Genomic DNA, 144,179 nt, shown 5'->3' on the forward strand with positions numbered 1-144,179 from the left:
TTTATTTAATTTGCAAAAAGAATGTGTGTGTACTTTGTACGCACGTAAGAAGTTATACTTCTATTAAATGATTTCAACAAAATAAATATACTTTAAACAGTTTATTTTTATTTTATTTAAATATTAAACTAATTTTAATGCTTACCACTTTCCAAAAATAAAAAAAAAAGAATGTTCCGGATTTGAACCCAAGACCTCTCAATCTCTAGCCGAATGACAATTCACGGTAACAAACAGACGAAGTGAAGTATAATAAAGATGAATGTTTTATTAATACTTATCTTACTCCGGAGGAAGACAAATCCAAAGACACAAAAATTATAATAAACATATTTACTAAAAACACTAATATATTCTTTTCACACCTTTTTTTTTCACTGATATATTTATACATAACTTGAAAGATTTAGCAACTAACGCCATACTGTCTGTGTGCGCATGCGCGCAGAATAATAAAAATTCACTTCCAATCGCGCCTAAAGAAGTATAACTTCAAAAATTTTCAGGTTAAACCAAACAGTGGCGTGTTTGAAATTTCAATATTATAATAGTATAGTAGTCTTATTTAAATATCGTCGATATACTACAAAAACTGACCAAGTCAAATTTTGTCAGTTTTGAGTTAACTTGACTAAGTCGCTAAGAAACGTTGTTAGTTTTACCAGAAAAATTGAACAAGTCGTTTAAACGTAATACAACCGTCAAACAAAACTCGTCTATAATGACTATGTGCATAAGACAATTTTTTGTTACATACAAAACTGACTAAGTCAACTTAGTCACTTTTGGCTGTCAGCAGATTGCACTTGTCCGTTTATGGCGTATGTTCGTAAGTCGCTAAGAAACGTTGTTAGTTTTACCAGAAAAATTGAACAAGTCGTTTAAACGTAATACAACCGTCAAACAAAACTCGTCTATAATGACTATGTGCATAAGACAATTTTTTGTTACATACAAAACTGACTAAGTCAACTTAGTCACTTTTGGCTGTCAGCAGATTGCACTTGTCCGTTTATTGCGTATCGTTAGTTTATGATTCAGAACTGTTTAGACTTTAAAAAGAGTACGGTATTTTATACTTTATAGTAAGATTTATAAAGTATGTTGCAAAAACCACCCTCAGATGTGTCACAACTATACTATTCTTTTAAATTGTGTACAACTTTACAATCTATGAAGCGGCACCTCCAAATAATGCGCAATGTTATACTTGGACAGAGATTAATGGTCAACGTGGAAGCTCTGAAATTGGAATAGCATTGATCAAGTGGATAAAAACTCTGGAATCACATGATCAAAAGACATCACAGAGATCAGTTTATATTCTGACTTACCTATCAGAAATTTTTATATTCGTTCATTGCCGAATTAATTTGTATGTTGTTGTAACACTCACATTAAGATTTTGTAGCATAATTTTATGGAGAAAAGACATCCGTACATGGAGGAAACTAATGCACAGTGCCATATAGTCTGTTAATAAAAATATGGCCATTTTTACAATGAACGATCTGTTGAATATTTTCAAGCTAGCCCGTTCTACAAGACGCAACAAAAAGAGCGGTGCCTACAGAGTTGAAGAATTACGGTTTTCAGATTTTTTCGATCTTAAGCACAGATATTCTTAAAAAACAGAGACTAAGATTAAAATGGAAACAAAATATCGTGATTCAAATTAAAAGTTATGCGTTACTCTTAGAGTATGTGACAAGGCAGACCAGCTGTTATTGTTAAGAACATTCCAATATTATACAAAAGACTTTTGTCTATACCAGAACATAACTGGAAGAAATTAGAGGATGCCTGTGTTAAACTGTGGATGCAGAAGGCTGGATGATGATATTAGTATTTTTTAGATTAGAGATTAGATTTTTGAAGTTATACTCCTTTAGGCGCGATTGAGATTGAGGGTGAATTTATATTGATCTGCGCGCATGCGCACACCGACAGTATGGTATTAGTCGTTATACGGGCTCTGATTGGGTGTTGAAATGATCTGTCAATAATAAATAATTGTTCAATATGAAGGTAAACAAATGTATAATATATTAGTTTTATTGTTGTGAGGACAGAAACAAAAAAGTTTATAATTGTAGTGACTTTTAAATAGTTTTTAAATCAACAGGTACGTAATAATTGTAAATGTATCATAGGTACCTACCTATTTGAACCTACCAAAATACATAGTATGTAATACTTTTATTTACATAATTTGATTACCATCAAAATTTCTATCAATATTCACCTAATATATCGTTTTCTTACTCTATGTTTTGTTGTATTTTTTCAATTCTAAATCATTTCAATTCAAAATCAAAATAATTTGATTTATGTAATTCAAAAATGTCAAAAGTTTAATCCGTTTAGTTAGTCGATCTTCGCACATAATGACACGTTGTCTCCGTGGCGAAGCGTTTAATGCGAATGAATCCCAATACAACGCCAATACCAAACGCTCTGATAAGTTGGTTCGAATCCCAATAGAAACTTTTATTTTTTTATTTTTTTATACATTTTATGATTGTAAGTATATTTATTATATAATTTTATTTTCAGAAAATACGTGTTTAGTTAAAACAATTTCCGACAATTATTAATGTTCAGAAATCATTTGTGGCATTTTTAATGTGTTTGTGTGTGTTTTATTCTTTTATTATTTTAATTTTTGGCACTGTTTTAAAAATGTTTGAGAAGTAGTAAGTATAAATTAGTTTAATATTTAAATAAAATATAAATAAAATGTATATTAATTTCGTTTATAATCATATAATCATAAAATAGAAGTATAACTTCTTACGTACGTACAAAGTACACACACATTCTTTTTTTAGTTGATGATTATTTTTTGGAGTAGTATGTAACATCATCATCAATGACGTTACAACTCTTTCTGAGTCTTTGCCACGTTTACTATTGCCTTTGATACTTGCCGAAGATACATGGATGAACGCGGTGTAGGTCGCGATCGCGGTCGCTACATCGATATCAAAACAAACCTTCATTTTCTTATGAGATCGCACATACCAAGGATGTGTCACCCGTTCACCCTCACGACCTTGCATCGCGGTTTACAGCGATGTCGATGCCAAAACAGGATACGTAAAGTATCTTCGGTATGTTCTGCCCGTCATCGATGTAAACCTCGACCGCGATCGCGACCTACACCGCGCTCATCCATGTATCTTCGGCATGTTTTTACCCTAAGGAAGCTAGAGCTCTTTGAAGATGGCGTCTTGTAATTAGTTTTTATTAAATACCTCCAGAACGCTTCTAGTTATAAAAACGATAATTGGTACACATATTTATCTCTGATAACCATTTTCAATTTCGTTGCAACACGAAACTACAGCCGCATTATATTCTAGTTAAATCAGAGAGTGCAGCAAGCACCTCTACCGGTTTCGAAACTTATTAATCTCTCATCAGGAGGCACATATGCTACTCTCTCTGACCCAACCAGGACAAACCCCGGCGTACAGTTACGGATTGCAACGATCAAAATGACAGGGATGCCCTAGCGGCAACTGCTAGAAAAATATTAAGTTTTCAATCTAATAGCACATAAAATAACATTAAAAATATTACTCTACATCCCACCAGATTGAAAACAATGGGAACATTCTCTGGTAACAACCTCCGAGGCTTCTAAAATTTGCAAGCCATAACGGATGCTGAGACTAAAGAAGATGAGGGAATTTTACAATTTATAATTCACGTCCCATCTGCTCAGCGCGGCAAAGTTCCAACGAGAATGGTTTCCTTCGTACTCCAATGTGAGTAAACATGTAAATTAAAAATGAATAACCATTTTCAATTTCGTTGCAACACGAAACTACAGCTGCATTATATTCTAGTTAAATCAGATATAGTTAAAATTTATTGCTTACAATATTGTAAAAACAAAATATATTTTTTATCTATAAATGAAGATTGAACGGAAATTCCATCTGTTAATATTTTATAAATTTTTAGGCACATGTAACTTCCCGTTTGTTCCTTTCCACTTTCCACAGTTTTCCTTTTCGAGAAAAACAGCGGAAAATATTCAGAACGTCGATCCAGAAAGTGAACGACCTTTAAATGAGGCCTAGCTCGACGCCTTTTTTATTGCCCTCGTTGTTTTGTTTTATTCAAAACTCAGAAGTCACCATTTTCGAATACCTTTAGGTTTAAGTTAATTGGGGATTTTTACTACGCGAGCAATCTGCCAAAGTCATGATCTTTTTGTACTTAAACAAGGAATCGATTGGTTTTAAGGAAAAACTTATTCTTTTTTAAGACCATCGGTACGTAATTCGCAAATATGTTACTGCTATCCCTACTTTTTATGTCTTTACACGGCAAATTAGGTGTAGTAAAATTCACACTGGTATGGATATGTAAACATTACTAGAACGTCATTCTACTTGACAATGTCATGATTAACTTTAAAGAGATGTCATTTGAATGTTCTTGGATAACTGTTATTTGTATAATTGCAAATTATTAATTCAGTTAATAAATGTGATTATTTCATTCATAGGAGATTCTGACCAATAGAAAGCTACAGAAATCTGAATGAAATCGATAATTTTTGATAATCTCCCGTCGTTAAGTATATTACGTCAGATGCCCTTCGTTGCTACGAAAAAATACATTCAGTGACATTAATGACAATTAATGTTTTAAAAATTATAAAAGTGATGACTTTCAATCGTCAAATATTTATAAAAACTGTGTGTTTAATGGTACTAATTTGTACTTACATAAATAAATTGCAATAAAATTTTGGTTTTGAACAGTTTTATTCATGAAATAATCGCAACAAATTGCACTCGAACTCTGAAATTAATATAGAATTTTTGCTCTCGTGACACTTTGACATAATTTCTGTAAAACTGTCAAAGTGTCACTCGGGAAAAATTCAATAATTTCAGAGCTCTTGTGCAATTACTACTTATTATTTCATTCATAGGAGATTCTGACCAATAGAAAGCTACAGAAATGCAAATTAAGGTGATAATTTTTGATAATATCCCGTCGTTAAGTATATTACGTCAGACGCCTTTCGTTGCTACGAAAAAATACATTCAGTGACATTAATGACAATTAATGTTTTAAAAATTATAAAAGTGATGACTTTCAATCGTCAAATATTTATAAAAACTGTGTGTTTAATGGTACTACTTTGTACTTACATAAATAAATTGCAATAAAATTTTGGTTTTGAACAGTTTTATTCATGAAATAATCGCAACAAATTGCACTCGAACTCTGAAATGAATATAGAATTTTTGCTCTCGTGACACTTTGACATAATTTCTGTAAAACTGTCAAAGTGTCACTCGGGAAAAATTCAATAATTTCAGAGCTCTTGTGCAATTACTACTGATTATTTCATTCATAGGAGATTCTGACCAATAGAAAGCTACAGAAATGCAAATTAAGGTGATAATTTTTGATAATATCCCGTCGTTAAGTATATTACGTCAGATGCCCTTCGTTGCTACGAAAAAATACATTCAGTGACATTAATGACAATTAATGTTTTAAAAATTATAAAAGTGATGACTTTCAATCGTCAAATATTTATAAAAACTGTGTGTTTAATGGTACTTACATAAATAAATTACAATAAAATTTTGGTTTTGAACTGTTTTATTCATGAACTAATCGCAACAAATTGCACTCGACCTCTGAAATTAATATAGAATTTTTGCTCTCGTGACACTTTGATATAATTTCACTCGCCTTCGGCTCGTGAAATTAAAACTGTCAAAGTGTCACTCGGGAAAAATTCAATAATTTCAGAGCTCTTGTGCAATTACTACTGAAAATTTTTTTACTAACTATGTATTCAGTGATTGTAATAATTTATATGTACAACAAAAACTAATACTCAATCGAGAAAAGAGGAAAAGTGTTAAAGTGATTTTTTAATAATATATTGTTACTATGGAACGCTTACAATTTTGAACATCTTTAACAACAAAATACTTGGATCACAGAATATATTATCCTGATGTATTCTCTGCTTGGATCTTCCACAAATAATACACAATAAATAACTTTTTATTAAGTTCACGTCTTAATCAATTATTTATTAAATACACTATATATCAACATTATTTAATCAACAACTCAAAAATTCCCTATGCCATGTCAAATATTTAAAATTGTCACTGATTGTCACTGTCTGACTGACAATATGCTGACAATATTCTATTCGACTGGTGCGTTGTAAGACAAAGATAGATTTAGAAAATATTACCAAGGACATTGTGTTCATTTTTTTCGAATCCTGAAAAAAACAATAAATATTTGTGAAAAATGTAAACGCAGAATGAAAGACTAAATTATTACCGAGGGCCGAAAGTCCCTTATAATAAACAAAAAGTTTATTTTAAATGAGATATTTGAAATTAAAAATCACACTAAATTTTCTCTTAGTGTTTCACCCCTGTAACTTATTAAACATTATAGAAGTTCTCAGGGACTTTCGGCTCTCGCTAATAACGTAATCTTTCATTCTGCGTTTAAATTTTTCAAAAATTTAGTTTTCTCAGGATTCGAAAAAAATGAATCCCCTGGATTGCAAAAAAAGAACCTGGATCCAAACAACATTAATACAATACGTGAACTCTACTGGAACCAAAACGCCTCTGTCAGGACCGAAATGGGTGATACTGCAACCATAAACATACAAAGATGAGTTAGACAAGGTTGTGTACTATCACCATTATTATTCAACTTATACTCTGAGTAAATCTTTGCACGAGCTCTAAATGAAGCACAAGAAGGAATAAAAGTCAATGGAAAAATATTGAACAACATCAGGTACGCAGTCAGTACTGATTGCTGGCAGTGAAGAAGAACTACAAATTCTGTTAACCAAAGTCGTGCGACAAGGAGAACTATAATAAGCTATAGACTAACACCACTTTGTAAAGCCAAGAACACAGAAGAGGACTGACTATATTGTACTCTTCTTCTTAAGGTACCTTCTCTATTACTGAAGGTTGGCTATAACTACAGCAAATTGCTCTCTATTTATGTTGTGCTCATTGATGTTATTTAAAAAAGACACTTTTTAAGTCTAAAAGAAACAATTATGAATGAAATTTTAAAGGTGAAGTCAACATCTTAATAATAGTGAAAATATTTTAATTGGAATGGTAATATGTAATATATTTTTATATAAACAATGAATATATTTTTCAGAGCTGATAAATTATATTATTTAAGGGAGTAGGCGCAATATTTCGGCCCGAATGTTTTTTAAATGCATTCATTTTTTTTTCGAATCCTGAAAAAACTAAGAAGTATTGTTGAAACATTTAAACGCAGAATGAAAGATTTTGTTGTTAACGAGGGCTGAAAGTCCCTGAAAACTTCTGTAATGTTTATTTTAATAACTTTCAGGGGTGAAAAAAAAAAGAGAAAATTTACTGTGATTTTTAATTTCAAATTTCAAAGATAACTTTCAACCCTCGGAAATAATGTAACCTTTCATTCTGAGTTTAAATTTTTCAAAAATATTTACTAGTTTTCTCAGGATTCGAAAAAAATGGATACATTTAAAAAGCATTGGAGCCGAAATTTTGCGCCTGCGCCCTTTTAAATCAAAAAAGTTTTTATTGTAAATATTAAAATATTCATTCTTTCCTTTATACAGTGCATCAGTGGCAACAATGGAACGTACTTCCATATTGCCTTCTACTTCAGATGGCAGATAACGGGTGATGAATATAGCATCAAATAATCCTTCACGTAACCTTTTTTCACGAGACCTTTTTCTTTCTTTTTATAAGTATGCGGTTATCTGCATACGTCGTCTGAGCCTTTGTCTGTCTACTCGTTTGTTAACAGTAAATTAATTTTGCTACATACACTTGTCCAAGAAATTAACGCACCACCTTAAAAATGGGTCATTTTTGATGTCTCGAATTTCCTAAATCTGTAGTGATTTTTTTAGTATGTTATAGCCTTATCCTTTAAGAGTAAACAGTGGCGATCAACAGGTAGCAACAAAATATAACTTCGGGAGATAGTATCATAAACTTTGGCAAGAGTGGTAATCTTTGACATTATCTAAGATTAATATTTTGACCATATCATAGTCGCGCTAAATGGAAGTAGTAGAAAACGATTTTATTATTAATAAAATTTATTTTATCTATTTAATAGATATTTATAAAAATAAACCAAAATGGGTGAAAATTGTAAGATAGGTATTTAGAAAGGTATTTGCATGAAATATCTAATAATAAAACAATAATAAATAATCATTTTTTGTTGTGAAGCGAAACAAATTTCGATTTTCGCATAATTTTGGCACGGTTTTTAATGGACTTTTTCTTGGAAGGTTTCACTTTATTTTTCGTTTGATTTACTTTTTCCACTTTGTTAAACTATTGATAATATTTTTAGAATAAAAAGTCCTCCTAAAACTTCATATACTCGCATTAGAATTCGAAATATTTTTACGTAAAATATACTTACCTACCTACATTTAACTTAAACTCACAATTAACAACAATATATTCTTTCAAAGAGGCAAACAACTTATACAACAACAACAAATATATAATAAATTAACTATCAATAAACACTATTTTCCTATGAAACAACAAAAACGAATTCTTAAATTAACACACTACTGCACTGAACAGATATCGATAAAGATGACAGAACAGATTTGAGAAAATTTGACGCAGGTTTGTCAAAATGACAGTGATAATTTCTCTATGTTGCCTAATTAGTTATTTAGTTATAATATGTTCGATTTCTTGTTAGAAATAAAAAATTTTTGTAGTTCCAAGTTTATTCAAAATCTAGGCATGGGATAAAAAAGTTTATTTAGAAGAAAGTTTTTTTTTTCTTCTTAATGGCGGTACAGGCTCCTTTTTTCAATATTTTATTTAGTTATAGAGTAATTTCCACGTACTAACATATTTCTAAAATTGGGCTCTGTGCCGCCATTCTTTATTATATTACGAATATGTGTGCCAAATATCTCGACAACATATTCAAAATTAGACCCGCAATCTTGGAACGCGTTTGTTGCTACCTGTTGATCGCTACTGTAGCCTCTTAACAATATCGCTGTAATTTTTTTGCTAGACAGGTAAATTGTCATTGTATACCGGGTGTACCAATCAAACTGTGATTTTTTCTCAAAGTTCGCGTGACCCTGTGAAATATTCTGGCATCTATAAAATACTGAAATTAAAACCCAACTATAGCCTCATGTTTTCTTAACATTCTGTTTTTTGATTCATTCGCTTATATTTAATACTAAAAAAATTAGGTACTGTAACAAGTAGCCTTGTTTTTCGTCAATACCGGGTGTTTTTAAATAAGTATGGCAAACTTTAAGGGGTAATTCTGCATAAAAAAAAATTATAACAGTTTGCTTTATAAACGCAAAATAAATGTAAATGCTTTGTTTCCGAGATAGGGGGTGTTGAATTTTTTTTATAAAGTGACGATTTATTTATTGCTCTAAAACCGGTTGAGATATGCAAGTGAAATTTGGTGGGTTTTAAAAGGTAGTTATTGCGCATTTTCTGGTATACAATTATGAATGTAATATTCACCATTGGCGCGCATACGGGTAATATGACCCTTATATGCGCCAATAGTAAACATAAAATTCTTAATGGTATGTCAAAAAATGCACAATAACTACCTCTTAACACCCACTAAATTTCATTTGCATATCTCAGCCGGTTTCAGAGCAATAAATAGATCGTCAGTGTGTAAGAAAAATTTCAACACCGCGTATCTCGAAAACGAAGCATTTGCGGACATATGTTTATAGAGCAAACTGTCATTATTTTTTCATGTTGAATTATCCCTTAAAGTTTGTCACGCTTATTTAGAAACACTCTCTATATAACGTTATCTACTTTAATAAAACCTTAAATAGTAGATGACTGGTCGTGTATATCGATCTTACTATATTATCGAATTTATTTCGTCTGACAAGACGAATTTGAATCAACTCTAAAACGTCTTTTTGAATCCAATCCAAGCCTGGCAACGAAAATAAGCTACAAAAAGACGTCTAGCCGCTTTGGAAGTCGTAGTTGAAGCAAGTAAGTGCTTTATTACCGGCTATCAACACTGAACAATTCGTCATGTGTTGGTTGAGAGACGGGTAAATAGGGTTCAAGTACATTATCAGATTAATACGACAAGGTTCGTGGTCAAGCAGTAAATAAATGAAACGATTTCTTGTTTTAACTACCACAAACGTGTAGATACTGGAAATAACACTCGTAAAAATGTTGGGATATTAGACCCAATCTTTGTGATTGACGTCTATATAGCAAGAAGCATGCGAATTAAGTAAAAGTAGGTATATAACAACAACAACTGTATAGTGGAGTCAATGGAGTTTTTACTTACAGAAAAAAATCAAACAAGATAGAACTTTTGATAATTATTTCATTAAGAAATGTATAATAAACAACATAGAAAAAAGTTCTCCAAAGATACTTAATTTTTTATTAAACAAATGAACTGAGAAATTAGTTGTTTTTTTGAAAAATCTGACTTGACCTTTGGAAAATTCAGAAAATTTTACACAAAAAAGCTTATATAAAGATTTTTCTAAAATTAAATGTACAGCTTCTATAATTTTTTATTTATAACGCTCATGTCACTCCTCTCACGAAAATTGGCGCACTGTTTGGCCGCGTTCTGCGGAGCGCACGATTTAGTTAATTTAATATAACTTTTTAACTAATTGATCAAATTAAATTTTACAAATTAGAAATGAAAGAACATTAAAGATATTACAAAGAAAAAAAATAAGTGCATAAGTGCAGTGTGGGCGAAAAGTGATACTTACATAAATTGTGTTTAAAAATTATTTAAAAATGGGTTATGGAAGGCAAACTGTCAAACATTGTGTTTATTTATATTATTTGTACCATATGTTTCTTAAGTTTTTTACCGTTAACAGTTTTTTAGTTGTATTTTCCGAACATTTTGTTGGTGATTTTGTGTAGTTTTTAGTTGTAGAAGTATTTGAACGACTATTTAGTTATAAGCAGTGAATAAATAAACATGAGTGCATATAAAGTTGTTGGTAGACAATACAAATGTTGCTAGTAGGTACTTCCCCTCAAGGGGCCTGAGTTAACCTACGGTTTAGACAGTTTTCCAAGCGTAAGTAACATGGACATAGTTAGTAATTTATCATTTTTATAGGACGTTTTATAGCGTTAACCATTGTTTTTGTCTCTCAGATAATAACTTATTTAGTTGTTTTATGTTTTTGTCTCCCAGATGATAACTTATTTAGTTGTTTTATGCCTAAAATGTAGCACTGATGATAACCGATAAAACTTAGAATGATCTAAAACCCATTAAGAACTGATTTAGAAGAATTACATTTATGTTTGCCTCCCGGCTGCCGTATTGATTTAATTTTGACAGCATGTTGGAATGCCCTATAGATATCTATGTACCAAGTCAGTAAAGTGACTGTCGAACGAGTCTAATATTACGAGCAGAGCGAGCGAAGCGAGTGAGGCGAGTAGCAAACGAGTTCGATAAAAAGTCTTTACTGACGTGCTACATACAAAATTTTATCGCCATCCAAAAACATTAACAAATTATAGTCATATTTTGTTTATTCTTTTTATTGTACAAACTTTATCTATTTATAAAAATTTCGTAAGACAGTGAAGACAGGTGACTTTGCATGATGGCTGCAGGATTTTAATCGATAGTTACCAATTTTAAAATGCACTTTTTAATCGAATAATTACTAATAGTGCAGTCACTGCAGGTGGATATGAGCTATTACCTCCGATTTCGTTGAACCTCCATCGATTTGCCTGAAAATTGGTGAGTGATTAGAGGATATCTCAAGGAACAAAGGTGACGTGGTGCCAACTTGCGCTTTTGCCCTGGGGGTGGATGCCACCCCTTCTCGAGAGTGAAAATTATTTTATTAAAATTAACCATAATTCGATAGAGGGACAAATTCTAACCAAAATTTGTTATATAAAGTTATTAAATTCAATTAAAACTTTTTGAATTATAGATCAAAGATTTTAATTTTGCGTAAGAAAAATGCATGTTTTAACCGTTTTTTCATAAATAACTCAAACACTATAAGTTTTTACAAAAACGTTAATATTACCAAAATTGAAGCTAATAAAAAACGAAATAAACTCCTTACTAGAAAAACCTATTAATGTTAATAGTCCAGAAAGCCACTGCGCATCCGCTAGGAAAAATATTCTAATTCGGATTTTTTGCACAATCTTACTCAAAAAGGACTCCTTTTAACAAATTTCCATGTTGCCAGGACCAAAAGGTGGTCGAAAATTTTTTAAACGTTTTTTTTTGTTTTTTTCCTAAAATTATTTTTATTGCATGGAAAAAAGTTTTTTTAGGTTTTTTGGATCATTCCAAACAGAAAAGGTCTTTAGTGACTTTTTTCTAAAAATGATAGTTTTTGACATATAAGCGATTAAAAATTGAAAAATTGCGAAATCGGCCATTTTTAACCCTCAAAGACTATGTGAAAAACTGAAAATTTGAATGTTGCCAAGGTAGGTAGATATTCTTTAAACATCGATTGATGAAATCCCGAAGAGTTTTTTGCAATACAATATTCAAAACTCCTTTGTTTTTTAATTGCGAATCAAGCGTGCGCGATACTATTTTCCATCGACAGTATGGTGCAAATGAAAGGAATAAATTCGTTATTTCGAAAATCGGCGACTTAAGGAAAAATCCCGAAACAGGTCGATTTTTATTTTTAAGTTATGATATTGTGGCATATATGGTATACTAGTGACGTCATCCGTCTGGACGTGATGACGTAATCGATGATTTTTTTAAATGAGAATAGGGGTCGTGTGGTAGCTCGTTTGAAAGGTTCTTCAATTCTCCATCAAGTAATGTAAACATTTACATAATTTTTTATACAGGGTGTCCTTCTACTTCTTTTTTTGTCAAATAATTTAATTTAATAAAAATTTTTTGGACACCCTGTATAAATAATTATGTAAATGTTTATATTGCTGAATAGAGAATTGAAGAACCTTTCAAATGAGCTAGCACACGACCCCTATTCTCATTAAAAAAAATCATCGATTACGTCATCACGTCCAGATGGATGACGTCACTAGTATACCATATATGCCACAATATCATAACTTAAAAATAAAAATCGACCTGTTTCGGGATTTTTCCTTAAAGTCGCCGGTTTACGAAATAACGAATTTATTCCTTTCATTTGCACCATACTGTCGGTGGAAAATAGTGTCGTGTACGCTTGATTAGCAATTAAAAAACAAAGGAGTTTTAAATATTGTATTGCAAAAAACTCTTCGGGATTTCATCAATCGATGTTTAAAGACTATCTACCTACCTTGGCAACATTCAAATTTTCAGCTTTTCACATAATTTTTGAGGGTTAAAAATGGCCGATTTCGCAATTTTTTAATTTTTAATCGCTTGTATGTCAAAAACTATAATTTTTAGAGAAAAGTCACTAAAGACCTTTTCTCTTTGGAATGATCCGAAAAACCTAAAAAAACTTTTTTCCGTGCAAAAAAAATAATTTTAGGAAAAAAACAAAAAAAAAAACGTTTAAAAAATTTTTGACCACTTTTTGGTCCTGGCAACATGGAAATTTGTTAAAAGGAGTCCTTTTTGAGTAAGATTGTGCAAAGAATCCGAATTAGAATATTTTTCCTAGCGGATGCGCAGTGGCTTTCTGGACTATAACTAAAAGTGAGTTACAGGTAATTAAATATATATTCTTTTCGGCGAGTACCGCAATCTAAGTATTCAAGTTTAAATAACGGGAAAATTATGCATTTTATAGCAAGCTTATTAAACATTTGTCAAAGTACTTAGAAATATCTATCAAATAAGCCCTTTAACAAGTTGATAGCATTAAAATTTATGCACCAAAAATTTTTCAAGATTTATCTTTTAAAAATTTTAAAAAATGTTATTGTTTTTTTTTTAATAACTCCGTTAATTTTTACGATATCAGGTTCTCCTAAAAACCATTTGAAAGATAATTCCAAGGGTTATTAAACCACGTTGAATTTAATCTTTTCAATCTCTTACTTTTTTTAAAATAAAAAGGGTAATGGCCCCGGTTTACATGGTTCTAGCTGTAAAATTTAAGCTTTAAACGTTTCTATCTCGGTTATTTTTTACCCTACAGAAATAGTAAGAAAGCTAAAATATTTGATACAGAAAAACTAAAATTTGGTTCTTTTACGTATATTGAGTGTTTTTGGAGTTATTATCAAAATAAAGTGAAAATTACGATAATTTTAAAAATTCTCATTTTTTTAAATTAGGTACATCTTTTTTTCAATAATATGCATTCTAAACCGATCAAAATTGTTGAAATCATTACTTATGCTAATATAACGAAATTATTGTAAGGATTACTATACATTTTATTTAATTTTTGTGGAAATGGCGTGTTTCATTTTTCACTTTTTCCTAAAAAATTCGAAAGGGTTCTCTTATTTTCATCATAACTTGCTTAATTTTAATGCTATTAACTTCTCTTGGAGCTCATTTGATAGGTATTCCTAAGTACTTTGACAAGTGCTTAACAGGTAAATTTTATAAAGTGCAACGTTTTCCCGTTATTTAAAATTGAATACTTAGATTTGAGTACTCGTCGAAAAAAATATATATTCAATTACCCGTAACTCACTTTGAGTTAACATTAGTTTAGTTCTTTAAGTAAGGAATGTATTCAATTTTTTATTGTCTTCAATTTTGGCAATAATAACTTTTTTGTAAAAGTTTATAGTTTTTGAGTTATACGTGAAAAACTGCTTTAAAACATATATTTATTTATGAAAAAATAAAATCTGTGATCTTTAATAACTCAAAATGTATTGATTTATATTAATAACTTTATGGTATTACTATCGATTTATGGTATTATTTTTAATAAAATAATTTTCTAGAAGGGGTGGCATCCACCCCCAGGGTAAAAGCGCAAGTTGACATCATGTCATCTTTATTCCTTGAGGTATCTTCTAACTAGTCACCAATTTTCATGAAAATCGATAGAGGTTCAACGAAATCGGAGGTGAAAACCTTCACCATAAATCGGTAAAGTTTTGGTTTATTTTATATGAATAAAAATTACAAAATATTAGAGAATTTCATATGAAATTGTAACTCAAGCGTGTAAAATGTTTCCGTTTCAAAGCAACATGTATTTTTAAATGATTCCTTTCATTTGAAGCATGTATTTGTTGTTTTTGTTTTGGATCATTGATGATCCGAGTGCGCCGTTTTGACCTTTTTATTTTTGTTTCAGTAGTAGCGGTGACGACGTTCAGCGTTCCATCGAGTTGTTAGATCGAGTGCTCTCCGAATTCGATGATGTGGAAAATGCGAATCAGGTTCAAAACGTAAGTATTCGAACGACTCCCCTTTTACATTCTAATTTCTGTTTTTATTTGTCTATCAAATGGGCAATAGCATTTCACTGACTTATTTAATAAATAAACTGTTTTTGTATGTAATTAATATAGAGGGTGTTTCATTAATAGTACATTCTTTCACGGTTCTAAATTTTAAAGCTCTTAAGACGGTGCTCTAAATTTTAAAGAACCCCTTGGATTGACATGAAATTTGGCATACGCATAACTTACATGTCAAAGAAAAAAGTGATATTGTGCCGATGTGTGCTTTTGCCCTGGGGGCGACTTTCACCCCCTCTTGGGGGTGAAAAAATATATATCCAAAATAAGTCCGGAAATGGATAAAATGACTAAATTTAAGTAACTTTTGTTCTATAGAGCTTTTTCGCCAAGTCAACACTTTTCGAGTTATTTTCGAGTGAATATGTTCATTTTTCAACAAAATAACTACCTACATTTTTAGACGGTTTTTCGCAAATAACTCAAAAAGTAGGTATTTTGTCGAAAAAAAAGTTCTTAGCAAAAATATAGCCTGTAAAAAAGTAAAAACATGGTTAAGCGTGAGGTCTCTGGACCTCGTAGAACCAGAATTATAGCCAATGAAAAATAGGTGCATATTCGCCAAATTTCAAATAGAATATTTCGACATAAAATATCCAAAAAATTAAGCACTTTTTGGAGAAAATCAATTCTAACTTTTTTAAAGTGTTTAAAAAAAGGTTTATTTCTGTTTTTATAAAAAGTTTCTATCATCAAATTTAAGCAAGTTACCGCCCTTTTGAGTCAGAAGAACAAAACGGATTCAGAGCAGGACGATCCACAATAGATAGTATTTTCTGCTTATCCCAAATACTTGAGAAAAGAACACTGAGATCTCGAGAAGTGCATTTACTCTTAGTCGATTTAACAAAAGCATATGACACCGTGCCTGTTGTGAAGTTGTGGAAAGTATTGGAGAAAACCAGTATCAGCGTTACACTAATCGATGCTATTAAAGAGCTTTATAAGAACACAATAGCAAAAGTTAAAATAGGAAAAGAGGTGTCTAATGGTTTTCAGGTAACAAAAGGACTGAAGCAAGGTTGTTGTTTATCTCCCATACTGTTTAACATATATATCGATGAAGCACTCAGGCACTGGAAGAAGAAGTGTAAAGGGATGGGGCTATCTATTGGGGATGAAACGTTATATACGTTGCACTATGCAGATGACCAGGTAGTTATTGCCCAAGACAAAGAAGACCTGGAGTATATGGCTAGAAAACTAATGGAAGAGTACAAAAAATGGGGCCTCGAAGTAAATGTCCAAAAAACACAATATCTTTGCGTAGGAGGAGAAAATACTCCAGATGACCTCGACTTAGAAGATGAAACTATTAAGAAATGTGACCAATGTACATATTTGGGGGTAAAACTGACAAAGACAGGAAGAAGTGATGAAGCCATAAAAGACAGAATAACCAAAGGAAAACAAGTTATAGGTGCGTTGAATTCAGTATTATGGCAAAAAAATATAAGACCGGAAACGAAAAAACGAATATATAATACCATATTAAAACCAGTAATCGTCTACGGCTCAGAAGTGTGGCAGTTATCACAAAAACTTAAAGGTAACCTATTGGCAGTTGAAATGGATTTTTGGAGGAGAGCAGCGGGAAAGTCTAGATTAGAACATGTGAAAAATGAGGACATCAGGAGACAAATGAAAGTACAAAGATCAATTATAGAAGACATCGAAAAACAACAACTAATATGGTACGGACATGTTAGACGTATGGGGGAAGAAAGACTACCCAAAAAGATATTAGAATGGGTACCACCAGAGAAAAGAAAACGAGGACGACCACCAACAACATGGATCCAAGGAATCTCAAAAGCAATGTCAGCAAGAAATCTATCTGAAGAAGACTGGCAGAATAGACAGGCTTGGCGAACGGGAACCCAAAGGCGTATTACGCTGTGAACGGGATATATATATATATATATATATATATATATATATATATATATACGCTCAAAATAAAGTTGGTCCCTTTTGTTTTGGCAAAAAAAAAATCGGGAAGACCACTCCCTAATTAGCAACTTAAATGAAATTAATCGTTACCGCTCGACAAATTATTTTACATATGTTGTGTTTATATGATATGTAAGTTTCATCGATTCAAAGTGCTTATTTTTGAAAAAATTTGGTTTTAAAGTTAAATTTTTAAAAATTTTAATTTTGAAAAATATGCTTTTTTTCAGAATAATTTAAAAATTGTTAGAGATACCAAAAATCTCTAAAAACAAAAAAAGTCTGCATTGCTTTTCTGAATATCCTGTATTTTTTGTTTTTCTGTAAGATAAAAATTGATTTAGATTTGGTGTTTCTAAATTTGCATACATTCGTGATCAGTGACTCGTTCAACCCCTTTTAACTACAGCATTTTCAAAAATAAGGACTTTGAACCGATGAAACCTACAGATCATATAAACAATACATACACGAGTCAAAAAACTTGTGAAGTCGTAACGATTAAGTTCATTTGAGATACTAATTAGGAGGTGATTTTCCCGATTTTTTTACAAAAAAAAAGGACTAGCTTTATTTTGAGCGTAATTTGTTTATTTTTGACGCTAGATTTTTTTTATTAAACAAAAATGAAGCTTTTTTTAAACACTTTAAATAGGTTGTAATGAGCTTTCCCGAAATGTGCTTCCTTTTTGGTTATTTCACATTCAATTATTCCATTTGGAATTTGACGAATATGAATCTATTTTTCATTAGATATAACTCTGCTTCTACTAGGTATAGAGACCTAATATATACACCTTATTTTTCACTTTTTTACAGGCTATATTTATGCTAAGAATGTTTTTTTCGACAAAATACTTACTTTTTGAGTTATTTGCGACAAACCTTCTAAAATCGTGGTTATTTTGTTGAAAAATAAACATGTTCACTCGCAAATAACTCGAAAAGTATTGACTTGGTGAAAAAACTCTATGGAACAAAAGTTGCTTAGAATTAGTCAGTTTATCCATTTCCGGGCTTACTTTGGACGTATATTTTTTCACCTCCAAGAGGGGGTGAAAACCACCCCAGGGCAAAAGCACACATCGGCAAAATATCACTTTTTTCTTTGAGTTGTTAGCTATGTGTGTGCCAAATTTCATGTCAATCCAAGCGATTATTTAAAATTTAGAGGTTTTGCAATATTTTACCGTTAAAGAACGTACTATAATACATAATTGGAAATCCTTGATCTGTACATTCCTATGTTCAAAATATTAAGGTTTAAGCCAAATCACTTAGTGCGAAAATTTTTTTTCCAGCCACTTGCTGGCACAAAGATATAAAGCTGGAAGAGAAAGAACGCATATACAAATCATGTGTGAGACCAATCATGACGTACACGATAGAAACAAGATGTGACACAGCAGAAAGCAAGCGGATACTGAGAACATCAGAAAAGATAACGTTGAGGTTAATAACTGGGAAAACACTGAGAGACAGAATCCCGAACGACAGAATAAGAGATATCTGTAACATACAAGACATAGTACAGTGGGGAAGATAAATAAGACTAGAGTGGAATCAGCATGTGACGAGAATGGACACCTAGAGAATAGCCCGTATATCCAGAGATTCAAAGCCAACAGGCAAGAGACCAATAGGAAGGCCCTTAAAAATTTGGCGAGATAACTGGCAGTCAACATCACACCTACGAATACAACCTCAAAATCGGTTAAGAATAGGTCAAGAGGCCTAATATAAGAAGAAGAATCTTGAGTTTATATGCTTAGCCAACTTTTAAAACTAATTCACATACGTGAAATTTTAAGGCTATAAAGTAAATTGTGTTACAAAGATTAAATACATAATATGTCATTTATCGTCAATAATCTCTCAATTTAGTTCACGGATGCCTCGCGGCTATTATAATTTAACGCCTATATAAATTCACCTCAGCAGACGTACTCGGATTTTAGCGACCCTTAAAAATCTGAATAGGCCTGGATCTCGCGTACCAAAACAAGTTTATTAATAGCAAGCTAAAAATTTGTTAATAGCTTAACGGTGTCTAGTCGGACAAACTTTGATGTATAGGAACACTGGAACAGGGGAAGTTTTAAATGTGGAACGTGATTTTAATTGTGGAACGTGTAATCCTGACAAGTTTATGAATGTGACAACTGTGAGATTGTTTTTAAGTATATTCAATAGCAAATTTTATATAATACATATATGAAAAATGTTTGTCCGGCAAATGTTGGGCTTTTTAATAAGAACAAGCTACAGTAGGAAAAACGAAAGAATACCCATGAACGAACATATAAAACACGCTGTATTTTCCTGTCACCGTGTCACACAAAAAATTGGCCAGCGCAAGTACATGTAATAATTATTGTTACATGTCCTTGCACTGGACAATTTTCTTTACTGTACGTGGACAAAATTATTTTTCATCATATTTACATTTGTATCGAACAATAATAGAATTTGATAATAAAATAAATCATTTTTAATAGTTAAAAACTGAATCAGAGAGGTCTAGAAGCCTAGAAAATTAATAAAAAAATTTTAAAACAAAAGTTTTTCTATTTTTAATACATTATAAATACAAATACATAAATATACAAATAATTATTCGTCTGATTTTGAAGTAGATTTGACAGAGGTTGAGACTCTACTGTAGGAGCTATAATCAACTTTAAAACCTCTGGGTACAATTGACCAGCTTTTTTGTTTAGAATTTCTCTGAGGCTATTTATCGGTGGATCAGGTGTTATGATCAACATTGAAATTAAATCTGTAGTCGTGGTAATACGTGAACAGTCTCTGTTCCTTGCTTCTTCAGCTTCTTTTGAAAGCGGTCTAAATGGAACTAATGCTGATTTGATTACTTCCCTATTATGTATAAGTATTTTATGTACAGTGGCTTTCAGTACCATGAAATGGCTCTTATGGCTAAGAAAAAGTTCTCTGCATTCAAGACAGAAATTTTCAAATCTCAAAAAAAATGTTGTGCTCGAGTGTTTTGTTTATAATAAGTCTTATTACCAGTGTAAAAGGTGTATTCTTCTTCTTCTTGCAGTACCGTCTCCTATCGGAGGTTGGCTACCATCACAGCAATCTTAACTTTGTTGGCTGCAGCTCTGAGCAACTGTATTGAACTGCACCCATACCACTCTTTCCCAAGATTTTTCCTTGGATTATGAGTCTTACCAGAGGGTACTTTTCTCCTCTCATTATGTGGCCTAGATATTCCAGTTTTTTCGTTTGTATGGTTTTTATGACTTCGCATTCCTTCCCCATCTTCAGCAAAACATCTTGATTTGTTACTCTTTCTGTCCATGGTATTTTCCACATTCTTCTGTAGCACCACATCTCGAATGCCTCAATGTTTTTGATGTTTATCTTTTTCATTGTCCAAGCTTCCATGCCGTACAGCAGAACCCCTAAATATTTGTAGGACGTAACTGTTTCAACTGGCTGATTATTTATGGTTAAATTCATATTGGTGTATAGCTTCTTTGTTACAATCATGAATTTAGTCTTTTTGATGTTCAGTTTTAGACCATACTTATTGGTATGAGTGTTTATGTTTTCCTACTGTAAATACTGTAAATTTACTAGGTTGTCGGTTACTATTAGCGTGTCATGAGCGTATCGTATATTGTTAATTAACTCTCCGTTAATGTTCATACCAATGTTTTGCTCTAGGAGCGCTTCCTCACATATTGTTTCGCTATATATATTGAATAGTAGTGGAGAAAGCACACAACCCTGACGCACACCTCGACGAATCTCAATTTCTTCGGTTAACTCATTATCAACCTTGATTTTTGCCGGTTTGTCCCCAGTACAACCTGGATATAATGTTAATATCGCGACTGTCGATGTTTTTGCTTCTTAGGATTTCATACAGCTTTTGGTGTCTGACTTTATCAAAGGCCTTCTCAAAATCTATGAAACCTATGTAGAGGTCTTGGAACAGGTGTAGATATTACATATAACAAATTTAGCCCTGGTACAAAAGGGTTTAAGTCATTGCCATCATTTGAAAGTTTCAAAACGAAGGGAATTCATTCGTTCATCATACAAAGTTTTTTAATATTGTTTGTTTATCAGTATAAATTAAGATATTTATACAGATTAATCTGTATAAATTAAGGAAAACTTAAATTTCGTGTGAAAAAATGATGAACGGAACTCAACTGATCTATTACAATAAAAATAACCAATAAAAATACATACGTACCTTTGGACGCTATTACTAAAAAAAAGAATGATGTGCAAGCGTGTGCAGGTTATAAGTATTATTATTAATAGTCCTGTCGCCAGGGGGGGTACAACGGCCTCGTTAATTCAGATGGACTTACCCAAGTTTTTTTTATGTATTTTGACCCGTAGAACACGAATTTTTTGGGTAACAGTTGATCCGGATGTCGATAAGATTGTTATAGACCAAGAACTTGAGGAATCAAATAACAGCGATTTTTGGCAAAACAAGACAATATTTTGTATTTTTTGGGTCATTTTTAGCAAAAAATATTTCTACAAGTTTTTAGTAGGATGCACAGTTTTCGAGATAAACGCGGTTGAACTTTCAAAAAATCGAAAAACTGCAATTTTTAAACCCGAATAACTTTTGATTAAAAAATAAAATAGCAATTCTGCTTAGCGCCTTTGAAAGTTCAAGTCAAATTATGTCGGTTTTGATTATTTGCATTGCTAAAAATTTATTGTGTTATTGTTAAACAAAGCTACAAACAACTAGTGCGTGAATGATGTTTCTATGATTTCTCATTTAAAATCGAACGAGTAGGTAGAATAGGTACTAGTGCAATCAAGACTATTTCTACGTTACATGCGGTAAAACGCATGTAAAAGCACGGGGAACCCTACGTGTTTATAGCTTTGTTAAACAATAAAAAAATAAATTTTTACCAATGCAAATAATCAAAACCGATATAATTTGACTTAAACTTTCAAATGCGGTAAGCAGACTTGCTATTTTATTTTTTAATCAAAAGTTATTCGGGTTCAGAAATTGCAATTTTTCGATTTTTTTAAAGTTCAACCGCGTTTATCTCGAAAACTGTGCATCCTACGAAAAAACTTGTAGAAATATTTTTTACTTAAAATGGCCCAAAAAATACAAAATATTGTTTTGTTTTGCCAAAAATCGCTGTTATTTGATTCCTCAAGTTCTTGGTCTATAACAATCTTATCGACATCCGGATCAACTGTTACCCAAAAAATTCGTGTTCTACGGGTCAAAATACATAAAAAAAACTTGAGTAAGTCCATCTGAATTAACGAGGCCGTTGTACCCCCCCTGGCGACAGGACTATAATGGGAAAGGTGCAGCTATGATATATTGAAAATTTAGCCCGGGTACAAAACGGTACAAGTAATTGCCACCCTTCCAAAATTTCAAAACGAAGAAAATTTCCTTCGATCATCATAAAAACTTTTTTTAATATTGTTTGATTATTAGATAGATTTATTGGATTAGAAAAAATGAGTACTTACCAGCATAACCATTAGCCATCTTCAACAATTGATCTTTAAAAATTAGGGAAAACATTAATTTCGTGTGATTGAAATGATGTACCGAATTCAACTGATTTATTCTATTACAATGAGAATACGTATTTTGGGCTCTATTACTCAACGATGGGATGTGTTAGACATAAACAAATATTAGAGTAGCATGTTTTGGGGTATTGTTTACAATATTCAAATAATAGTTTTTTTAATTTTGAATATGACTTTTGTTCACCTAGAGGCTCATCGACACACTGTGCGACGTGCAGAACATGCCAAATCACAGGAATTATATTGGTGGTAAATATCAATCTGATTTTTGCATGAGAGTTTAATGAAAGGGTAACAAATCAATTGACAATTGGAAGTTCTGTCCGACAAAATACATGGAACGTTTCCGTAGTCTGACGTTCGAAACCTGTAACCTGTTCCACAGTTAAAACTTCCCCGTTCCAGTGTTACCGTACATCAAATTTTGTCCGACTAGACACCGTTAAGCTATTAACAAATTTTCAGCTTGCTATTAATCAACTTTTGTTGGCACGCGGGATCCAGGCCTAGATCGTTCCGTCCCGAACGGATTTTCTTATATTTTTTACAAATTAAAGTTCGGTGAAAGAGGAAAGTGGAAACCTCATCGACTGTAAAGCGGAAAAATTGTTATATAATTAAAACCCAATTTACTTTTTAATTGGAAAATTAAATGCTCAAAATGCGCAACGATCGTGATGCACGCTTCATAAAATGTTTGTTTGCGGCGTTGGTTTTATAGCAGTCACTTAATAATAAATGTTTAATTATTATATAAAATAATATACACTATCACAAAAAGTATCGTATAATTTTTGAAACAGAAAAAAAGTTTAAAAATAAATTTTAGTTTTTATCAGAATGTTATAATACTTTAGGTCTGGATCCCGCGTATGAAAAAAAAGTTGATTAATAGCAAGCTGAAAATTTGTTAATAGCTTAAGGGTGTCTAGTCGGATAAACTTTGATATATGGGAACACTGGAACAGGGGCAGTTTTAATTGTGGAACAGGTTAAAAATTTGGAACGGCCAGACGACGAAAACGGCACATTTATTTTGTCCGACAGAACAGACTTAAACTCTCCGAACAGAGATTAATCTCTCATGCAAAAATCGGACTGCTATTTATCACCAAATGGGCGTTTTAATGAGTGGAACATGTAGAATGTGTCAAATGACAGGAATTATGACAGGTGATAAATAGCAGTCTGATTTTTGCATGAGAGTTTAATCTCTGTTCGAAGAGTTTAAGTCTGTTCTGTCGGACAAAATAAATGTGCCGTTCTCGTGGTGTGACCGTTCCAAATTTTTAACCTGTTCCACAATTAAAACTGCCCCTGTTCCAGTGTTCCCATATATCAAAGTTTATCTGACCAGACACCCTTAAGCTATTAACAAATTTTCAGCTTGCTATTAATCAACTTTTTTTTCATACGCGGGATCCAGACCTACTTGTCTATCGTCTCTTTTAGGTGTCTACAAAGTACAAACCAACATTTTGAGTTGAAGCGTGTTTCTGTCGAAAAAAAAAACAGTAAACAAAACGTTGTTAAAGGAAAATATTTATTTTGGACATTTGTGTTCGACAATCTGATCTGTTCACTACTTATGTCTGCTTGAATTTTAAATGAGGAGGTGCGTTCTTACAAAAAATAAGTAATATAACGTCAGAACAAGCAGGCCAAATTGTAGGTTTAATTGGAGATGGACGATCGCAGCAATATCTTGCTGATGTTATGGGAATCCACCAATCCAGCGTTGTAAGCAAAATTTCGCAGGGACTAAAACAGGAAGATGGGCTGGCCCCAACATTGTTTAACCTGGCACTGGAGTATGCGGTTAGGCAAATGCAAACTGGACTAGGAAACCTACTGACAAACCGAACGGTTCAACTTACCGCTTATGCCGATGATATTAATATTATAAGTAGAACATCAACAGGAGCACAGGAAACATACGCAGAGTTAAAAATACAAAAAAAAATGCTAGGTCTGGAAATTAACACAGAAAAAACAAAAATAATGACTCAGACGAGAAGAAATATAGTCCCACAAAACATTGTACATGAAGATGTCTGAAGATGACATTGAAACGGACATATGCCGACGGATCAGAAGCTCGAGAAATACGAAAGAGAATAACGCAGGCAAACAGAGCTTATTTTGCCCTCTCCCATATATTTCGGTCTAAAAGTATCCACCGAATTACAAAGATGAGAATACATAAAACCTTAATTCGACCAATAACATGATATGGCGGTGAAGCCTGGGTCCTGAAAGAAACATCCAAAAACAAACTCCACACATTCGAAAGGAAAGTACTAAGGAGAATACTAGGACCTGTGAGGAAAAACGGAATCTTCAGAAGTCGATACAACAACGAGCTTTATCAACTTTATAAGGAAACATCTCTCATTAGAATACAAAGATTGCAATGGGCCGGACACGTGATAAGAATGGGAGAGGATAGGCTACCAAAAAGAGCAATGAATGGTAGAATGCAGGGAAAGAGACTGGTTGGAAAGCCAAGAAAGCGCTGAAAGACACAGTAAACAGCGACGCACAAGCTCTTTTAGGAGTCCGTGTATGGAGAAGAGCAGCCACAGACAAGCAAGGGTGGAGGCAAAAAATAAGGGAGGCCAAGGCTAAATTTGGGCTGTAGTGCCGTAGAAGAAGAAGAAAAAGTGCTTTAAGAAGGTATAGAGATAGAGAAAGTGGAAGATACAAGAAGTCAGCCCGTGACCCGTAATGTTCGATTCGTAAAGTGCCAATTTGGTTAAAAACAGATTAAGGGAATTTGGAATCAGAGCTACTGCTCCACTGGAGAATTTGGAATCAGAGCCAGAATGCCTGCTACTGATCCACTGTTAACAAGGGCACACCATTTAGTACGTTTAAGTTTTGCACCAGAACATGTCGATTGGGATATTAACGACTGACTATTCTTTTTACTGATAAGTCAAGATTTGCACTTTGTGGATCCTACAGACACTTTGCACTGTCGGATCCACAAATTGCAAATCTTGACTCATTAATAAAAATAATATTAGCCCATTCGTTAATATCCCAACCGACATGTCCTGGTGCAAAACTTAAACGTGTCATACGATGTGCCCTCGTTAACACTGGACCAGTAGCAGGTATTCTAACTCTGATTCCAAAATCCTGTATTCTGTTTCTAGCCGAATTGGCACTTTTTAGGACACTACGGGCTGTGGAAAAATTATTTCGCAGTTGTCTAGCTGTAACATGATGTGTACACAAAGTCTTCAGATGCAAATAACGTTCATCTGTAGGGTTCGTGTTCCTGGTACGTCCGGGAACTGGTCTTCTTGTGTATCCTCCACTTTTTCTATACCTTCGTAAAGCACTTGAAACGCTGGATTGGTGGATTCCCATAACATCAGCAAGATATTGCTGCGATCGTCCATCTCCAATTAAGGCTACAATTTGGGCTGCTTGTTCTGACTTTATATTACCCATTTTTTGTAAGAACGCACCTCCTCATTTAAAACTCAAGCAGACATAAGTAGTGAACAGATCAGATTGTCGAACACAAATGTCCAAAACAGATATTCTCCTTTAACAACATTTTGTTTACTCTTTTTTTCTCGGCAAAAACTCGATTCAACTTAAAATGTTATGGGTTTGTAGACACCTAAAAGATACGATAGCCGAGTATTAAAACATTCTGATAAAAATTAACTTTTATGAATTTTAAACTTTTTTTTCTGTTTCAAAAATTATGCAATACTTTTTGTGATTAGTGTATATGAAAAATATTTTTAATTTTAGACCACTTTTTTGGGGGGAGTCCGTGAATTTTTACCAAATCTTAATATATTATGGTACATTAAAAAAGAAAATTGAAAAAGAAGTAAAAAATGTTGTATGACTTGTATACACTTCTAAAATATAGGTGAAACTGGCAACAAGAAGTGTATTTGCTTAAAAAACTGAGAGTGTGTACAATTGTTTATTAAAATCAGCTAAGTACTTTCGGCATCGCGTCTACCATCTTCAGAGCTTCGTTTTATAGGTGATAAATGCCTCAGAAGAATAATTGTCGACATACAACATATTAAAAATTATTAGATACAGTACTAAGCCTCTGATATAGGGCGAAAACCCTTTCAAATATTAAAAAATTCACAAACGGCAGAGATGAGAGTACTGAGAAGGATTGCGGGAGATACGCTGAGAGGTCGACAGAGGAGTAAAGACATTAGAAGAAAATGTAACGTACAGAGTATAAACGAATGGACACTAGATAGAAAAAAAATAATGGAATAACTACTTTTTATTGAAAACAGGGTTGGAAAAAACCAGGGTTTTTTTTAAAGCCCAACCCGACGGGTTTTTTTGGGGTTTTTAGGGTTTTTTTCGGGTTTTTCTGGGGATTTTCAGTTTTTTATTTAGGTTTGATATATAGTTTCTGCTCTATCAAAAGTTTTACAAAAATTATGAATTGTATTGCAAAAATAATAAAATAACAAAATATGCTTACAAAGTAAAGCAACTTGACATAAATAAAATACATTTGGCATCACTGGCCATCAGTGAATCAGCACCTGCACTACGTCATTTGCCTCCACGCCAACAGCCGGATAATGGGGAATCACCGATATTTCTTCGGGGATTTATTTATATTATTTATTCAACCATTTCACCTTTTTGCAAATACTATGGATCCCAAATACATGGGAAGACGACTTACAGGGGAAGAAGAGGAAACAGTCGAACAATGGGTTGCATCGAATCTTTCTGATGAGTTTTTGGCAGTGATGTTATCATTCAAGATTACGCAACACTTTTCAAAGAAGAACTTGTCAAAAAATTCTCAACAAAGAAATGGTGGAAGCTGATATCAATAAAAAATAAAAAAACAAATAAAATACCAGATGAATTTTGTATTTATATGTTATCTTTGTTCTCATGTCCAGCTTCGTCTGCATCTATTAAGCGGATTTTTTCTTCATATGGATTAATGTGGACTAAGCTTCGCAACAGATTAGGTGCCGATAGAGCTGCAAACTTGGTAAAAATATATAATCATTTAAGAACCGAGTCCTCGTCCTCGACCGAGTCTAACGAATAACGAATGGGAATTGGGAATGTGACAAAAATACAGATTCTGATTTTCCTGATAACTATAACTAATATGCTTTGCTGATGCTTTGTTTAACAAGAAACTTGTTTATTTTTTTATTTGTATATATACCATGTTTAAAATAAGTGTTTTATTAGTTTAGTTTCAGTTTCTCTCGTTTTGTATTCACCTACTACTTACTTCATGGTATTTATGCTAGTTTTTGTTTTTATTCAGAAATAAATATATGTATATGATGTTATCAATGATGTTCATTCAACTGAAAATTTGCTATTTTTGGAAAAACCCCAAAAAACCCAATAATAGTGGGTTTTATCAATTGAAAAAACCCGAAAAAACCCACTGGGTTTTATAAGATGGGGAAATTCTATGCCAACCCTGATTGAAAATAAACAAATCTATAAGACAATACGGTATAGGTTTTTTGCTTGAGTTGCAAATTGAACGAAAATAAATAAACTAACTTTTGCGTCCAAAAACGAAAATATGCCTGATGTGGGGTTATAGAACTTACAACGAGTAAAGATTATTGGTGTTGTGGAGAAAGTAATGTTCTCAGAGGGACATAGCTGTAGACTAGGCGTAATACAGGGCGTTCTGTCCAAACCTATGCTATGCTAGGTAACAAGAACTAGGAAAGCTCAAAAATAAAGCAAGGGAAAGTCGCCAAAAGTAATAACGGCTCTCCATGATCGTTTAATTGCCCAATTAGCTGGAAGACGCCCAACCATTTCTCACCTGCAGCTCCAAAGGCAGCTTTTGGAAGCTACAGGTGTAACTGTTTCAGTTTAAACGATAAGAAGAAGAGTTCGTACCAAGATGTATACAGCAGGAGACAGTTATGGGTTCTCGAGTTATCCAAGCAGCACAAGATTGATCGACTAAATTGGTGTCTTCACCACCAAAACTGGAACATTGGGAATTGACAAAATGTGCTATTTTCAAAAAAGTCAGGATTTGTGTAAAATCAGATGACCCATGAAATCGTGTACTTAGAGGTCGAGGAAGACAAACAAGAACGAAAACTATCAGATCTGTTCACAAATATACAAGAGGAAGTGTAATGTTCTGGAGAGGAATTGTGATCCGTAAAAAAAACTCCTTTTTAATTTTCATCCAATCAACTTTAACTGCTCACAGGTATGTTGATAACCTGTAGTCAGGCTCTGGAGAGGTGCAATAGGAGAAAATTTAATTTTATTGCATGATAATAGACCTCAACATACCATTAGAGTGACTACAGACATCACTGAAGCAGAAGTTATCCCTTGTTTGGAGTGGCCTGCTTGCTCACCCGAGCTTAATCCCATAGAGTATTTTAAGTTATGCTTAAAAGAAAAATTAGAGCTCGCCGGGATAATCCACAAAACACCGCACGGCTAGTACAAGCTGCTCTTAAAGGATGGAGCAACCTACCACAACAAAATGTTGATAATTTGATTAAGAACGTGCCTACGCAAACTGAAGCTTGTATAAGGACTAGAGGTGATAACACTGACTACCACAAAATACAAAAAAAATAAATAAAAACAATTTAAACATTATTCGTTTTACATTGAAATTTTGTATGCTATTAACTTTAAAACAACTAGTTTCAATCTGTTTGTTAAATACTTTATTGTTGTAATTAATTGTTATTAAATTGCTTTAAAATAAATATTGTTTGACTTGTATATATGCAAATGTTTCGAGTGATTGAAGTCAGGGGTCGGCAACATGCGGCCCGAGGGCCGCTTGCGGCCCTTTGCAACTTTTTGTGCGGCCCGCCAAAGCACTAATACAATTTTAGGAAAAATCAACAAATTTATGAAAAATAAGAAATTAAAGACAGAAACTCAACAGATGATTAAGGATAGAAGTTGCATGGACCTAAATATAAGAAACTTAATAAGGCATTAAGAAAAAGAATACACTAGATCAAAGATAAAAATGGAATCACTAAAACTACAAAAATAAGATAATAAAAAATATTGTTGAAGATTACTATTTATACAGAATTATACCTACTCATTCAGCGTAGCAAAACCAGAAAACTACGGTATGGAAATATTAAATGTAGGATCTGAAATACTACCAAAATTACTAACGAGGAAGTTATAAATGTCTTAAAATAGATGAAAAATGAATATACAGAGTGGGTTTTATGTATGGAACGCCTCAATTATCTTAGAAACGGCTTGCACGATTTTTATAAATTTTGTAAAGGTCTTGGATACGGCCGATATTATGGTGGTATTTACATTGTTGTCAGATCTTCCGTTTTTCTGAAAATTTAATAAACTTTCTTATTTCAAATGGGACACCCTGTATGTTTTTTACGTTTTGAAGTCCTTAAAAAAGACTGATTATTTTTTATGTAATATTCCCTATACCTAAATGCAGAAATTTCGGAGTTATTGCTACATTTATTTAACAAAAAATGTTCTTTAAAATTCTTCCCTAAAGTTATAATTGTTATAATTGTTATAATCAATTTAATACTGAAAACAACGAAAAATGACGATGATCAAAAACATAAATAAAAAACATTATTTTTGAAATCACGAAGGGACTAAATTAAATTTGACGCCTTCTTTTATCAGCTCCCCATGAGAATTTTGGTGGCATGTTTTATTCTAAAATATTATTTTTACGAAGAGTGTAAATGAATCGCTTATGAGAGAACGGGCGATGAACTTACGAGAGAACTGCATTAACAATTAAAAAACAATCTTTTAAAATGAAATAAGCTCAAACTGCGCATAATAAGGTTTGAACTTGAATTTAGGTTACAACAGTAATATTTTTTTACTTGGAATTTTGATCCTTGATAACAGTCATTTTTCGTTTTTTCAGTATAAAATTGTTTATAACTATTCACAAACGATCGACTTTAGAGAAAAATTACAAGGGACCTTTTTTATTTAAAATGATCCAAAGAACCTAAAATAATGTCTGGTCGGGCCAAGAAAATTGATTTTTATAACTTATTTTAAATTTTTTGTTAAATAAATATAGCAATAACGATGAAATTATGGCATTTAGGTATAGGGAATATTACATTCCCTAATTCTTGTTAGGTAGGAAATTAGGTAGGACACGTGACATGACAAAACTACGAAATGTGGACGAGAAACATTATACATCGGAGACCAGACGAGCACAACCTTAGTAGTGGAAGTCCACAAAAACGATGGCTAGACGATATCAAAGCACAAGTGGGGAGGGAGTAACTGGCACTAAATAATACAAAACAGAGAGAAGTGAAGAACTCATTGGAGGCCATTGTCCAGGAGTGGATGCAAACAGACTGAAGAAGAAGAAGACTATTTAAGTTACATTTGACTATGCCGTCCGCATAAAAGGTTTTATTTTGAACATGGCCCGCCATCCGAAAAAGGTTGTTTACATATTATATTGTTTTATTCCAGATTCAACAGATTACTACTTCGACCTCAACGCCTCAACTCCGTCATCTCACCAGCAACAACCATCATCACAACTCCACCGCCCCCAACAGTGGAGCCACGACAACCCCTGACGACGAGAGTCCTTCGTTGGGTGGCCACCAGTCAGAAGACGACGGATACATGAGCATGAACGGTCGAAAAGCTAAATTTAATTTGTCTTTTAAACCTCTGGCGGAACACCACGAAAACCCCCCGCCGCCGCTACTGTCACCACATCAATTAAGATCGCCTACGACACCTGTTAGACCTGGAGATCCGGATGATTTCCCGCCACCCCCCGAGGAGGCGCAGAGATTGATAGCTACGTTATTGCCTAAGTAAGTGTGAATTAATCATATAAATACATAAATTACTTCATAACTTCATTTTTTTTTTTTTAATAAATTTCACCCAGGCCCGGATCTAGGAACCGCGTAACCCCGCAATGCGGGGGGCCCCGACGCAAGAAACAAAACAAACTGTATTCATTTGAAAGGCTGATAAGAAATTGGTTACAAATTGAGATTTTGTTTTATGGTTTATATTGATAATGATAATTCATAATTTCCAACGTTAATTCCTACCTATTATTAAGTTATATTTACGTTAATAAAACATCAGTTATAGTCTAAGATCCAAAGGAGGACAAAATGCACCCATCTGCTTGCCGGATGAAACATTTTTGAAGATATTCTTCTTTAGCGGCGAATCGATTGAGGGTAAAATTGTACATTTACCGCGCGCCTGCGCACACTGACAGTATGTAGTTCATTGCTAATCTTTCAAGATAGGTATGTATGTATCTGTAACCGTGCAAATAAGTCATTAAAAGAATATTATATTAGTGGTTTTATTAAATGTATTATTTATTATAATTCTTGTGTTTTTGGATTAATAAAATATTATGTAAGCATAACATTTTTATAATACACTATATGTCGCCGTGTTGTGTAATTATATCCGAAACTTGCATATTTATTTCTAGTGCCTCGATGGAGTATGGGCCATTCCACGAACATACGCCTGTTTTGGATTACTTAGACAACGAATATTTTACTGTGCAACATAAGCAGTACGAAAGTAAATAGCGCTAATAATTATTCCAATAAACAACAATGTAATTTGCAATTTACTTTGGTTCTTCTTATTTTGTACAGTAAAATATTCGTTGTCGAAATAATCCAAAACAGGCGTATGTTCGTGGAATAGGGCATAGTTAGAAATGCGTTAGCACTGAGATTGGAAGGTTGCGGGTTCAATTCCCGGCGATTCATATTTTTTTTTTATTTTTGGTTGTTTTAATAAAAACTTTTTGAGAGTGGTAGATAAGAAAGTTAATACATAACATAAAATATATCAAATGTAAAGACTGAAAAAGTTTTGTACACACTTATGACAACAGGTGAACAGGGAAAGTGTACTTTTGAAATGTGTAAAACAAATAAATCCTAGCTGAGCGCTTTCGGCTTATAAAGCCATCTTCGGAGCTATGGTCAAAAGGTTCAAAATACCACTATGAAGAGAGATGGATCCCATGTACGATATACAAAAAATACTTCTATTACTTGTGCAGTTTTTAATGATGGAAAAAATATAGAAAAAAAAACCTTGTCTGTCTGTTGAAAAAAGGTGGCCAATTCTTGCTGTTCTTAGTCGGAAAAGTTGAAAAAACATATACAGCCTGTCACAATTAAGTCGGCATCATATGGGAAACTTTTTTATCCTTAGTTTTATGAAAAAAAGTTATTCTTTATAAAAAGTTGTGCATGGTCTAAAACTTAAAATACAACCATCACTGATCAATTTTTTTAAGCTGTATACGAGGTATGTCAAAAAAATATGAATTTTACTCAAGAGTAAAGCAGCTTTATTTTTCACAATATTGAAAATTGTTATGATGAAAAGTTGTTTGGAATTAAGAACTATATTTTAATATGCAATTTCATCCTTCTAATGGAAAAAACATTAATAACCAACATTATTTTCAGTTATTAAATCATGATAACTCTTTTATTATTAATTGTACGAAAAAAATATATACTTTGTAAACAGTTCTGCATGGTCAAAAGCCTTGAATACAACAATCTAATATCAAATTTGATCAATTTTATACGAGGTAGGTCAAATGAGATGAATTTCGATCAAGAATAAAGTACCTCTTCAATATTGTGAAAAATAACGGTATTTTATTTAAGTACTCTTGACCGAATTCATATTTTTTTATACACCTCGTATAAAATTGACAAAATTTGATATAACATGGTTGTAATTTATGTTTTAGACTATGCAGAACATTTTATACAGAATAACTGTTTTTCGTAAAATTAATCATAAAAGAGTTATCATATTTATTGAAATAACTGAAAATAATGTTGGTTATCCATAATTAAAAAACAAATTCAATTTTTTTCAATAAAAAGGATGAAATTGCATATTAAAATATAGTTCTTAATTCCAAACAACTTTTCATTATAACAATTTTCAATATTGTGAAAAGTAAAGCTACTTTACTCTTGAGTAAAATTCATATTTTTTGACATACCTCGTATACGGCTTAAAAAATATATAACTGATGGTTGTATTTTAAGTTATAGACCATGCACAACTTTTTATAAAGAATAACTTTTTTTCAGAAAACTAAGAATAAAAAAGTTTCCCATATGATGCCGACTTAATTGGACACGCTGTATATTACAAGCATAAAGGACTTTCACGAAAAACTACATTACATATAGCAAAAATGTGATCATGGTAAGGTCGAGAGACCTTACCATCTGATGTGTGCTATATGTAATGTAGTTTTTCGTGAAAGTCCTTTATGCTTGTAATATATGTTTTTCAACTTTTCCGACTAAGAACAGCAAGAATTGACCACCTTTTTTCAACAGACAGACAAGTTTTTTTTTTCTATATTTTTTTTATCATTAAAAACTGCACAAGTAATTAATAGAAGTATTTTTTGTATACCGTACATGGGATCCATCTCTCTTCATAGTGGTATTTTGAACCTTTTGACTATAGCTCCGAAGATGGCTTTATAAGCCGAAAGCGCTCAGCTAGGATTTATTTGTTTTACACACTTCAAAAGTACACTTTCCCTGTTCACCTGTAGAAAATATATCGACAGCGTTACCTCAATGAATGTCTAAAGAAAATATATACAAAATTCCAGGTGGGTCGGTCAAGTAGTTTTTGAGTTGTCAGTGTCTACAGCCTTTTTGGTCAGTGTCTACAGCCTTTGAAAAAAGCAGTTTTGAGGAAAAAGCGTTTAAAGTATTGTCAACTTTTATTTTCAATTTCTGTTTTATTTTCAGTTTGTCTGTCAAATCGTAAAATGATGCACACCGTAATATCTTTTTGAATCGCGGAGTAATTTACAAAAGAAAATGAGGGGAAGATAGGGATATTCAACACTATCTCCCTACCTTCGACTCGCTTTGCAGCATCTTCGCGTCAGCGCGCTTGAGCGTGGCAAGAAACGGTCAACAGCTGTTCTCATTTTCTTTTGTAAATTACCCCGCGATTCAAAAACATATTCCGTTATTGCATCACTTTCCGATTTGACAGACAAAAAAAATTTAAAATAAAAGTTGACAATACTTTAAAAGCATTTTTCTCAAAACTGCTTTTTTCAAAGCCTGTAGACATTGTAACTCAAAAACTACTTGACCAACTGACCTGGAATTTTGTTCATATTTTCTTTAGACATTCCTTGAGGAAACACTGTCGAGATATTTTTTCTTTATGCGTATATTTTGTTTAACAATAATAAATATGTTGATTTTCACTCTTTTTTCTGTAAAAAATTTCGTTGTTTTGACTTCTGAGTGATAGTAAAAAGTCAAAGATCATTAAAACTAAAAAAAACTTGACAGCGTTACCTCGAGAAACTCATAACTTAATAAAATCTTTTTAAATTTTTTGTCTACCCTGATTAAATGATAAATTTTGATGATCACCGCAAAATTAATTGTTTTTTTGAGATGTCTTTAAAAATTTGCCACCGTTGGCTTATTTTTCAATATTTTTTCTTTAATTTTTTTTGAATATTCTTTGAATTATACTTAATATGCTTATTTAATTTAAAAATAAAATTATTCTCTTATACTTTCAAAAAAAATTCACAAAAAAAATGTTGAATTCAACCCCTACGGCCCCTCTTAAGGATAGCTATGACACGATTTTGATAGGCAACCCATGCTGGTCTACTTATTAGTCGCATTGTCTTCATTGACAGGTGAATCCGATATGACTTTGAAGAAGTTGAATCCAACAAGATGGGCTTCAAGAATCTATTTTGGCAACAAAATTAGATTCCCAGATGTTATGAAAGAACTAAGAAGGATTTTACTTGAAAAACCTGACAAAATTGCAGAAGCCAACAGATTTCGCCAATGACTAAAAGCAACGATTCTATCTAAGATATTCATTCAATTGAATACCTCTTCTAAAATACTTCAAGGTAAAGAAACATATCTGGAAAAAGCTGTGAAGACTCTAAAAACGAGTAAAGATCGTTTACAGAACATTCGAGAAGACTGCCCAACTATAAAAAAGAGCTACTTATCTTGCTTCCAAGTAGCAGGTAGGTCCAGTGTTTGCTAGGTACCCGACAGAGCAAAGTGAAAAGGCATTTTGATGAATTAGCCGAGGACCATAGATTTTATGATGAAGGGAACTCTTTTCAGGTCAAAGTGTTCTATGCTTTTTTAGATATGGTCAATGGTCAGATTGTATAACGATTAAATTCTCTGCAGGACGTAGTTGATACATTTTCATGCAGCATATTTCCTACTGTGCTTGTAAAACTGACAGAGGAAGAAACTGTGCAAAAAGGAAAAAAGGTTCAAAAGAAGTAATGACCTACTGTTATTTTTGACGTTGCTTGTTTCGGTTGCAGCAACTGAAAGATCATGTTCAGTGTTAAAGCGAATTAAAAGTTATTTAAAAAGTGGTATAGGTCAGAAGAGATTAAGTGGCCTTGGATTATTGGCAATCAACTCAGAGGAAGCTGCCCAACTTGACAGGATAGGAGGAAAATACTAATACAAAATTTTGCAACAGTGCAATTTTGAAAGAATACAGTGCAACTGTGTAAATACGAAAGAAAAATCTAAAATAGTAAAAAAAATAAGCGGAATCCGTTAATCTGTTCACGAAAAAATCAACTATGAAAATTAGCATAATTTCCTATATCCCTAACTTATGCTTCGCAGTATAGTCCAGCACAACTTATTTAGCAATACTTACAAGTACAAAAGTTTTCAAAAAAAATATACCTACTTCAAAAACAGACTCAAAATAAAATATGCAATATTTTTGTGTGTAAGTGTATATTTTTAAATTCTAAAAAATGTAACTCCGATATTTTATTTGTAAACAATTAATAGTGTTTCTTAAATAGACAAAATACACAAAAAAACTTACAAGAATAGCTTGTTGAGTTAATTATCGTAGATCACTATAAAAATGTACGCCTATGATAAAAACTGGTTAGTGTTGGCATTGCCACTTTTTTAGGTTAGGTTTAAAGTAAACATTGAATAGTATTGTCAAATTTTAAGTATGAAAAATCAATTAAAGTTAGGACGTCTAAAGGAAACTTACTAAAATGTTTTAAAAAGTTGTCACACGTCTATCGATATATTGCACATGAATTAAATTATTTAAGTAAACGTACAGCCATTGTCGTTTTCAGAAGATACACACAAACTATTCTTATGTCAACAATTTTCTTGTGTCAGTTTTTATTAAAAAAATTCATATGTATCCTTTCACACCTGAAGAAACCGATAGCAGCGTCAAATGTCAAATAGAAAAAGTCAAAACTATGTCTGGTAAATCACCCAATTCTCATAAAAATGAGTTTTTTGTATTTTCTGACGTAAAAACGGCTCTGCCGTCTTTAAATTCTGCAGTAAGTACGACCAAAGATGTTGGAATACAAAACGGAACTGGAGGTATATTACTTTCATCAGCTTTATCCGTTGAACATGACAAAATGGAAGGTATATCAAAATTTTCTAATGTAGTTGCCACAAGTCGATGTGAAGACGTTACTTTTCCTGACACTGAAACCACTATGCCCTTGTCCGAAATCTCACCGTCCTTGAAAATTAAGAAAAGAGGAAAAGAACGCAGATATACACTAAATAAGAATAAGAAACAGAAAGACAAAAAGTGTGATGAAAAAGATGACGACTGGATAGATGATTGCATGTACTATACTCTACAATGCTGTGAGTGTATTATTATATGATCTTATTGTTCAGTTGGTAGTTGTAAGAGAAAAGTTTGTCTTTAGTCAATTCTGTTAAATATTTCAATGATGTAAGCTTTCGTTTTGTAGTAAATAAAATATTAAAGCCAAGTATTTTTTTGCTTTATTTGTTGTTTCTTAATAAATGTTATGCAAGCATCTGCTATTTTCATCCAATATGTATTAAGTTTATATTATCTATGTAGTCTAAAACAAGCCAGAAACAACATCTTTTATTTGTGGATCTCACAGAAGCGTATGACACGATTCCTGTGAGAAAGCTGCGGCAATCTCTTGAACGATCTTCGTTAAATATAGCACGACCATCGCCGCTATCAAACAATTATACAATAAAGCAATATCAAAATTAAAACTAAACAACACCTTATCAGAAGAATTTCCAGTAACAAAAGGATTACGACAAGGAATGCGCCTCTCTACAATAATATTTAATATCTATTTAAATGAAGCACTAAAAACTGGAGAAGATCTTGTTCAGGAATGGAGATCCAACTTGATAACGATACAACATTGTATACTCTACACTTTGCGGACGACCAAGTCGTAGTAGCAGCAGATAAGGACGATTTAAATTTCATGACGATACGGTTATTTCAAACATAATATGAAGAGTGGGGCTTTTCTGTAAATAGAAACAAAACACAATACGGAATCACAATCAAGAACTGTGAGGAATATATGAGGCCATGAGAACCAGAGTGGCCTAACTGATAGAACATTACATAATGAAGGAAAATGATCAGAGGCTAACAATGTCCGACTGTTTTAGTAATTGTATGTTGACCAAGAATCATCTCGATTATCTCGAATCATAATTGATTAGTCTTCAAGATTAGCTTCTGCTCCAAAATAAGTATCCAATGAAATTAAAGCAAACATCATTACCAGGAAAGCACCTGGGTTTGATTTGATTACTGTGAAAACCTTCAAACAACTGACTTAGTAAAGCTGACATATCTTATAAATGCCTTATTCAGATTAAGATAAATATACTCCCAACATATGGAAAGTGGCTAGGTCATAATGATCCTTAAACCTAGAAAACAGCCAAATACCATCCTTAAAATTTCCTTACTACCTGTAATTTCGAAGTTATACGAGAAGATATTGCTAAAATAACTTCTCATAGACGCTAAGGCTTTAATTCCATCTTCCATCACACCAGTTTGAGTTTCGAGAAAACCATTGAACTTATCGACACGTCCATAGAATAACGGATATAATAGAGAGTTCACTAGAAGGAAAGAAAGATTTTTGCCACGTCTTCTTCAACGTGGTGTAAGTGTTTGATAAAATATGGCACGAAGGACTTAAATATAAATTAAGCAGTATTCTGCCAAGTAAATAAACAGAATTATTGGGGACATAATATGTAATATCGTACATTTCAATAGAGTTTTTACGGTTAAGCAAGAAGACGCCTCATCATCATCATGCAACCTCTTCTGTCCACTGCTGGACATAGGTCTCTTCCATTCTTCGCCACTCTTCACGGTTCTGTGCTTCTTGTTGCCATTTCTTGGATGAAGAAGAAGCCTACCGGGAACTAAAAGAAATCAATGCAGGTCTACCGCAAGTAAGGTAGTGTGATAGGACCAGTCCCATACCTATTATGCACTAGTGATATTCCTGAATTATTACATAACACAATAACTGCCTTTGCTGCTGATAGAATAGAAATATGCTTTATTGTCATTGAAAATTATACAATTTTATGGACAAAGCTTAACATAGATTCACGAAAAAGATATACATAACAATAACAATAACAAATACAATTTTATAAAATTAGATAAATCGTCAATAAAAAAAAATATATAAACAAGTTAAAAAAAAGTGAAGTAAAAAAACAAAAACCAATATATTGCAAAATTACTATAAATTGCAAAATTGAACCTACAACATAATATAATAAAACACAAACAAAGGAACTAATAAGTTTAAGCTGCTGTATGTGACACCCAAATATAGATAAATACACTTTAGTTACTTGTACATTACTGTGATTTCTTAGTTAGTCATTAAGAAACTCTTCTACTGAATAATATGGTCTTTTAGATAAATGAGCTTTTGTCATTTTACGGAACTTGAGAAAGGATGTTGCAGATTTAAGTTGTAAAGGGAGATGGTTGTATAGTTTTTTTGCGGAATATAGTATAGATTTCTTTACTAACTCAGAAGACGGGATCGGTAAATAGACATCAAAAGTTGAATTTCTGGTGGAGTAGTCATGATGAGGCCTTGCTGGAAAGACATGCATGTGTTTACGAATTAAGCAAACAGTTTCTAAAATATACAAAGATGGAAGGGTTAAAATTTCGTGATCTTTAAAGTAACTTCTGCAATGGGTTGTTCTTCTGAGACCAAACAGATATCTTATTGCTCTTTTTTGTAATTTGAAAATAACATCAAATTGGGCAGCTGTACTAGACCCCCAAAAAGGAAGACCATATCGAAGATGAGACTCGAATAAAGAAAAATATGTTATTTTAGAAGATGCTAAATTGAGTTCCTTCGAAACAGATCTTATGGCATAGCAGGCCGAGGCGAGTTTCTTACTTAACAAATCGATATGAAGGGACCATTTGAGGTTGCTGTCTAAAAGAATACCAAGAAATTTTACAGAATCAACGGTAGAGATCTGGCTGCTATTCACAAGCAGGGGTTGAAGAGCACCTTTATATGATAATGCTACCGTTTTATCCACGTTAAAGGAGAGTAAATTAGAGTCAGACCAGGTTTTTATCGTAAGAAGATCAGAAGTTATAGTTGCATGAAGAGTTGCAATAGTTGAGTTGCTCCAAGTGATACTGGTATCATCATCAAAAAGAAAAATTTTTCCATCGATTTTTAAATTAGTGATGTCATTTATAAAGATCAGGAAAAGTAGAGGACCCAATACTGAACCTTGTGGTACTCCACATATAATGTTTTTGAGACTAGAGTCAGTATCATTTGCTCTAACCAATTGTTTCCTATTATCTAAGTAAGATTTAAACCAATTCAAAGAAATACCTCGAATTCCATAGTAATTAAGTTTTTTAATCAAAATGTTGTGATTTACACAATCAAAAGCTTTGGAATAGTCACAGAAAACAGTGGCAGTATAAAGATTATTGTTTAGTGCTTGGTAGACCTCGTGAAGTACAGAAAACATGGCATCAGTTGTACATTTATTAGTTAAGAAGCCGAACTGATTTTGTGATAAAATATTGTTATCAAAGAGAAAGGACATAAGTCGGGTTTTTATGAGCCTCTCAATAATTTTGGAGAGTACCGGTAGTAGGGCAATAGGTCTATAGTTGCAGGCATTAGATTTTTCGCCACCTTTATGAAGAGGAATAATAATGGCTGTCTTTAGGCACTCTGGAAATTTACCGTTTTCAAAGGAATCATTAATTAGTGACACGAGGAGTTCTAACACATTATCTGTGAGATTTGAGAAGATTTTTATAGATAGTCCATCAGTACTACAAGATGATTTGCTTTTGATACTATTGATCGTTTGGATCAATTCAGATTTATAGATTGGTCTTATAAAGAATGAATTCGAGACAATTTCTGAATTAGGGAGATAGGAAATGGGATCTTGTTGAGACTGAATAGTGGATGTTATATTTTTACTCACGTTAATGAAGTATTCGTTTAGATTTTCAGGGTTTGGAAGGGCAAATGTTTGAGCTGCGTGGGTTTTGTTTCGAAGATCGTTTATTATGGACCAAGTTTCTTTTGCAACACTTTTGGAGCTTCCCAGACGATTTTGATAGTAGGCTTTTTTAGCTGATTTGATGAGTTTTAAGTATGTGACTCTGTAATTGGTGATATATTGAGTGACAGAGACGTTGGTAGTAAATTTCTTGATATAAAGTAGTGAACGCATATTTTTTGCTGATATGCGGATACCTTTGGTAGTCCAGGGTTTGCGACGTTTTGGCTTAATCGTAATTAAAGGAAATGCCTTATTGAAGATACAGACAAGCTTCTCCAAAAAATCACTGAAATTATAGTCCACGTCCGTAGAAGGAAAATGCCAGTCAGAAGTTAAACATAAATTTTGAAATTTATGAAAATTCCGAGCGGAAAAAATCCTACCTAAACGTCGGGTTTTCGAGGAGGGTTTGCTGAAGATGTTAAATTTCGTATATACTGCTTCATGATCCGATAGGTCCGCATTAATAACTGTAGAGCAAACATCAAGGGGTGAGAAATCGGAGACAATATAATCAATTATGGTAGATGTAGTTTTTGTAATCCTTGTAGGAGAATTAACGTGCATGGAGAGACCATATGATTCAAATATGTTGACCAAGAACATTTGGGTAGCACAAGCAGCAGCATAATTTATGTTGAAGTCTCCGCATATAATTTTTCTGCTTTTGTGAGGCAAGTCATCTAACAAATTTAGCAGGTTCTGAAAAAATAGTTCCACGGAAGAGTCAGGTGATCTATAGATGCAAATAATGTAAAGATTAAGATTTTTATTAAAAACTAAGGAAAATTCAAAGAAGGCTTCATTCAACAAAAAGTCATATTTTGTTATCAGAGAAAAATCATTGTTTGCAGAAAGAATTAGGGTGCCTCCATGAGCTGAGTTTGGACGATCATACCTAGCAATTGTGGTATAATTCTCTACAAAAAAAGGCTCGTTAACTGCAAGCCAGTGTTCTGTAACAGCAACTATCTGGGAAAATCCTAATTCCTCTAGAAACAAAAACAATTCGTCAGTTTTATTTCTTATAGAACGAATATTAATCAGAACCATACTAAAGTTGTCATCACTAAAATTATTCGAGGTTTCTAGTTCCTCAGAACACGTCGTATTATTTAAAAATTTCGTCTTGGAGAGCTAGTGGAATAATAATTTCGGTGACATTCCCTTGATTTTTGCAGGTGAATAATTCTTTCCGAAGTGAGAAAAGACCTAAAAGCAGCAAGATCAGCGTCTACTTCATCTGCACCGATTCCATAAGCATCGTTATTCTAGAAGAATTTTTCTTAGATCTTCATTCTTAGTCGGAAGTCCTTCGGAAGCCAGAAAGAGTTTAACACTTGTGTTGGTATACCCATCATAAAATACTGATGCAGGTTGGTCGTGTAGAAAAGCAAGATGAATTTTAATGGCCTTCAAGATATCCGGTTCCCTTAATCTGGCTAAAAGATATCGACTATTCGAGTTATTGGTCAATCTAACTCTTGGTGGGGTCAAAGGATCCAGATTTATCGATGGTTCTAAAGTATCCTTCTTAATGAAATTAATATGAGAACGGAAAGGATCTTTAGATTTGCACATTGCAATGGCCTGCTTGTCTGTCAGTATATTTGTGGTATCAACTTCATTCTTGTTGTTACTTGGAATGGTAATTGGATTTTCCAAGTTAACCGTGCTTCTGATGTTCTTCTGATTTATATCTGTCTCAGATGAAGTCGTTGGTTCGGAGTATAAGGATTCTGTAGACCACTTAACGTTTACACCCGGTGGCCAAATTTCTTTATTAAATAATAAGTCAATAGATGTTTTAGACTTAATACCTATTTTGAATGAGGAGCCAGTATCTGAGTTGGCATCTTTAAGGAGGGCGTAACATCTTATAAATTCCTTGATACCTAGCTTCTCTTTAATGTAATGAACTACTTGTATAGGTGTGTATATTGGGGCTAAGTTGCTAATGACGACAAAGTGACATTTATCTTGTGCAATTTTTGTTTTTTTGACTGTACTGGTTTCAAAATGCTGGGTGTCTTCAGTTTGGGTACTTGAAGTGGCATATACTATGTTTTTCTTCGATACCCCTTTCTTCGTTGGTATAGTAGGTAGTTTGTTGGAAAGATTACACATTTGATTAGATATTTCACTGATGTGTGAAGAGAGCCTCTCTAATCCCAACTTTATCTCAGATGAATGTGTATCTTGGACTTGTATTTTAATCGTGTCATTTGAACAGCCGAAAAAAACTGACGATATATTGAAAATATCTTGTTCCATCTGCCTTATGGATTTTAAAAGATACTCAGGATTTAACAAGTTATTTAATTTATGAATCTCGTCAATTTTTTTTATAAGATAGTCTAATTTGTCGTCATTTTTTGCTAATAAATCATATGTCTCTATAAATACAGGCAAATTATCTGTGAGTTTTTTAGTAACTTGAAGTAAGGCGTCAAAGTTCTCTTGTGGTATTTGATTTTTTGTTAAATTTGTTACTTTTTCATTTAAACATCTGAGGCTAGGTGAATCACATAATGTACAGAAATATTTTAAATGGGCATTTTTTGGATCTAGTAGAGTTTTTGAGACGGTTTTATTGAGACCAGAACACTTGAGACAAAAATATCGTCTACAGTCCCCATGACAACGTATCTTATATTTGTCGTTTTCGGAAAATTCAATCAAGCAAATATCACAATTGTAGATCATGGTGGTCAAGGTTAAGCAATATTTAATTGGGTCGTTGAATGTTAAAAAAGTAAACAAAATGTAGAATAGTCAAACAAATCTGGTAACACTTACAACGAGTTTAGTTACACAACACTCCAAAACAATAACAAAAACACTTAAACAAATTTGAGTAAGTCGGTCGTGATGACAACCAAAACAAAACACAACTGGTCACATCGACGACTGAAAACGAACTGATACTGCCGTCTTGACCATAGGTGAAGACAATGATGAAGCAGCAAGAAAACTTGGTTAGACTTAACGATTGGACTAAATGCTGTAGAATTAAATTAAACAAAATGAAGTCAAGAAAAAACAATACGGTCCTGCTAATGTATACCATACGCCGACGCCACACCATATGCCGATTCCGCAAGATATTTTGGCATTACAGGCTACGCTGGAGTGTCCATCTTAAAAAGAAAACAGAACAGCTAAACAGCAAGTATAAAAAATGTATTATCTATGGGGAAGACAATGCACTCTGTCAATCTACAACAAATACTTTTGAATAAACATATTTTATACATATGGCATCCATATATAAGATTGTGCTAGTCAAAGTAATTTAGACATCTTCCTGCTATTCCAAAACAAAGTGCCTTGGTAATATAGTAGTCCAAAGTACTCCTTGGTAATATAGTAACAGTGACCTCCAAGGGACTTAGTAATGGTTACTGTTAACAAGACCATTGAAAAAGTTACCAAGAGTCACGAACAACGACTTCTTCAACACGTCAATGTTAAGACCATCCAGCCCCTCGACAACACGGATCTGGCTAGAATACTCAAGAGAAAGAAACCCTTCGAGTTAGTTAAATGAAAAGCAAAGTAAAGTGCAAGTTATGGTAATACTGGTTAATATTTGTGCAATAAATTAAGAGAACCTAATATAAGTTATACTAGTGAGATTGTCCTTATTATTAAATTTTTAGTAGGAATTTAGGCTAACAAAAAGTTGCTCATTCATAATATTTTTTGTTCAGTTTCTAATGTTCTTAAGCATGTTATTGGTAAAAAATATTTATCAATGTTTAACTAATATTAATATCGCTTTTAACTTGTAAGAATTTTTATATTATCATATTTAACTTTGTTTTCAGGGTTTCACCTACCCATCGCCCTTCAAAATCCCGCAGTGGTAGCGTTAATTCCGTAACAGGAGGCAGTGGAGGCAGAAGCCACCGGTCTTTTCCACTCACTCAACTGCCCCCGCGTATGGACACTATCCCACCCCCGCAACGGTTTCAAAATGATAATAGTGCCGCTCCCATCATCAACGGGTTACCTCTAGATCCCGTACATACTGCCACGCAAACAACATTGGTGAGTATTAATAGGTATATCAATATAAATTTGCTATTTATTGGATATAGGCCTGGATCCAGCGTACCAAAAAAGTTTATTAATAACAAGCTGAAAATTTGTTAATAGCTTAACGGTGTCTAGTCAGACAAACTTTGACGTATGGGAACACTGGAGCAGGGGAAGTTTTAATTGTGGAACAGGTTAAATATTTGGAACGTCAGGCTACGAAAACATCCCATGTATTTTGGCGGACAGAAATTCCAATTGATTTGTTACCCTTTCATTAAACTCTCATGCAAAAATCAGACTGCTATTTATCACCAACATAATTCCTGTCATTTGACATATTCTACGTGTCAGACTTATTAAAATCCTCAAAATAATTGTCGGACAAATATTTTTTCATATATTATATAAAGGTTGCTATTGAATAAACTTGAAAACAACCTGCTAGTTTTCACAATCATTAACTTGTCAGGATGACACGTTCCACAATTAAAACTTCCCCTGTTCCAGTGTTCTCGTACATCGTGCTCGTACATCAAAGTTTGTCCGACTAGACACCGTTAAGCTATTAACAAGTTTTCAGCCTGCTATTAATAAACTTTTTTTTGGTACGCGGGATCCTGGTCTAATAGGTATATCAATATAAATTTGCTATATTGGATATCCTGGTCGAGTCTTACATGATGAAAATGTATATTTTAAAATGAGAGCTATAAAGCTATTTTACGAGATTTGTAATTATAACAAAATATAAATAAACATGACATGGTTAGTAATATGTACCAATAAATTTAAGTACTTCTTGGAGAGGCTGTAATAAAACTACCATCCGATTTTATGTACATACTTTGTTTATTATGAATAAGACATGATGCTACAACTACCAAAATAGTATCTACGTTTTTCCTATAAAAAATCGAACGTTTACATATTAGTACGTTCTGTAAAGGTAAAAGGTGAAATATTGCAAAACCTCTAAATTTTAAAAAACCGCTTGGATTGACATGAAATTTGGCATACACATAGCTAACAAGTCATAGAAAAAAAGTGATATTGTGCCGATGTGTGATTTTGGCCCAGGGGGGAGTTTCACCCCCTTTTGGGGGTGAAAAATATATGTTCGAAATAAGTACGGAAATGGATAAAATGACTAGTTCTAAGCAATTTTTGTTCTATAAAGTTTTTTCACCAAGTTAATTCGATTGTTTGCGAGTGAATATGTTAATTTTTCTACAAAATAACCACGTTTTCAGACGGGTTTTCGCAAATAAACTCAAAAAGTAAGTATTTGATCGAAAAAAAAATTCTTATCAAAAATATAGCACGTAAAAAAGTGAAAAACATGGTGTAGGTATATATAAGGTGACTATACCTAGTAAAAGCAGAGTTATAACTAATGAAAAATAGGTTCATATTCGTCAAATTCCAAATCGAATGTTTTAACGTGCCATAACCAAAAAACGAAGCACTTTTTTGGGGAAAACTCATTTTAACTTTTTAAAGTGTTTAAAAAATGCTTATTTTTTTTTTAAATAGCACCAAAAGTAAACAAGTTACTCTCAAAATAAAGTTGGTCCCTTTTTTTGGTAAGAAATCGGGAAAATCACCGCCTAATTAGCATTTCAAATAAACTTAATTGTTATCACTTCACAGTTTTTTACTCGCGTATGTATTGATCATACGATCTGTAAGTTTCATCGGTTCAAAGCCCTTATTTTTGAAAGAGCTGTAGTTAAAAGGGCTTGAACGAGTCACTTATCACGAGTGTATGCAAATTTAGAAACACCGAATCTTAACCAATTTTTTGTCTTACAGAAAAACAAAAAAATACAAAATATTCAGAAAAGTAAAGACGACTTTTTTTATTGTTTAAGATTTTTGGTATCTCTAATCATTTTTAAGTTATTTTGAAAAAAAGCATTTTTTTTCAAAATTAAAATTTTTAAAAATTTTACTTTAAAACCAAATTTTTTTAAAAATAAGCACTTTGAATCGATGAAACTTACAGATCATATAAACACAACATAAGTAAAGTGACTTGTGAAGCGGTAACGATTAATTTCATTTAAGTTGTTAATTGGGGGGAGGGGGGATCTTCCTGATTTTTTTTGCCAAAACAAAAGGGACCAACTTTATTTTGAGCGTAACTTGCTTACATTTCATGCTAAAAAATTTTTTATAGAAACAGAAATAAAGCTTTTTTAACCACTTTAAAAAATTTGTAATGTGTTTTCCCCAAAAATGCTTCATTATTTGGATATTTCACATTGAATTATTCTATTTGGAATTTTTCGAATATGAAAATATTTTTCATTAGCTATAACTCTACTTTTGCTAGGTATAGAGACCTAATATATATACCGTTTTTTTTTTCACTTTTTTATAAGAATTTATTTTTTACTAAGAATATTTTTTTCGACAAAATGCTTACGTTTTGAGTTATTTGCGAAAAACCGTCTAAAAACGTGGTTATTTTGTTGAAAAATGAACATATGCACTTGCAAATAACTCGAAAAGTATTGCTTTGGTGAAAAAACTCGATAGAACATAAGTCGGGACTTATCTTGGACATATTTTTTTTCACCTCCGAGATGGGGTGAAAGTCATCCCCAGCGCAAAAGCTTACATCGGCACCATATCACTTTTTTTCTTTGACACGTTAGCTATGCGTATGCCAAATTTCATGTCAATCCAAGCGGTTCTTTAAAATTTACAGCAAAAACCGTAAAAGAAAGGTGACTTCTATTAACGCAAAAAGCGGCAAAACTACACATAATGACGACCTAACAAATGTACTGGGAAAATTCGCCATAGGTTAGAGAAACGAAAGAGGAGACTAATAAATAACTATTCTATCATGAATACTGTATTTAAACACCATGTACGCCGTCTTTATAAGTACTTGGAAAAAGTCCTAAAGATAGGTCTAGAAATCAAATTGATTCTTCTTCTTAAAGTTCCGCTCCTATCGGAGATTGGAAATCATTCTGGCAATTATAATTTTGTTGGTTACGCGCCGGAATAGTTCAATTGAGCTGCATCCAAACCATTCACGAAGATTGCGTAACCACGAGATTTTACGTCTTCCTACGCTTCTTCTGCCTTTGATTTTGCCCTGCATTATATTCCTTAATAGTTCGTATTTTTCACCTCTCGTGATGTGCCCCAAGTATTCTAACTTCCTGATTTTTATGGAATTTAAAACTTCCATTATGTTCGAGCACTTGTGCGTTTGTTTTACGATCTGTCCATGATATTTTCAGAATACGTCTATAACACCACATTTCGAATGCTTCCAGGTTTTTAATGTTGGATTGTTTTAGTGTCCATGCCTCAACACCATACAAAAGGGTGGAGAAAATATAACAACGAAGCATTCTTATCCTCCAAATAGCAAATTGATTACATCCTCCTTAATATTCGCTGGAGATCATCAATCGAAAAATCAGATCAAAGTTTAACCTTATAGCATCCAACAAACGGAGATAGAACTAAGAAAGAAGGAAGACCTTCAAGAAGTCAAAAAAAGTATGACCTCTATGTGTAACAGTACATCACAAGAAATATGGAAGACTATTAAACATTGTGTAACCATATAGGCCTGGATCCCGCGTACCAAAAAAAGTTGATTAATACCAAGCTGAAAATTTAAGTCTTAAGCTGAAGTCTTAACAGCTAAAAAAAACTAATATTCTCTTATAACTTTTCCAAAGATCCATATTTTTTTCACTGAATCTCGCCTAAGGTTGGACCAGTGGGAAAAGTTATTTATACACACTTCCAAAATTGTTTATACAGTAGATTGTCAGAATCCACGTCTATGGTTAATACTTAAAAACTGGCATCACTAAAAAGATCATAACAAGAAAATACAAAAAAGGTCAAAAAGCGAAATAGGCTATTGATTATGTACTATAGAAAGGAACTACAACGTTAACGGAGTTTTATTATTTCATATGGTCAATGAATCTCTATATGTGAAAAAACCGCGGAGTGCTACCATTTAAAGGGGTGCGTTTTTGAGAAATGGGTGAATTAGTCCCTGGGCACAGGTTACATTAGGGTGAGTTCTATGCACTTTTGGTATAAACACGTCTACATAAAAATTGTTCCTGGTTAAATTCCCTATCTAAATATAACTTTTTGAAGTCAAAGATACTTTTTTTTTACAAAAATATATTCAAAAGAAAAAGCACAAAGAAACCCAAAAGAAAGAAATTTTGTTTTTTGTCCCATAACTTTTGTCCACGGAGATATAGGTATAGACATTTCTTCACAGAAAAAAAACTTACACATTTTGTCTTTAAAATGATGTTTAGTAGAGGTCAGTAGAATTTACAGTTTTCGAAATATGATTTTTCAAATTTCGCCACTCACAGCAATTTTGGGCAATTTTTCTTGTTAATTCGCAAATATTGTTCTGTAACTTTTTCTACGTAACTTTAGGCATATGCAATGGTACATGTAAGAGGAATAGAAATCAATTACCTTTAAAATGTTCTACTGTATAATGTTGTACGACTTCTTTTAAAGAGATTATCTTTTTCAAGACTTTTAACGAGTTTTTATATTTTTTACGATTGTTTTTTAAATTTGCCATTATAACTTTTTTTTCTACATTTAGATATAAAATATTTTAATATAAAAAAAGAAAGCTTATTCTTTTACTTTAAAATGGTGTATTATAAAAAATTCTAGGATTATTTTTGAAAAAATATGCTTTTTCAAAATGTAATAAGTACTTGCAACGATTTTTGATTTTAGGATTATTTTTTAAATTCCTCATTATAACTTTTTTATGTGATTGTGTGTTATGATTGAATCTTATTTTTTATAGGTAATACTTTGGATCCACTTCACTCGGCCGGGCAAACTTCAAAATATGGATTAATTCCAATATTTACTGTCAAAGCTACTGCACCACAAGCTTTGCTTGAAAAAATAGCATGTAAATGTACCAAAGGATGTACAAAAAACGGTTTTAGGAAGATAGGAATTAGTTATTCAATATTCTGCAAAGGGTGCATGTGCATGGGTACTAATTGTGGGAACTCTAAGATAACCGAGGTGTCAGAAGAAGATATTGAAGCTAATGCTAAAGAAGAGATGGACTTTGATTTTGAAATTTTTTTAAATGTCAACGTTTAAATAATTTTAACTAAAGTGATGTTTTCTAAGACTAATGTTTATGTAATTTTTGTAAAAGAAAAAAAAGTTATAATGAGAAATTTCAAAAATAATCGTAAAAAATGTAAAAAATAACATTTTTCTATATTTGGCATTATATAATACATAATAACTATATATAATATAATATTATATAATATATAATATATTATATAATAATATTATTTTATTTTTATATTATATTATATTATAAAAAAATCATAAAATTATAAAAACTTGAAAAACTATATTCTCTTTAAAAAAAGTCGTACAACGTTATGAAGTAGACCATATTAAAGGTAATTGATTTCTACTCCTATTACGTGTACCATTGCATATACCTAAAGTTACGTAGAAAAAAGTTACAGAACAATATTTGCGAAATAACAAGGAAAATTGCCCAAAATTGCTGTGAGTGGCGAACTTTGAAAAATCATATTTCGAAAACTATAAATTCTAATTACCTCTACTAAACAACATTTTAAAGAAGAAATGTGTAGGTTTTGAAAAGCAATGTTTATACCTATATCCTCGTGGACAAAAGTTATGGGACAAAAACAAAACTTCTTTCTTTTGGGTCCTTTTGTGCTTTTTCTTTTGAATATATTTTTGTAAAAAAAAGTATCATTGACTTTTAGAAGTGATATTTAGATAGAAAATTTAACCAGGAACAATTTTTATGTAGATATGTTTGTACTAACAGTGCATAAAACTCACCCTAATGTAACCTGTGCCCAGGGACTAATTCAGCCATTTCTCAAAAACGCACCCCTTTAAATGGTAGCACTCCGCGGTTTTTTCATATATAGATGTCCATTGACCATATGAAATAATAAAACCCCGTTAACGTTGTAGTTCCTTTTAGCTATCTTATTTTGAATATAATCAATAGCCTAAAAGACGATGTTTGTACTGTTACAGTTACAAAGCTTCTACAAAAATATATCAGTTCCCACCTCTATACATCGTTTAGTTTTTGTAAAAAGTGGCAAGTTCGTTATTTTGAAATACCACTAATATCTAATTTGTCTTCATTTTTCTGTTGTGGCAAGCAGTCGTTTGTGAGAAGATCCATTGTACAAGGGTTTTGGTTTTGGTTTTGGATATTTGATTTTGGTATTGGAGTTTTGGATTTTGGATTTGGGTCTTATGGTTTTTGGTTCTGGTTTTTGTTGGCTTTTCTGCATATTCTCCGTACCTGGAAACTTTCCGTTTCCTCATAGTAAATAGGTTTACTTTGGATGCTGCGATGTTCTCCATCCATCATTCTCATCTAAAGTCTTCAGGAAGACTTTATCCAGGATTTTCTATAGCTGATGATCAAAGAGCGGTAAAATATATATTTCAAATATTCCGTTATGTTATTTTTGGGTTTATTTAAATTTCAATGAACAGTACAAACTTAAAAATTGATAGGTTATTATATTTTTAAACTATCAAATCTCACTAGGACTTTTTATTTTCAATTATTTACCAACTATATGTATCACATTGTAACATTGTATATTTTCTTTTGTATATTGTACTATTTGTGAAAATTGTAATAAATAATTTAGTAAAATTTGTTTTTGCTTATTACATATTTTTTTCCAGTTTCACTTCAAAGGGTAGTTGGTTTAGGATGAAACAACATAAATTTTATATTGGGAAAGTTTAGTTAATCTATATTCTATATAATTGATTGATTCGACCGTTACTTGATGGAAGTTCATTTTATCTAACAATAAAACACTGAAAACGTTTGTTTTGTATACTTCCACAAAATTTATTATAACTATGTGACTACACATAAATCTTGCATAAATCAAGACTATTTTGAATTTAATAATCAAATATACACAAAAAACAGTGCAGGACTTATTATGGCCAATCCTCTAAGACTCTAAGCCCATTGCTATTAGATATATTTATGAACCAGCTTGAAACAACAATTTCTAAACATCCCGTATGTAAACAGTTCTTATATTGGTGGAGATACGTGGATGATATACTAGTATGCTTTACATGAACTAACAGGCAACTTGATCAATTTCTATCATACATTAATTCACAATATGGTAATATTGAATATGGTAATGGATAGTAATATGGTAATATTGAATTTACAATAGAAACAAAACAGAATAAGTCCATAAACTTTCTATACCCTATTCCACGAGCATACGACTGTGTTGGATTATCTCGACAACGAATATTTTATTGTGCAAAATATGAAGAACGAAAGTAAATTGCAAATTACATTGTTGTTTATTGGAATAATTATTACAACCATTTACTTTCGTACTTCTTATGTTGTACACTAAACTATTCGTTGTCGCGATACTCCAAAACAGTCGTATATTCGTGGAATGAACCATAGATTCCAATCCATAGAACCAATTACCAGACTACACAACAAACATGAGTTCTCCGTATATCATAAACCTACTCATACTGACACAACTATACACAATTCATCATCCCATCCTACACAACACAAATTAGCAGCCTACCATAGTATGATACATAGACTGACAGAAATTCCCATGTCAAAAAATAGCTTCGAAGTAGAACTGAACATCATTAAACAAATAGCAGTAAACAATGGCTATAACGAACAAACAATTAATAAAATTTTATACCAAAATCTCCATAAGAAAGTCCTGAAATTATTCTATCCACCACCACAGAAAGAAACCAGTACCTTCTGCTCTATCACATATACTGGCAAGGTAACAACAAAAATAGCCAGATACATAAAAAAAGAAAGAAATAATACCAGCTTTCAGAACTAACAACAACTTAAGCAAATATATTAAGAACAATAAGAGCCGAAAGAGAAAACAACTACAGAGTGGTGTCTACAAACTAACTTGTGGTGAGTGTCCGAAAACTTACATCGGTCAAACTGGCAGAACCTTTGACAAACGGATAGCAGAACACAAAAGGGCTTTCAACAATAGAAAAACAGACACTTCTACATACGCACTTCACCTTCTAGATCATAATCATTATTTTAATGAAGAGTTTCAAATTCTGCGTATTCAAAATAAAGGCCTTAAGCTATCTTTATTAGAATCTATGGAAATTAATAAATTGAAAAATACAGATATAATTCTGAATGACCAACTCGAGACAAACAGCTCCTCGCTCCTCAACCTCTTCAGTTAAAGGCTTTAAAAAGGCAAACACATAGTAAACTAAATCACTTGAGAAAGGCACTCTCGAAACAGCTGTAGTCACATAGTTATAATAAATTTTGTGGAAGTATAAAAAACAAACGTTTTCAGTGTTTTATTGTTAGATATATTCTATATATTTGTTAATTTGCTGAAGAGTAAAACTGTCGCCCTCCATTTTAGTTTGTTCAGGATCTCTGTCTGTTTTTATTTATCTAATTTCTGTTTTATTCTTCCAGCTCTCCTTCTTTCACGCCCAAATTATTTCAGAAAGTAATCTGTTTTAATTTTATTCCTTTTTCTGGCTCTCGAATCCCACCTACTTTTTAGTCTCTTGTTTTTCGAGCTTACTTAGCCGGTCCTCTATTCTATTCTTCTTCCTCTCTTCGTCTCTATTCTACACTTTTCTTTTCTTTATTTCAAATTACATACTAATTTCGACTATCTTTCTTTTTCAAAGCCGAGTTTAGTGTAGCAGTACCTAAACGTATAATTTATTGACCCTTTATCACAAATAGATAAAATGTAACTGTCAAGAACAATAGACAAACAATATACCACTGAAATGGTTAGCAGTATTTGAAAGCACTCGACAACATACCTATTGAAAATAATTTTAATCAACGAATGTAATGTTTTATATTTAAATGATTTCAATTAGCAGTAAACTAAATAGAACTGAAGTTATTTAATTAATGTCCGAATGAAATAAAACAGGCAGAGGCAGCTGAGTTGGTAAAATTGAAATGTCCCTTTTAGACTCTAAACCGTTCTAAAGCAATGTTTACGCTGTAGGTGGTAATTTTGTTGGTGTAATCTGCGGTTCCAGCTCATGATGATTTTCAATCAGATCGGTTTTGATGTTTACACTTTAATTCAGAGTTTCGTACGCCCAATTAACTGCGGATATAATTAAACACAGGAATTTATAAAGTTCTACTATGGTGAAAACCTATTTATTATTAAAAAAAATTGTTAACTAGTCATTTAGAGTGCCACTCTTATTACAATATCATCTAAATATATTTGATCAGGTGTATGAATCAAATACTTACGTTAATGTTAGTTAGACTTGTATTTCGAGGATGTTAGAGTAACAGGTGACAATTTCACGCACAACTCATTCTTGGAGTCATATATGTTAAAATGCATTGTGTAAATGACTAATTTGTCAAAATGTGTTTTAAAACACAATCTACACATAAGAAAAAGACAATTACAAAACAGTTTAAAACCACGTGTGCAGGCTTTAGTTGATTAAGCTTAAGTTAAATATCATTTATGGGCATGGCAAATGACACTACTTCTTCTTCTTCTTTTTCTTATGAAAAGTATTATTAATAAACTAGACATCAAATTTACCGAAATGGTTATAAAATAAATAGAAGTAATAAGTTCTTGATTAATGTCACTCCTTTTGTTGATTGAATTAGAATTTTGGTAGATTTCTAAAAACATTCTCTTGGTATAGTTGGACTCTGTAGCCAAAACTTTAACTGCGTCATAACTAATTATCTGATGTTCTTTGTTGACATGTTCTGCAAGAGCAAACCTTTCGGGGTACAACCTACAATCACTCTTGTGAGACACTAAGCGACTACCAAGAGTACGTGCAGTTTGCCCGATATATATTCGATTACAGTTGTTATAAAGAATCTGGTAGACAACGTTGGAACAATCTTGAATGTCATTTATGTCTCTAGAGACAAGAAAACATTTTACTTCTACTAACTTTTTAACTTTAACTTTTAACTTTAACTTTTTGTAACTGTAACTTTTTGTCAAAACTTATTTATTTATTTTGAAAAAAAGTATTAACGAGTATTTTTTTAACAGCCAAAAACGAAACATCAACGTCCATTCGGTTGGGAGAGCAACGATTTTACATTGAATCCGCCTCCTCCTCCTCCTGGCTACCGTTTTGGAAGCTTGCCATACAGCCATTGCGTCTACCCTATTACCTCACCTACTAGGATGCCTCCTAGAACTGTGCCTACAGCTGTAGAAAGACATAGAGAAGTTAAAAGGTAAATATTTTATTGAAATTTACTTACTACTACTGTACTACGCTCAATTTTAAATCAAACTTACTGTAAATGTATTTACATTAAATAATCATTTCGTTGTAAAACGAAACAAGAGCCGTATTATATTTTAGTTTTTTCAGAGAGCATCAAAAGCACCCTAACCGGTTTCAAACCTTATTAGGTTCTCATCAGATAGTGGACCTAATAAGGTTTGTAACCTAAGAATTTGAGTATCTCTGAACACAATGAAATTAATAGACACTAAAATCTAAATAAAGTTTTGTTTTTAATATTATTTAATTATTTTATTAAAGCAAAACTTTCTCTTGTTTTTAGCAGATGTCGCCACGACATCCACACCATCATGTTATTTCGTTGTGAACCGATACTGGCAGCCCGAATTCTAGTTTGTTCAGAGATAATCAAATATGCACTCTCTGACGATAACCTAATAAGGTTTTAAACGGGTTAGGGTGCTTTTGATGTTCTCTGAACAAACTAAAATATAAGGCAGCTCTTGTTTCGTTTTACAACGAAATGATTATTTATTTATGTATAATCCAACCTATAGTACATAAATTACTAATAACTGACCGTAGCGATGGCGGTCGCGAATTCAATGATTTTTCCCATCCAAAAAGTGCACAACGTCGCTAAAGAAGTTTTCACTTCAAAATTAGATAAATCAATTTGAAATTCTGAATTGTTCCTTGATCTAAGGGCTAGTAATGTAAGGTGATATTGGGGGACAGGAAGACTTTTTTGACATTAGTTCTGACTCTGACAATAGTGATGTGAACGAATGTGAAACTCCAAAATCCACTTTATCTAATATACGGACGTAGAAAATTATTTATTGTGTAAAAAAAAAACAATAGTGAAATTTTTATGGATGTGTCTCGAATTTTACTTAAATATGAAGCTGAGGTTCTTAAAATAAACAAAATTCCAAATATCTTTTATGTATTTGTGGACTGCAAAACTTGCTAATAACGACCACCTTTATATAACATTCAATTGATCTTTCATTTTTAGTGACCGTTGTTGACAGATTTTACTGTATCTTACAGTAATATAATAGGTAATGTTTGTTTTTGTTAATTTTTAGACACGGCAGTGAAGACAATCTCTCTAGTGATTTGGATGAAACCCCAGCCTTACGACCACTTAGCGAGTTAGCAGACGATGAACATTTTTCTGATGATTCTTTAGAAGGAATATTACCTCCTCCACCACCACCTGCTTGTAATAAAAGAGCCAGTATTGCTTGGGAAGTACCCTTAGATGATGAAGCTCTGCTTACTCCAGGTAAGTTAACTAAGGAACCAAACATAATGAGGTTATTAAAAAGTTACCTACACAGACCGGAATTTTTCCCAAAATATTCAGTATGATGATGATTATTCCAATCGTGTTATAATTGCCCAATGAGCATTACGAATTGCAGTATTACCTACTTAAATTACTACTGTTTCTTAAAATTAAGAGCTGACCCTACAGCGTCTTTTATATTAACTAGCAAGGTAGTGCACTATTCTAACACGCACACACGTACAAGCACTATGGTATGTTTTTCACTATCACTCAAACTAGATCAAACGGCCTTGTCCTCTTCAATCTTGTATGTTGCCCAGTACTATAGAGGAGCTGGATTGGCTCAATGTTCTTGTCATGAGTGTCTTGTCGTTGCCGTTGACGTCTTCTCGTTGCTCATAACTTCCTGCCATCTTCTTGATGATTATATGTACAGTTACCATTCCTCCTTATGGACGTCACTGCTTGCCACGTACCAAGAAGCATCTACAATGTTTCTTAGTATTTTGCTCTGGGATTTTTGTATTATTGTCATATCGTTTGGTCTAGTACACTCCATACTGGGCATCCATAAATCCATAGAGGCCTCTCACCTATTGAGTTATTTGGATTGACAGAGTGGAGTTTCTTTTAATTAACCAATACATTTTTTATACCTTATATTAGTTCTTCCCTTTTTTTCTTCATGTGAGCCTTCTAGCTAGTTTGACGTCTAATGCTATACCTAAATATTTTGCAGTGTTTGCATATGGTACTTGGTTATTGGTGATTATAAGTGGTACCTATATATTGTATTTTTTTATTGATATAACATTCAGCCTGATTTACCATTTATGGATTTGATTAAGTGCTATTTGGACCTTGTTGGTCCCTCTTCACTAGTCGTCCGTAGCCATATCATCAACAAAGGCAACTGTGTTGTCTTCCTGTGTAAGTATATCACAGGTGTATAATGGGTATATGACCGGACCCAACACCTACCTTATGGAACACCTGCTCTAATTTTTTTAAATCTGGAAAACAGTCTCAATGCTTAATTCTAAAATGCCGTTCATTTATGTACGACTGTAAAAGTTGTGAGTACTGTTTCGGCAAAAAACTGCTTAACTTATGTATTAAACCTTTATGTCAGACTTTAACGAAAGCCTCTGCAGCATCAAAGAAGACAGTTGAACTGACTTTCTTTGCTTTTAGCGAGCTTTAGATAATATCAGTGATTTTGTGCACCTGGTCGACTGTTGAGTGCTTATTCCTAAAACCCAAATTGATATGTCGGAATCAGATCTTTTGCTTCAATGATTAGTTTAATTATATTGAGAAGTTTTTCAAAAAGCTTTAATGTCACATGGAGCAGAGATATCGGTCTGTATGACGAAACCTCATTTACTGGTCTTCCTGGTTTAGAAATCATAATGAGTTCGGTCATTTTCCATATCATTGGTATAGTTTTAATCTAAATACAGCATTAATTAGGTTGGTGTAATTGTTAACCTGGAGCTTTCTTTGGGTTAATATTTTCCTTTATTTCTACAAGCACTTCTTTTAATGTGGTTAGTCGAATTTCTTCCTCTAATTGAACAGGTTCCTCCCATCTTTCTTCGGCTTTTTGACATGCATTTAGTTTAAATGTATTTTCAAGATATCTAGCAAAGAGCTCTGCTTTTGACTTTTGAGTCAGTTTCCATTTTCTAGTTTAATAGGCGGAAAGTAAGTAATAACTATGTTCAGTCTTTTAGTAGCTTTCTTCAAAACTAGAGTAGGTCTTCAAAACTATATGGTCGCCAAAAAGAAGCGAAAGTAGCAGTAGCAAAAGCTAAAGCAGAAGCGTATTCAAACCTATACGATCAACTTGATACCAGGGAAGGCGAAGCAAAGATATATAAAATAGCCAAACAGAGAGCAAAGAATGCAAGAGATTTTAATCAGATTAAATGTATCCGAGATGAAAATAATAAAATACTAATTCACGAAAAGGATGTCAAAAAGAGATGGAGAAATTATTTTGACAGTCTATTAAATGAAGAATTTGACAGACAGTCTGTGGAGTTAACGGAGACAGTAACAGCAATGGTTACCAGAATAACAAACGAGGAAGTGGCTCAAGCGCTTCAAAAAATAAAGAAAGGAAAAGCAGTCGGACCAGATGATATTTCTGGGGAAGTATGGAGAACATTGGGGGAGACAGGAACAAGTTGGCTAGCAGGTCTATTTAATAGAATTATGGAAGTTGGACAAATGCCAGACGAATGGAAAAGCAGTATATTAGTACCTGTCTACAAAAACAAGGGAGACATACAACAATGCACAAACTACAGGTCTATAAAACTACTTAGCCACTCCATGAAAATATGGGAGAGAGTAATTGATAGACGGATACGTGAAGAAACCGAAATATCCGATAATCAATTTGGCTTTATGCAGGGCAGATCAACAACAGATGCAATTTTCATTGTAAGGCAACTGATGGAAAAATACAGGAATAACCAACGCTCATATGGTATTCATTGATCTTGAAAAAGCATATGATAGAGTTCCTCGAGAGGTTCTGTGGTGGGCACTCAATAAGAAAGGAGTCCATGGCGAATATGTAAAGATTGTGAGAGATATGTATGAGGCAGTAACAACTAGTGTTAGGACAGGTGTGGGAGAGACTGATAAATTTCAGGTGAAAGTATGATTGCAACAAGGCTCGGTGCTTAGTCCTTATTTAATCTCATTAATTTTGGACCAGATAACAGCGAAACTACAGCGTAGTATTCCATTGTGCCTAATGTATGCTGATGATGTAGTGTTAATAGGAAATGGATAATGTATGCTGATGATGTAGTGTGAAAGAGATTTAGAACAAAGACTGGAACAGTGGAGACAAGCTCTGGAGGAAAAAGGTTTAAAACTTAGTATTACAAAAACAGAGTATTTGGAATGTTCATTTAAAGATGGAGTTACTACAAATAAAATGGTATCTTTGGATGTTGAAATGATTGTGAAAAGTAATAGTTTTAAGTACCTAGGATCGGTATTGCAGAGTAATGGAGAAATAGATGGAGATGCATGCAGTAGAATTAGGGCTGGATGGATGAAGTGGAAAGAAGCGAGTGGTGTGTTGTGTGACAGAAAAATTCCAATGAAACTGAAGGGAAAATTCTATAAAACAGCCATAAGACCGGCTATGATGCACGGAACTGAATGTTGGGCAGTGAAAAAGAAAGAGGAACAACGAATGCATGTGGAGGAAATGAGAATGCTTAGATGGATGAGTGGAGTGACAAAGAAGGATAAAATTAGAAATGAGTATATTAGGGGAAGTCTAGGTGTGGCACCAATTGATGCCAAACTGAGAGAGCATAGGTTAAGACGGTTTGGTCATGTTCAACGTCGAGATGTTAATCACCCAATACGAAGAATAGCTGAAGTGCAGATTCCTGGAAGGAGTAGGAGAGGAAGACCAAAGAAGACCTGGGGGAGACGATAAGGCAGGACATGTTGGTAAAGGGGATTAACATTGATATGACCCAAGATAGAATTGTGTGAAGAAATGTAATTAGGGAAGCCGACCCCGCATAGGGATAAGGCAAAGAGAATGATGATGATGGAGTCTTTTAGTAGCTTTCCATAATAAATAATCAGTGCTACCATCTGTTAACTCCTGTAAGAAAGAATATTAATTGAATAATAATTGCAAATTATTCAAAAGCATTGAAAGCATTGAAAAAAATTACATTGCGAATTATTCAAAAGCAATTTATTAAATGAATCTTAATAATACTTAAAAGTTATTGTACTAACGTTATAAAAATGTCTAAAATATCTACAAAAACTTAACATTGCTAATAAGTATTCTAAGAGTAAAAAGAAAATTCACCATTTTTATGACTAATAAAAAAAATATTAAGGCATTAAGGGATTAATACATTAATTTATTAATTAACGATGCTTGAAAATCTTCTTAAAGATTAAATTTGTTCCTCTGTGGATAAGTTAATTGTCCAACAAGGATTTTTTTGGAACAAAAACATTGTAAGATTTAACTCTTTATGGTCGTCTTTATTACTTCTCCTTTCATCAAACAGGAACAGCTTACTTAGTTACGTTTTTATGTTTTGTACGTGGTTCTTAAAACATCAGAAATTACGGTGTCCTACATTTTCACAAAAATTGTTATTTGTAACAGTCACATAACTATTTGTTTCAACGTGTCTTTTTGTAGTAACTTATTCTAGCAAACTTTTATTAAAATGCACACATATTATATAAAATTTACTTTACTGAAATTTTCATCTATTTTTCTTATCACAGGAAAGTTAAAAACAGTTAATAGATTTTATAAATTAATCTCTTATATTAATTGTACTTCATATCTTACTTCTGTATTGCATTTAGTTCATAGAGGCCAATTGAAAATAAAAAAAAACCCAAATATAAAAAAACGGTTTCCTTTTTTCATGTCCTTTATATTAAGCTCTTGTAGAATTGGCAGGTTCGTTCTGTGTTCTATCCAAGACACATATAGAATTCTACAGACTAACATCTTATAAAAAATAAAAGTGAAATTTCTGCACCCCATTAAAATTTTCTGGGGTTTTGTTCCCTTAAACCCCCCCAGATATTTGTGTACGTTTCAATTAAATTATTATTGTGGTACCATTAGTTAAACAAAATGTTTTTAAAACTTTTTTTGTCTCTTTGTAATTTTTGGATAAATCAGTTTTTATCGAGATATTTTGAACATTTGCAAAATCCATAACAAATTTTTACATGGTAAGTAAGATTATAGGGACCTAGTAATACTATGAAAATTTATTGTGAATATATATTTTTTATGTATCTTTTGAAACATATTAATATCTCGATAAAAAATCGTTTATCGAACAACTACTAAGAGGCAAAAAAGTTTTAGAAATATTGTGTTTAACTAATGGTACCACAATAATAATTTAATTGGAACGTACACAAACATTTGGGGCGTTTAAGGGAACAAAACCCCCATAAAAATTTTATGTAAACATATTAAAAAAGACGCCGCATCTCGATAAAAACTGCCTTATCGAAAAAATACTAAGAGGCAAAAATGTTTTAAAAACATTGTGTTTAATAAAAACATTGTGTTTAACTTATGGTACCGCAGTAATAATTTAATTGGAACGTACACAAAACTTAGGGGGGTTTAAGGTAACAAAACCCGCATAAAATTTTTATGGGGTGTAGTACAAATTTCACTATTATTATTTTTTTGAGATGTCCCTACCATAATAGCACATGCCCATTTTCAATAAAAAATCTCTAATAGTTTTCGATATATTGGAAAAAATAGATTTTCATTTTGTAAATTCAAAGGGCTGTAAACTTTTTTATGTGCACATTTGTACTAAGATAAGTTAGGTTCAATCGAGCTATTTTTGGTCCCAGAATATGTGGTTTAATTTATGACCTGCATTTTTGTTACACCCTGTACTTTAACTTTGGCTAAGTTTTTATCTTAGATTAGAACAAGATCCGCACAGTACCTTAGTTCGAAAATATAGTAGAATAAACGGAACCTAAATAAGAAAATCTACGATTTCGTTTTGATTAAAATCTGTCTTCCTCCATCCCCCGATAGTACTATTTCTAGGTCTAACTGTTGTCAAGGAGGCTATGAAGAAGACAGATTTTTACCATTACGACCATAGTTTCTCGATATAAATTAAAACAATTTATAATCGGAACCGATTAAAAAACAATTGATAGATAACAGGTAACTGTAATTTTTTTAAATGACTACTTTTATTTAGTGTCCTATTACATTTACATGACTAGTATTTTGATATATGACCCCCGAGTTTGCATAAAAAATATGATTATCTAATTATCGAACATTTTAGGTAGCACCAAAGTTATAGGTAGAAGAAGAAGGAAATCAGGATCTTACTCTAGCACTAGCTCTATACCTAATAGACTAAAGGAACTGGAAGATTGGCCTGATCCGCCACCTTGCACTACAGAAGATGAAGTTACGTCACCCTTCTCAGATTCTGATGATCACATGATGTTACCAGCCGAACTGAACAGTGCCAATATATCTGGAAATAGCACGTATATAATAAGAAGGGGTAGGTTAATTTTATATCATCATCAACCTGTACGTGTCCACTGATGGACATAGGCTCCCTCAGCTCTTTCAATCTGTCTCTGTTTTGTGAGGCTTTCATCCAGTTCCGATAACATGCCTCAGATCGTCGGCTCCTCTGGTTGGTGGGCGTTCTCTGCTCCGTAGTGCTTCTTCTCGTGGCCTCCACTCGACAATACGTTTTGTCCATCGGTTGTCTGACAATCTGGCGACGTGTCCTGCCCAATTTCACTTTAGCGACGCGATTTTTTGTTGTTTTTGTTCTACGACGTATTTCTTCGTGTGGGATTCGGTCTCTTAGGGAGATACCCAACATCTTGCTCCATAGCCCTCTGAGTTACGCGAATTTTGTTCACTTCCTTTTTTGTGAGTGTTAATGTTTCCGTTCCATAAGTGAGTACAGGCAACACACACTGGTCAAAGATTTTCCTTTTCAGGCATATAGATAAGTCCGATTTAAATGTTCAGTTTACCAAACACTGCCCAGGTAAATCCTCTCAGACGTGGGTGCTCGCACGTCTGGTTATCTCTTCCCAACCGAATTTCATGTCCCAAGTACTTATAAGATGCAGTCTGCTGAATATCCATTCCATTAACAATAATATTACGATTTAGCGCCAGATTAGTCATTATTAGCGTCTTGTTGATATTAGTCTTTATTCCGACCTCTAAGGGAGAGTGATATAATTTGTTCCTCATTATCAATGCATCATCCACACAATCGGCTATAAGGACGATGTCATCCGCGAATCTCAAATGATTTATGTTGATACCATATTCGTTCAGATCTGCCTTCTTTAAAAGGGTTATGAATAGCTTTGGTGAGGTGATGTCTCCTTGCCCTCGTCTTCTTCTTCTTCAGCCTTCAGTAATCCAACTTTGGACATAGGCCTCCCCCAATTCAATCCAGTGTTGTCTGTTTTGTGCCACCTGTTTCCAGTTCCATCCATCCAATGGCACTACAGCCCAAATCGAGCCTTGGCCTCCTTCAATAAGCTTCTCCAATCATTTCGATTTACCGCTGTTCTTTTCCATGAACGCGTTCCCAGAAAGTTCCTGGCATCCTCATCGACTTCGTCTTCCCATCTCTTTTTAGGTCTTCCAACAGGTCTTCTTCCCTGCATTCTTGCATTCAGCAATTTTCTACTCTCATGCATGCGGACCACGTGCCCTGCCCACCGTAATCTCTGCAGTTTAGTGTGTTGTGCTAGAGTTGGTTCGCTATATTGCTCTTATATTTCTCTATTATACCTTATTCGCCAGTTGTTATTTTCACTTATTGGGCCCAGTATCCTACGTAATTTTTGTGTCACCACCCATGTTTCGCAGGCATAACTTACTATGGGCCTGATTATTGTTTTATATACCCGGAGTTTTGTTTTCCGGTGTACGTCTCGCGATTTGAATATGTGGCCCATCGCAAAATAGGCTTTATTTGCCAGCACAAGCCTTCTATTTATTTCCGGTTCTTCTTCATTGCTTGCAACCAGATCCATTCCTAGGTACGTGAATCTATTCACATGTTCTATATCGTCAATAAAGTGTTGTTGCGCTGGTCTATTTGATCTGGTTTGTATGAGTAGTTTTGTTTTATTTGTATTTATTGCTAGCCCTACTGCTTCTGCACTCTGTTTCAACTCAACGTAGGTTTCTTCCGCTGCATTCATTGTTCTGCTCATTATGTTTATATCATCCGCGTATGCTGCTAATTGGGTAGATTTGTTTGTAAGTATGTTATTTCCGCTTACCGTCAACCGTCTAATTACATATTCAAGGACAAGATTAAAAAGCGTTGGAGCCAGTCCGTCGCCTTGTTTCAGTCCTTGCGTTATCGTAAACGCATCAGTGATCTGTCCTTGAATACATACTTGTGCTTCTGTTTCTGTCATTGTCATTTGCACTAGTCGTATTAATTTTGATGGTATGCCAAATTCTTCCAATATATTAGGTAGAATTGTTCTATCTATTGAATCATAGGCTTGTTTAAAATCTACAAAGAGATTGTAAACGTCCATGTCATATTCCCATGCTTTGGCTAGTATTTGTTTAACTGTAAATAGTTGGTCAATGGTAGATCTATTTTGCCTAAACCCTGCTTGATATTCCCCGATGATTTTTTCCGTGAGAGGTTGAAGTCTTCGATTAAGGATGTTTGTGAATATTTTGTATCCCGAACAAAGTAAAGAGATGCCTCTATAATTCTGACACAACAGTTTGTCTCCTTTTTTATGAATAGGGCAGATTATACTTTTCTTCCATTGTTGGGGGATTTTTTCTTCTATCCATATCTCTCGTATTAGCTGATACATCTGTTGTGTCAAATTCCTTCCTCCTTGCTTGAGTAGTTCTGCCGGTATTTTATCTATTCCCGGTGCTTTGTGGCTTTTTTGTATGTGGATTGCCGTTTGGACCTCCTCTAGCGTTGGGGGTCTAGTTAATTCATTTTCTTCTCCATCTTCCCCCAGCTCTTGTTGTTGTACCTCCTGCCCTGCCTGCTGCTGCCTCTGTTGTTGTAATGGTGGTTGTGCCCCTTTGTTTAATACTTCCTTAAAATATGTCATCCAGGTTATCTTAATTTCGTCCATATCGCTAATGATTTCACCCTTCTTATTTTTGCAGAGGCTAGTCTTCGGTTTGTATCCCTGTCTTAAATGTTTAATAAGTTGGTATGCACTACGTGTTTCGTTTTCCTTAAACTCCCTCTCTATGTTTAGTATCCGTTGGTTTTCGTACTTTCTCTTTTTCTGCCTGCACAGTTTATCTGCTCTTCGTCTTTTGTTCTCAAATTCTGTTTTTCTCTCTCTAGTACGTCTGAGTATGTAATTCTTATGTGCTTCATTTCTTTCCTGTATAGCTTGTTTGCATTCTTCATCGAACCATGTTTCTTCTCTCCGTTGTGTCTTTGTTCCTATGACTTCTTTCGCTGTGTTTAGTATGATACTGCTTATGGTGTTCCATTGATTTTCTATTGTGGAGTCTGCTCTGTTTTCTTCTAGTAATTTTTCATCAACTGTTCTCTCAAATGTTTCTTGTACCTCAAGGACTTTTAGGTTATCTAAGTTTAGTTTTTCTTGTTTTGGATAGTGTTCCTTTACCTGTCGACTGATTTTGCATCTAAACCGTGTCTGCACTAGTAGATGGTCTGAGTCACAGCTTGCGCCACGTCTGCTTTTTACATCTAATATACTCGTCGCCATTCTTTTTCAGTTAGTATATGGTCTATTTGATTTATTGTGTTTCCGTCAGGTGATATCCAAGTGCCCTTATGTATGTCCCGATGTGGGAAGCATGTCGAACTGATAATCATATTCTTTCCAGCTGCGAAATCTATTAGAAACTGACCATTCTCATTTGTGTCTCTATGCAAACTATGTTTCCCTATTACCCCTATGTACTCTTCTTCTTTTCCGATCTTGGCGTTTGTGTCGCCTATCACCATTTTAATGTCGTTTCTTGGTATTGAGACCTGTTTCCAGTTGTGTCCTCCAAACTTCTTTAGGTCATCTGCCCATCTCATTTGTGGCCTTCCTCTACTTCTTCTTCCTAGCCACAGTCTCCATTGTTGTATTTCGTGATTCCATCTTTTATCCTTCAGTCAGGCATTGTGTCCTGCGAAGCTCCATTTTAATTTGGCAGCATGTTCTCCTGCGTATTTTACTTTGGTTTTGCTTCTAATCCATGTATTTGTTTTTTTGTCTAGGAGCCTCACCCCTAGCATTGATCTTTCCATCGCTCTCTGTGCCTTTGCTATTTTATCCATATTGGCCTTGGTGAGTGTCCACGTCTGTGAACCATACGTAAGTATAGGGAGGATACACTGATCGTAAACTCTGGTTCTCAAAGATTGTTCTATTTTAGTGTTTTTCAAGATCCAACTCAGTTTTCCAAATCCTGCCCACGCTAACCTTATTCTTCTAGTAATTTCGGCAGTTTGATTTTCTTTGTTAACTTTCATTATCTGTCCCAGGTAGATGTATTCGCTTACTGTTTCTTAATCTATGTCATTCAACGTTATTTTTGTAATGTTCGGTGTATTCGTCATTACTTTTGTTTTTTCCAACTTCATCTTAAGACCTAGTTTTTCCGAAGCTTGAAATAGTTGCGTCATCATGGTCTGTAATTCTTCGAAACTTGTAGCGAATATTACAATGTCGTCAGCATATCTCAAATGACTCAGTTTTCTTCCATTAACATTTATTCCTTTATCTACCCAGTTAATGTCTTTGAACACGTCTTCAAGTCCCAGTGTGAACAGCTTTGGTGAAATAACGTCTCCCTGGCGAACTCCTCTGTTGATTGGTATAGCTTTGGTTTTCTCATCTATTTGTATTTTCATTGTAGCTTTCTTATAAATATTATGTATGAGCATTCTGTATCGAGAATCTATCCTACAGTTGTTCATAGCTCTCTCTCTATTGCCCAAAGTTCTATCGAGTCGAATGCCTTTTCATAATCAACGAAGCCAATGTATAAGTTCAAGTGATATTCATTGGCTTTCTCTATTAGCGTTCTGACTGTAAGCTCCTTGCCGTACTCCTCGTTACATACAGAATTTATGTGTTTGTTGTTCGGTATTGATACTGTACGAACCATATACAGTGTGGGCCAAAGAAAAGAGTCCACCTCGATATTTGGCAGTATTTATTAGATTTTAAGAAAATAAAAAAACAGGTCAATTTTTGATCTAAGGGGGACACATTTTTGTGGTACATACATCTGTCATTTGTCAACCCCCGCCCTTTCCACTTTCCCCGCCCCTTATTTTTAAATAGGGAATAGCTCATTTAAAAGGTTATTCAATTCTCTATTCAGTAATATTAACACTGACATAATTATTTATACAGGGTGTCACATAAAATTATTTTGAATTAAACTAATTAACAGAGAAAGAAGAATGTATGTAATTTATTCAACTCAAAATATATTCTACTGCTGACAGAAATCAGAAAAAATGTTTATTTGATAAATAAACATTGTTTGTTGTTTAAATTCAATATTCAACATACCAAGAGGCAAATGGGTGGCAGCTTGAACATTGAAATTAGGCGAAAGGCAATGTTTATTTATCAAAAAACATTTTTTTATGTTTTGTGGCAGCAGTAGAATGTATTTTGAATTAAATAAGTTACATACATTCTTCTTTTTGTGTCAAATAATTTAATTAAAATATTTTTTACTGGACACCCTGTATAAATAATTATGTTAATGTTTATATTACTGAATAGAGAAGTGAATACCCTTTCAAATGAGCTAGCACACGACCCCTATTCCCTATTTAAAATTAAGGGGAGGGGGTTGACAAATGACAGATGTATGTACCGTAAAAAATGTGTTCCCCTTAGATCAAAAATCGACCTTTTCGCCATTTCCTTAAAATCTAATAACTACTGCCAAATATCGAGGTGGACTGTTTTCTTTGGTCCACACTTTATTTATACGTCCATGGTCCACACTGTATACTTTTCTTATTAACATAAAATTAATTTTTTTAGGTAATAAAGAACGAAAATCCCTCCAGGCTATGGGCAGTTCGCTAACTTCAAATTCATCGTTAAATTCCCGCTTAAGTTCTGAGCTAAGTATACCAGCTAGTAGATTTAGTGGAGAACTTAGTCATCGCTTGAGCCGAGAACTTCATACTCCTAGCTCTCGATATAGCGTAGATCTCGGTACTTCGCATTCAAGATTAAGCAATTCTCCTAAATCTAGACTGAGTTTAGACTTGAACAACTCAAGACTACTCAGCCAGGAACTAAGTTCTTCTCCATCGAGACACAGCGTGGAATTATGCAGCAGTAGGTCCAGTACCCCAAGCAAGTACGATCTCGAACTGAGAAAGCATAGCACTACTTTTGATAATATAAAGTCGTTAGTCAGAGAAGGTGTTGTTCAGGATCTTGTTTCCCCGAAAACCGAGACAGCCAAAGACTTTAGCCCAGTTATATCTCCCATAGTCAGGGTCGTGTCCTTACCTAGTTTAAATGCTGAAGAGTTTACTCCTAAACGTGAATTAGACGTAACTGTAGAAGAAGAGGAAGAAGTAGAGAGTTCCCAACCTAGCGCAGAGATATCGCCTTTGAGAAAAATAGAGCAGAATATTAGCGAGCTACTAGAAAGGAGGGACATAGAGGTAATGCAGAATGATATGTTTGTGTTAAATGGAGTAGATGGACTAGGTAGAGAGAAGAAAAGAGCTCCGTCTAAACCGAGTAGGGATTTCAGACATAGAAACGATTTGCAGAAATCGAATAGCCATAGTGAGATACAGAGAACGGAAGAATATTATAGACAGCTTTTGATTGATGGTAAGTGTATTTTTTGATAAAACTGTAAAAGAAACTTTAACTTCTTCCTCAGCTTTTACCTTTTTAGAGGTTGCTGTTTCTTACTCTTCTTTGCCACTCGTTTCTATCCATCGTGTGTTCTTCGCCTAAACCTTTCTCCCCTTCCACACAGTCCTTCCAGTTTTTCGTTTTTCTTCACATCTCTTTTCATCAATTTCTAACAGCTCTATCCTTCATCCCACGTAGTTTTTACGTTAGATATACGTCTAACGTGACCAAATAATTGTAGTCTTTGTTCTAGAATCTTTTTTGAGGCTGTTGTCACCCGGTTCTTCCCTAACCAAGTCGTTCCTGATTCTGTCCCTTCTAGTCTTACCCAGCATCCACCGTAACAGTTTTATTTCATCTACTTGCATCTTCTTTTCCTGAATCTTCTTTATATGCCACACTTCACCGCCATACACCAACGCAGGTTTCACCATACTCTAGTACAGTGGTTCCCAACCCGTGGTCCGCGGACCACTTGTGGTCCGCGGGCTGTTTCAGAGTACGTCTTATAATTCACGGTTTTCTTCATCAATACGAGTATAACAATGTTTTTACTGGCTATATAATGAGACATTCATCCTCGGAGATACGTTTGTTATGAAAGTATGCCACATGAGTAATGCTGTTTTTATTTCTGATGTTAGGCGTGGAGTGACAGTGGCACAGCGCGAGCGCGGAGAGGGTAGGCTATTAATAGTCACTGCGGGGCGGGCGGACACATGCTTCCACCACTCTCAAGCTCGGTCATTCCCCTCCGCCGCTGTGTAGCCGCACCCCCGCCCAGCATTGTCTACCTTCTCCTGAGTTCCATGGCCATTTGTCTGTCGTAGTGTCTAGTGTCACGTACCGTATGTACAGAGTGAGAGACTGCAATGAGTAAGCAAGTGAATTTGTTTAAGTTTTTAAAAAGAGCACATGATGAAAGTGAACCCGGACCTAGTGCTAGTACGAGTGTTAGTGACAGGTTTGTTTCAAGTGAACCTAAAAGTAGAAAACCAGCCAATCGTAAGTACAGCCCAGAATACTTAAAATATGGATTTACTTTTAAAGAAGATGGAGATGTTCATTTGCCTCAGTGTGTTGTATGTTCAGAGGTTTTATGCAATGAAGCTATGAAACCGGCCAAACTCATGCGTCATTTTGAGACAAAACACAAAGAACTTGTTCAAAAACCATTGGATTTTTTCAAGCGCAAAGAAACTCAGCTTAAAAATGCAAAACAAGTAATGAAACAGTATTCTTCTCAGGATAAGGCTGCTTTAAAAGCATCTTTTTTAATTTCATTGAAAATAGCAAAAGCAAAAAAACCATTTACAATAGGAGAAGATTTAATTTTACCCTGTATTTTTGAAGCCACTAAAGAAGTACTTGGTGAAGAGTCAGCTAAAAAAATGAAAAACATAGCTCTATCAAATAATACAGTTACTAGAAGAGTTGAATCGATGGCAGCAGATGTTGAAAACCAACTCATAATAAAGCTTCACCAATCTAAGTGGTTTTCTTTGCAATTAGATGAGTCTACCGATGTTACAAATAAAGCAATTTTACTGGTGTAAAATACATTGATCATGAAGAAAAGAAATTAAATGAAGAATACATGACATCTATTGAACTGCCAGGTCATACAAAAGGTCGGGACATTTTTAATGCTGTTGATGGGTATTTAAAGTTGCATAAACTATCTTGGAAAGACTGTGTTGGATTGTATACTGACGGCGCGGCTGCTATGACAGGCTCCAAACAAGGCCTTAAAAGTTTTGTACTGAAAGAAGCGGGAACCGAAGTACAAATAACACACTGCATTATTCACAGAGAAATGCTAGCAACCAAACAGTTGAGTCCTGAACTCAATGAAGTCCTCCTTACAGTTGTAAAGGCTGTGAATTTAATCCGGAGCAAAGCTCTTAATTCAAGATTGTTTGCTACGCTTTGTGATGATATGGGCTCGCTTCATTCCAAACTTCTCCTCCACACTGAAGTACGATGGTTATCCCGAGGGCGTGTATTGGCCAGATTTTATGAACTTAGAGAGGAGGTTTGTATGTTCCTTGACAAAAACAATCCAGAACTAGCGGCTGTGTTTCGGGATGGACAATGGGTGGCTAAACTTGCTTTTTTGACTGATATATTTGAAATTATAAATGTGCTGAATCTTGGTCTTCAAGGGCCCTCACACACAGTATTCGATCTGTGGAAAAAAATTGCTGCATTCAAACAAAAGTTAAAGTTATGGCAAACTGAAGTAGAGAAAGGATCTTTTGCTATGTTTAATCTGTTTTCTGAATTTATAATAGAAACGGAAGGTATGAATATAAATAAAGAACAGCTGTCATCTTTGGTAAAGGCTTACATAGCATCGCTTCAAGGGTATTTTGACAACTATTTCCCTGCCAGTTCTGACGTCAGTTCTAAAAACTTGTGGGTGGCAAATCCTTTTGTACCACTCAAGGATATTGATCTTACACTTAATGAACAGGAAGAACTTATTGAGATATCTTCTGATCCTCAGCTTGAAGTTGTCAAAATACAATGTGACAATATTGCAAGCTTTTGGATCAAGTTACTTGATGAGTACCAAACCCTCAGCCAAAAAGCCTTGAAAATTCTACTTCCTTTCAATTCTACATATCTTTGTGAAACAGCATTTTCAACACTAAATGTTACTAAGAATAAGCATCGTAACAGTTTGTTGAAATTGGATGCTCCATTCAGGTTGAGTTTGACCTCTTTGAAGCCAAATATCGAAGATCTTGCCAGTAAAATGCAAAACCAAGGAAGTCACTGAGAGACTTAGTGTCATATTTTGTAAGCGTTTTACAATAGATTTATAATGTTTCTATAACTATATTAAGACTATAACTATGTTTTTTTTTCTAATTACTTACTCTTATTACAATGTATATTAAAGGATTTAAAATATATTTCTCTAGTTCTCAATTTAATTTACCTAGTTATAAAATCATGTGGTCCGCAGACGTTTTCTTATAGATCTTGTGGTCCTCGAGGGAAAAAGGTTGGGAACCACTGCTCTAGTATATCGTTTCTTTCAGTTCTTTTCCAATTTTTCGGTTACAGAGTACCCCGCTCATTCGCTTCCAGTTAAATCAACCAGCATGTATCCTATGGAGAATATTCTGTGTAGGAGCCAAAGTATTAAAATTCTCCTATTCGTCCTAGTTTTTCTCTAATCAATTATATGTCACCAACCATTCTATACTCCGTTTCCGACCTGCTAACCTTAAGGTCTCTCTTTTCAATAGCTCTTCTCCAACACTCCAACTTCTCCTCCAAAATTTCTTATCTCTCTTGCACTAACACCACTCCAAGTCTTTTGACAAATGAGTAGGGATCCTTAACATCCTTAACGTAGGGATGAGTCTTAAGACATCCGTAACAAGAGGTAGGGACTCAGTAAAGAGCCTTAATGCAAACCAACCGTCACTGGAAAACTTTCGGTAAATCCGACACAAGTCCTTACTTTGGTATACGCTCCCTCATATATTATATCCTTCACGAGCCTTAGCTCCTGTCTAGGAACTGTGTCGTCCGTCTTCTCAATATCTATAAATACCGTGTAGCTCTCTCTTCTCCGTAAATGACGCAGTAAATGAATTGATCTATGTTGTTATATACTAAGTAACAAGAAAAATGAACCCAGGAATAATGAATTATTTATAACAACAATTTTTTGTATACATGTCTCTCAGGGTTAGGTAAGTAATAGATTAAAATTTCACAAAAACCCAACTGTTGAAGGAAATGTAAAAAAGTATTATGTTGGACCTCCACGATGTCTTTGCAACTCAAAAATACGTCTGGGTATACCCGTATACTGCTAATGCATCACGTTGAATCAGACGCTTAGGAAGCTTCCAAATAGAGAAATCACAGAATATTTGTGCATCTACAGAAGATCATTACTTTCGAGAGACGGTATAGATGGAGAGCTAGAGCCGAAAAATCATCGTCATAAGTAATATGGAGTTTTTCCTGTAAAATGTGTCCATTGTATATTGACATTTATGACCCCTTTCAGGCTGACACCTCAGTGGATACAGGAAGTCAGGCCCGGCCCCAGGGGTGGGCGAGCTGGGCGGCTGCCCAGGGCGGCAAATTTTGGGGCGGCAAATTTTACAGGACAGCCAATTTCTGAAATTGAAGAAATAATAAATTCGTTTTTTAATATTATAAAAAATCAATATTATGAACAAAAGCAACAAAAGCGCAACTGTAAAAACGAGAATTAAATAAGTGAAACAATAACAATTGCAAGGTTCATTCGACGGGAGATAGACAACGCCGCCTTAATCTTCATCGCATAAGAATAATGAGGGGCGATTCTGATAAAATTTGTCATCACAACAATGGTAATTTTTTAAAGCTTGTTGAGCTCTTTAGAAACTTGATTCTGTTTTACAAAAGCACATTAGGAGAACAACGAATGGTAGTAACAAGCAGCGTTACTACTTGAGAAAACGTATTCAAAACGAAATTACAGTGGAACAGTGGAATAAGTCGGATTAATCGGGACCGCGACCGATCCGGGTAACCGAAAATCCGGGTTAGCCAAAGAATATGGTAAAAATTAATAAAATACATATAAATAATAAACAAATACACATTATAATTGCAAAAACATAAAATACATTATGCACAATACATCGAAATTATGTACAGTTGTATACAGTATTGTTTATTTGTTGGTAAAAAACTCAGTCAAAGTAAAAAAATGTTTGTTTTTTCTGCTGAAAATCGGTCCGGGTTAGCCCGACTTCCGGGTTATCGGAGGCCGACTTATCGGGGTTCTACTGTATTCAGCTCCTCCATGACCAAATCAAAATTAAAAACTTTCTGAAATCAGCAAAGTATTATGACATAATTTTAGATTGTACACCTGATATTTCTGGGATTGAACAGATAACTATTGTTGTACCTTTTGTCGATATAGGTTACTGTTTACAAAGTGTTAAAATTGCAGATATTTGATTTGTGCCTGTACCGGAATCCACAGGCTTGTGATTTACAGAAGATATTTTGCAAAAACTGAATGAACTGGGAATACCTTTGGAAGATATGAGAGGACAAGAATATGATAATTTGCAAACATGAAAGGGAATAACTTGGGAGTTCAAAACAGAATTTTGAAAATGAATCCTAAAGCATTTTTTGTACAATGCTCTAGCCTAGCTATTCACATTCACACAACTTAGTCGTGAACGATGCTGTTAAAGCCTCTCAGTTTGCAGCTTCTTCCTTTTCCTTGGTGACGAAAATTTACAATTTTTTCTCAGCATCTATTCATCGTTGGGCTATACTGAAAAATCATATTTCTAGCCTACCCTAACATTGAAGAATTTGTCCGAAACTATATGGGAAAGTAGAATAATTGATGTAATTACTCCCATCAGATACCAAATTGAAGAAATCTACGATGGTCTTGTGGAAATCAGTGTCAATAATAACAACGATAAAATGGTTACTTATGAGGCAAGCTGTTTGGCAAATCAAATCCGTTATTTTACTTTTCTTTGCTCTGAGGTAATATGGCATGACATTTTACTTCACATCAACGTAGTCAGCAAATCACTGCAGAGTATTGATATGGGAGTGTATCAATTTAAAATCTCATGGAAGTGATTTAAAATTCCAGGGCTATTTGACAGACGCAAAAGAGTTAGAAATTGAGAACCCGAAAATCGGAGACGCAGTAATAGCAAGAAAGAGGAAAGTGAAAAGGCAATTTAGCGATGAGGCTGAAGATGAAACTAGATATGGACCTAGATCCAGAGACACGATATAAAGTTGATTTCTATTTAAAAATTATAGACAACCGTTAATGCATTAAGTGATAGATTTCAGCAAATTAAGAGCCATAGTGAAATTTGAAAAGACATGAACATGTCGCCGATCTTGCCCAGGGCGGCAAAATCCCTAGGGCCGGGCCTGCAGGAAGTCGCAATAAGGGAGGAAAGGGGAAAGTTAGTTCAGACATTAAAGGTTTTCACCTCCTATTTTGTTAAACCTCCATCGATTTGCATGAAAATTGGTGACTAGTTAGAGCGTACCTCAAGAAACAAAAGTGATTTGGTGCCACTTGCACTTTTACCCTGGTGGTGAATACCACCCCTTCCCGCGGGTGAAAACTATTTTATTAAAAATAACCCCACAAATCGATAGAGGGACAAATTTTAAGTAAAATTTGTTATATCATGTTGTTAAAATAAATCAATACTTTTTGAGTTATTAAAGATCAAAGATTTGTCTATTTAAGAGCATATGCGTGAAGTTACGGATGATAAAAAGAACATGTTAATTAATTGTATGTTAGTAAAATATTATTTTTATATTATTTCGATATTTAATTGAATTTTTTTTATTATAAACTGAATATGTCCAGAAACTGGGGGTGTCCAATAATGGGTACATTTGACATATTCGAATACACTTTTGCTAAATTTATAATATCGAATTAATATAAAAATAATATTTTAGTAACATACAATTAATTAATATTTTCTTTTTATCATCCGTAACTTCACGCATGTGCTCTTAAACAGACAAATCTTTGATCTTTAGTTACTCAAAAAGTATTTATTTATTTTAATAACATGATATAACAAATTTTACTTATAATTTGTCCCTCTATCGATTTGTGGGGTCATTTTTAATAAAATCGTTTTCACCTCCGAGAAGGGGTGGTATCCACCCCCAGCGTAAAAGTGCAAGTTGACACCAAATCATTTTTAAATCCTGAGGTATGTTCTAACTAGTTACCAATTTTCATGCAAATCGATGGAGGTTTAACAACATAGGAAGTGAAAACCTTTAAAGACTACACTAACTTTCCCCTTTCATCCCTTATTGCTACTTCCTGTATCCACTGAGGTGTCAGCCTGAAAGGGGTCACAATTATCAATATACAATAGACACATTTCACAGGCCAAACTCCATATTACTTATGACGATGATTTTTCGGCTCTAGCTCTTAGACTAGTAGGATTATTTGGACTTGTCCAAAAAGTGACAGAGGAAAACGCTTACTACACTTCTGACTTCTGTATAGACAACAATCTGTTTGTTAACAGGCTTTTAACATCCCCCAAGGTGACTACGAGTATACAGGTCATAAATTAAATCACATATTCTGGGACCAAAAATAGTTCGAATGAACCTAACTTACCTTAGTACAAATATACACATAAAAAAAGTTACAGCCCTTTGAAGTTACAAAATGAAAATCGATTTTTTCGAGTACTTATATCGAAAACTATTAGAGATTTTTTATTGAAAATGGATATGTGGCATTCTTATGGCAGGAACATCTTAAAGAAAAATTATAGTAAAATTTGTGCATCCCATAAAAATTTTATGGGGGGTTTGTTCCCTTAAACCCCCCCAAACTTTTGTGTACGTCTCAATTAAATTATTATTGTGGTACTATTAGTTAAATTCAATTTTCTTAAAACTTTTTTGCCTCTTAGTATTTTTTCGAGAAGACACCTTTTATCGAGATGTGGCTTCTTTTTAATATGGTTCAAAATATACCTAAAACTGTAAATCATACATAAATTTTCATATTATTACCAAGTCTCCATAATCGTACTTAACCATATACAAATATGTGGTGTACAAATATTCAAAATATCTTGATAAAAACTGACTTTTCGAAAAAGTACTAGGAGGCAAAACAGTTTTAGAAACATCGTGTTTAACTAATGGTACTACAATAATAATTTAATTGGAACGTACACAAAAATTTGGGGGGGGGGGTTAAAGGAACAAAACTCCCATGAAATTTTTATGAGGTGTCCAAATTTCACTATAATTTTTTCTTAAGATTTTACTGCGATAAGAATACCACATGTCCATTTTCAATAAAAAATATCTAATAGTTTTCGATATATTGGAAAAAATCGATTTTCATTTTGCAACTTCAAAGGGCTGCAACTTTTTGTATATGCACATTTGTACTAAGGTAAGTTAGGTTCAATCAAATAATTTTTGGTGCCAGAATATGTGATTAAATTTATGACCTGTATTTTTGTTACACCCTTTATACTTGGATATCACCAAGACATAGATACAAAATTCAGATATATTTTATCCTGGTAAACCCGTTGGAGGAGTGTTGTTAAGAATGTTAAGACTTATCCAGGAAAATATTGTAATAGCAACCATCCATTTTTATCAGCTAAATTCCACATGAAGCTGAGAAACAGTCCAAAAACAAGAAATACCTAAACGAAATGGCATCTAAGATACAACGATCCATACAAAAAACCGCAAAGCAGAAGCTATGTACCCTCAAACAATCATTAACACCAGAAGTGTCCTCAAACAACATATGCAGAGAAACAGAATCCAGGCCGCAAAAAACATTAAGAGTGATAGAGAAGAAAGAAGGAAACAATGGATAACAGACTACACATAGACTAAAATACAGTAAAGGAAGTGCTTAAAAGCCACAGGACTGAGTGATAAAGAGGCCTATAAAGCAATAAACGCCCAAATAAAACCAATCTTCAAAAGGGATGAGAACACACACACACACTTATGTTTGTGATTACTAACTACTATTAACATATACCGATGGCCAAAGAAAATTCAACACTTTGTATACAATTATTTATTTGGATCAAAAGTATTTTTTGTCTTATCTAAAAATATAATATGTGATACAGTTTTTACCTCGCTATCTTTTCTTTAACTGAAGTTTTTTTCTTTTTTGTTTGTAGAAACAAGAAAGAAGAGAAAGTTTATTTCTGTGCATTTAAAAAGTTAATCTGTAGTTTTTAAACATTTTAAATTGTAAAAGACTAAGTTTTCACTCTAATGGCATATAAAACAACATAATGTTATTCTACATCCCACCAGACTGAAAACAACGGGAACCTTCTCTGGTTACACCTTCGAGGCTTCTACAATTTGCAAGCCATATAGCCCGATCAAAGAACAATCTGACCTCAAAAAAAAATAAAGGAAGGATGAAAATTTGGGAACAGGTAGTTGAAATTGTCTATTATTTTATAAAAAAAAGTTTACAATTCTACACCCCCTCCATTTTACAAAAATAGGGAAATAAGGGTTGGTTTTTCATTAAAAGTGCTGTATTTCGGAAAATAAGGCAATAATAACAAAAAATTTTATTTAAAAATCATCAAGGTACTTTTATCCTAACATTTTGACTAAAAACTTTGTTTGCATCTTGATTCGTTTCTAACCTATAGCCCTTTTTAAAGTACTTAACAGGGGCGCTTATTTGAATTGCGCGCGCAACAAAAATGTCACATTTTAAGATTAACTAACTTTTAAATCGATAATTTGGGGCATTTATCATACATTAAAATATACGAAAAAAACACAATACCTTTAGAAAAATATCAATTTTAACGTGAATATATTTTCATTGTGAATTACAAATTATTTAATTTAGAAAAATATGTTTTAAAATATACTAATACAAGTTTTGAGAGCAACACATATTTTTTGTCACAAAAATTTACGTAATCATTTAAATTAAAACTCCTTTTAGATTTACGTTTTAAGATGGCTAATTAACATTTAGATTTAAAATTGCACAATGTTACTTTAAAGGATAAAAATTTGTATGGCGATAAAAAATGGATATTTATTTGATTTTTATTTTAAGTTAATTTTCAAGATTTCAATCAATAATATCTTTGTTGAAAATTCATAAAAAACTTTAAAAATATGCTTGTAGGTACTTGAAAATGTACTTTTTCGAAAGCGGTATCTATTTTTCTTATGCATAGAATACTTTTTAAATAAGGCTCACTTATTATAAACAACTACAAAAAAATGTCATGTTTTAATAAAATCGATGCCATTCTTTTTTGAAAGTCTTTTTTTAAATGAAAATATGGGAACATATTAAAAAAGGCTTGAATAACATATTACATATATATACAACAGGCCTATTGCAAAGGTAAAAATATATGGGGTACGTAAACACAGGTGAAAAAGTTGCTTAAAAGAGAAAACGGCGCGCTTCCTAAACACAGTAGACGAACCTAACCTAAAAAATTGGAGCAATGTTCACGCTGCAATGTTTTGTTATCGTTTTCGGCTGTCAAAGTTTTTGAATTTATAACTTATTATCTAGGGACCGCAGACGTTCGGAAACAATTAGCGTCTCTTTGCAAAGACAATGACGTCGACTTTGCAAAGTAACAAGACACTTACTCAACACACACACTACACATTACTCTCCTGACTTAGTGATAAGTTATACAATTACGTGGCTAAAGGTTCTAGTTCTAAACCAAAGCCAGAATCAGAGAAAAAAAAACTTATTATCTATAAAAGTAATCTGTTTGTTATAAAATAATTGTGTAAATATTTACAATGAGTGCGAACAGTGAAACAAAAAATAATAATTCGTGTTTTATTTGTGAAAAACATTTAGAATGTGATAACGAAAAAATTGTAATTGTCAAACGTGGAATTGAAACATTAAAAAGTGTAAGTTCAGAAAGAAAAGATGATAGACACAAAATGCTTTTGGACTGTGATGAAATTAGAATGTAGACAAAAATATGTATTAAACAGAGGAGAAACTTTTTCATGCTGCATGCGGAAGTTGTCAAACTGGTAATTGTACAAATCATAAAAAGGAAGACATTATAGTTTCTGATGATTAAGATGATAATAGTTTAGATGGTAGCTGCCAAGAGACCCAAAATTATGATTTTACAGATGATTCTATTCACAAACCATACATACTCATAGACGTTTCACGTAAATTGTCAAGGTCAAGACAGCAAATTAGTTACCATTCCAATCCAGAGATGTCGCTGTCAGGCAATTCTCTTGTCATATTTAACAACTGACAGTTGACAATTAAATTAATTTACTTTTTATTTTACAGTTTGTGGCTTAAATATTTTATTATAGTGGTGTTACGTTTTTAATTAGATTTAATCACAATTTTAATCAATTGTATTAACCTCCTCTCCGTTTTTGTGAGTAGAATTTTTAGTTTACATTGATCATCCCGTGTTGTGTTTCTCCACATTTAAAAAACAATATAATAGATCCTGAAACAGTTTATTCCAATAGACAAGTGTGTCATCAACATTTCGGGCCTATATCTTTTTGGAAGTTTGTAAAAGATTATAAGGTATTTATCTAAACAATCATCCTACAAGATTCTTTCAAAAATGTTCATTCAACTCAATATTACACATCAGTGCTTTCACGTGACACATGGCAGTAGTGTTTATAGCATTTTGAAAACAAATTGGAATATTTGAAGTTTTCAGTAAAACATTGAATAAAACATTGAATTGTCTTTCTGTTGTATTAATTTCCTGCGAAATTTCATCAAAAATCCCGGAAAATTTATAATTTGAAATTCCTACATAACTAAAATTTGTCAATTTAGTTCCCATTCCAATCAAGAGATGGCGTTAATTCGATCCGAAAGATTAACATGGTCGTGAAACGTCTATAAGTATGTATGGTTTGTGATTCTATTATAAATGAAGTTGATTCAGACACAAATTTTACATCAGACGAAGATGAAAATGAACTTTGAATAATTTAGATTAATTAATTAAATGTAAACAGTGACGATCCAGTTCGATATACAATAAACGATTTTTCATTGCACCTTTTATCATTTTAGTACTTCATGCTCATTTGATCCTTTATAACTTAGGAGGCAACATCAGCGCGCGAAAAACGCGTTCCAAGATTGCAACTTTAATTTTGAATATTCTGTCGAGATATCTGGCACACATATTCGCAATATAGTAAAGAATTGTGGTACAGAGCCCAATTTAAGAAACATGTTAGTATGTAGAAATTACTCTAAAATTAAATTAAATATAAAAAACGAGTCTGTGCCGCTTTAAGAAGAACAAAAAAATACAGTTTCTTCAAATAAACTTTTTTATCCCATGTCTAGATTTTTTGTCACAATGGAATTACTAAAAAACGATTATCTACACGGCAAAACGATTCTCTAAGAAATCGAACTTGACTGACATGGCAACATTTAGCGCGCCTATGAGTATAATAATTATTGTTATCACATTACTGTGCCTTTGTTTCTGATAGTATAGTGTATAGTATCACTGGCACTGTAGTACTGCCGACACACTGTTGCCGCACTGTTGAAAGTTCGGAGAACTATCGAAAAAAAATATTGATGACGCGCTGATGTAGCCTCTTAATAGAGTACATTTATTTTTAATTAAGTTATTTAATTTTTAAATGAACTTTAGAAAACCTAATAAATATTTAGTAAAAGAAATATTTTTTGAGAAATTTTGATATATTTTCATTTTATATGTTTATATTGAAATAATTAACTTAAAAATACAAGTATGTACTTTAAAATTATAGTTTTTCAAATTATTAACTTAATTCAAAAAGAAAATAATATAGGATACGTGCACGCGCATGTAATTCGTTCAGGTAAGTACAGACATACTTACAGGAAAAACCAAAGTTTTCAGTTCTTTTTCCAAAAATTCAAAAAAATTTCCAAAATTTTTCCACTGGCCGTAAGTTTTTTTTGAAAATTTTTGGAAAATCTTAACCTCAAGCCCTTAATAGATCTGTAAAAAGTGTGTTCATCAATTTTCAGATTAATTGATACAAAACTAAGCGAATAAGACCGTTTTAAAAATTTTTGGTTTTTAACCCTTATTAAAAATAGGCTATATCTCATAAAATAATCAAGATCTAAAAAAAAATTTTAAGACCAATCTTTAAGGTTAAATCACTCTGATGACTATTTTATTTTTCACTGTTACATTTTTTTTATTATTTCATTATTTTTAAAATACAGCACTTTTAATGAAAAACCAACCCTTATTTCCCTATTTTTGTAAAATGGAGACGGTTTAGAATTATAAACTTTTTCTTATATAATAATAGACAATTTCAACTACATATTCCCAAATTTTCATCCTTCCTTTAATTTTTTTGAGGTTTGTGTAAAGTTTTGTGTTCCTTGATCGGGCTAATACGGATGCTGAGACTAAGAAAGATGAGGGAATTTTACAATTTATAATTCACGTCCCATCTAGGGACGTGATTTAATTTTAAATAGTTTTTGATTTACCCAAAAAATTTAAAATGCCAAGAGTTCGCGGTCTTCGGCAATTTTGACATTTAAGCGAATTCGAAAAAGGACGCATTGTAGGCATGGTGGTCCAATGATAAGAGACTTATCGGCATCGTGGAGGGTCTGGTCGTCCTAGATTATTGCGAAGCCGTGATTTGCACCATTTTATACTTCTTGCTCTCAGGAATAGACTGTACAGTGTACATCAAATAAGAGATAATTTAGTTGCAGCTACAGAAAGGGAGGTATCAAGAAAAACAGTTAATCAAAAATTAAGTGCAATAGGACTGACAGCTTACCGTCTGCTTTTGGTGTTACCTTTGATACCACAGCATAAGGCTTGACGCGTAGAATGGCACAGAGCTCTACAAAACTGGAATAATCAATGGAATTTTATTTGGTTTAGTTATATGAATCTAGGTTTTGTTTGGGTGGCTTCGATGGGCGCATAAGGGTAAGACGTTTTTGAAGTCTTGAACGTCATATAGCAAGACAACCAAGTATTAAGGTATGGGGTGCTATATTTTTGGGAAGCAGATCACCTCTAGTTCTTATTAAGGACACTCTGACAGCTCGAAAATATATAGGAGAAGTACAGCGACATTTACTGCAACTTTTACATCCCTAATTACAAACCATTCCAAATGCGATCTTTCAACAGGATAACGCAAGACCTTATAATGCCCGTGAAACCATGGAATTCATACAAGAATCTGGTATAGAGACTTTAGAGTGGCCATATCAACATCAGCCAATTTGTCACCCATCGAAAATGTGCGGGATATGGTAGGTCGAAACCTAAATCGAATACCACGTCCTCCAGCAAACTTGAGATATGGGATGGTTCTTAAAAGGGGTGTTATTAATATTCTCTTATTAGTTTAGAAACAAAAAAAAAATAGAAAAATCAAATAAGAATATCAAATAAAAAGGAATAAAATATTGGGCGCCACTGGTTTCCTTATGGGAACCAAAAATATACAAAAATAGAAACGTAAAAGAAAAGATAGCTAAATCAAAAATTAAACAAAAACATAGTCAATACAAAATATATAAAATACTTATGGCGTGACTTACCTTATCTATGTCTTTACTAATGCAAATCTTTGATGTTCTTGCGAAATAAGAGAAAGGGAAAATACAATAATAAATAGTGTATTGCAGTGACTCAAACAATATTTATTGACACAAAATAAAATTAAAAGGAACTGCGATCTCTTGCGGTTTTACAAAGAGAGATCATGTTTACCAAAAAGAAAATTTAAATTACGTATTTTTATGGGAAATAAGCCACAATTTTACTAAAAAATGAATTTATTAACGTTTCGAAGCCCAAATCGGGTTTCGTTGTCAAAATACAAAATACTATTAAAATAAAACAAACATGTTGTTGCTAAGTAAAAAAATTCTTCTAATAATTTATTTAATCTGACTCATTTATATTGGCAATTCAGACGTATATTATACATTTTAAAGTAGAAGACTTTAAAATGATATCGCCAATATTTATGAGTTGCGTTCCTGGGACGACTTTACTAAAAGATAGTTCATTCGATTACATGAAATCAATCCCAACTCAAGAATATCCGTCGCAAAAAAAAATCATAGCATGTGATCTGTCTTTAAAAAGACAACCAAATGCAACGATGACAGTAAAATTCTCGGGTTAGAGATTCCATAGTAAATCACGAGGGAAAACCAGGAAAAAACCTCGTGATACTATCCCGACATCGTAAGTATTTGGTCTTACATTTAATCTACCTTCAAAAAACTAATACCAAATTCTGACTTTAATATGTTTAAATTATAAATAATATTAATATTACATAGATATACAATAAGTAATACTAAAATATAAAATTTGTACTAACTCGATATGTTATTGACTTACTAATCGTGGTATTTTCTTTCTATTGACTTCCTCTTTCAGTATGGGTAACCACATCCTACTGCATTCTACCGAGGAATTTGCGACACAATTGGTTTCACGATTTGGGCTTCGAAACGTTAATAAATTCATTTTTTAGTAAAATTGTGGCTTATTTCCCATAAAAAATACGTAATTATAAAAATGCCACAAGAAAATAGCTTCAGAACAACATTAAGAAAATTTAAAGTTTACATAAAAAATAATACCTTGTATACTAGTCCTGTATCTTCTCTTGGTTGATTTTAAGTCCAAAAAACAGTTAGGTACACTTCACTAAATGTCACTTTACAAGGGAATAGATACATGTACAGTACATCAATGGTTACTTCCATAGTTTATAGAAAAATTCAGCATTTATTCCTTAAAACATATCGGCACTACTCGAACAAAAATATTGAAGAACTTAATAGTCCTTGAGTATATTAAACGGGATCAAAAAAATATAAAAGCAACTCCATGCTTTAACTATGATGTTAAAAACTTCTAACACAAAAAAAACTTCTAACTATCTTCTGAATAATTCCTGGATAAATTCTGACTGCATATAAAAAAATTATACCAATAGTGGTATGATAATATCGACATCCGCCTAACAGTAGCGAAAATGCCGGAGTCCACGTTGTAAACCGCCATGTATGCCGGTCGAAGAACCTAACTTGCAACTACATTCTAAACGAACTTCACTTGATGAGTTCAGGAATAGAATCCTTTAACTTCCCAAACTTGACTTCTTGACGGCTCAAACTAGACTTCGCTACAGCTCAAACGTGACTTCTTTACAGTTCAAACGTGACTTCCTTACAGCTCAAACGTAACTGCCTTCTTAGATCTCCCAAACTCAATCTTTCAGATACCAAACGCCCCTTCCAAAATCGTTCGATCTCCCATCAATAATCCTTAACAACCAATTACAGACTTAAGGCGCTCAATTAATCAAAATCTTGGCCATTAGGAAAATGCAAATTACGCTCTGGGTTAAACCCCCTGGCGCACACCAAAAACAGCTCATCCAATCACCAAGAGAATAAACAAAACCGATTTTAGCAGCTCCTACGACCTTCTTTCCACGGAAAATGCCAAATTAACGAAAAAGACACTTGGACTCCTTACTAAACTTAGAACCACTTATCTCATAAGATAAACATAACAGCGACATCCTGACGACTTCTCACGGGTAGCTCTTTGAAGTTAATACCGCATCCTCTGTAGAATATAAACAATTTGAGGTATTATATCTGCGCCAAATTTCAGAGAACATAAGTTAGACAAACAGCACAATATTAGATGATCGATCTAATATTATGAGAAACGAAAAAGAATCACAGATGACCTAATTCTACGCAATACACAGTACAATTTCTGAAACGGATTTAGCGTATAGGGTGGAGCGATAATGATACTGATTTTCCGTACCGTTACAACAGTAACTACTAAGTGTATAGAAAATAAAGAGGAGCCACTCATTATTCATTTTTTGACGAAAATGACGTTGCAAATTTGTTTATAACATTATCAAATAATAAGAATATTATAATAAATACTTCCATAAATAAATATCAAAAATAATATGTGTCCTTCTAGGTGTTGCATTTTTTTGGCCATCAGTATATTACTAACATATTTTTGTATTACACTGTTGACATACAACTTACTTAGTTCTACATATTTTTTGTTATTTTATAGTTCAACCATTTGGTAGTTTTCCCTGGAAAGTTTTCCGGGAGTTTGGAAAATTGCTAATTTTATGGATTTCGGTATGCTCTTTTCGAATTTTAAATTTTCTACCTCGTATCTCTGTCGCTCGCGCCGCCATATTGAAAAAATAGAGCCTAGTAACAGTTTTTTGGGAATATTATATCCTTTCCGACGCATTTTACCAAAAAAGGCTCCATTTTTTCTTCAATATGGCGGTGTGAGCGGCGGAGATACGAAGTAGCAAAGTTGAAATTCGAAAAGAGCATCCGAAATCCATAAAACTACCAATTTTCAAAACTCCCGGAAAATTTCCAGGAAAAACTACCAAATGATTGAACTATTTATGTTGACAAACAACTTACTTAATTCTACATATTTTTTCGTTATTTTATGATCAAAATGTTTTAAATCTGTATTTACCTTTTAGGTGGTATTCCGTTTCCGAAACGAAACGGCATCCAAAAATCTGAAAGCGCTAAAGAAATGCTTATAGCTCATCGAGAACCGCGTCCGCTCCCAACTTCAACTTCTGCTGATTTTCCTGTGCGAGTGGAGGTTCTACAGCACGAATTTCCTCCGCTGCCTCCATCGCCCGTGGAAGAAGACGAAGATGAATACACGGAAATCTTGCATCCTGTACATAAAAGCAGAGCCGACACGCTGCCCAATAGTAACGAGCCTCCCGCAGTGCCTGCCCATCGTGAACCGGGCTCGAATAGTCTTAAGACTAGATCTATGGATGTTAATTATAGTCGAGGTAAAATATTTTACATCTCTATAACATATAGACTAATATATACATCTCTGAAGATGGCTTTATAAGCCGAAAGCGTTCAGCTAGGAATTATATATTTTACACACTTCAAAATTACGCTTCTCCGTTTTCCATTGATAATTGCCCCAATCCAGTTGTTCGCGAGCAAATTGTAATCGTCTTTGCTTCTGGGCTGCAGATATCTTGCAGCCTGTAGCTGTTCTTTGTGGTGTCAGGTTGGCTGCCTTCAGTCTCGTTCTGACTGTCCAAATGCTGGTAACGACACCTCGGTCATCCTAAGCTCTTCTTTGAGATTAGCACCAGTCAAATGTCGATTTCTCAGGGATTTCTATACAAGAAATCGATCATCCCTCTCCGTTGTTATTCGTTTACAGCCTCCTCGGCCTTGTCGGCGGACATAATCACCACTATCATGGTACCAACGATACACTCGGGACACAGCTGATTGACTTAATTTGCCATGGCCTTCCTGCTCAGGACTTCTGTCACTAATGCTTGAGCTGCTTTCACGGATGTGGTATCCATTTGTAATGCATTTCCGAACTTCATATAAGTAACTGATGTATTAGTGGATTACTATGAAAATTGATGCATACGATGTTAATCGAAACAAGTCAGTGCGAGTTGATTTCAATGAGTCAAATTCTGACCCCTCTCTCTCTCTCTACGTTGCATTCTTTATTTGTAATAAGTCGTCAAACTTAGAAAAAAAAATTTTAATTTCAATAATGAGGTTAATGATTTACACTAAATAATTTTTAAATTTACACTCTTTAGATTGAAACAAGAGACATACTTTCGCAAAATAATTTTGAGTCGATTATTTTGCACTTAAGTGTATTTAAATAATTACATTTTAAATTAATTTAAATTAAAAAAAAAAGCTAAAAGTTAGCCAACGACTCTCCAGTAAAGTCCATCTCCAACAATTAAAATACTTTGGACATGTTATGAGAGCAAACACACGGCACTTTAAAGAAGAAGAAGAATCATGTTTTGGTATATTTGAAATGCCTTAACTGATGCACACCAACAAACACAAACTAAAAAACTGTGAGGATCGCCTTAATAAACTGACAAGAGACAAAAGTGAACCATCAGAGATTTCAAGAGAATGAACTAGCAGACTTTCTAACAAAGCAAGAATCTACAGAAATTTTTTGAAGGTCCAGAATCAATCTGGTGCATCATAAAATTTTCGCCACCCAGCCTCTCCGCTCTCCAAACGAAAAGTAAATCTAGGTTTATTTATTTATCAACGCGAAGAGAGTTTTACTTATCGAACTATTTAATTGAGCGAATAGAAAAAGTTATCAGACGCAATGGAAAGACAAAGTCCTTATAACTACTTATAACATTCTAAAAGAAAACGTTATTTGCTGTTATTTAGAGTGTATAAACAAACATTATTATGGTATGTGTTTTCGTTCGATGTTTAAGATGGAATTGGAATGTTTATAACAAACAAACAATAATTATAATTTAGAATAACAAACTACCGTTAGAATATTTTAAAACACAAAACGTTTATGGTTATATGAACTACTGATTTTTATGATATACAAGGTCCAATAAAAGTTACTTCTTTCTGAATTAAATGGGCGCATAAAACTTAATAAAAAATAAACGTTTTTTGGATCGTTATTCTTCTTCTTAACGTGCCCTATCAAATCGCCTTGACGTTGGCGATTAACAGGGCGAAACTGTCTCTGTCTCGAGCTATTCTAAATAGTTGCTCTGCTTTCTTTCTTCCTGTCCACTCCCTCATATTCTTCAACCAAGACGCCTGTTTTCTACCAATTCCTCTGCGTCCTTCGGTTTTACCCATCATAATAAGTTGAAGAATATTATATCGGTCTCCCCTTACTACGTGTCCAAAATAGGACATCTTTCTACATTTGATGTTATCAAGCATTTGCTCTCTTAAGTAAACATTTGTTAGCATAGCCGTCCATGGTATTTTTAGTGTACGTCTGTGCAGCCACATTTCAAACGCCTCCAAACAATTAATGTTGGACCAATTACCTCATTTTGAAAAATGTTGTGCGGACTATCTCGATTCTACATTTTATCTCTTCATCTGGATCTAGTTGTTCAGTAATATGGCAACCAAGATATTTAAAGCTGGGTCACTGAGTACTCTCTTGTCGAACTAATTATTCTGTGAATATAGGTCTGGCCAGACGACTTCTTGCTCATGCTAATCGGTTGCCTCATGAGACAGATTTTTTTAACTTGTCCTTAAGTGCCTTTAAACAATCTCTGAAGCGTTAAATTTAATTGTAACTCTATATACATATTTACTTTATGATTTTGTATTTTGTCTAGTATTTGTTTGTAATGTTTATAAATGTTGCTTAATTGTATATTTTTTGTCAATGGGCTTGCCCCGTTTATTAACAATAAATAAATAAATATATGACCATCAACATATAACCGTGAATCTTGATGTGTCAAACGGCTAAAAACCATGTATTTTGTTTTTGAACGGTTTATGTTTAAGCCAAACTCTCTTCCCACTGTGTCAATGGCCTTTAAAAGGCATTGTAATCTATTCATGTCATCACCTAAAATAACTGTATCGTGTGTATATCGGATTGTATTCATCAGAATTCCATTAACTTTCGCGCCCACTCCAAATTATGCAGCGCTTCCTTAAATATTCTATCTGAATATAAATTAAACAACAGTGGGAACAGTATACAACCCTGTCTGACACCTCTTTGTATTTTACATATTTCTATGATTCATACGTCTATGATTCATACATCTTTACTATCGTCTATTTTTTCTATGATTCATACGTCTTGACTATCGGATCCTCACACTGTATAATATGAATAATTTCATTTTTAGGTCGAAGGACCAATTTCTTCACTTCATCGAATAGAAACATTCCCTCAGAGCGTAGAACACTTCCGACGGAACTACAGGAAAAACGAAGACCGTTCCAAAAACGGGCCTCTCAACAAAGTCCTCAGGAGGAACATCATCTACAAACGTCGTGCAGTCTACCAGAAACGCCAATTTTTGCTAGAGGTTGTGATATACCGCGTACTCCTCACCGAAGAGCTCCAGACGTACCTGGTGGTAACCAAACTGCACCTAGGCAAAGCAATACAATAGGTAGGTTCAAATGTCATTGTTGATTAATTCTGGATTGTCTTGGCCTGTAACAACATGGTCAACATTTATCATAGATGTAAATGACTTTGTTATCATTTATCATGTCTTAGTATGTACCACTTTTATACACTTTTTTATATTTTGGCATTAATTGTTAAATGTGGTTGATTACTGTACCTATACTAGAAAAAATATATAGTTCACTCTTGAACAGTATAGAGTTGGTTATTATAAAAGTTACAACATTTTTTGTAAAAAGTCTCCAAAACCTTATTTATCTTGGTACCTTTATCCAAAACTTTGAATTTTGAATTTGAAAACATGCTCAAATTCTTGAGTATGTTTATTTTTGAAATGCTTTTAGGCTTAGGGGTATTGAGTTATACAGTATGTCCCTGTAAGTTGTATCCATATGGAAAACTTTTTTATTATTAATTTTACGCAAAAAATTATTCTTCATAAAAAGCTCTGCATGGTCCAAAACCTAAGAGTTAACTATCAAATATTACATTTTTTGAATATTATACGAGGTATGTTAAAAAGTTTGAATTTCACTCAAGAGTAAGGTAGCTTTATATTTCACAATATTGAAAATTGCTATTACGAAAAGTTGTTTGGAATTAAAATATATATTCTAGTATGCAATTACATCCTCCTAATTGAAAAAAAAAATGTTTTTGAAAAATCATGGATAATAGTTATTTTCCTAACAAGTGCAGAAAGTCATTCTTTTCCGCACGCGACTGCAGTTTGCCGAACGACGCGAAGCGGGAGTTCGGCAAGCAGTCGAGTGCGGAAAAGAGACTTTCTGCAAGAGTTAGGAACAATATTTTTTCTAAGAGTCTTTAACAAATTACCAAATCTTAATCAATTAATTTAATTAATATGAAAATACATACATAAATTAATTCTTTGACAAGGTTGTCAAAACCAAACTTTCAATATAATTAGTTAGCATGACGACGATCTTGGTTTCCATGACGATGATTCAAAACGACTGTTATTGTCTACCGATTTGCCTTTCGAATATTATGTCAAAATAATTTTATTTCATCGAATTGTCGCGTTAATTTCATTAAAACAGGAACTCAATAAGATATATTTGAAATAAATTAGTAAATAATATCTAAATATTAGTTTATTGCATGTATTATAATTACTTTAAGGCCATATTAACATATCTAAATTAATACGCGTGCGGAAAAGTAAAAACCGCGTGCGGAAAAGTAACACGCGTGCGGAAAAGTGAAATTTATAAACTAAAATGCGTGCGCGAAAGTAGACATTTTTGCACGCTCGTAGAAAAACATTATTTTCAGTTATTTCAATTCAGATAACTCTTTTATTATTAATTTTACAAAAAAGAATGTGTGTGTACTTTGTACGCACGTAAGAAGTTATACTTCTATTATATGATTTAAACGAAATTAATATACTTTTTATTTATATTTTGTTTAAATATTAAACTAATTTTTACTTACTACTTCTCAAACATTTTTATTAGAACAGTGCCAAAAATTAAAATAATAAAAGAATAAAACACACACAAACACATTAAACAAGCCACAAATGATGTCTGAACATTAATTGTCGAAAATTTTTTTAACTAAATACGTATTTTCTGAAAATACAATTATATAATAAATATACTTACAATCATAAAATGTATTAAAAAAAACAAAAAAGAAAGTTTCTATTGGGACTCGAACCAGCGCTGATAAGAGCGGTTGGTATTGGAATTCATTCGCCTTCTCCGCTTAGCCACGGACACTATGTGTCATCATTTACGAAGATCGACTAACTAAACGGATTAAACTTGTGATATTTTGATATTTTGAAAATTGATCAAATTATTTTAATTTTGAATTGAAATGATTTAGAATTGAAAAAATACAACAAAACATAGAGTAAAAAAAACAATATATTAGGTGAATATTGATATAAATTTTGATGGTAATCAAATTATATAAATAAAAGTATTACATACTATGTATTTTGGCAGATCAAATAGGTAGGTTTATACCCATGATACATTAACAATTATTACGTACCTGTTGCTTTTAAAAACTATTTAAAAGTCACTACAATATTATAAACTTTTTTGTTTCTGTCCTTACAACAATAAAACTAATATATTATACATGTGTTTACCTTTACCTTTACCTCCAAACCACAGCTGCCATATCGGATAATTTTTGACATGTCATTTGAACATCCAATCAGAATAAAGTTATAATGCGCATGCGCCGGGCTGATAGGTGTTAACATATAAAAAATCACCCTCTATCGCCGGTAAAGAAGTATAACTTCAAAAAGTGATTCTTAATAAAAAGTTCTGCATGGTATTAAACCTAAAATACAACTATCTTATGTCAAATTTTATCCATTTTACACGAGGTATGTCAAAAAATATGAATTTCGCTCAAGAGTAAAGTACGTTTATTTTTCATAATATCAAAAAATGTTATTATGAAAAGTTATTTAGAATTAAAAACTATGTTTCAGTATGTAATAAAATCCTTCTAATTGAAATATTCTGAACTATAAAGGTACTTTACTTTTGATCTAAATGTATCTTTTTTGACATACCTCGTATAAAATTGATAAAATTTGATATAAGATGGTTGTATTTTAGGTTTTAGACCATCCAGAACTTTTTATTAGGAATCACTTTTTTTTGTAAAATTAATAATAAAAGAGTAATCAGAATTGAAATAACTGAAAATAATGTTAGTTAGCCATAATTTTTCATTTTTTTTTTCAATTAGAAGGATGTAATTTCATATTAGAATATAGTTTTTAATTCCAAACAACTTTTCATAATAGCAATTTTCATAATTATGAAAAATAAAGCTACTTTACTCCTGAGGAAAATTCAAACTTTTTGACATACCTTGTATAGTATTCATAAAATTTAATATCTGATGGTTGAATCTTGGGTTCTGGACCATGCAGAACTTTTTATAAAGAATAACTTTTTTTCGTAAAATTTATAATAAAAGGTTTTCCATATGGATACAACTTACAGGGACATACTGTATAATATATATAGGGTATATAGGGTATTTAGTATGTTTTCCATGTAATTGAAGTAATGAGTCCAAATAACTTTTAAATCAGCTTTACCTTTCCTCGCTAGAAGGAGGATTGAAAATAAATATATCTAAAATCCAGATGATGACAAATCCTGTAGTCAACGAAGAGATATGCGTAGAAACAAAATCCATATACCAGGTAATGGCTTATAAATACCTAGTTCAAGAGATTCGTATGGGAAAAGATACCGTTGTATAAGACTGACTTGGGTTGGGCAGCCTTCGGCAAGCTGAACCATATTTTCAATTCGTCTGACATACCAATATGTCTTAAAAGAAGAAACCTTTAATCAGTGTGTTTTGCCAGTGTTGACTTACTATGTCCAGCAGTGGACATTGAATGTGTCCATGAATATTCAGTGGAATTAAAGGAATGCAATAAAAATAAACTAGTTTACCTTTACCAAACTACTCTCTTTATTTGTAGGTGTAAACTTTATTTTATACTTGTGTGTTACCAAATTGTGCCCTTAAAATGTATTATTTTGTATATTAAAATTCCTTTACCTTTAAAATTACATTTGTAAAAGTGGTACTAATCGTTACTCATTTTATATCATATCAACATTCTTCACCATTTTCTTTGTGTATGGTCTTTCGATTATTTCTTACTAACACACGTTGCTTTAACTAACACTATTCCATTTTGTTCATTCATCCAGGTAGCCTAAACACGATCGGAACCACAGTCTCCAGCGGCGGATACCGTCGGGGCTTGTCGCAAACGGGCCTCGAGCAAGCAATCGTCGGGGCTGAGCTTCTGAGGCTCGCTGGCGGTCCTGGACGCGGCTGGTATCCGAAGCAAAGGCATCGACGCCCAGCCTCCATCGAACATCTCGACAGAACCGCGATGGGTCACAATCCGTGGGACACGACGTCCAATAGGAAACCGCAGACTTTACCGCCCAACCTAACTCCTAAGTTCTTCCAGAGATCACCGAGAGATGCTCTCAGAAGGGTTACCAGTTTGTTGATTAAAAAAGGTTAGTTTTGTGGTTAGGACAGCACTTAAACACAGAATAGAGCACTGTCTAACTCTAACACATACACTTACATTTTTAACATGGTTTAATTGAGTTCTAATGATATAAAGCTGTAAATGGAAGTATGAAGAACAAAAATAAACGAATAACAAAAAAAGTTGGACCTAGAATCGATTTTTGTATATTCCTTTAGCAGATTTGTTAATTGTATTCTATGAACATTCAATAGTGTAACGTTTTAAGGATCATGTCATAGTATTAATTACATATAACACATTTACATTAATTTCTTTTCCGAATAAGATAATTTCATATTTTTTATGTATTATTGCATTATAACGGTGTTGGTTATTTTTACGCCAGTCAATGGGAGAAAGAATAAGATATTACCTCCGAATTCTACCCTACTGCATGGATTTTAATGAAATTTTGGGCCTAGCCTCTACTTATCTCCTAATTCAAAGTCTACCCTATGCCGATGTGTGCTTTTATCTTGGGGGTGGTTCCCACCCCTTCTCAGGGGTGAACATTTTTTTGGTTAAAATAACCACGGAATTCGTTACAGAACCTAATTCTAAGCAAAAACTATATTTTTTTTGAACCCTTAATTCTTTTTGAGTTATTCGTGGTTGAAAATTGGCCATTTTCATTAAAACATACAGTAGAGCGTCGATAATCCGAACCCTGGTAATCCGAACGATCGCTAATCCGAACGCAAAAAAAAATTATAAAATATAATCGCGGACCGAATTTTTGGATTTAATATGACAATATGGGCAAAATACGACCGCGAATTTTTGTTTTGTTTATGCAGAAATACATACAATATATTTGTTTATTATGCAGGTGTTTTATTCCTTGTAACTAAAACGTATGTACATATGTACCTACATAAATATGTACTATGTTTATGAGCTTTGTATGTATTTTGAACATATGTTCGATAATCCGAACAATTTGATAATCCGAACTACCCCTGCACCAATTAGTTCGGATTATCGACGCTCTACTGTAATACCTTTTCGAATGGTTTTTTGCGAATACCTTAAAAACTATGCATCTAACTAAAAACCTATATCAAACATTTTTGTGGGTTAAACAAAGAGACACTTGCTTTCATAAATCTTCAGTTATAATACAAAAAGAGATATGCTGGTGAAAATAGTTTGTTTTGGTACATTCTCAAAATGCTGTATTCAACTTGAAATAACAGAGAAACGGTCGATTTTAGGTGTAAAATGCTACTAATACCTTTTGTAGTGCTTGAAAAGACCTTTAAAATGAGCTATATTAAAGGTCAATTACATTAAAACTAAGCGAGATATGCTGCAAACAAAATTGATAACTAATGTATTTTAAGAAAAAATGAGAAGTAATTATTTTAACCCCCATCCACCAAAATGTAAATGCATCGTTTTCCTTCTACAATACCTTTTATTATAGTGTTATTTCTATGTTAAAAAAGGTGGACGGGTTTAGAATGAATGGTTTTTGAAAAAAAAAGATCAAATTATAGAGCGCATTTTTAAATTTTCTTAAAAATCTTCCTTTTTCTCCTTGTAACTTGAAAATGATAAAAAATACAGTCATGAAAAATATAAAGAAAATTTTTATCTGAAAAAATCCTACATTTTTGTGTGGCATCTTTTTTTCGTATCTCTTATCATTTTCGAGTTACATGGAGAAAAAGGAAGATTTTTAAGAAAATTTAAAAATGCGCTCTATAATTTCATCTTATTTTTTTCAAAAACCATTTATTTAAAACCAGTCCAACTTTTTGAGCATAGAAATAACGCTATAATAAAAAGTTTTGTAGAAGGAAAACGATGTATTTAAATTCTGATGGATGAGGGGTTAAATATACATATCATTTCTTCTTAAAATACATTAATCATCAACTTTTTTGCAGAATATCTCGCTTAGTTTGAATGTAATCGACATTTAGTATTGCTCATTTTAAAGGCCTTTTTAAGCACTACAAAAGTTATTGGTAACATTATACACCTAAAATTGACCGTTTCTCTGTTATTGCAAGTTGAATGCACCGATTTGAGCATGCAGCAAAAAAACAAACTCTTCTTACCTACCATATCCCTCTTTGTATTTTAACTAGAAGATATATGAAGGAACGAATCTCTTTGTTTTTTTTATAACTTACAGAAATATTTTATATATTTTTTGTTAGATGCATAGTTTCTAAGGTATTCGCAAAAATCCGTCCGAAAAGGTGTAATTTTTCAATGAAAATGGCCAATTTTCAACAACGAATAACTCAAAAGTATCGAGTTTTCAAAAAATAATTATAGAACAGTTTTTGCTTAAAATTAGGTTCTCTAGCCTCTTCGGTGCCTATTTTAACCAAAACATTTTCACCCCCGGGAAGGGGTGGGAACTACCCCCAAGATAACAGCGCACATCGGCACAGGGTAGACTTTGTTGCATGAGCTATTTCCTACTTACTGTGAAAATATCAAGTAAATCGATGTAGTAGGATGGAATTCGGAGCCAAATACTCTCATTTACTGCCATACAGGTATAACAAGTTAGCACATTTATTTAACGTTTCGTTTCTTGTCAGCATTGTGAGAAGGGTATTATGTCCGTCTTTTTCAATGTCTGCCTACATTTCCCATGTGTTTTGTTTTTTCAGTCCTAGATCTTTTAGTGTGTTTTAGCTCTAGTCTAGTTTTTATTATTTGTAAAGTTTTTTTAGAAATACGTTTATAAAAAAGCTGGTAATGTCAAGACTAACGAGTAGCCTATTGTAGTCTAAAATCCCACTACAGAATCACTGTATTCATAAGTTAATTAATTAAACTCACATTTTTATATAAAGGACATCGCACACATCTTATGGAAAATATAATGTCACTCAAATTCAATAAAATTTATACGATTAGATTCGTTTTAATATATCGATCAATTCTTATCATTGCGCCAACTCTTAATTATGATTAATTACGGCGCAAATTGCAATTAAAGTTTATCGAAATCACATTTTTGGAGTCCATAAAATGTTAGTTTACAATCATTATTGTTCTGAGTGCTATTCATAACAGCTTAAATCCCGCTGGGCCTAAGCGGATTAGTGAAACTAATCCGCTGATTTATGGAGTACCGAAAATCTGGGTATTTTAAAATATTTTTTCTCTCTCTAACTTATGTACCTACCCATTTGATTTCAGATTTATTTATATCAATTTCTGCTCTTATTTTTGAAAATAGAGAGTTGGCGCAATGATAAGATTTGATCGTTAATTTAAAACGAATCTATTGGTATAAATTTTATTGAATTTGAGTGACATTATATTTTCCATAAGATGTGTGCGATGTCCTTTAAGAATAGGGTAATACATTGATAACATGTAGATACTTAGTTAAAAAGTGGCTGCAAATAATATAGTAGATTATTATGACGTAGATTAGTTTTTGATATCAAATTAAAGCTTTTTTGTTATAATACGATGATATCAAATTGCCTGTGAAAAAATGGCTGCAAATTAGGGTTCCTAGCTGTTAAAAATGCGAGGTTTCAGAGATAAAGTGAAAGAAAGTTAGCGTGCAACTCCACAGGTTTGACAAGGTTGACAATGTTTGATAGCGAATGTTTGTTAAAGCAGTCATCTTGTCAAACCAGTGGCGTTGCTCCCTAGTTCTTCCCTATTGCTTCGTCTAGTTCTTATTCGTGTATAGTTTCGGTTTGCTCAGCGTTTCCCTCTGATTCACCAATTACGTTGTTTACATTTTCCTTTATTTTTCCTTGCTGTTCATTCAACAGATATTTGTTCGCAATGTTCGCTCCCTCTTTTTATTATATTTTTTTAACTGTATTTCTTTATTGCTTATCTTCTTTACTGTTTTCTTCCATTTTTTTCTCCGAAATTGTCCCAGCTTTTCTTTTTCTCATTTTTGACTATTTCTAACTTTTGTTCTCCCTATCTTACATCTTTCATATTTTTGTTGCCTACCGCGATACCTACTATGTGTTTTCAATTTGTCATTTATAAAAATTGCCACTCTGTAGCATGCTAAATTTTTCTGTGCTTTTTTTTTCTTTTACCTTTTGATTTCAGTTATGACAGCTATATCTATTGTTATGATATTTTAACTGCAATCTACACCTGAAGCAACTGGTGAAGCTCAACCAAGTATTGGGTATTAGTGATGTTGAAAAAGGAACTATTCGTTACAAAGTACTCGTTATTTACGAATACGAATACCGAAAGTAACGATTACTATACAGAGAGGCAAATCGTTACTTTGAATACTTCGTTACTTCGTACCAATCGTATCAGAGCGAGTAACGACTATTGTATCTACTTTCATTACTTTAATTACTCCGATTACTTCGTACTTCGTGAAGGTCGTTATTATATCGGAATACCTATACAAAATACCTACCTACTGATAAATACGACTCTAGGTATGATTACCGGTACTCAAATGCGAAAGTAACAAAAGTAATCATAGTAATCAAATGATTTTTATTCCTTAATTAAACAGATTGGTGAAGGTCGTTGAAAACAAAACAAAACTACTCATACAAACCAAATCAAATAGACCGGCGCAACAACACTTTATTGACGATATAGAACATGTGAATATATTCACGTACCTAGGAATGGATCTGGTTGTAAGCAATGAAGAAGAACCGGAAATAAATAGAAGGCTTGTGCTGGCAAATAAAGCCTATTTCGCGATGGGCCACATATTCAAATCGCGAGACGTACACCGGAAAACAAAACTCCGGGTATATAAAACAATAATCAGGCCCATAGTAAGTTATGGCTGCGAAACATGGGTGGTGACACAGAAATCTGCCAATGCATTAGATGTGTTTGAAAGAAAAGTATTACGTAGGATACTGGGCCCAATAAGTGAAAATAACAACTGGCGAATTAGGTATAATAGAGAAATATACGAGCAATATAGCGAACCAACTCTAGCACAATACACTAAACTGCAGAGATTACGGTGGGCAGGGCACGTGGTCCGCATGCATGAGAATAGAATCCCCAGAAAATTGCTGAATGCAAGAATGCAGGGAAGAAGACCTGTTGGAAGACCTAAAAAGAGATGGGAAGACGAAGTCGATGAGGATGCCAGGAACTTCCTGGGAACGCGTTCATGGAAAAGAACAGCGGTAAATCGAAATAATTGGAGAAGCTTATTGAAGGACGCCAAGGCTCGATTTGGGCTGTAGTGCCATTGGATGGATGGAAGGTCGTTGTTATATCGGAATACCTATACAAACCTACCTACTGAGAAATACGATTCTCGATATGATTACCGGTACTCAAATACAAAAGTAACAAAAGTAATCATAGTAATCAAAGTAACGAATGCTGTAAATGATTACTTTATACAAAATACCTACCTACTGAGAAACAGGATTCTCGATATGATTACTGGTACTCAAATACAAAAGTAACAAAAGTAATCATAGTAATCAAAGTAACGAATACTGTAAATGATTACTTTATACAAAAGTAACGATTTGTAACGAATACTCGAAAGTAACTATAATCAACATCACTATTGGTTACATTGAAATTAGACTGAGATATATCTGACTAAGGCTAGTTTTTTAATACTTTTAATTTTTTTTAATATTGTAATAATTACATTAGGTGTTAAAACTGTTTTAATAGTAACACTCAAAAATTTTACTAAAAAAACTGTTGTACGTAATGTTTAAACTCATTGCAGTATATTCTTTTGTTTCAGGAAATAATGGCAAGGACACGAAAAAGGATAAGGAAGTAGTGTCACCGACTATCCATGAGAATGCAAATGGTAAGCATAATTTTTCTTTTAAAAAAGTTTTCTTAGAAAAAGACCATTGTTTTGACTTTTCGGCAAGGTCATATTTTCCATTGTCAAATCATTTCCCGAAAAAACAGCCTACCTATACACCTCAAATCCCATAAAATATCTCCATAAATAATTCCTCATTGGAGGCAAGCTCTTACTAGAGATAAATACCTATATATAACAATCACAGAACTAATACCTCACTCGCTAGCCCCAGAAACATACCATGTCACACACATTTCTGCAAGCAACGTAGATTCAACCGCCAATTTAAAAGCCAAAACCTTTTTGGATCAAAATTCGAATCATCAAGAGTCAATCCTGCCGAAAAATAAAAAAAAATTTTTTGGGGAACCACTATAATAAAAACACAAGTATAAATATAAAAATATATATAAATATTATTCTTTTTAGGCGAAGAAGTTCAAAAGAAGAAAGGATTCTTCAAGAATTTCTGGAAACGGTCACGGCACTACTCTTTAGAGCAACAATAGTGAATCCCCCATATATAGGATATTTTTTTGTGTACATTTTATATACCTAACAATAACTCAACAAGTCTAACCGCTAGTATTACCATAGGTACTACTAAACTTTCAGAAATCCGACATCCTGAAAATCCTTACAGTACTATGTGTTTCAGAAATTATCATAAATATCAAAAGTGTAACGAAGAAGCTGATCGGTTGGTACTTAAACTGTTCCTTTGGTCCTTAATTAAAACTCTATTTCTGTTCAAATACATTATATTATTTTCAATTCACAATATCGATGACTAAACCATAACAACTTGTTTACAATAATATCTAAGACATATATACAGTCAGAAAAATGAAAGAATACCCATGAACGATCACATCAATCACTTATTTTGTATTTGCTGTCTTTTTCTATAAATAACAAACGTTTGTCAAATACACAAAATACGTGATTGATGTGATCGTTCATGGGTATTCTTTCATTTTTCCGACTGTACCAATGTTACGCCATGCTCGCGGCTAATAACAAATACCGATCCCCTGTCTTTCCATTATTCTTTATTTATACCTATCAACCGATTACAACAGCACGTTGAGTTCAATGTCATATATATTTCGTTACTGTCGCTTTAAGGTTAATACGGGTTAAAACAATAATAAAGTTATTCGAAATTAAGCCTTAAACATATTTTATACAGAGTGTTATCACTACAGTGTAATATCACTACAAAAGGCATGTTTTTGAACAACTTATAGTTTTAGACATATTATGTTACATGAAACTATATAGTTAATATTGATTGATCAATGTATTAATGAACTAGTTTTATTTAATCTCTTTTACATTTTATTTTAATATTTTCATTGTAACCATTATATTTTAATATTTTCTGTAGCACTTGTTTTATCATGGTTATTAAATTGTTTAATTTTTATTCAATTTTACTACCTAAATACATGTAGGTAATGTGAAACAAAGGACATCGCACACATCTTATGGTAAATATAATGTCACTCACATGAAATAAAATTTACATGAATAGATGCGTCCTGAAATTTCAATAATTTGATACCATTGCGCCAACTCTGAATTTTGCTTAATTAGTGCGTTAATTGTAATTAAAGTTTATCGAAATCGCATTTTGAAGTCCATAAAAATCCATAGATTGTACTAATTGGCAACTGTATACTGAATTGGTCTATATATCTCTCGTTAATTTTGCATTCCAAGAAAATATTATTCAAATCTCTAATAGAGACATTATCACAAATCGAACTGGTGAATTCACTACTATATAGATCATCTTAGATTCGATTATAATTGAGGCTTTCTGTGAATTCAAACTTACACACTATCTATTGGGAATGACTTTAAATTCAATAAAAGTTTCAAACTTAAATTGCTGCTGAAAAGAAAAGTGTATATAATTTCTGAAACACAGAATGTAAGGGATGTCATTCACCTGCCGAAGTTACTTTTTTAATTTTTTTACTTCGGTGCATATTTGAGAGGTAGATGTAGATATTACATACTAATTTATTACATGTAACAAGTTTAGCAAACACTCCTTATATTCGTAAACGATGGCTGATAGAGTTCAGAACAGAATTATTTAACACATTTTTTATTGTTTTACAAGTTTCTTTTTGTGTTTTGATGGTAGCAACTCTGTAATTGTTTAAACTTAAACATATGGGTGGTGCTGCTTCAATATCTTTCTTTGTTATGTTGGTGATGTTTTTCGAGTAGTGTTGTGCAACTGTTGCATCTCTCAGCTTTTTCACATTAGATTTCTTACTAGCCATTTTATTTTCTTTGCTGACGTTCGACATGCTAGCCCTCAATGTTGAGATCACTAGGCAATGATCTGAGTGATTTTTAAGCCACTATAACTTCATAACTGCAGTTCATTACGTTTGTCCCGTGTCTTCAATATATTAGCATATAATCAATCTGATTCGTTGTTCTTTCATAAGAGGAAATCCAGGTTACCTTGTGTATATTCTTGTATCCACACAAGAATCATTTTCACAGTATCTTCCAGTTAAATAGAGTACTTGTCTTACATCTCTTTCAATTCGAAATTTAGTTGTTTTTTGTGAAGCGCAACACTCGTTACGTCTTTAATTATTTCTGATTATTTTAGTATATCTGAATCTATTTTACAGTTATCTAAGAAATAACAAACCTTGGAAACGACCAACTCATAAGTTTGATATCACATAATACCGGGTGGTGAATTGGAAAACGGGCCATGGGAAACTCAATGTAAAATTCTAAACTGTCGAATTCCTGCTTCCCTAATTATTTTACATCAAGAGACATTAGAAACTATTTGTAGAGGATTGAAATCTGTATTGAAAACAACTGTTAAAATTGTTCTACGAATTAAACATATTCCAAAATTTTGTAAAAATGTAATACATTTTTCAGTGTTTCAGCCCAAAATTAGGCCACACACAGTGCAATAATGTGTCACAATGAAGTTATTATTTTCACATTTTTAAACTGTCAATATTTTTATTTTATCATTTATTGTTTAAAAACAATACAGTTGATAAGATACCCTCAGTTGCGGAGAAAGTATTAATAATAAAGATTTTTTATTCAGTCAATGGTGTGAGCACTGTCAGTTAAATAGTAACGTGTGGTCTAACTGTTACACACATACCTAGGTACTGTGGCAAATGTATCATATTTTTCAAAATTTTGGAATACATTTAAATCGTAGAACAATTTTAACTTTTGATTTTAATACAGATTTCAATTCTCTACAAATATTCTCTCATGACTTTTGATGTAAAATATTTAGGGAAGCAGGGATTCAACAGTTTAGAATTGTACGTTACAACACCCGGTATACAATTGTACGTTACAACACCCGGTATACAAACTTTTCACAAGAATTATTATTAACAAACTAAATTCCAGGCTAGATATACATATACCAATGACATAAACAGGTAGGATTTAGGCCATGATAAATATGGTACAAATTATCATTTACAAGTATTAAAGAATCTGTTCCTCTTCTGAGAGTATGGAATGTGGAGGCACGGCACACTATTCTGCCAGTCGACTTCTCTGAGGTATCTATCATATAATTTCCTATGTATGTTTTCCATCTTACAGAGGGCCTTCCTCTCTGTCTTCTTCCTGGCGAGTTCCAGTTCAATATTTTTTTTCGACCACCTGTGCTTTGGCATTCTTTGTACATGCCCGTACCACTAAAGAGTTCTGTTTTTCTACTTTTTTGTAATTGAGCATTCTACTTCCATTCTCTTCCATATTTTCTCTGTTCTTATTATATACCTACTCTATGGTGACTTCTAGAAATTTTCAAATAAAATCCTATTCTTCTGTTCTTATTGTATTGACATTCAAACATCTCACTCTATTCGCTTGGTCTGTTTTTCTAAATTAAACTAGAAATATTTTATGTTCTATCCACAGATTTAATCTGTATAAATAATTTACATCATGATATGGAACATGTTTAATCATTTTGTTCTGAAATATATCTATAATAATTTTGCTTTATTAAAAATGTATAATTGTATATTAGTTTATTTATATTGAACATATTTTTTGTCTGTGTGTTTATGGTTTAATAAACTTAATTTAACAAGTTGTCAGAGTTATTTTTATTGTCAGTAAATAACACAAGAAGCAGAGTTGTGCAAAATTAGATATAAATGTCTCCCAGCATATGGAGATAGCTGAATTGATCGCTGACTCTAAAACGGTACTTCCAGTTGCAACTCCAAAACCGGATGTCCGATGTTAAATTTCTAATCTTCAATACCATCCTTGGGTTATAAGCTTTCATTCGACACCTCATTTGTTGTTCTATCTGTATTAATAACGAAGGAGTTATATTCGCGGACGGACGGACAGACTGAGAAACAGCCATGAAACCGAAAGTACAATTGAGTCCGTGCATCATCATTTAAAGCATACAAAATAAGTCGATGATAAGTCGGAAATTGAAATTTACTAAACGCAACAGCCAGTGACAGTAAGTGACTTGCTGTTGCGTTTAATAAATTTCAATTTTCCACTTATCATTAAGTCGCGTCGAATAATAATTATACTATACGAAAAATCGAATAGTCGAACGTCGCATAATAATTGTACTATTCCGGTGACTTTAAAGCAGTAGGTACTTTCGGTTGTATTTCTAAAACTGGAAGTCCTTGGTCAAATTTTCACTTTTATTATCATCCTTGGATTATAAGCTTTTATTCTACACCTCATTTGTCATTCTATCTGGTAATGACGAAGGAGTATTTGCGGACGGACAGACAGTTATGAAACCGGAAGTATATATTTGTTCTCGTCTTGCTAACGCGTGTCGAATAATATAATAATATATCGCTTGTGCTATTCCGCTGACTTTAAAACAATATTTCCGGTTGCAACTCTTGAACCGGAGGTCCTAGGTCAAATCTCTCACCTTTAGTACCATCCTTGGATTATAAGCTTTCATTTCACTTCGACACCTCATTTGTCATTCTACATGTTATAATGACGGAGAAGTTGTGTTTACGGACGGACAGACGGACGTGGATAATTCAACGTTTTCACATTTTTTCAAAATTGGGGGAAAACAATAAAAATAGTTCTAACACTCATACAAAAACAATAATATATTTTGTAAATGTAAGGTTAGATTGCTCTAGTTATGCTTTTAACACTAAGTTAAAATTTGAAAAAATGACAGTTTAAATTTTGGCGAGAACGTTTTTGACAGTTTAAATTTTGGCGAGAGCGCAATTTTCATTTTTAGAAATTCAGTTAAAACTAAGTAGATGTCGCTACAATCGTTAGTGTATTATTGATTGCATAACTATCAGGGGCTAACATTTATAGAATTTTAGCTTACTCTTTAAAAGAAATAAGTAGTGTCAATTCGAAATATATTTAATAAACAAATACTATATTACCGTATATTTTAATTGATCTATATTTTAATTTTATTATAGATTATTTTTGTCGTTAAATATCATGAAATACGCGCCTCGACAGATGGTGGTGACATCTATAATAAAGTAGTAGGACTAATTTTATTTATTTTGAATTTGGACGTTACTCACTAGATAGCAAACGGGCGCCATAATAGCAAACAAGGTGTCGTACCGATCTCATCGACTCCCAACTCCCATACATCCAAAACATATACGCACCCAATTCGTGTACGCCTCTATACCTCTATTCATACACAGTTGATACACACCAACTCGTATACATAATATAAGGGAAAATAAAATGCTAATTGAAGAGCCACCCTTCTATGTAGTTGAGCAAAATAATTGTTAATCACATCTTTAAAATCTATGTTTTCGAGCATATCATATTATTATTCTATCGAAATTAGCGACAAACTTCAATCTCTCTTGATTGGACTTCTTAAACTATTTTAAATTGGCGAAGGAGCGTTCCCCACTACAGTTTGTTACCATCATGCTTAAAAAGATTCTCAGTGCCATTTCTACATTAGGAAAGATGTCTTCAATCTTGTTGTTTTAAAAGATGATATAGGTATTTCCAGAATACTCTATATTTTAGTGAATTCATTTTAATTTTGATTAATTTTCATTAAATGCAGACATTCCATTTTTAACTCTTTCTCGTTTGCGTCTTCATAATAGATTTCTCTCAACTCTTCGGAATTCAGAGTTTTCAAGCGAAAAAATAATCATAAATGTTGACTAATGTTCTTATAGCGATACGCTTTAATTACTATTTTTGCTAATTTTATTTTCTTAATTCTCTAGTGTTGGAGAAAAAGGGCATAAGTCAAATTTTTACTATATTGACTTAAGTACACTGGCGACATGGAATTTAATCAATTTAGCTCTGATCCAAAGGACATAAGTCTATTGTATTTCTAACAGCTTTAATCTCTATTGATCTAATAGACGCAAGTCGTGTAAAACCGGTTCTGTTTGGACAAGCGGACTTATGTTGACTAAAGTCTTTTTTACCGCGGCAACCTTACAACCGTATATTTACACTTGCCAAGGACAGGCTGACTTAATTCCGTATAACCCGTTACAATAACAAACATGTATTGCTTTTCAGTGATAAAAATTTGTATTTACTTGTGTTTTTGCGAACGTAAAAATGTCAGAAAGATGTAAACGAATTATGAAGATGATTAAGGAGCAAAATAATGGTACGTTACCATTTAATACTGTTTTATCTGTAAAAATAAAGTTTCTACATAGCAAGTATGTTCTTAACTGTTCTTCAAATGAAAAATTCGTTAGAGGAAATCGATCACAAATTTCTTGTGTCAGGTCACTCACACATGGAATGTGATGCGGATCATTCCGTAATCAAAAAACAAAAAAAAAACAAGTGGTATGCAAATATCACATCCACATGATTGGGCGACATTAATACGATGCGCAAATAAAAACAAACCTTTACAGGTGCTTGAAATGTCACAAGATGATTTTTATGACTTTGCAGCCTTGTTGAAAAGTATCTTTGTAAAAAGAAAACAATATAGTGAAAAACGAAAATTTCTATGGCACGACTGCAAATGGCTCAGATACACAAAGGAACAGGGACTGATTTATTATAAAAAATCACTTCAAGAAACAGAAGACTTCTCCATTCTGAATTTAAATCGCCGTGGCCGTCCGGTTGCACTCCCTTTATCAAAAAAATATACCGAGCCACTTGCAATCTCCAAGGCCAAGAAAGATGATCTCTGGGAATTACTACCCCTATTCCAGATGTGTATGTACATATATAAGCTGTACACTCCCGTGGAAGTTATAGCTGTTTTTCACTTTAATGATCCGTTAAGACATGAGGGATCAGTCCACTTTTCTTGTAATCTGTCTCCTCAAAGCTTCTGGTGTGTCTTCGTTTCCGTCACTACTTTTCTTCACTCATATCGGTTCTCAGGCTTTTTTTTTCCAGTTTCGAATTCCCATAACTCTTAAGTCGTTTTCGACTTGCTGGTTCCATCTTGCTTTTGGTCTGCCTCGTGCTCTTGTCTCAGGGGGTATTATATGACCATACCACCTTATTCTTCGTGCTTTTGCTTCTTTCTCTATGTTTTCTCCTTCCATCAATTGTTTTATTTCGTGGTTCATCTAGGGTCTTCTTTCGTTTTCATTTATTACTTTTGGTCCCAGAATGTTGCGAATTGTTTTTCTTTCAAATACTTTCAGCTGTTCTTCTTCTTTTAACGTTAGGGTGTTGGTTTCTATCGCATACATTACCACTGGCCTTATGGAAGTCTTATATATTTGCATCTTTGTATTTATGTTTAATTTTTTATCTTTTATTATTTTTTTATTTTTGTGGTAAGCTCTATTTCCTGCTTGTAGTTTCTGTTTCAGTTTTATTCTTTCATTATCTCTACTAATCATCGTTCCCAAGTATTTGAATGTATCTACTTCCTCAAATCTGTAATTATCTATTATCATTTGTGTTAGTCTTGTTTTCTTGAATCTGTTTGCGTTCATGTACTTTGTTTTTTCCATATTTATGTCTAATCCTCTTCTTTTTGCCCATTTTTCTATTTCAGAGAATGCCTTAATTAATGATATTTTGTCCCGGGCTATTATAACGATATCATCTGCATAACCTACTATTTGTACTGCATTTTTATTAATTATTCCGTTGTTTGTTGCTTCTTTTATTGCACAATCTAGAGCTGTAATGAATAACTCAGTTGACAGGGCATCTCCTTGTCTGACTCGGTTTTGGACCCTAGTCTTCTCTGTTGTCTGTTGACCTAAATCTTAGACTCCAGATGTGTACAAAAGCTTTTATGAGCAACTTGTACATTCAAATGCAACAGCTGACGTTGACCCAGATTTAGAAGACCTAGATCCAGACGCCGGAAATCCAGACTTAGAAGAGGTACATACGTAATAAACATTGCAGTGATGTATTTTACTTGTATTGTTTTTTTTTTTCAGCGAATAAAACTTCATCCATTAGTTTATGTTTCTGTATTTACTTCTATTAGATGTTATTATACTATATTAAACTTAATGGCTAGCATGTTAGTTCATATAGACTTAAGTCAGCAATCGCAATCAAAGTCAGATCCAGAAGACTTAAGTCAATCAAAAATCATCAATTTGAAATGATATAACCTACTTTATTATTTTCTATAGGCTTGGTTAATATATCGTATTATAATATTAGTATAAATGCAAGTTTAATTTAAAAATAGATTTTTACGACAAGAATGAAACCTTTAATAAATCCTCCTGAAAAACAACAGATTTCGACTTATCCCCTTTTTCCCTAACACTAGAGAATTTTTAATAACTTTTCTCAAAACGAAACAACATTAGTCATTTGAAACTCACATGTAAAATACAAACCATATGCCAACAAGGGCCGTAAAACAGATTGTATAAAATTAATGTTTTTTTCAAGGAAACACTATATAATGGATTACGATGTCAGACTGCCACACTCTTTGTCAACTTCTTAAAATACAAAAAGGTTCTCATCTTGCAAAAGGCAGATACAGTGATTTATGGCCCTTCTGGCCATTATCGCAGAACCGCAAACCAGTTGACATAATAGTCCGGCAAACCAGTCTCTACACAGCATGGGAACGATGCAGACACACCCTCGCTCTCGCTAACAAACAACCCTCTTTCGAGATATAAGCAAACACACCGCTTGTGTACCCAAAATAAATAAATATATTACTGTTCGTTGTTACACTTATTTTTTAATTAATTCCGTCAACGCACACCACCGGAATATTCTTATACGAACTTAATCGTTGTTTTAGATGAACGCCCAGGGTATCAATTATAGAAATAAACGATTCGTTTATCATTTAATAATCGAGTGGAGATGGCCCCAGTCGATCGTGCGGCCCTGGGCTTGTGCCCAGTGGAGAAGATGCTGATGCTGAAGTTGCCTAGAACAAAAAATGCAGTATTTGTTTTTCTTTCTAACTAATATCAATTAGTGAATTTTATTTAATTATTAATTTAATAGAAAGTATAGTTTATAAATTGAACATTTAACAAATATACATTTAACAATTGAAATACAAAGATGAAGAATCAGATTGACGTTGGGCAACGTTTGGAAAGTTAAGATGGATACTAAAAAGCACAACGATGCATACAACAGTACCCAAAAACCCATGTATTTGATTAGTGCATGTATCCTTCCACGTATATTATAAACCAGCGGCTCCAACCACTAGCAGAAAATATTATTGGAGAGTATCAGACGGGCTTCCGACGGGGAAGATCGACACTGGATCAAATATTCACAGTAAAACAGATCTTGAGCAAAGCATGGGAACACGATATTGATGTTCACAACGTGTTTGTAGACTTTAAACAGGCATACGACTCAGTCAAAAGGAACAAACTATACTATATATTGGCTGAATTGGCAATACCACACAAGTTAATAAGACTCATTAAAGCCACAATGGATGAAACTCAGGCATGTGTACGAATACAAAACCACCGGACAGACATTTTTAACATTTCGCAGGGACTAAAACAGGGAGATGGGCTGGCCCCAACATTGTTTAACCTGGCACTGGAGTATGCGGTTAGGCAAATGCAAACTGGACGAGGAAATCTACTGACCAACCGAACGGTTCAACTGGCCGCTTATGCTGATGATATTAATATTATGAGTAGAACATCAACAGGAGCACAGGAAACATATGCAGAGTTAAAAACACAAACAAAAATGCTAGGTCTGGAAATTAACACAGAAAAAACAAAAATAATGACTCAGACATTATACATGAAGATGACATTTAAACGGTTGAAAAGTTTACATACCTGGGAGTAGAAATATATGCCGACGGATCAGAAGATGGAGAAATAAGGAAGAGAATAACGCAGGCAAACAGAGCTCATTTTGCCCTCTACCATATATTTCGGTCAAAAAGTGTCCACCGAAATACAAAGATGAGAATCTATAAAACCTTAATTCGACCAGTAACATGCTATGGCAGTGAAGTCTGGGTGCTGAAAGAAACATCCAAAAACAAACTCGACACATTCGAAAGGAAAGTACTTAGGAGAATACTAGGACCTGTGAGGGAAAACGGAATCTTCAGAAGTTGATACAACAACGAGCTTTATCAACTTTATAAGGAAACGCCCCTGTCAGACTTCATTAGATTACAAAGATTGCAATGGGCCGGACATGTGATAAGAATGGGAGAGGATAGGCTACCAAAACGAGCACTGAATGCTAGAATGCAAGGAAAGAGACCGGTTGGGAAGCCACGAAAGCGCTGGGAAGACACAGTAAACAGCGACGCACAAGCCCTTTTAGGAGTCCGTGTATGGAGAAGAGCAGCCACAGACAGGCAAGGGTGGAGGCAAAAAATAAAGGAGGCCAAGGCTCAATTTGGGCTGTAGTGCCGTAGAAGAAGAAGATGTATCCTTCCTGTTCTGACGTATATATATATATATATATATATATATATATATATATATATATGGCTCAGAAACATGGACATTAACAAAGGCCAACATAAACAAAATAGAAATAACTCAAAGAAAAATGGAAAGATCCATGTTGGGAATAAAACTGCAAGACAGAAAATCAAACAAATGGATAACAGAGAAAACAAAAGTAAAAAATGTAACAGAGAGCATACAGGGTGAGTCATGAGGAACTGTACATACTCTTACCTCGTATAGAGGCTCCTACGGGGAATAACAAATGACCATTAAAAAGTGTCTGCTTCCATTGTTTAATAATATACAGGGCGAGTTTCGCATTTTGACACAAATTTGTATTCCTCATAATTTTTGAACGGTCAGATCGATGTGTCCTCTTATTTTGGTCAATCGTTACACTATTACCACCCAATCAACTGATTTAGTCAAACCAGAAAAAAATCAGGTCCGGCTTTAAAAAAATTAGTCCGTTTGGATCTTAGAAAAAATTTCACCTGTATACGCTTTTTGAAAACTCTAAGGGAGCTCGCAAACCAAAGCAATATCCCTACATCGCATAACATACATTGCGGAAAGATACGCACTGAGTGTCACATCTGGTTTTCGGTGAACGAAATTCCACCGAAAGTCACCGAAGATTCACCGAAAACCAGATGTGACACTCAGTGCGTATCTTTTCGCAATGCATGCCACATGCGATGTAGGATATTGCTTCGGTATGCGAGCTCGCTAATATAAATTTTACAAATTAGACAAATAGGCAATTAAAATGGCATATTTATTTTTTTCCCCACACGATTACTTAATTTTTTATAAAAATGAAATTTGACTATGAATTAAAAGTTTGGTAAAGTGAACCATAGATTTAAAAAAATTAACTTTTATTACAAAAATTAATTTTTTTTTTAAACAAATATTTGATTTATGTTACCACCCAATCAATTGATTTATTTAAACTAGAAAAAAATCAGGTCAGGCTTTAAAAAATTAGTTCGTTTGGGTATTAGAAAAAATTTCACCCTGTATACGCTTTTTGAAAACTCTAATATGAATTTTACAGATAAGACAAATAGGCAAATAAAATGGCATATTTATTTTTTCCCCACACGATTACTTAATTTTTTATAAAAAAAATCAAATTTGACTATGAATAATTATTAAAAGTTTGGTAAAGTGAACCATACATTTAAAAAAATTAACTTTTTTTACAAAAATGATTTTTTTTGAACAAATCTTTAATTTATGTTACCACCCAATCAACTGATTTATTCAAACTAGAAAAAATCAGGCCCGGATTTAAAAGATTAGTTCGTTTTGGTCTTAGAAAAAATTTCACCCTGTATACGCTTTTTGAAAACTCTAATATGAATTTTATAAATTAGACAAATAGGCAATTAAAATGCCATATTTATTTTTTTCCCCACACGATTACTTAATTTTTTATTAAAAAATCACTTTTGTCAAAATGGGAATCTTAACCTAAAAATGAAAAAAAAATGAAATCAAGGTAACTCGCTACAACTCTGTTCCATTTTAATATTTTTTTTTCTGAAATTTTTGCAGCACATATCTCTTACCATTGTGAAGACTATAAAAATTGTTGTAGACTTTCAGTCTTCTTCTCGTAAAAGTCATGAATTTAAAAAAATAAAAGGTGCAGATTCGTGAATTGCAAAGTTAAATCGCAAAAATTAAGTGAAAAAATTTAAAATTTGTCTATTTGATCACGTCTAGGCTAAACTATAGAGTCCAAAGAGAAGTGTATGGGGAGTTCTAGATCTAGACCCGTTATAGAAAAAAAAAATGGTGAAACTTTTAATTTTAAGAAAAACGTTGTTTAATTTTTTTTATTTTTATAGTAAAATTGCGATTTTGACAAATTTGATTTTTTAATAAAAATTAAGTAATCGTGTGGGGAAAAATAAATATGCCATTTTAATTGCCTATTTGTCTAATTTGTAAAATTCATATTAGAGTTTTCAAAAAGCGTATACAGGGTGAAATTTTTTCTAAGACCCAAACGAACTAATTTTTTAAAGCCGGACCTGATTTTTTTCTCGTTTGAATAAATCAGTTGATTGGGTGGTAACATAAATTAAATATTTGTTTAAAAAAATTAATTTTTGTAATAAAAGTTAATTTTATTAAATCTATGGTTCACTTTACCAAACTTTTAATTCGTAGTGAAATTTGATTTTTTTATAAAAAATTAAGTAATAGTGTGGGGAAAAAATAAATAAGCCATTTTAATGGCCTATTTGTCTAACACAATACGGAAATGGAATGGTTTTCATTTGAAAACAAACAGTCAAGACCTGTCAAGGTAGTTGCAAGAAACTTACACCAGTCATGCAAAGCTGCACAAATTGTAAAAGACCTAAAGAGCAAAGGCTTCAAAATACTGGAGGTAAATCAAATACTAACCGGGAAAGATAAAACGCCACTTCCGCTTTTTACTTTATCCTTTGATAAAGATGAAGATATAAAAAAATATATGCCATTAATGAAATATTAAATATGAGAGTACAAATAGAGGCTTTCAGAAAACCTAAATTACTGCCCCAATGCAAGCGCTGCCAGGAATATGGACACACACAGAATTACTGCAAAAGGGAACCAAGATGTGTCAAATGCATTGGAAAACATCTAACAAAAGACTGTAAAAAACCCAAAAATATAGCTCCAAAATGTGTTCACTGCGGCAATGACCATCCAGCTAATTATAGAGGATGTAGCACTGCAAAAGCTCTGCAAACACTAAGAAATAAAAATATAAATAACAAGGCTCCTGAGAGCAGATTAAATATAGAAAATATGGAAGATAGACACCAAACTTTAAGAAGAGCTGGAGTATCTTATGCTCAAGTAGCACAACCAGAAACTGAAAATAATACAGACACAGTAACTGAAATGCTGCAAAAAATAATGGAGAAAATGAGCAAACAAGAAGAATTTAACAAAAAAGTACTTGAAAGGCTGGACAGACTTGAAAATATCAGAAGCCGATCATAATAAGACTATAATGCCCCCGGACCTTAGGATACTCCAATGGAATACAAATGGACTCTTACAACACCAGCAAGAGTTATTAGTAACCCTACAAACACAAAAAATAGACATATGCCTAATTGCAGAAACACATCTAACTAGACAATCATTTATTAAGCTGCAAGGTTATCAAATCTATCATGCCATACATCCACAAAATTCAGCCAGAGGCGGAGCTGCTGTCGCTGTTAAAAATAGTATTCTCCACTGGGAACGTGAAAAAATTGAAACCGAAGAAATACAATGTGCCTCTATCAGTGTTAAAACTAAGAAATACACACTTAACATTGCAGCTGCATATTTCCCTCCTAGACATAACCTCAAAAGAGAAGACTATGCTAACTTCTTGTCAACCTTGGGTGGAAAATACATAATTGGCGCAGACTTTAATGCAAAAAATACCTGTTGGGGCTCCAGACTCTCAACACCTAAAGGTAAAGAATTGCAGCATGTTGTGACCGGACACAATTGTAGATGGCACTCTACTGGGAAACCCACTTACTGGCCAAGTGATGCAAACAGAATCCCAGACCTCCTAGATTTTTTCATATCCAGAGGTGTAGCAACAAATTTTATAAAAGTAGAGGATGTAGAGGAGCTTATATCTGACCACTCTCCAATTCTACTAACAATTAGTGAGCAAATTGTTACCACTGAAATGAAACCCGCGTTGACCAATAAGTTTACGGACTGGGTAAACTTCCAATCAGAAATTAATGAGAAAATTGAGTTCAGTGGATTTATTCAAACGACAGAACAATTGGAACAAGAAACCGATCTATTTATGATAAACATCCAGCAGGCAGCGTGGAACAACACACCTATAATCCAAAGAAAAACAGTAGGAAACAATTACCCCAAAGAAATTAGAGACTTGATACAGGAAAAAAGAAAGGCTCGGAAGATATGGCAAAGAACTCGAATTAAAGAAAATAAAAATAAGCTTAATAGGCTCACACAACAGCTGCAAAGGGAAATCTCGAAAATTAAAAACGAATCAATCAATAAGTACCTGAGAGAACTAACTGATGATGAATGCACCGATTACTCCCTTTGGAAGGCAGCCAAAAAGATAAATAAGCCAGTTCAGCATGTACCTCCTCTACGAAAAGAAAACAGAACATGGGCAAGAAATCCCAAAGAGAAAGTGGATGCGTTCGCTGATTATTTAGAAAACATATTTCAGCCAAACCCTGGGGAAACTCATGTAGACGATGAACCAGTAGCTTTTGATTCTGTTAACATACAACTGACTACTACAAAAGAAGTTCAAAAATTAATCAAAAACATCAATACAAAAAAAGCGCCTGGGTTTGACCTGATCAATGGTGAGATACTAAAAAAATTACCTAGAAAAGCCATAGTAAAGCTTACTACACTAATAAATGCATCCTTTAGGCTTAGATATGTTCCCATCCTTTGGAAAACTGCAGAGGTTATAATGATACCAAAAGTAGGACAAGATAACCATGAATTAACATCATACAGGCCAATCTCCTTACTATCCATAATCTCAAAGGTGTTTGAAAAATTACTACTACGAAGAATGAACCATATAATTGAACAAAAAAATATTATTCCAACTCATCAATTTGGATTTCGTGATAAACACTCCACAATTGACCAGATCCATCGAATAGTAACTGAAATAGAAAAAGCACTGGAAGGGGACAAAATTTGTTCGGCAGTATTCCTGGATATCGCAAAAGCATTTGACAAAGTATGGCACGACGGTCTGTTAATGAAGCTAAAGAAAATATTTCCTATGCAACTCGTTGAAATATTGAAGTCATACCTACACCAGCGAACATTTAGAGTTAAAATGGAAAACGAGTACTCTGAGTTAAAGCAAATAAATGCAGGGGTTCCACAAGGTAGCGTTCTTGGACCAATACTATACCTTTTGTACACATCTGACATTCCGGAGAGGGAAAACATCCAACTGGCCACATTTGCTGATGATACAGCAGTCATGACAATAGGAGCAACTATAGAGGAATCTACGATTAACTTACAAAATGCAATTAATGGCATAGAAGGCTGGTCCAAAAAATGGCGTATAAAGTTTAATGAACAGAAGTCAGTTCATATTAACTTCACTAACATGAAAATCAATAATCTTCCAATTATCCTAAACAACAACGTTGTTCCTAATAAAAAAACAGCGAAATACCTGGGTCTAAATCTCGACGTCAAACTAAAATGGAAGGAGCACGTTAAAAAGAAAACTGAACAGATGAAGATAAAGTACAAAAATATGTATTGGCTAATAGGTAGGTACTCTCAGCTTTCCATCCAGAACAAAGTACTAATTTACAAACAGATATTGAAACCGGTGTGGACCTATGGCCTACAATTATGGGGCTGTACCAAAAAAAGTAATTACCGAAATTTAGAAACGCTCCAGAACCGAATATTAAGGAATATTGTATGTGCTCCTTGGTATGTTCGGAACGACGATTTGCGTAGAGATCTTAAAATCGAATCTATTCCAAATGAAATCAAGAAAGTCGCCAGGAGACATGAAGACAGGCTCCATAAGCATCCCAACCATGAAGCACTTCAGCTTCTTGTCAACGAACCCCAGATGCGAAGGCTCAAGAGGACTAAACCGTTCGAGCTCGTGTAATGTGTGAAGTTATGCCGGGCTTAGTTAGTCTTGTGCATTGTATTGTAGCCACAACAAATACGTGAGCAATTAGTGAAAAGCAGAGTCAGTGCTGTGCTGTGTAGCCACAACAAAGAAGTGGACATTTCATGTAAAAAAAAAGCTAGGATGGACCAGGTGACATCTAGTTTACAAACATTTTTTAGGGAAATTAGGTTAAAGAAAAAATACTGATTAATCTTGTAGATTAGGGGCCGGTTGTTCGAACGCTAATAAAAAATGATCATTATCAAATATTTAATTACTGTCACAACTGTCAATGTCAACTTTGATTGGGTTGCTAAAAACATAATTATTGCTTACAATTATGAAATTAGTTAATCAATTATGTTAATAATTGTTATGTTAATTAATTAACTAATCTCATATTTATAATCAATTGTGTTTTCAGCAACCCAACCAAAGTTGACATTGACAGTTGTGACAGTAATTAAATATTTGATAGTGATCATTGTTGATTAGCGTTCGAACAACCGGCCCTTAGTGTATTTATATTGTTTAAATAAAAAAAAAAAAAAATTTGTCTAATTTGTAAAATTCATATTAGAGTTTTCAAAAAGCATATACAGGGTGAAATTTTTTCTAAGACCAAAACGAACTAATTTTTTAAAGCCGGACCTGATTTTTTCTATTTTGACTAAATCAGTTGATTAGGTGATAATAGTGTAACGATAGACCAAAATAAGAGACACATCGATCTGACCGTTCAAAAATTATGACGAATACAAATTTCCGTCAAAATGCGAAACTCGCCCTGTATATTATTAAACAATGGGAGCAGATACTTTTTAATAGTCATTTGTTATTCCCCACAGGGGCCTCTATACGAGGTAGGAGTATGTACAGTTCCTCATGACTCACCCTGTATAAGTAACAGGGTTAAAATGGAAATTTGCGGTCCACAATGCGAGACAGAAAGATAAAAGGTTGAATGCTGAAATACAAAACTGGAGACCATGGACAGGAAAAAGAGAAGGACCTCAGATGTGAATTAGAGGAAGGACGATATTATAAAAGCTGCAGGAACTAACTGGAAAAGCACAGCCAAGGACAGACGGAAATGGAAAGATTTGGGGAAGGCCTATGTCCAAAGTTGGGTAGAAATGGCCTAAAGAAGAAGTAGTTTATAAATAGGATTGAGTTTTAGCCCACTTTACTGTCAAAACCTGAAACCTGGCGTTAATGTTATGAATGTATATGAAATGTATAGTTGACGAATTGAGACTTTCCATGAAGTGGCTGTATACGAGTTAAGTGTATATGACATGTCTTTCGATAAGTTGGGATTCGATAAGTTGCCTTACACCCACGTCGAATGCCCTATAGTACCTAATTATTTTATAGAGGCCAGTATACGCAAACAATTCTAAAAATATATTGTTAACCAAGAGTTCATACTGCCATAAATGGACATTGTTAAATTTATACGTTTTATCAATATAATCTGCCAATCTGACCTACAATCGGTTATTAACACAAGGTTAACAATGATAATCTCTGCATTTTCTTTGGATGTTATGCCAAATAAATGCCGGTGTTAGCAGTCACATTTATAGGTTATATGATATCAAGGACTTTCGTTGAACTTGACCATAGAACTTGCTTGACATTTAAGTTCATCTCATTATAGGAATAGTTCAAATAGTATATAAAACAATCCAAAAGCGAATGACCCAAATATATATTTTATGATGTAATGGATGCCAGGCACCTCTAATTTTGCACCTCTAGCAAATTTAGGATGGTATTACTTTTAAATTTTATACAGATTAGAGAAAAAGATCAATTTTCAATGATCGAATGTCAAGGAATCATAATACCTTAGTAAATAAACGATTCCGAAACATCTTTACATCTGTCAAAATGTATCCTAGAGCAGACGTGAATACCGAAGACGGACTTCCTTTCGGGGTCCAGACAAATAATTCCCGCACAAATAATCCCGGACAAAAAATCCCCACAAATTATCCCTGGACAAATAATCCCCGGAGAAAAAATCCCCACAAAAGATCCTGGACAAAAAATCCCCAAGAAATACTTGCTGCCGAATTGTTTTCTAAAAGTTTTCCCAAAATTTTACCAAATTTCGAATTCCCATTCTATCATTCTATGCCGAAAAAATGTGATATTTTTAAAAAATCTTTCATAGCTGCTCGGGGAGAGGCCAGATGGGAAAACGTCTGTAGGACGGCCTAGAAAAATCTGGAAAGATGCACTCAGAGAAGAACTGGAGAAAATGGGAGTTAGACAATGGGAAATAATGGCACAGGACCGACAAATTTACAAAAAGGAAGAGGTTTTTTGTTTTTTGCATTACAATCAAGATTATAGTTTTCAAGGCCAGCGGAAAAGGAACAGGTATTTTTGCATTGCAAGTGTAGTTTTCAAGACCAGCAGATATCATCACGAATACGCAATGTTTTGAACAGAGTTATTCAAAGCAGAGTGAGCAAAAGATTTAAGCGAATAATTACAACATGATTCCCTCGGCCTTAGCTCATTCCCCATATTATCTTCCACGATTTTTGACAAAACTCACTCTTTTGTCATGTAAAACTGTAAAACTTGAAGTTTTCGACATGGAAATGGAATTCGAAATTTGTTATCGAAATAAAAATTCATACTTAATCTTAATTGTTATTCATTATTTTCGTACCGAAAAGCGGTTTCATGGCGATTGCTATCTATAACCCTCATGCACCGAGGCTGAAAAACACGGGAAAACTTTTACAGAATTATTCAGCAGCAAATATTTCTTGATGTTGTTCTGAAGTTATTTTCTTGTGGCATTTTTATAATCAAATATATTCAAATGGGAAATAAGCCACAATTTTACCTAAAAATGATTTTATTAACGTTTCGACGCCCAAGTCGGGTGTCGTTGTCAAAATACAAAATAATACTAAATAAATAAAAATGTTGTTGCTTAGTAAAAAATTCTTCTAATAATTTATTTAATCTGACTCATTTATATCGGCAATTCAGACACGTATTATACATTTTAAAGTAGACGACTTTAAAATGATATTGCCAATATTGATGAGTTGCGTTCCTGGGACGACTTTACTAAAAGATAGTTCATTCGATTACATGAAATCAATCCCAATTCAAGAATATCCGCCACAAAAAATCATAGCATGTAATCTGTCTTTAAAAAGACAACCAAATGCAACGGTGGCACTGAAATTCTCGCGTTAGAGATTCCATAGTAAATCACGAGGGAAAACCAGGAAAAACCTCGTGATACTATCCCGACATCGTAAGTATTTGGGTTTACATTTAGTTCACTCTCAAAACTAATACCAAATTCTGACTTGATATTTTAAATTTTAAATAATACTAAAATACTAAATATGTACTAACTCGATATGTTACTGATTTACTAATTGTGGTATTTTCTTTCTATTGACTTCCTCCTTTAATATGGGTAACCACATCCTACTGCATTCTACCGAGGAATTTGCGACACAATTGGTTTCATTTAGCATAATTAGAGCCGCTTCTTTGATTTTTCTCTTTTTACTATCTGCTTCTTTTAGGACTATACTTGAATCTCTCCACTGAACTCTATGTTCATTATCCCATGCGTGTTGACATATTTGAGATCTATCAAATTCTCTATTTTTTATATAAGACTGATGTTCATTTACTCTAACGTCTATTGGTCTTGACGTTTCACCTATATAAAATTGTTCGCATTCACAAGGTATTTTATAAATACAATTCTTTGTTCTTTCTTGTTCACTGTTAGGTTTAGTTTTAGATAGAATAGATCTCAAAGTGTTTGTTGTTTTGAATGTTGTTGATATGTTGAATTTATTTCCTATTGTTTTAAGTTTCTCGGATAGTCCTTTTACATATGGTATTGATATTTTCCTCGTATTATTTCTTGTGAATGTTGTAGGATCCCGTTCTAAGTTGTTCTGTTCCATTCGATCCAATCTTGACAATTCCTTATTTATAAACGATATGGGATAATCATTTTTTAATAAAACAGATGTTAACAATTGTTTTTCTTCTAAAAATGAATTTTCGTTAGAACAAGTAATTTTGGCTCTATCATATAAGGATTTAATGATTCCCTTTTTAACGTTGATGTTATGATTTGAATAAATAAATAAATAAATGAATAAATAAATGAATAAATAAATCAAAGAAGCGGCTCTAATTATGCTAAATGAAACCAATTGTGTCGCAAATTCCTCGGTAGAATGCAGTAGGATGTGGTTACCCATATTAAAGGAGGAAGTCAATAGAAAGAAAATACCACAATTAGTAAATCAGTAACATATCGAGTTAGTACATATTTAGTATTTTAGTATTATTTAAAATTTAAAATATCAAGTCAGAATTTGGTATTAGTTTTGAGAGTGAACTAAATGTAAACCCAAATACTTACGATGTCGGGATAGTATCACGAGGTTTTTCCTGGTTTTCCCTCGTGATTTACTATGGAATCTCTAACGCGAGAATTTCAGTGCCACCGTTGCATTTGGTTGTCTTTTTAAAGACAGATTACATGCTATGATTTTTTGTGGCGGATATTCTTGAATTGGGATTGATTTCATGTAATCGAATGAACTATCTTTTAGTAAAGTCGTCCCAGGAACGCAACTCATCAATATTGGCAATATCATTTTAAAGTCGTCTACTTTAAAATGTATAATACGTGTCTGAATTGCCGATATAAGTGAGTCAGATTAAATAAATTATTAGAAGAATTTTTTACTAAGCAACAACATTTTTATTTATTTAGTATTATTTTGTATTTTGACAACGACACCCGACTTGGGCGTCGAAACGTTAATAAAATCATTTTTAGGTAAAATTGTGGCTTATTTCCCATTTGAATATATTTAAATATTTCTTGGGGATATTTTGTTCGGGATTTTTTGTGGGGATAATTTGTCCAAAAATATTTGTGGGGATTTTTGTCCGGGATTTTTTGTAGGGATTATTTGTCCGAGGATTTTTTGTCAGGGGATTTTTTGTCATGGGATTTTTTGTCCAGGAACAATTTGTGGGGATTTTTTGTCCGGAATTATTTGTCCGGGGATTATTTGTCCTAGCTTCCCATGTTTCATGTTTCACTGGTTGGAAGTTGGTGCTTATTCCGACTCATACTTAGATCACCATGTAAACAATAAGTGTAAACAGTAACAGGCAATCATCCACATTAGATACCATGGCATGGCCTTGTAGCAAAAATGTTGGAGATGCGTTTAGCTATCTGCAGTGATGATTTTACGAAACTAGGACAAATAATCCCGGACAAAAAATCTCCACAAATTATCCCGGACAAAAAATCCCACATATTATCCTTGGACAAAAAATCCCCTCAAATAATCCCCACAAACAATCCCCAGACAAAAAATGCACACAATAAATCCCGAACAAATAACCCCCCCAAATGATTTTTTTTACAAAAAATCCCCAAAAATATTTGCTGCCGAATAGTTCTCTAAAAGTTTTCCCGTGAATGCAATCGACTCAATGTATGAGAGTTATAGCAATCGTCATGAAACCGCTTTTTGGCACGAAAATAATGATTAGCAATTAAGATTAAGCATGAGTTGTAATTTCGATTACCAAATTTCGAATTAATTCCAATTCCATGCCGAAAACAAATTTTACACGTCAAAATAGTGAGTTTTTTCAAAAATCAAACAAGACGTATCTGCTCGGGGAGAGCCCAGATGGGAAAAAGCCTGTAGCACGGCATAGAAAAAGGTGGAAAGATGCAGTCACAAAATATCTGGAGAAAACGGGAGTGAGGCAATGGGAAATAGTGGCACAAGACCGACAAACATGGAAGGCATGGAAGACTCTCGAAGAGTTATAACGCCATTTTTGATGATGACGACCAAATATTTTTGACGTTAAATTTACAAAAAAGAACAGGTTTTTTTGCATTACAATCAAGATTATCATTTTCAGTACCAGCAGTTATCATCACGAATGGGCAATATTGTGAGGATAGTTATTCAAAGCAGAGTGAACATAAGATTTAAGCGAATAATTATAACACGATTCTCACAGCCTTAACTCATTCCCCACATCTTCCACGATTTAAAAAAAAAACTCACATTCTTTTGTCATGTAAAATTTGAAGTTTCTTAATCTTAATCTTAATTGCTACTCATTATTTTCGAGCGGTTTCATAGCGATTGCTATAACTCTCATGCACTGAGGCTGAAAAGCATTTGCGTCGATTGCATTCACTGAAAACTTTCAGGGAACTATTCGGCAGCAAATATTTCTTGGGGATTTTTTATACGGAATTTTTTGTGGGGATATTTTGTCCAAAAAAATTTGTAGGGATTATTTGTCCGGGATTTATTGTGGGGATTTTTTGTCCGGAGATTATTTGTCCGGGGATTATTTGTGGGGATTTTTTGTCCGGAGATTATTTGTCCGAACCCCGTTCTCGCATGCGGTTGGTTCACTATCAGAATTTGGACGACCGTCCAAAATCGATGTGTGTGTATTTAGCGTAAAAGAGGACTTAAGTAAGTATAGTTCAGAGAAATAAGGAAAAAAATATCCTGTTGGTGACACAACCCCCTCCAGGCGGAAACCAAATTTTTTGAGTAGTATGGACATCTATGTATATTAATAACATATATGTTTCCTGCAGCCGATTTTGATGATATAGGTACATAGTTATAAACAAATGAAGATCAAAAAACGGTAAATTTTCGCTTTTTTCGTCTATAACCAAAAAGTTAAGTACTTTAAACAAATTTGAAAGTGAGAAACTCATAAATCGTATAAAAAACTTCAATATGGCGTTCGCTGAATATGTCTATCCTTATTGGTTGCTTAGAAAATTGCAAAATAAATCATAAATTTTGCGTTTTTATAAATATTTATAACTTATGTAAAAATTAACTTCGATAAATTAACGATTCATTCTTATTACACGGAATGCTGAGACTTCTAGTGCTTTTTTTTATTAATGGCTTTGACAGAGCCAATTATCCAGACTATTTGTGTTTTTTTGTATGGTATTACAATAACAATTTTAAGTTAATATCTAAGCCTACTTATTATCTAAATTTACAGAGTGTTATAATATATTAATGGATACATTTTCAATTTTGTGTGATATTTTTACAATTTTATAATTTTATTATCTAAGCCTACTTAAAATTTAAATTTACAAGACCTTACATATTCGTAAAGACATTGTAACGTCTGCGTATTTTTTGGAAAAAGAATTTCGTTTAAATTGACTGGTAAACGACAATTTAGATCAATTAACTTTTCATACATTACTTTAATATTTTGTCTGTACAGTCCACACTCCAATATGAGGTGCTGTAGATCTCCCATTCCACCACAGGCGCAATATGGGTTATCACTGATACCTATGCTGTGTTTGTATGCTGGGGTTAGTGCGTGATTTGACCTCATTCTGTTTATTGTTTTTATAAATAGCCTATTTGATTCTTGTTTAAACCATCTCTCATTGGGAATTAGTGGCTGGCAATTTCTAAAATATTGTACTTAAATTTTATTTAAGTTGTACTTAAATTTTATTCTAGTGCTTAAATCATACCCTAAATTTCAAAGCAATTGGTCAAATAGTTTAAAAGGTATTTAATTTGTTTATCCCAAATTAACTTTTTTTGCAACACTATAAGCCAGAAAATGAAGTTACAGTAATACTTTGGATAGTTTATGAAAGAAGAAGATTTATACTATTAATTTAATTAAAAAAAAATGTGAAATAAAAAAGGGTGGGCTAACTTCGTCCCTAATTGTCCCAGGACAATTGTTTTTGTTTCTAAATGTGTATAAAAATTCAGTCTTGCTAAATATGAAAAAATAATTTTTCTACGGGTAACGGTTAAACAGTTATTCTATTACACGATTACATTTTAGAAATTAAGAAAAACAGGTTCTATAAATAACTATCTGACGATCAAAAATATTTGATTGTGATAAATTATGTTTAGTTTTTAATTCTTGAGTTCTCACCGATCTTACCACGCATTCAACACTTTGCCAGAGACAAACACAAAAACACTTTAAAAATAATTATCGATTTTATTTTTAAACTTGACTTTTTTGTGCATGTTGATAATTTTAATGATGAAGTGTATCTTTACAAAAGAAAATATTTACTTGTTTACTTTCTGGTGAACGGTGAACTCTAGGAATGATTCGTCTGCTGACCTGTGCCGCCGGACAGACAAGTTTAAACAAAGAAACAACAAAACAACATTGTAAACCTCCAGCCATACTTTTAGTCTAAGAGCTAGAGCCGAAAAATCATCTTCTAAAGTAATATTATGGAGTTTGGCATGTCAAATGTGTCTATTCTATATTGATAATTTGACCCCTTTCAGGCTGACACCTCAGTGGATACAGGAAGTAGCAATAAGGGATGAAAGTGGAAAGTTAGTGTAGTCTTTAAAGGTTTTAACCTTCTATTTTGTTAAACCTCCATCGATTTGCATGAAAATTGGTGACTAGTTAGAGCATACCCCAAGAAATAAAAATTATTTGGTGCCAACTTGCACTTTTACCCTGAGGGTGGATACCACCCCTTCTCGGGGGGTGAAAACTATTTTATTAAAAATAATCCCACAAATAGATAGAGGGACAAGTTATAAGTAAAATTTGTTATATCATGTTATTAAAATACATCAATACTTTTTGAGTTATTAAAGATCAAAGATTTGTCTGTTTAAGAGCACATGCGTGAAGTTACGGTTGATAAAAAGAACATATATTAATTAACTGTATGTTACTAAAATATTATTTTTATATTATTTCAATATTATAAATTTAACAAAAGTGTATTCGAATATGTCAAATGTACCCATTATTGGACACCCCCAGTTTCTGGACATATTCAGTTTATATTGATAGAAAAAATTCAATTAAATATCGATATAAAATAAAAATAATATTTTACTAACATACAATTAATTAATATGTTCTTTTTATCATCCGTAACTTCACGCATATGCTCTTAAATAGACAAATCTTTGATCTTTAATAACTCAAAAAGTATTGATTTATTTTAATAACATGATAACAAATTTTACTTAACATTTGTCCCTCTATCGATTTGTGGGGTTATTTTTAATAAAATTTGTTTTTACCCACGGGAAGGGGTGGTTGTCACCACCAGGGTAAAAGTGCAAGTTGGCACCAAATCAGTTTTAATTCTTGAGGTATGCTCTAACTAGTCACCAATTTTCATGCAAATCGATGGAGGTTTAACAAAATAGGAGGTGAAAACCTTTAATGACTGCACTAACTTTCCCCTTTCATCCCTTATTGCTACTACCTGTATCCACTGAGGAGTCAGCCTGAAAGAGGTCATAATTGTCAATATACAATGGACACATTTCACAGGATAAACTCCATATTACTTATGACGATGATTTTTCGGCTTTGCCTCTCCGTCTATTTACACTGACCGGATTAAAAAAGAAGTATCAAATATAGATATTTGATCATTTTTGAAGTTATACTTCTTTACCGGCGATACGAGGGTGAATTTTTATATGTTAAAACCTATGATCCCGGCGCATGCGCATTATAACTTTGTTCTGATTGGATGTTCAAATGACATGTCAAAAATTATTCAATATGGCGGCTGTGGCACAGCTGTAGTTAGATTATTTATGGTTGTTGCGTTTTAAAATTTGTGTGAAAAGAAACGACAAACAAAAGTTAGTTAATAGTTATACTGCCTTTTTAAATAGTTTTCATATACCTATATTTTTGGACTTTTGGACTATTTTGGACAAGGAAAACTCATTCTAATTTGGTAAGTAGTTTTTATTATAATCACATTGTAATTATTATACATTTGGATTAGGTTGAAATACAGTAGAGCGTCGATTATCCGAACTAATTGGGGGACATATGTGTTCGGAAAACCGATTTGTTCGGATAATCGAACTACAATATATTGATACATATTTATAGTCATACATATTTATCCACAAGTGAATAAAAGCCATATTTATATACCTACATATTTATTTATATCTTGATAATGACAACTAGCAACTAAACAAAAAAGTGCAGTCTTTGCAACAACATAATTATTTTTGGATACAATATTGAAGAAAATTGAAGATATTTTAAGCGTCAATTACTAACGCTTGCTCGGTATTCGAGTGCGGGACGCGGGAGTCAATAGTTCGAATAAGCGGTCGTTCGGTTGATCGACGTTCGGATAATCGACGCTCTACTGTACATTTATTTTCTCAAGAATGGGGATTTTAGAGAGATATCCCAAATTAGGTCCGATTTTTATTTTTAAATTATGATTTTTTGGCGTAGATTTATTTATCTAGTAGGTATGTAATGCTTTGATTTACATACTTAATTTGATTACCAACTACCAACAAAAGTTCTACCAATCTTCATCTAATATATTGTTTTGTTACTGTTTTGTTATATTTTAATATTTTCTTCCACAAAATTTAAACTACATAATTTAATTATATTCAAAACAACTATCAAACAGTAAAACGTTCAGTTACCCTATTTTTCCACATGACAAATAATGTGGAATTGGACGAGTGAGTCTAGGCTTCGATTACGAAATTCACGGGTTCATTTTATGATTGTAAGTATATTTGTTATATAATTTTTTTTTCAGAAAATGCGTATTTAAAATTTTTGCCAACAATTATTGTCGTTCAGAAATCATTTTTTCTTTGTGGCATTTTTCAATGTGTTTGTGTGCGTTTTATTCTTTTATTTTTTAAAATTTTTGGTATTGTCTTAAAAATCACATAATATGTAGTAGAAGTATAACTTCTTACGTGCGTACAAAGTACACACACATTCATTTTTTTTCACACATTTTTTTACATGAAAAAGTGTTTTAAGTTTACATATATCATCATCAGTGGCGTTACAACACTTCGTGAGTCTTTGCCTCCTCAAAGTCACAGACTGGGCTTGGATATTAACCTTTCCAAAACCAAAATCATGGTATTCCACAAGAACCCCCACGAACAAATTACACCCAACATACAAATCAATGGTATCACCTTTCAGAGTTTCCAAAGCCTCATGTGCCTGGGCAGAGAGCTAAACAGTCAGCTAGACCACTCAAAAGAAATTAGAAGACTCATTGAAATAGCAAGATCTGGCTTCAAGAAAATGCGTAAAATGCTCTGTAACTCCAAGCTATCAGTCGCAATAAGATTGAGAATACTAAAGTGTTATGTGTGATGTGTGGTCTCTATTACTATATGGCTCCTGTGAGACCTGGACATTAAAACAGTATGACTTCAAACTGAATTCATTCCAAATGTGGATGTACCGCCGAATGCTAAGAATAAGCAGGACCAGCAGAACTACAAATGAAGAAGTACTGGAAATAATGAACACACGTCCTCATCTGGTCAATACAATCAAAATTAGAAACACGTCATATCTAGGACACATAATGCGCCGTAGGGAATTTGAGGAGCTCCAGGTAATATAAGAAGGCAAAATTGAAGGTAAAAGGGGTATAGAAAGAAAGAAAAAATCTTGGCTCCGAAACATCAGAGATTGGACCCACACGACAGGAATTAACTTAATTCATTAAGCCCAGAACAGAGAGAAATTTGCCATATTGATCGCCAACCTCGATAGAGAAGGCACTTAGGAGGAGAGAACTATTGCCTTCCATGTTTGTCGGTCCTGTGCCACTGATTCCCATTCTCTCACTCCTATTTTCTCCAGATCTTCTTTGACTGCATCTTTCCACCTTTTTCTAGGCCGTCCTACAGACCTTCTTCCATCTGGCCTTTTCCAGAACACATTGTATATAAGGCCATTGTCGTTGCTGCGTATATGACAAGATTTTCCTTTCGGAATTGAGACTCTAATTTGTATCTGTGCCTCCATTTGTTTGTCACTCTGTCTCTGCAAGGGCCATATATATCATTCGAAGGATTATACGTTACCACACTAGCAATTTATTTACTTCTCATTTTGTTAGCGTCCTATGCGACTGCTGGTCGAATTACGGTCTTATATATATATATATATATATATATATATATATATATATATATATATATATATATATATGTATATAATTGTTAATATGTAATGACTGTTGGAATTGTAATAAAATTTTTTTTTTTTTGGGGAATGCAGTCAATAAATTTTTGGGCTATTCAGTGAAACAAATAAGCTCGACTAATAAGTTCAAAGTGTTTCACTGAATAGCCCAAAAATTTATTGACTGCATTCCCCAAAAAAAAAAAATTTTTTTTTTTTGGGGAATGCAGTCAATAAATTTTTGGGCTATTCAGTGAAACAAATAAGCTCGACTAATAAGTTCAAAGTGTTTCACTGAATAGCCCAAAAATTTATTGACTGCATTCCCCAAAAAAAAAAAATTTTTTATTATATATATATATATATATATATATATATATATATATATATATAGAATGCGGAAAAATCTCCTTACGAACAATTCACACATCCACTACTTCGGGCTGGGAAAAATTTTTTGAATAGAATCGAAGATCCAAACACCAGCTCTTAGAAATGTGTTTCGCCCTCTTCAACCTCTATGGGCTCATCGGTGAAGATGAGAGGTTGAATATCTTCAGACACATTCCAATCAAAAAACAACATTCGAGACCTAGACATAGCAGGAACGTAAATCTACGCCCAACCTGACAATGCCATTCTCAAGTTTTAATTCCCTAATTACTTTAGAGTAAGTAAGATCATGTTTATGAAAAAACAAAAGATGTAGATCTTTGAAACACACTCAGTGATCAAAAGATCCACAGGTACTGGTTTGGACGACCACTCGTACGAAAAAAAAACAAATGAAATAGAGAATGCGGAAAAATCCCCTTACGAACAATTCACACATCCACTACTTCGGGCTGGGAAAAATTTTTTGAATAGAATCGAAGATCCAAACACCAGCTCTTAGAAATGTGTTTCGCCCTCCTCAACCTCTATGGGCTCATCGGTGAAGATGAGAGGTTGAATATCTTCAGACACATTCCAATCAAAAAACAACATTCGAGACCTAGACATAGCAGGAACGTAAGTGGTCGTCCAAACCAGTACCTGTGGATCTTTTGATCACTGAGTGTGTTTCAAAGATCTACATCTTTTGTTTTTTCATAAACATTATCTTACTTACTCTAAAGTAATTAGGGAATTAAAACTTGAGAATGGCATTGTCAGGTTGGGCGTAGATTTACGTTCCTGCTATGTCTAGGTCTCGAATGTTGTTTTTTGATTGGAATGTGTCTGAAGATATTCAACCTCTCATCTTCACCGATGAGCCCATAGAGGTTGAAGAGGGCGAAACACATTTCTAAGAGCTGGTGTTTGGATCTTCGATTCTATTCAAAAAATTTTTCCCAGCCCGAAGTAGTGGATGTGTGAATTGTTCGTAAGGGGATTTTTCCGCATTCTCTATTTCATTTGTTTGTTTTCGTACGAGTGGTCGTCCAAACCAGTACCTGTGGATCTTTTGATCACTGAGTGTGTTTCAAAGATCTACATCTTTTGTTTTTTCATAAACATTATCTTACTTACTCTAAAGTAATTAGGGAATTAAAACTTGAGAATGGCATTGTCAGGTTGGGCGTAGATTTACGTTCCTGCTATGTCTAGGTCTCGAATGTTGTTTTTTGATTGGAATGTGTCTGAAGATATTCAACCTCTCATCTTCACCGATGAGCCCATAGAGGTTGAAGAGGGCGAAACACATTTCTAAGAGCTGGTGTTTGGATCTTCGATTCTATTCAAAAAATTTTTCCCAGCCCGAAGTAGTGGATGTGTGAATTGTTCGTAAGGGGATTTTTCCGCATTCTCTATTTCATTTGTTTGTTTTCGTACGAGTGGTCGTCCAAACCAGTACCTGTGGATCTTTTGATCACTGAGTGTGTTTCAAAGATCTACAGCTTTTGTTTTTTCATATATATATATATATATATATATATATATATCTAGATTTTTGCACCTCGTGAAAGAAGTTTTGACTTCATTAGATGTTGCATTGCAAAGAAAGATCTGTTTCCTGCCATTATTCGAGTTTCAACTTCTCGCTCTACTTTTTTGTCATTTGTGATTGTTGCTCCTAGATATTTAAATTGTTTAACCACTTCCAAGTTATGATCGTTTATACTGTTTTGCCTTATTCGCCGTCGATCTTGTTTTGAGAGCAGTTATGTCTCAGGATTTAATTCAGGAATTATGAAGCAGGAATACAATAGTTTAGAATTTTCCACTGAGTTTCCTATGGACCCTTTGACGATTCAACACCAGGTATATTATTGTAAAGGAATTTTTATACAAATTTATGGATCATTTACTTAAATATTGATTAAAATTTTATATTGCCATTTTTAACGTCACTTGGTATACATTGAGATAAAAAATTTACCAATTAATATTTGAAGACCTCTGTAATTCCCTACTCTCTTATTTATTAAGTGTAATGTACTCAAAAGTGGTTTTAGCAAATAAAAAATGATACAAAACTCGTGGTCTCCAAATTCCAACCAATGTTTCCGCTTGTTGATTCGCATTGTTGTATGAAGTATCTTAAAGTAATAAGTTTAAGATCATGATGTTATTGTCGTCTCTTCTATTTGTTCTGCAGCTAGTGTTGCTTGTTCAATGTGACAACTGTATTAATTCGTTGATCGTAGGAAAGTGGTCTCTTCTTACCGGTAGTCCATGGTCCTACGTCTTCAAAACAGGAAACGATCAATTAAATTCCAATGAAGATAAAAGGAAAAGGGTTCCTTTCTTTCAAAACGCAAAAACGTTTGAGGAATTCCTGAACCGATTCAAGATCAATCGTGGTACCTTGAATTTTGTTGACCCAGCTGTAGCTGAATCCGAGTTCCAAATAGAAAATGAACTAAATACCGATGGAGTTAGTGCCAAACTGGTTGCTATTTTCAGGAACGAAGAAAGTGTGATGAAATCTTTTGTCATAGTCACAAACAGTGATGTCGGTATTGTTGAGCGTTTAATGCAACCTGGTCCAGCTAAGATATTAGAAGAAAAGTTAAATCAACTCAACGCGACTTACCTGAGTATATATTTACAATATTTCAATGAAAATAAACATCAACCAGTTTTAGAAAAAGCGGACTTTTTTAAAGGTTATTACTACGATGGGTCTAGCACAATCGTCAGCTGGTATACTCGAAATACTTCTCTCTACTCGTTGTTCGAAGAAAACGCTACACTTTCTTCAATCAACAATCAGCAGTACATAGTTTTTAATCGAAGCAGCATCAGCTATGCGTTTAAAATGGGCAAGCAAGTCTTCACCAACGTGTGGGCCACCCAGCACCCTTTTCTCTTTGTGTCGAGTAAGGTGAACTTCGAGAAATCCGTATACAACATTCCACATAGTGTTATAAACTCAGTTCCAGAAGTTTGCTTAATGATGGGTTCAGGAAGTGTGGTGATTAACTCTGTGGTGTACTATATCATTGGATTTTTGTGTTTATTTCTCCTTGTTGCTGTTTTTATCATAATATATATGTGCTGGGCAAAGAAAAAGAACAGAAGAGCAACAGTACGTGATTCGCTTCACTCTTACTGCGTTCCTGGGTCAAACTGGGAAAAAGTGTATGATGCTTCTGGTAGGTTGGTACAGATCAAATAACCCGTTTTGTAACTGTAACTGTTATTTTGGAACTGATTGTAATATTTCTGCATTGTTGTCAATATAATACTATTTTCTTGTGGCACTTTTATGCTATCTACTCTAGTTAATGAGATTTAACCACAATTTTAATTGCACATACGTTTATCCTAAAGTTTCCACTTCAGACATCGTTTCTAAAATACACACTAGTGTTACTTGTACGAGGTGACAAATGACAACTGTATCAATTCATTGTTCTAAGGAAGGTAATCTCTTCTTACCGGTAGTCCATGGTCCTACGTCTTCAAAACATGAAACGATCAATTAAATTCCAATGAAGATAAGAGCAAAAGGGTTCCTTTCTTTCAAAACGCAAAAACGTTTGAGGACTTCCTGAACCGATTCAAAATCAATCGTGGTAACTTGAATTTTGTTGACCCAGCTGTAGCTCAATCCGAGTTACAAATAGAAAATGAAATAAATGCCGATGGAGTTAGTGCCAAACTGGTTGCTGTTTACAGGAACGAAGCAACTTTGATGAAATCTTTTGTCATAGTCACAAACAGTGATGTCGGTATTGTTGAGCGTTTAATGCAACCTGGTCCAGCTAAGATATTAGAAGAAAAGTTAAATCAACTCAACGCGACTTACCTCAGTATATATTTACAATATTTCAATGAAAATAAACATCAACCAGTTTTAGAAAAAGCAGACTTTTTTAAAGGTTATTACTACGATGGGTCTAGCACAATCGTCAGCTGGTATACTCGAAATACTTCTCTCTACTCGTTGTTCGAACAAAACGCTACACTTTCTTCAATCAACAATCAGCAGTACATAGTTTTTAATCGAAGCAGCATCAGCTATGCGTTTAAAATGGACAAGCAAGTCTTCACCAACGTGTGGGCCACCCAGCACCCTTTTCTCTTTGTGTCGAGTAAGATGAACTTCGAGAAGTCCGTATACAACATTCCAAATAGTGTTATAAACTCAGTTCCAGAGGTTTGCATAATGATGGATTCAGGATGTGTGGTGAGTAACTCTGTGGTGTATTATATCAATGGATTTTTGTGTGTACTTCTCCTTGTTGCTGTTTTTATTATAATATATATGGGCTATGGGCTTGGCAAAGAAAAAGAACAGAAAAGCAACACAACGTGATTCGCTTCACTCTTACTGCGTTCCTGGGTCAAACTGGGAAAAAGTGTATGATGCTTCTGGTAGGTTGGTACAGATCAAATAACCCGTTTTGTAACTGTTATTTTGGAACTGATTGTAATATTCTTGCATTGTTGTCAATATAATACTATTTTCTTGTGGCATTTTTTATGTTATCTACTCTAGTTAATGGGTTACATCCTACATATAGTGCGGCAGAGAATTGTGCATTTAATGATAGAAGCATATAATTTGGACCACATATACTACACATATAAAGGTTCAAAATTAGATAGGAGGCCATCTCAGATTTTGCCTTTTACAAAAATGGCGGGGATTCAAAATGACGAATATACATATGTGACTAATAGCACGATAACTTTTGAACGAGACTTCAGATTTCAACCAAATTTGGTATATAGGTTCTTTATTTTTATTTATAAGATCGAGGTCTTGAACCGGAAGAATCGGTTTACCAGAAGTTGTGTTTTTCCTGGTTTTTGTGTAAAAATATTGTTTTTTTGAAGTTATACTTCTTTACGCGCGATGAGGGTGAATTTTTATATGTTAAAACCAGGCGCATACGCATCACCCAGGCGCATACGCGCATTATAACTTTGTTCTGATTGGATGTTCAAATGACATGTCAAAAATTATCCAATATGGCAGCTGTAGGACAGCTGTGGTTTGGAGGAAAAGGTAAAGGTAAACAAATGTATAATATATTAGTTTTATTGTTGCGAGGATAGAAACAAAACAGTTTATAATATTGTAGTGACTTTTAAATAGTTTTTAAAAGCAACAGGTACGTAATAATTGTTAATGTATCATGGGTATAAACCTACCTGTTTGATCTGCCAAAATACATAGTATGTAATAATGTAATACTTTTATTTATATAATTTGATTACCATCAATATTCACCTAATATATTGTTTTCTTACTATATGTTTTGTTGTATTTTTTTTCAATTCTAAAGTCCACTTTACATCAACAATAATTGAACAAGAAATTGACAACAAGTTATTCAAGGTCAAATTTGGCTTATACAAAACACAATTCTACATCCAATTTTGCCGTGAATAAAAAGAAAATAAAGAAATTTGACAAAATAAAACATATCCAATTGTTCTATTTCATCAAATTCCTTCATTTTCTTTTACAAACCATACATTTTGTACTCGTCAAATTTGGCCTTGAATAACTGTGTCAATTTCTTGTTCAATTTATTGTTGATGTAAAGTGCACTTAAATCATTTCAATTCAAAATTAAAATAATTTGATCAATTTTCAAAATATCACAAGTTTAATGCATGACGTTCTACACCTTCGGCAAAGAATTAAGGATTTGCATGAAATTTTAGTATGTTATAGTTTACTTCAAAAAACTAAGACTAGATTTTAAAAAAAATGTTTTACCGTGCCGTTTACTAAGTAGTAATTACTTTAAGGGTCAAAGTTAAGTTTTAACATGGGCTCTTATGGGAATTCTTAAAAAGTTAATAACTTTTGACCCAAATTTACGATTTTTAATTATTTGTGCTTAAATTAAAGGTATTTTTGTAAGGAATAACATATTAAAAAATGAGGATTGTTTACCGTACCATTATTAAATAAAAGTGAAATTACTGTTTCGAAATTTAACAATGTTGGTAGTAGTGAGATCAGCTGCACTCATAATTATATCCGAAACGTCCCGGGTTCCAATCCTCTACGATTCATTTTTTTTAGTTGTTTTAATAAAAATTTTTTGAAAGTGGTAGATAAGAAAGTTAGTTTAATATTTAAATAGAATACAATTACTTCGTTAAAATTATATAATAGAAGTATAACTTCTTACGTGCGTACAAAGTACACACACATTCTTTTTTTTTTCATTTATTTCACCCTGTATGTATTAGTTTTTCAAATAGTTAATACGGCCATTAAAAAGAGCGTAAAAATATTTTTTAGGAAATATTTTTAACTTTTTAGTTATCTTAATTACCATTTATTAAGTGCAAAACGTATCTTCACATGTACCTATATGCGGCAGATTCGTGCAAATATTATAAGAATTATTGTGCATTTAATGGTAGAAGCATATAATTTGGACCACATATACTACACATACAGAGGTTCAAATTTAGATACGAGGCCATCTCAGCTTTTGTTCCTTTTAATAAAATGGCGGACATTCAAAATGGCGACTATACATTTGTGACTAATAGCACGATAACTTTTGAACTAGATGTCAGATTTCAACCTGGTATATAGGTACTTTTTTGATGAATAATATCGAGGTCTTGAACCGGAAGAATTGGTTTACCAGAATTTGTGTATTTACTGTTTTTTTATGTAAAAATATTATGTTTCTTTTTCAATTCTTTCACCCTGTATATATTAATTTTTCAAAAAGGTGATACCGGCGTTGAAAAGAGCGTAAAAATATTTTTTAGGAAATATTTTGAACTCTTTAGTTATATTAATTACCATTTAGTACATGCATAACGTATCTTCACATGTAGGTACCAATGTGCCGCAGATTCGTGCAAATAATAATATAAGAATTATTGTGCATTTAATGGTAGAAGCATATAATTTGGACCACACATACTACACATACAAAGATTCAAATTTAGATATGAGGCCATCTCAGATTTAGTCTTTTACAAAAATGGCGGGCATTCAAAATGAATCTGCCGCCCATAGGTACATGTGAATGTGAACATACGTTATGCATTTATTAAATGGTAATTAAAACAACTAAAAAGTTCAAAATATTTCCTAAAAAATATATTTACACTCCTTTCAATGGCGTTACCTTTTTGAAAAATTTATATATACAGGGTGAAAGAATTGAAAAAGAAACAATATTATAAAGACTTCGTATATACACCATTTTTTCTTTTTTATAAGCAATATTTCTACTAAGAAAATTTTTTTCGATAAAATACTTACTTTTTGAATTATTTTGGAAAAACAGTCTAAAAACGTGGTTTTTTTTTGTTGAAAATTCACCCGCAAATAACTCAAAAAGTATTGACTTACAGTGAAAAAACACTACAGAACTAAAATTGTTTAGAATTATTAGTCAGTTTATTCATTTCCGGGCTTATCTTAAACGTATGTTTTTTCACCCCCGAGAAGAGGTGAAACTCACCCCCAGGGCAAAAGAACCCATCGGCACAATATCACTTTTTTTCTATGACATGTTAGCCATGTGTACGCCAAATTTCATGTCAAATTTACATGTTTACTCCGATTGGAGTACGAAGGGAACCATTCTTGTTGGAACTTTACCGCGCTGAGCAGATGGGACGTGAATTATAAATTGTAAAATTCCCTCATCTTCTTTAGTCTCAGCATCCGTTATGGCTTGCAAATTGTAGAAGCCTCGGAGGTGTTACCAGAGAAGATTCCCATTGTTTTCAATATGGTAGGATGTGGAATAACATTTTTGGATGTTGCTTTGTGTGCTATTAGATTGAAAACTTAGTTTTTTGTTTATTAAAAACTTTGATATACAATGTTGTGTTTTTATTGGGCGAGTGGACCCGCATCCCAACTGGAACCAGGGCCTGCTGATCTATCAGTACGCCACTGACTACAGGACAGGGTAAGAAGTGAAGAAATCAGACGCATATGTGGGGTAGACAATATAAATACCTGGGTAAATAACAGAAAGGAAGAGTGGAATCAACACATAAACAGCATGTCTGAATCAAGAATGGTAAGAATAGCCAGGGACAAGTTACCGTTAGGCAAAAGAAGTATAGTATGCTCAAGGAAAAGATGGAGCGACACTTTAGAGTCAGAACAAAAGGCACCGTTGAAGAAAAACAGGCAGTACTGCCTATAAAAAAGAAAAAGATGAAGAAGACATTATATTGTCATCATACGTTTGTTTAAATGATTATTTTCATGCTAGTTACTAATTATAAACTGATATAAAGAAATCCCAGTTTAAAACCGATTGTGGTTTTCAGTATAATTTTATATACAGCAGGAAACGAATTGGTGTTTATGTCATAGCTGATAACTTTTGTGTAATCACAAAAACCAAAATCCAACTAGGTAAATGTCTGTTTCAATGAGCTTCACGTTTGTGTAGTATATTAATTTTTAAACAACAATATAATAATCAGCAACAAAAATTAACAAATGCTAGACTATAAAAATACCAGGAGAAGAATATTAGCGATAAAGCTCGAGTATATTGTCTATGATTTTGATAAAGTGACATGAAAAATGAGTCGAAATTCTAAAGACAAAAATATAGACAAAAGAGACTTAAGAATAATAAACCTTTACTGGAATCAAAGAGCACACATTGTAATAGATAACGAAATTACCGGTCCAGAAATTGAAATCAGAAGAGGAGTTAGGCTGGGATGTGTTATGCCTCCATTACTATTTAATGTATATAGTGAATCCATTTTTGAAGAAGCATTAATGAAAGTAAAGAAATAATAATTAACGGAAAAACCATCAAACTATAAGATATGCAGATGACACCGTGAGTATGGCAAGCTCTGCTAAACAATCTTAACTACTACTAATCAAGACAAGCAGATTCTGTGAAAAATTTGGACTAAAAATGAATATAAAAAACGTATGTGATAATAACAAAGAAAACAAACATACATTTGGGAGATGTACCAATAAAAGGGTTGAAAAATATAAATATCTGCAAACCTAAATTTCAGAAAATAATGATCAAACAACATAAATAAGGATCAGGATCAGGAGCGGCCCGTCGGGGTAGACAAGGTAGGCGCCGCCTACCCTCTTCAAATGTAGTACAATAATATAAATTATTAATATAAATTACTTATTTCAAAATTGTAATTTATAAATTTTGACACAATACCTACAATAAAATAGCAAAAATTATCCAAATTATTTTTAAAAATATCCAAAAAATTTTCTCCGTAGTTATAATTATTGTACGCTCCTTGTAGTATCAGTAGTACTGTGTATAAGATTCTATATTCTTCCTTGGTCAGGCACTTGAAAACGTAGCCTGAAATAGAACGACGCCAACACCGAATTGACGTGCGATCTCTCTCTGTTTACGCGAGCAGGCCTGCTGCAGGTCTGCTGGTAGCGACCGTATTCTACGATTTTGAAACGGCGGATAGGCACAGAGTCTTATAGCCGGACCTACAAAATTTTATCAGTTGCTTCTCTTGTGTCTTGTGAAACTGTTTTAAATAATTGTTTTTTGATTTTGGCTGTTATTAGTAGGTTAAGTATTGAGTAAAACTAGGTAGGACAATTTAAATTTGTTTATGAAAACTGAATAATAAACAGGTAAATTTGAGATCGGTCTATTGAAGGGCATTTTAATTTTATATTAATTTAGTAATAATTCACTAACAACAAATAAATCTGTGAATAGTTATTTGTCAGTGTCCATTATATTTTTATTGTGTTTCAATACAATTTGGATAATTTAAAGTTAAACTGACGAATTGTGTTATTAGATTATATAGATAATTAAAAATTTAAAGCGAGGTTAATTGTTAACTTAACAATTTATTCGAAGAGTAAATTATTATTTGATACATAAATAAAATAAGTAATATTTGACGTTGTTGAAACGTAGGTGTGTTAGTTTTATTGGTGGAAAAACTTTAGTCATCGAATATGAATATTTTAAACGATGTAATATGCAGTTTGATCTAGACGCCTTTTTCAAGGCGCCAAAATCAAGAAAGATCAGAAATTATTTCAATGGGCCGGCCTTCACCAAATTTAAAAATTTTATCCACAGATAAGACAAAAGACAATCGACCATTTTCGAGATCGTTTAAAACAATATGGTATGAAAATCATAAATGGCTAAGCGGAAGTTATTTTAAAAATTCACTTTTCTGTTGGCCTTGTCTGTTGCTCTCAAATTTGAAGCAAAATGTTTGGGTGAGTCAGGGATATTCAGATTTGAAAAATTTATCAGCTAGTGTAAAAAAACATGAATCTTCGAAAGAATATTTAAACAATTGCTTAGGTTTAAAACGGTTAGAAAAAAATAAACAAACTATTGACAGTGCTTTAGCTGGACAAATTTCTCTATCTAATAAGATACATAATGAAGTAGTTGAAAAAGATTGAAGAAGTTGAAGAAATTGATGTTACAATTCTGTTAGTAAAACAAGAACTTGCATTTCGCGGTCGTGATGAGAGCCATAATTCTTCAAACATTGGTAATTTTAAAGAAATTTTTAATTTAGTAGTTAAACGCGATCAGGAAATCCAGGATCATGTTAAAAAATGGAAGGGGTGTTCACGGGTTTGTCAAAAACAATACAAAATGATTTAATAGATTGCCTTGCCGATTACGTAAAAAATTAAATTTCAACAGAAATTAATGAAAGTCAATTTTTTTCTATACTAGCGGACGATACTACTGATATAACCGAAAAATCACAGTGTACTTTAACAATCCGTTTTGTTAACAAAGTTGGTCAGGTAACAGAAAGATTTTTAGGGTTTTTTGATGTTAGCGAGAATAGATCTGCAGACGCTCTATATAGTTTAATTTCAAACGTGCTTGAGCCATATGATTACAAAAATAAATTAATTGCTCAATTTTACGATGGTGCAAATGTAATGGCTGGCTCTTTAAACGGATTACAATCAAAAATTAAAGTAGATGCTCCAAAAGCAATTTTTACACATTTTTGCGCTCATATATTACATTTATTATTGCAAGACGGCTCAAAATGTATTACAAATTGTAGGATATTTTTTGTCGCCTACCCGAAGTATATGTGTAGCCTACCCGCATACTGAGCTCACGAGCCGCCACTGATCAGGATATAGAAATATCAAGAAATGCGTTTGCAAAAATGAGGACAATTCTCTGCAATAGAGATCTTACATTAGGACTGAGAGTGAGATTTCTGAGATGTTACGTGTTTTCAATACTACAATATGGACTTGAAAAGTGGACACTGAAGCAAGAATATATAAATAAGCTACAATCATTTAAAAGGTGATGTTACAGAAGGATGCTTAGATTACCATGGACACAAAAGAAAACGAAAACGGAAGTATTGCGAGAAATGGGCAAACAATACGAACAGTGGCGTAGCTAGCCCCACAGGGGCCCCATATCAAAGTTTGCCGCGGGACCCTTTTCCACGACTGATATGGAATGGTGCTAAAAATGTTCAACAAAAGAAGCAAAAACGCTTGTATAGCAGTAGTGTCATGGCAAAATTAGCAGTGCCGGAACGCACTGCTAATTTTTGTTTACAAAACCTAAATTCTCTATTTATTTTCTTTTCTTTTCTTAACCAGTGCCGGAACGGCGTTCCCGCACCATGACACCACTGTTGTATAGAATAGAATGGGAATATGCTTTATTGTCACAGAAAATTTGACAATTTTATGGACAAAGCTTACAAAGAGTCGAAAAAAAAACAATAACAAATACAGTTTACTGAAATTACATAAATCGTCAATATTATTACAAAATAAAAGATACTGAAATAAAACAAAACAATATATTGCAAAATTTAAATAAATTGCAAATTACGTAATACAACCTTAGGAACTATGTAATAAGTTCTACATATAACATCCAAATATAGTTAATAATAATAATAATAAACCTAATAAACTCTACGAAAAATAGATTTGAATTGTTGAGACTCATTGTTTGAAAACAGATTCAGTTTTTTCAAACCAAGGATGAATGGACATTGAAAATGAGTTTAAACACAGAAGCTCTGTTCTTATGGTATAACGGCGAGCGGACGGCAAGTAGATATATACCTAAATACAATTTATAGATAAAGAACAGATTACACGAAAATATGCCCAAACAATACACACTATTACAAATATTCAACGGTAAAGCGATTACAAAAATTGCAATTTGGCATTCATTATACATTATACAATGTCTCACGCACAGCAAACGGTGAATAGACAATGAAAGGTAACTTGAAAACAAAAAAAACTCTGTTGTTATGGAATAACGGCGAGCGGCAGAGAACATAAAATAGATAAATATAATTTATAGATAGATAAACAATCCATTACTGAAACATTATTGAAATAATGGTTCAATTTTTTAAATGGAATTTTATATCGACATGCCACGCTGGGGCCCCTGAATGTCGGGGGCCCCGTATTATTGATATGGCTTTAACTATTTATAATGGGAAATAAGCCACAATATTATTAAAAAATTATTTTTATTAACGTTTCGACGCCCAAATCGGGTGCTGTTGTCAAAATACAAAATACTACTAACATAAACAAAAATGTTGTTGCTTAGTAAAAAAAAATTCTTCTAATAATTTATTTAATTTGACTCATTTATATCGACAATTCAGATACATATGATACATTTTAAAGTAGAAGACTTTAAAATGATATTGCCAATATTTATGAGTTGCGTTCCTGGGACGACTTTACTGAAAGATAGTTCATTCGATTACATGAAATCAACTCAAACTCAAGAATATCCGTCACAAAAAAATCATAGCATGTGATCTGTCTTTAAAAAGACAACCATATGCAACGGTGACATTAAAATTCTAGCGTTAGAGATCTCATAGTAAATCAAGAGGGAAAACCAGGAAAAACCTCGTGATACTATCCCGACATCGTAAGTATTTGGTCTTGCATTTAATTTACTCTCAAAATTAATACCAAATTCTGACTTTAAGAAGTAAATTAAATGTAAGACCAAATACTTACGATGTCGGGATAGTATCACGAGGTTTTTCCTGGTTTTCCCTCGTGATTTACTATGAGATCTCTAACGCGAGAATTTTAATGTCACCGTTGCATATGGTTGTCTTTTTAAAGACAGATTACATGCTATGATTTTTTTGTGACGGATATTCTTGAGTTGGAGTTGATTTCATGTAATCGAATGAACTATCTTTCAGTAAAGTCGTCCCAGGAACGCAACTCATAAATATTGGCAATATCATTTTAAAGTCTTCTACTTTAAAATGTATCATATGTATCTGAATTGCCGATATAAATGAGTCAAATTAAATAAATTATTAGAAGAATTTTTTTTTTACTAAGCAACAACATTTTTGTTTATGTTAGTAGTATTTTGTATTTTGACAGCGGCACCCGATTTGGGCGTCGAAACGTTAATAAAAATCATTTTTTAATAATATTGTGGCTTATTTCCCATTATAAATAGTTAAAATTGTAAAAATGGCACAAGAAAATAGCTTCAGAACAACATTGATATGGCTGATACGGCGGTAGCTACTCCTCTGAATACGAAACAATAAACACAATCAAAATAAGAAAGGTGCAATATCTGGGACACGTAATGAGAGGACAAAGATATAACATGCTAAGATTGATAATGCAGGGAAAGATAAGAGGAGGAAGGAATAAAGGAAGAAGGAAAGTGGTTAAAAAATTTAAGGGAGTGGTTTAAATGCAGTTCAATAGAACTCTTCAAAGCAGCGGTAGATAGAATAAAGATAGTGATGATGATATCCAAGTTCCGAGTGGGAGACGGCACTAAAAGAAGAAGATCAATAGACCACCACATGGCTTCTTGGAATACACGTCGTGTGCAACATGAACATATCCAAGCAGAAAACAAAATGCATTACCACTGCGAGAGATCCAATTAGATGCAAGCTCGTGGTAGAGGGGAAACCTATAGAACAGCTAAACCAGTTCAAATATCTAGGTGTAGACTTATCAAGTTATCATGACCCAGCCAAAGACCTAAGAGAACAAATAAACAAGGCCACAGTCATGTCTGGATGTTTCAGAGATGTGGTCTGGAATAACCCAAACATAAGAATGGACAGCAAAGTTAGAATTTATAAAACTTGCATCAGACCTGTTATGACCTAAGTATGGCATTGAAGCAAGAGAAGGAGAAGACACCAAAGATATAGAATACGAAACAACATCATCAGGGAACAATGTGGCGTGCAAGATGTAGTAAGATGGGGTAGGCAAAGACGAAGAGAATGGCTCAGTCATGTAAAAAGAATGGATGAGCACAGACTACCAAGAATTGCGCTAGAAGGAAAATCAGCTGGCAAGCGTCCTCCGGGGAGACCACCAAAAATATGGAGAGATAGCTGGCAGTTTACCTCTCAAGAAATACTTCAACGTCGGAATTAACAGATCTATAGATCTACAAGTATAAGCAGAAGAAGAGAAGAAGAAGAAGAAGAAGAAGAAGAAGACATCAATTATTTAATAATATTTAGATTCTTCTTCTTCTTCTTCCTCTTTATAAGCAATTCTGCTTGTTCATTGGCGGATTGATACCTCTATGGAAGGTTGTCACTCCATCTTTTGCGCGATCGGCCGATACTTCTTTTGCCGATTGGTGATTTATCTCATGCTATTTTGACCACACGTGTCTCCCCCATTCTTGTTATGTGGTTGTTCCATTCTTTTTTCTATTTAGTGTCCATTCGTTTATACACTGTACGTTACATTGTCTTCTAATATCTTCGTTCCTCTTTCGATCTCTCAGTGTATTTCCTGTAATTCTTCTCAGTACTCTCATCTCTGCCGTTTCCAGTAGTCTTTGTATTGTGGCTGTATCGGGTCTTGTTTCTGATGCATATGTCATTATTGGTCTTACACTGACTTT

At 33.2% G+C, this 144,179-nt stretch overlaps 2 protein-coding genes across 2 annotated transcripts; both read left to right on the forward strand.

The window, feature by feature from the left end:
• Nucleotides 1–15,308: 15,308 nt before the first annotated feature.
• LOC126890184 (uncharacterized) lies at nucleotides 15,309–104,280 on the forward strand (the record flags this gene model as incomplete). Its single annotated transcript, XM_050659039.1, has 12 exons — nucleotides 15,309–15,407; nucleotides 31,506–31,861; nucleotides 45,343–45,565; nucleotides 55,714–55,904; nucleotides 57,013–57,212; nucleotides 63,080–63,307; nucleotides 68,817–69,629; nucleotides 86,805–87,134; nucleotides 90,009–90,278; nucleotides 94,036–94,356; nucleotides 100,084–100,152; nucleotides 100,585–104,280. Coding segments are annotated over 12 exons (3,180 nt in total), but the record flags the coding sequence as incomplete, so codon positions are not given.
• On the forward strand, nucleotides 37,055–37,896 carry LOC126889320 (uncharacterized). The gene has a single exon (XM_050657542.1). It carries the CDS (start codon nucleotides 37,288–37,290, stop codon nucleotides 37,780–37,782), a length of 495 nt encoding a protein of 164 aa, XP_050513499.1. The 5' UTR covers nucleotides 37,055–37,287; the 3' UTR covers nucleotides 37,783–37,896.
• Nucleotides 104,281–144,179: the final 39,899 nt, after the last annotated feature.

Source organism: Diabrotica virgifera, chromosome 8 (assembly GCF_917563875.1).
Source record: "Diabrotica virgifera virgifera chromosome 8, PGI_DIABVI_V3a".
NCBI lineage: Eukaryota > Metazoa > Arthropoda > Insecta > Coleoptera > Chrysomelidae > Diabrotica > Diabrotica virgifera.

What these genes read in the sequence shown, in the direction of transcription:
- LOC126889320 (XM_050657542.1), top strand. Translation starts at nt 37,288, where the DNA reads ATGTATCCTTTCACACCTGAAGAAACCGATAGCAGCGTCAAATGTCAA.